General features: G+C 44.5%; 3 protein-coding genes and 1 pseudogene across 3 annotated transcripts; all 4 read left to right on the top strand.

Moving 5' to 3' along the window:
- The first annotated feature begins 12,690 nt into the window (after positions 1-12,690).
- On the top strand, positions 12,691-25,379 carry LOC148816703 (uncharacterized). Its single transcript, XM_088940165.1, has 5 exons — positions 12,691-12,837; positions 18,670-18,850; positions 24,333-24,438; positions 24,888-24,934; positions 25,139-25,379. Exons 2-5 carry the CDS (start codon positions 18,677-18,679, stop codon positions 25,214-25,216), a joined length of 405 nt encoding a protein of 134 aa, XP_088796291.1. The 5' UTR covers positions 12,691-12,837; positions 18,670-18,676; the 3' UTR covers positions 25,217-25,379.
- A 10,167-nt stretch (positions 25,380-35,546) lies between these two features.
- On the top strand, positions 35,547-64,404 carry LOC148816702 (alpha-2-macroglobulin-like). Its single transcript, XM_088940011.1, has 36 exons — positions 35,547-35,671; positions 38,346-38,526; positions 39,331-39,487; positions 40,284-40,336; positions 41,896-41,916; positions 42,322-42,490; positions 42,665-42,749; positions 43,858-43,975; positions 44,280-44,394; positions 45,481-45,590; positions 45,782-45,952; positions 46,223-46,441; positions 48,419-48,482; positions 49,220-49,365; positions 50,214-50,360; positions 51,405-51,554; positions 51,986-52,097; positions 52,727-52,844; positions 53,596-53,821; positions 54,691-54,817; positions 54,907-55,028; positions 55,631-55,682; positions 56,091-56,174; positions 56,311-56,487; positions 56,895-56,976; positions 57,393-57,549; positions 57,710-57,784; positions 58,536-58,698; positions 59,188-59,378; positions 59,520-59,735; positions 60,081-60,205; positions 61,360-61,450; positions 61,612-61,680; positions 63,308-63,413; positions 63,872-63,916; positions 64,120-64,404. The coding sequence occupies exons 1-36, from the start codon at positions 35,610-35,612 to the stop codon at positions 64,140-64,142; spliced, it is 4,329 nt and encodes a 1,442-aa protein (XP_088796137.1). The 5' UTR covers positions 35,547-35,609; the 3' UTR covers positions 64,143-64,404.
- Positions 64,405-81,086: 16,682 nt separating this feature from the next.
- LOC148816701 (alpha-2-macroglobulin-like) lies at positions 81,087-103,189 on the top strand (annotated as a pseudogene).
- Positions 103,190-103,748: 559 nt separating this feature from the next.
- LOC148816700 (alpha-2-macroglobulin-like) lies at positions 103,749-143,957 on the top strand. The gene is made up of 36 exons (XM_088940123.1): positions 103,749-103,863; positions 106,534-106,714; positions 107,657-107,813; positions 114,373-114,425; positions 115,974-115,994; positions 116,423-116,591; positions 116,766-116,850; positions 117,941-118,067; positions 118,349-118,463; positions 121,154-121,263; positions 121,456-121,626; positions 123,362-123,580; positions 128,450-128,513; positions 129,256-129,401; positions 129,636-129,782; positions 130,790-130,939; positions 131,359-131,473; positions 131,782-131,884; positions 132,235-132,460; positions 133,974-134,100; positions 134,190-134,311; positions 134,763-134,814; positions 135,214-135,297; positions 135,425-135,601; positions 136,009-136,090; positions 136,534-136,690; positions 136,874-136,948; positions 137,700-137,862; positions 138,365-138,555; positions 138,697-138,912; positions 139,248-139,372; positions 140,525-140,615; positions 140,766-140,834; positions 142,949-143,054; positions 143,514-143,558; positions 143,761-143,957. The coding sequence occupies exons 1-36, from the start codon at positions 103,802-103,804 to the stop codon at positions 143,781-143,783; spliced, it is 4,326 nt and encodes a 1,441-aa protein (XP_088796249.1). The 5' UTR covers positions 103,749-103,801; the 3' UTR covers positions 143,784-143,957.
- The last annotated feature ends 222 nt before the right edge of the window (positions 143,958-144,179 follow it).

The raw sequence follows: 144,179 nt of genomic DNA, 5'->3' as shown, positions 1-144,179 counted from the left end.
GAATCCTTGAGAGGCACAACAATCTTCACAAAATTGGGTCTCCGGGGCGCTTGCAATGTGATCCGCATCAGGGAAGGGGATGAGTGGGAAAACGGCGTTCATGACCACACATGGTCATTATGAATATCTAGTAATGCGTTTTGGGCTTGTCAACGCTCCTACCGTTTTCCAATCTTTTATTAACACATCAATTTCCCTTCAGGATCAATAAAGTCTTATCTATCTATCCATTAATGACATCTTCAGGGATATAATTCATAAATATTCACTGGTCTATCTAAACGATATTCTCGTCTTCTCCGACAACCCTCAAGATCATGTTCTCAATGTCCGAGAGGTCTTGCCCTGCTCATTCAAACTAAACTTTATGCAAAACTGGAAAAATGCATATTTCATGTCTCCAAGATTCAATTCCTTGGCTACATCCTTTCTCCCCTTGGCGTTGAGATGGACTCGCTAACTTTTACCGACAGAATGTTTGGTATGCAACTTTAGCTCTGTGGTGGCCCCCATAACTATTCTCACCCGTAAAGGACCCCTGAGGCAAACAAGACATTTCTACAACTCAAACACCTGTTTTCCACAGCTCCACTTTTCAGACACCCAGATCCCTCCTTGCCCTCTGTGGTCGAAGTCGATGCCTCAGCTCATGGTGTGGGGGCGGTGCTCTCGCAACACCACGGCAACAAGGGAATACTCCACCCTTGTGTATTCTTTTCGAAGAAACTGTCCCCTGCTGAAACTAATTACAATGTAGGGAATGGTGAGCTCTTAGATTTCAAGCTTGCCCTAGAAGAATGGAGACATTGACTGGAGGGAGCTCAACACCATTTCACCATCCTTACCGACCACAAAAATCTTTCATACATCTGGTCTGCCAAACGACTGAATCCCCACCAGGCCAGGTGGTCTCTATTCTTTTCTAAGTTTCGTTTTGTCATTACTTACTCGTAGAATGTGAAGGGCAATGCTCTCTCCAGTCTCTATGATCCTCCAGAACTAGAAAACTCATCAGAACCCATTGTAATGGAAAGTTACTGAAGAAAAGTGTTTTATCCTAAAAATGTAATTTACGGGCAGAGCTGTGTTGTAAAACCAGCTGGATTCTTAGAACAAAGTGTGATTGTACCCAGCGAGTCAAGGGCATGGGATGTTCTAAGAATATGTTAATCTCTGCCCCAGCAAAAAGGCAATGCGAAACTGCACGTAGCTGTCTTCTGTCCTTCAAGGCTAAGACCTATAAGGACTGGAAAATTACTGTCTCACCTATCTTTGTATTACTAACCAACCATAATTAAGAAAACAAGTTGAGGTGTTGTATCAGCTAAGTGTTTAAAATAAGGGACCTTTCCCTATTTTACTTTGAAAAATCAGCTCCATTTGCTGCACAGACTAGTGGTTGCTGTTTTCCCTATTGCGCAATATGAATAAATGCCTTACTGAGTGAATGAGAACCCCTTTCCTGGCTCTTCTTTGATAAAATTCCACAACAACTATGGGGTCACAAACCTGATTGCGGACGGCTATCTGAACTCCATTCGGACCTGGACTTTTGGTGAATTGTTGTTTTGGTGAAACCCCAAGACAAACAGGTAAAATTACACCACCGCCTTGCGGCTTCTAGTCACTCTAAGCCCAAGAGCAGTGAACTAGAGACTGTTTTTCAAAAGACCCTGAAGCTTGACTACGGCGATGTGCGTGACACGTTCAACCCAGACGTGGTGTATGACACTGCCATCAGCAGTGGCTATCAGAACCAGCTAAACGGCAAAGTATCCCCATAAAACGGACTGGTTCACCTTGAGACAAACTAAGCAAAAGCCTGGAGAAACGTGTAATGATTTCTTGGACAGACTGACCCCCCTCTTCAGTAACCTCACTGGCCTGCCCCCGCCTGCCCCTAACGACAACAGCTCAGTATATGAAACTCAACTTACCCATCATTTTGTGGATGCCCTGCTCCTTGAAATAGGGAGTATAGTGTCAAACAAATGTTAAAGTTCAGGTGTCTGTGAAGCAGAAGTCCCTTTATTCATATGCATATGGAAGTCTGGCTTGCAACCACCAGACTTAAAAAATAAGTAGCTGAAGATGGTCCTTTATACCTTAAAACACAAAGAGTTACTATAACATATTCTAAACAAATGATAAAACAGCAACACCTGCCAATTATTTATATCTAAGTTGCAGACTAGTTAGCAGTTAGTTCTTTTCATGTTCTGGGCATATAGCCAGCTTACCAAATACATGCCCTTATCTTACTGACCAAGGACAGGCAGCATCTTTGAATACATTTGAGCTCAAAACCTACGTCAAGCCACTAAACTGCATAGTTTGCAAAAAACATACAAAAACATGAAAATGATATTATTATCCCACTTCCTGGGCATCTCTCTTATCTCTTCATTCTTCAGTCCTCCCTTAGAACATTATTGTTCTACCAATTATGTTCTACCTCTAGATAAGAGATGTAGAAACCTTTCCCATTAAATCATTTTTGACCTTTGTGATCCCTTCATGGCGTACAATTAGCACAGAAGCAGCAGCTTTAGTCCACATGTTTTTCAAGCAGGATATTAACAATATGATCATTATGAATAATACAAGACCCACAAATATGTATTGAACCAGAGACCCTCCCCATGTTCCTAGCACAGACTGTAGCCACGCACCAATGTCCCAATCATCTGGATTATAATTATGATATTTTTGTCCTTCATCATAAATGTGCTGTTCTAAGTCATTAATGTGCTCAGAATTGTCTGGAATACAAGTACTGCTTAGTCTTCGCTCACCTAAACAGCTGTTTATCACCCTAATAGAGGATGGTCTAGAACTGTGATTATAGCAGGGAGCATATGGTTCGTTCCATTCTAATACATTTAAGTTACACTCAGACTAAAAGCAGAGCTATTTACCCATGCCAATAAACCTAAATAATCACCTCTATCAAAGGGGATTACTCCCATGAGCATCTTTTATAGCAATACAAACCCAGCATGAGCTCTGATTATTATTTGTGGCTGATTGATAAAGTATTTATTCCATATCCCCATTTATCAAAGTAAAACTCCTTACACTTAACAGGCACACTGTCAGCCTCCCTCAGGAAGCTCAACAAACACAGAAACAATAACAACATAATAATGTTCACTCAATCTCTGGTGCAGTGGCTCGGTGGCAGTGCGACGCGTAGATCCAACGATCTCATCCTGTCACTCAGATGGCAGAGTCGGTAGTCACTTGATATGGTCCCTCCCAATCGGGGTTGCAACATCTGGCAGGGTACATCTTTCTCACCCACACCCACTCGCCAGGTATCAGGTTATGTCTTCCCTCTACTGGAGGTCCCCAAACGTCCAGAACCTGTTCACCAGCCCCATGCACCACTTCGATTAACAACCTACAATACTACAATAGAGAATGAGATAGCTAATTCAATGATCCATTAGCAGATTTGGTCCTCCAGGAAGTTTTGTTGGTTGGCCAGTGATGATATCAAACAGGCTCTGTTACACAGTTCTGTTTGATCCAGCCCGCAGGCTACATAGGCAGAGCATCTACCCATGGTGTTCCTTCAGTCTGATGTTTTGTCGATCTTTCAGAGTTCTGTTCCTTCATTCCACTGTTCCAGCAGTCTGAGGGTGATCTCAGTCCATCTCACCCCGAACAATGCAGCCACAGCCTGACACACTCTCCCTGTGAAGTGTGTCCCTTCATCATAATACAAGCGGCAGGGCAGTGCCCACCGAGGGCTTATCTCCATCATCAAGTGTTTGGTAGACACAGAGGCAGTGGCAGCAACACACTGGGAAAACAGATTATAAAAGCCAAGGTTTCCCTTTACAATTGTCAATTTGCCACTGCATGAAAGGTTCCTCAGGAGCAGGCCTTTTGAGCTGTTGCACCTGCACCTGAACTGTAGTTGAGTTCCTTTGATAAGCATCACATCGAGATACCACATAAGTGGCTACTGCTTCAAACCCGGTCCCCACCCAGTTTTGGGTAACCGGCACACCATTTGACTCACACCCGGGTGTCTGACAGAGTGCATTTGTCAGGCTACAAAGGGCTGTGAGGGCATGCAGGGCTCCAGTGTGCTAGCAGCACCACACCCAATCATCATGCAGCCCCACATTCTTTTCTAACCATGTCCTTTTCTCTGCTTTAGAGGCCTCAGCCTGAATTGTCCTGTAGCTGTCCCCTTTTCACCAACAGAGGTTTCACAGGGGTCTCTGACTCCAGCTCTACCAGGACTGCTCACCTGCTAGCTGCATCTGCAAAGTTGTTCCCTCGAGTTACTGGAAACATTTCTTTATTATGCAATTTACACTTTACCACAGCTATTTTAGTCAGTAGCTGCAAAGCTTCTAACAGTTCAGATACAAACCCAGCATTCTTAACTGGAGTCCCTGCAGTGTTGAGGAAATCCCTATTCCTCCACCGCCATCCAAAATTGTGGCATACACCAAATGTATATATAGTCTATATAAATCAATACAATTTTCCATTTAGCATATTTACAAGTTTCAATTAAATCTTTTCATTAGGTCTGCTGGTTCTACTCCAGATTATTCACAATTTATACAGCCAGGCAGGTAGCCTGCACAACACATAAACACGGCTCCATGGCCACCGCATCGAGGGGTCCTGAATAATAACCCACCAGACGATGCCTACTTCCATGCTCCTGTGCCAGCACAGCAGCTCTCAACCCATTTCTTTCACTTACAGACAGATTACATACAGATGATCCGTCTGAAGGAATCCAGTCCAGGGCCAGTACCTGCGAGAAAGCTTGTTTCAAAACATTAAAAACGGTTTCTGCTGCAGGGGTCAAGGCAATTTTGTCTTTAGACTGCACTACCTCCCTTTAGCCAGTTCGTACCAGGCGAGCTCGTTCTGAGAAGGAATTCACCCTGGCTTTACCATGTAGTTGGGTTTATACCCTTTTTTCCGTCCGAAGATCTAATACTTGGAGTAGCCTGGCCTTACGGATTCCCTCATTAGGTAAATCAATCACAATATCACATAGCTCTATTGAGGTAGTTCACATAAATGCTGTTTTAGTCTAAAAACAGGACAGCTTGCTCCTGTGTCCACCAGTTACTGCACACTGTAAAATTATTTCACTTTTATTTAAATCCTGAGATAAATTTAGGAAGGCTACAAAGGGGCTTACTAGATTAAATCTATTATTTCACGTTACAGCTTCTGACATGTTCTTGAAATGTGAAATCAAGCCTCTTTCTTACAATTTCTCCAAAAAACACCCTTTTTTTTAGTAACTGCACACCAGCTTATTAGTAGTTTTGTCTTTGGGGTTTTGCCCCCCTTTCCCCCAGGGCTAGTTAACTCATCCCCCATCTGGATATGCCCAATCAGGAGATTTATCCAAGTCCTCATTATTTTCTTGAAGGGGTCTTATATCTTGGTATAATATTAAAGTTGCACTATAATTGCGACAAACTGGCGACTCCTTTTTCTCCTCCTTGGGAGTCTTTTTACCTCCCATTTGCAGCGCTCGCACCTCTGCATACATGCTTCGCGAGTTATTAAATCAAATCCGGCTCCGCTCTCCGTAATATCAGGAAAGCATAGTTGTACATTCTTGGCAACATCAGGTTTTAACCCACTCAAGTACATTTGTTTTATTACTGTGGAAGTATCTTCATTCACTTCCTTTTCATCGGCTAACCCCGAGTATACTATCCATAAAGTTATAAACCTTTCTGTAAAATCTGAAACATCCTCACTTTCCTTCTGCTGACATGCTGTTCCTTTTTCACAATCAGTTTTCGGTGGGTAATGTTCTTTCAAAAATCTCCACACTAATTCCCACCCTTCTCCCAGGTTCTTTCTTTCACACACCTGTTTTAGCTGTCCTGCCTTTTAAAGGTCTCAGATCTGGATATAATTTAGGTGTTATGTTCACATTACTACATTTCCCTAATTCGTTCTTGAGGCGTTCTATTTCTTCTTCTATTTCTTTTTCAGTATATATAACTTCATTTCGTTCTTCCAAAGCTTTTAGCTTTTCTGTCAGGGATTTTAGTGTCTTATCCCATTCTGTTTTCTCTATAATGTTCTGTCAAATTCTCAGATGTTTCCCTAAAATAAGACCCGTCTCTGTCTGTTTGTTTTTCGACCAATGTTCATACATTTTTCTACACTCCTGTTCAGACCAAATTCCATCTGACAGTCCATATTTCTTTTTAAGTTTCGCTTCGCACTCATCTAGTTTCTTTTTTTCTGACACCCAGTCAGACACCTCCACTAATTTTTCTTCACACCAAACCATTACCTATCCTCTGCCAGTATATTTCAACTGGGAGACTACATCCAGTATATTTCAACCAGGAAAACACGTCCAGTATATTTCAACCAGGAAAACACGTCCAGTATATTTCAAATGGGAAAACACGTCCAGTATATTTCAACCGGGAAAACACGTCCAGTATCTTACAACTAGGAAAACACGTCCAGTATATTTCAACCAGGAAAACACGTTCAGTATATTTCAACTGGGAAAACACGTCCAGTATATTTCAACTGGGAAAACACATCCAGTATCTTACAACTGGGAAAACAGCCGGCACACTACAGACATCTACCACCACATACACCATAAACTCATTATTTCTTTTGTACTCGCTTCAGCTTCAGAAAAACCCTCGACAGCAACATGGAGAGGATAAGGGACTTTTTAGAAAAGAGGAGTCCTTACCTCTTTTTAGAAGCGGACGCCTAGCTTTTACTCTCCACCTCTCTGTCAGAGTTCCCTCAGCTGGGAGTACCCTGCTCGCAGCGCCAAATTGTAGTGTCAAACAAATGACAAAGTTCAGGTGTCTGTGAAGCAGAAGTCCCTTTATTCATATACATATGGAAGTCTGGCTTGCAACCACCAGACTTAAAAAATAAGTAGCTGAAGATGGTCCTTTATACCTTAAAACACAAAGAGTTACTATGACATATTCTAAACAAATGATAAAACAGCAACACCTGCCAATTAATTATATCTTATATAAGTTGCAGACTAGTTAGCAGTTAGTTCTTTTCATGTTCTGGGCATATAGCCAGCTTACCAAATACATGCCCTTATCTTACTGACCAAGGACAGGCAGCATCTTTGAATACATTTGAGCACAAAACCTACGTCAAGCCACTAAACTGCATAGTTTGCAAAAAACATACAAAAACATGAAAATGATATTATTATCCCACTTCCTGGGCATCTCTTCGTTCTTCAGGAGCATGGTAAAAAAGTCATGTATCGGCTGGGACACCCCCATGTTGACCAAAGTGTGGCGCCATGCTTATCATGCTGAGAGACATTTAGCATGAAAGGACGAGAGAAAGGCACGAAAAGACAGCCATCAGCTACACCAGCTCCAGATGGCCGAGCTCCAGTTCTATCAAGGAGGAAGAAGAAGGGGCCGGGGTAGGGGACAAGGAGGCCGTGGCCAATGAGGAGGCTACCTAGGAAGAGGGAGAGACCGAGGAGAAGAAGACCGTGATGCGTGTTTTCACTGTGGAAAAACAGGACGTTGGGCAAGAGAATGCCCCAACAAGGAGGGGGGAGAGGAAGATGATGGGGGGCTGGGACTCGGGTCCCCCCGGCTGGTGTAACAGTCAGCACACCATGACGACGGGAAAAGAAAGATTGACTGTCCCCGCCAGGAGAGGTATGGCCTGAGGGCATCGCTTTCATACTGCCTGCTGTCTCCTTCCCTTCCCAGCTGCCCAAAGTCACCCTGCACATTAATGGCAATCCCTATGACTTTTTAATTGACACAGGGGCAAACTATTCTCTGCTTAGAGATGACGCGCACCGTTTCAAACTCATCAAAATCTATCCTGACAATAGGAGCAAAGAATGTCCTGTTAATCTGTGTGGCAGAGATTTGCTCTGTAAAATGGGTCTCATCATCGTCTGTTTAGAACGGGGGCTCGAGCTAACCTGTAATGAAGACTGCTTGCTTCAGCTGGCATCCCTGATCACCTGTTTTTAACACCTGGAGGACAGTGCACCTGACTGCCTCTGATGACAGGATGCCTCAGTCCCAGTTGACACTTCACACCCTGCACTGGAGGGAGTCCCGGATTCCCTCTGGGCTGCCCACAAGTACAACGTGGGCCTGATAAGGGGTGTCGTCCCCCTAGAGGTGGTACCAAAATCTACCTTTAGGCCCTGCAGTCGGCAGTATCTGTTGAGACCTGATGCTGAGGCTGGAATGGAACCTGTTGTGAACAAGTTGGTTGCTGAAAAGATTCTCATCCCTTGCCCAACGTCTCCATGTAAAACTAATTTTTCCTGTGCAAAAGGCCTATGAGGAATCTTGGCGTCCGGTCTAGGACCTGCGGGCAATAAATGCTGCCGTCCATGCTCGGGCTCCAGTGGTCCCCAACCCCACCACCATTCTGTTTTTATCCTCTGTCATTGATTTGGCAAATGGTTTTTTCAATGTTCCGGTTCATCCTGAGTCTCAGTTTTGGTTTGCTTTTACTTTTAAAGGGAAAACGTACACATGAACTAGGATGCACCAGGGGTATACCTAGGCACCTACTGTTTTCTCCTCTACACTGCAAGTGTCTCTCAGGATTCTCTTTTAATCGTGGTAGCACCCTCGTCCAATATGTGGATGAACTGTTGGTTTGTTTGTTTAGTGGGGAGGTCTGCACTCTAGATACCAGAGATCTCTTAATCTTTTTAGCTGAAACTGGTAACAAAGCCTTGCTCTCTAAAGTACAGCTTTTTAAAGAATGCGTGCGTTACTTAGGCCATGACATCTCCGCCAATTCTTGTTCGTTAGGCACTGAACAAGTGGCAGCTATTCAAAGGATTCCAAAGCCTCGAACCAAAAAGGAGATGATGTCTTTCCTTGGTTGTATGGGATACTGCAGATCCTGGATTCCTGGCTACGCCCAACTGGCACAGCCCCTGTCTGACATGACTCGTGCTCCACATCTAACCATGACTGACCGCTTGACGTGGACTCCCGACAGAGAAAAAGCTTTCATTGACCTTAAAACAGTCCTGATGTCAGCCCCCGCCTTGGGCCTTCCTGACATGACTAAGGGTTTCACTGACTGTTGACGAGAAACATGGGTTCTACAGTGCTGTACTTCTCCAGGCCCACGGCGATCATTTTAAGCCTGTGGCCTATTACTCTCAGTGCCTCACTTCTGTGGCCCGCGGCTTGCCAGCCTACCTTCGTGCTGTTGCAGCAGCTGTAGCCGTTATGACCTCTGCTTCCCTGGTGTGCTACCGCCCTCTTACGGTCCTTGTACCTCATGCGGTGGCTCCTCCTCCAGAATAAGACCTCGCACTTTTCTCCCATGTCCTACCATTACCACCACATCCTTCTGTCCCTTCCTCACGTCACTATCGAACAGTGTACGGTGCTGAATCCAGCCACCCTATTGGCCACGGAGGATGAGAGGGAGCCACATGATTGCCTGGCGGGCATCACCTCTCAGGTAACCCCCAGACAGGATCCCTTGCTCCCGCGTCAGAAAGGGGTAAGTTGAAAACAGCTGGATGTTCTTTCTCCAATGGGGTGTGGCTGGGGTCCACAGGTAAACCCTGCAATTTTTTTTCCCTACATTGCAAATTTGATACATGGAAAGGACCACGTGTCAAAAGGAGGGATTGTGAGTATGGTAAGTACGCAGTGAGATACAAGGGGGTTCACGACCTTTGCCAAAAAATTCCGGTAGGCCTTCCAAACCCTCGGGGTATGCCCACAGACCTCACGCAACTTGATGAGTGTCTGGTGGCATACTGCTGGAAAATGTCTAAACTTGTCAGTAATATTCACAAACAGGTTAAGCCCATCATCCCTGCCAGTAAGATCGTTGCTGCAGTCCAGTACTCCATTGAACATTAGGTCAGATGTGCATTGGTTGGTCACACAGTTCCCCTGCAATGTTCCTTGGACAAACTCTTTGTCACCAACCAAATCCAGTCAGCAATTTTACATGTGGGGCCACGACTCCTGTTTTGCCAGTCATCCAGGCACCAGACGTACTCTAGACCTCATTTCCGGGGATTTCTGGTGGCCTTCTATTAAAAGCTGATGTTGCTGAGTATGTATGAGCCTGCTCCATATGCACCAGGATCAAGACCCCCCGTGATAAGAAGGCCGGACTCCTCCAACCCCTCCCCGTTCCTAATCGCCCCTGGTCACATATCTCTGTGGACTTCCTCACCGACCACCTGGACAGCCAACGCAAATCTACAATAATGGTAGTTGTAGATCATTTGTCTAGGATCTATTTGTCCACTACGTCTTTAGGCTCTGTGGCATCCCTAAAGATGTGGTTTCAGACAGTGACCCTCAATTTATCTCTAAATTCTGGAAAGCCTTTTGCAAATCCCTGGGAATCTCTGTCTCGCTAACATCTGGGTATTGTCCCGAGGTCAACAGACAGACTGAGAGAATTAATCAGAGCCTCCTGACCTTCCTAAAGGCCTACATCTCTGCGTCTCAAGACGACTGGGTGCCGTTACTTCCATAGGCTAAATATGCCCACAATTCGCCGATCACCTCATCCACAGGTATGTTCCCCTTTTATTGCACCTTGAGATACTAACCCCCTTTCCTTCCAGATAACCCCCCAGATACTGAGACTCTTTCCGTCCAAGAATGTTACCAAGCTCCAGAAACTATGGCAGGATGCCAAACTTACCCTTCTTAAAGCACAACAACAACAACAGAAGAACACCGCAGATTGCCGCCGCCAACCCTTTCCTTGCCTTAGACAAGGACAATTTGTCTGGTTGTCCACCAAGAACTTATCACTACGTCAACAATCCAACAAGTTGGGTCCTTGATACATCAGCCCTTTCTGGATACTTGCGCGAATCACACAGGATTCACAGGATTCATCCCACATTCCATGTCTCCCTCCTCAAGCCTTTCCACAGGTCCCCCCTCTCCAAACTACAACCACACCCACCTACTCCATGCCTCATTGACGGCCTCCCAGCCTTCACTATTAATAAAATCTTGGACTCTGGGTGGCACCGGGGCTCTCTACAATATCTAGTCGACTGGGAAGGCTATGGCCCCTAGGAAAGATCATGGGTCCCGGAAAAGGACATATTGGATCGTACTCTGATTCAAGATTTTCATTGTGACTTTCCTTTCTGTCATGACTGCACCTGTCCTTTCCTGCAAACGCCGCATGCTCACGACCTCGGATAATCAGTCAGCAGTTCTTCCCAATTCCTGCAAACGCTGGCGCAGTAACTAATCAGCCAATCGCACCTTTCACCCTTCACCGCACCTTCTGCCTCCCAGCATACTTAAGGGCTCACTAACATCACCTCAGCGCTCAGTAGTGGTTTTCACCAGTGGAGCTCCTGTCTCTCGCTTTCCGAGAAACCCACAGACAATCGCTATAATATTGATACTCCTGCTTCCTGACCTGTGACTGCATTTAGACTATGATACTTGATCACCGATTTGGCTAAGTACACTTGGCTTTATTCTTCGTGTCCTTTTTACTTGTGAGATCTCTAGCATTTTTGTTGCATAGGGTCCATCTTATATTATTTTTTCAGCTACAGAGCCCTACATCAACCTGGTTCTGCTTTTTAGGATTATTGTTACAAGGAGATTTCTTATCATTAAAAGCATCAGACGTCATGTTATAGTTCTTCCCTCCTCATGAAACTAGGAGTGCCCAGCAAGTCCAGTGCGTCAGTGTAAGGCTGTGCTCAACAAGCAAAGCAGGCTTGTCAGCCGAGGGCCATAGCGAAGTCAGAGGCACAGGAGGCACACTTTTACATGAAGGGTTGAGGGGGGCTAGAACATGCTAGACGGCCCACGTTGTGAAAACTGACAATCCGGCTGAAAGTGATACTGTAATCAAGTACTGCTTGATCAATATGATCAATGATCAAGCTGGTGATCAATAAAGACTCTCATGCTTTCTGTACTTTGGTGAAAGTAAACAGAGAAAATATAACAAAGTTGCTGCTTCCCTGTAACCTGGGTCACCACTGCTGTCCCAGTGGGACAGATGTGCTGACTGTTATGTGCTCGCCACAAGCACCTAATCAACCCTAAGTGCTGCTGCACGGGGTAACTAATTATCCCCAGCTTTCTACCATCAACTTATTTCCCATTTAAACCCTCACTTCACATCACTCTGTGCCCGGTATTGGTCTCTCTCTTTGGAGTTCATATCTCGCCTTCGCTAAAACTTTTCTGAACAGAAACCACGGCTTTGAACCTGACTTCGTCCTCAAACCACGACTTCAGTCTCACGGATCGGATTGTTATTGTCTGAAGAAATCTCCATTTATCTGATCCTTGACCTTAAATGAAGACACGTGTCTGTGGTTAGTTATTAAGAAAAAACAGTTGTGGTCATATGGAGCTCTTCCCTGCCCATGCCTTGATTCTGTCTTCACAGTGCTGTGTGCTGTGGGTTCCTTTTAATTTTGTGTGCAGGCCTTCCTCTGTGAATTCACACACCCCTAAATTGCTAATCTTGTCAGCCGGAGTCGTCATTGCTGTACAACTGTGGGCGCTGCCCACTCATTGATCTGATTACACAGGTCAATCACCTCTGTGCCCTTGGTCCTCTGGACCTGAGGAGGAAGAGATTTACGGGAAGTTACAGAAGTCAACTGGGGGATGGGAGGAAAGCTTCTTGGATAAGTGGTGTGAGTCTCATTGCAGCTGGTCAGTCCTGGAGGAGCACTGCCAGGAATTCTGCCTGTTTCCCTCTGCTGGCTCTCTCGCTGCAGTCTGCTGTCACCATCTGGAGGGGCTTTTCACTGGCCTGCCTACTGCTCTGTACCTGCCAGGCATCCACACCACCGTAAGTCCACTCCTGCTGTCCAACAGGCTCTATATATTAACAACTGTAACACAAAGAGTTTGTTACAAACTCATCTTGGTTGCTCCTGTTAAGATGCAACTTGATTTCAAAGCTGTGTTTAAAGGTGTTTGAAATATTCAAAAATATTAATTTAATTGTCCTCTTTATCCCATCTGCAAAGGTGTGCTGCTGTGTTCTGTCCAGGACTCTTAGGGATGTGTGCTATGCTTCCTACTGAACTTTTGTGTAGCTTTAAGTCTAATGAATAGTGTTGCTATTCAGTTTTTCAGTCTGTAAACATTTTCATGGACACAGGACATTCCTTGTCTTAATACACACATGCACATACCACATATATACACATATAATACACATGCCACCACAACCTGTGACCTCAGAGTAAAAATTAGAATATTTTCTGATTTGAAAGCAATGTAATATACACATTGCTCACGATGATCTAAATCTCTTTAGCCTTAAAACTGAAGGGACTGATTGAGATATTCCTAATCAAAACTACTGACTTACTCAGTCCAAAGGAGTAATTCAAGCTTAACTACAGCCATGTTTGCTCATGTGTGAAAACTAAGAGTGCTGGGAGTCTGGAATAAAGTGCTTCTTATTTGTAACCCTTTTGTATTCTCCACAGTCTGCTGGGGATAATTACAACAAACTGAAAGTAGCGTACTTACTGGGGATGATCCTGTGGTTAGTATGCAGCTCCATGCTAAACTGATATTCTAGGTAAATTCCAAAAGCAACGATCCTGGATGCTGAAATCAGGCCCCACCTCTATGGTATAAATGTTCTCAATTGCAATGAATGCAAAGCAACAGCTGTAACCCTCTAGAGGATATTCAATTAAATTTATTTTTATATAGTGCCTTTCACAACAAGGTTGCCCCAAGGCGCTTAACAATGCAAGTGACCATATACGTTGTGAACAGAAAAGACCAGAAGATAACGGAGGTGTCTTGCCCTGTACTCCTAGAGGGCGCTCTACTTCTGTCCTGTTCCTTGTTCCCTGTGACTATTCATACCTTTCCGGTATATTTTGTTGTGTAGCCTATTTACTTCCTGTGTCTGCTCTGCTCCTTGCTCAGCATTGAGGGTACGGATGTCCTGAGACCCGCCTAGCACCAGGTCGCTCCTGTCTGTGGTCTGAGGGCATAGGTTTCTTTTTTGACATCGTCTGAGCCCCTGAGCCTGGACAAACCCCCGTGTTGCCCCTTTTACTGCTATACATAGGGTCTTTACTGCTCTCCTTGTCATTGCACGGCTTGCCCTTCCGACATCCGTGACGGGAGAAAAAAAACCTCTAGGGGTCCAAGGTCAACTGGCTGCCTAACCCCTTTGGGCATGCTAACATTATACAATTAAAAAAAAGAAATAAATGAATGAGGGTATTAATCCATCCATCATGTCTTCTGTATGTCAGTACTCCATGCAGATCTCTGTAGACCAGCAAAATCCTCCTTAATGATAACTATATCCACAATGTCCCTCTTGGGTCCATGGCGGTGATGCAGCATCCAACTCAAATGGTGCCCAGCCTGGGCACCATCCGAACATGTGGGGAGGAGAATAGGGTAGTCTGGTCAGAACAGATGTATCTACTTGGTGGGCCAACACAGAGACACACAATGGCATGTACAGCAGCACCAGCTGCCATGGTTGCAGCAGGCTATAATTGTAAGGTGTGAGTAGGCTAGGCTGAAGTAATAGTTCTTCAGTCTGGATCTGAATACCGAGATTGACTCAGCATCCCAAATATGGGGTGGGAGACTGTTCCATTAGCTAGGGGTCCTGTAACTAAAGGCTTTTATAGCCAACTGTTTTTTTATTAATGTGTGGAATATGAAGGAGACCTGCATTCTGTGATCTAAGCGGGCGACTTGGATGGTATACATTAATAAGTTCAATTAGATAGACAGGTGTCTGACCACTGAGAGCCTTATTAGTAAGTAGAAGGATTTTGAAGTCCGCCCTGTACCTGACAGGAAACCAATGAAGAGAGCTAAGTATGGGGGTTATATGGTTGTACTTTCTGCTCCTAGTAACAATTCTAGCTGCTGCATTCTGAATTCGCTGTAATGTGTTGAAAGAGTGTACCCTGATAGTAGGGCATTGCAGTAGTCTAACCTGCTGTGAACAAGAGCATGTATTAATTTCTGTGCGTCTTGAGTGGAGAGAAACTGCCTTAGTTTTGCAATATTTCAGAACTGTACGCAGCATGTTTTTGATACTGTTTTAACATGAAAGTTAAATGAGAGCCTTGTGTCTGATATGACACCTAGGTTACGTGCTGAGTCTTTGAGGCAAATTTTTAAATCCTCGGAGTTAAGTGCTAAAGTTATAGTAGTCCTATCAGTATTGTTGCCTCCAAACAACAGAACCTCAGTTTTATCAGAGTAGAGTAACAAAAAGTTTTCACACACAAGTCTTTAATTCATTAATGCAATTAACTAAAGTGATAGATGAGTTGTCGTTGGGTGTAGACGAAATGTATATTTGAGTGTCATCAGCATATGAATGAAAGTTAATATTATGTTTTCGGATTATCCTACCTAACAGCAGCATGTAGAGAGAGAACAATATTGGTCCCAGCACTGATCCCTGTGGTACCCCAAAATGTACTGGTGACATTGACGAAGCAGTACAATTATTAGATATTTGAACATAATGATAACGATTAGTTAAATATGAAGTAAACCACTTAAGGATGGTTCCACATAAGCCTAACTCAAGCCAGTGTAACAAAACAGAGTGGTCATCTGTGTCAAAGGCAGCACTACGATCTAAAAGCACAAACATTGTTGCATTCCCCGCGTCAGTAGGTAACACAATATCATTTACGATTGTTGTTAATGCAGGTTCAATGCTGTGGCCTGGGCGGAAACCCGACTGGAATTTCTCAAGTATATTATTTGAGTCCAGATACGATTGAAGTTGGGCCACAACTATTCTCTCAAGAATTTTAGATAAAAATGGGACGTTTGAGACAGGCCTGTAGTTGTTAAGAACTTGTGGATCCAAATTTGGCTTCTTAAGGAGCGGTCTAACAACCACTACCTTAAATTGATCAGGTACAGATGCAAGGGATGTGTTCATCATACTAATTATCCTATAATTAGTATGGACCTATCTAATTAGTAAGGACCTATCCTGCCAGTACTTCGTAGGGAATGTTTGACTAGCTGAGTGGGGATGGGATCTAGCGGACAGGTAGTTGACTTTCTCTTAATAATTAATTTCTGGAGTTCTTGTTCATTAACTAATTGAAAAACACTAAAGAGGTGCGCATATTGTTCCTGTACCAGACCTCTTTGTGGCTTATTTGATTGAAGTCTGATGTTAATTTTATCGTTAAAGAAGTTAATGAAATAGTCACCACTAAAGTTAGATGGTACTATAGAATCGGTCTTATTTGTAAGATTTGCTATTGTCCTAAATAGGTAGCAAGGGTTATTTTTATTTCTTTCTATAAGTTCAGAGTAGTAAGCTGAACGTGCTCTACATAGGGCTTTCTTATATTGTTGCAGGCTATCAGTCCATGCCAACTTGAATACTTGTAGACCAGTAGACCTCTATTTGCGCTCTAGTTTGCGGCACTCCTGTTTAAGGGATCATGTGTTATCATTATAACATGGAGAGTATCTACTGATACTGAAGTACAGGGTCAGTTAGTATAACTAGTGCTATAGACTAAACAATTGACTGCTGTACTACAAGGATCACACTGAATCAAATGAGTCATTCTGAATGTAGTATTGTCACAAACAAACATTGTCAGTGTGCAATGATATTAAGAAGCCTTTATCGGGACATTTGTTGTTATATTCAACTAATATTGAATTGAACCCACAATCCAATAGACCTGTGTCTCATGTTCTAATCACGAAGATAGTGTTATTAGCATTACACCTACTAATGCACATTAAGTCTCTAGTATGAAACAGAGAATACTGAGATATACTGTATGTATACTGATGTAAAAAAGAAACTCAACACCTCCTCCTCCACACTCTGGCCCTCCCACCTGCGTGGAACAGGCTGAAGAGTTACTAATCCGTGAAGAGGACCTGATGCCACTGCTGATGAGTCCATTGCTGCCTCTGTCTGGCCCAAGCCAGTCACGTGTGATGTCAGGGAGGTGTGAGCAGAGGGCCTAGGACAGGCCAGCAGCATGGAGCCTCACTGTCCTGTCACTGATGCGGGCATTGTGTCTGCGGGCAGTTTCAGCAACAATACAGATGGCAGATCTGAAACGATCTCTCAGATGGACCAGTCTGATGTATTGGTCCTGCTCTGGTGTGGTCACTCGAGGGCGACTGGATCTTGGACCGTCATCTGGCCTGCTGGTCTGCTGAAACCTTCTCTACAGTCGGGACATAGTGGAGCGACTTACTCCATAGTGTCTGGCAACGCTGGCACATGACATGCCTGCCTGCAGCATGCCAATGGCCCCCTCCCTTGCTTCTGGTGACATTCAAGGCATTATGAAATGCACAGAAAACTGACTAAGTGTGGCCTTTTTCTTGCAGTGACCTTAGTTTGAATTAAGGCCTGTTTAAAGGTGACCTGATCAGGCATTCATTGGGTAAAACTAAACCTAACAGGCTTTTGTGTGATTGGCAAGATGCAATGCCTTACTGCACAAGCTGTATTGCTGGTCAGAGGGCTTAAAACAAATTGACAACTTTTTGTGAAAGTACATAAGCTATAACTATAGTATTCTCATTACAGAAAATGTTGCGTTTCTTTTTTCCGTCAGTAAGTATTGAGATAATAGTCTGTGGAGGGGAGCAAAGTAAAATCTAAGCAAATATAAGTAAACACGATGTAACTCTTAAATGTGTTCATTCACATCTGGGTATCACTCAGTTATTTATTGTGTTGGTACTTTACACTGGTGGAATAATAAGGGTACGGGGGTAAAATGTGTTATCTTATTTAGTTAAATGCAAGGCTTCATCAGAACACTACTTATTCTCTTCCCTGGTGGAAACAGCCGATGGGGTGAATAGATTAGATATGGTACAGCAGAAAGTCAAGATCATTATTCATCAGAACTGTAGAGACACAGCCACCCAAACCATCAAATTCACCAGACAGAAATCACTCTCAGGTACAACAAGTGCAACAAATACAGCACATGAAAGTACACAGTATTTTGTACACATAAATGTAACCTACATAAATGAATTACCAATGTGGTCTCTTATGAGTCTAAGGTGTCCAAGTATATCATTTGTCAATGAAAATTAAAGCCACTGTGATATACCTCATGATCAAATTCAAACTCACAATACTTGTACTTGTGGTGTGTTGAAATCAACAGAATATCACATAGGTAGTTAAATGTACTCATCTGTACTCATCAGTATCACACATACTTAAAAAACTAACATTATCACAAGCGCTTAGCTACAGAATATATACTGTATACAATATTCAAAATCATAACTATATATTGTCAGTCCACATATTAGTTTACTCCAAATACTTTAGTTCAAATATTCAGAATCTCAGCCTACTTCAGTTTTGCTCAATCCTTGGTACAGAACTACAATGGGATCACCTGGTCTCTCCCTTTGATTTGCAAGTTTCTTTGTTGCAATCATGCAATCAAGCAGGCAGCCAAGGATGATCTTGACTACAGTACTGGATAATAATCAGCTCAGTATAGAGCACTACAGCAAATTGGCAAACTCACTCCAATTGACCCTTGGTTACTAATGCTGTTCTTTTCTTCAAAGACTAGCCTGTGTATAAACTACTGTATGTCTGTAACTGTGGCTGACCAGTTTGGCTTGTGTTTTGCATCTCTAGGCTCTTTATGGTGACATTTCCTGAGATGATCACTGAAGGCATTGAGTCCAAACTGTGTGCCACCCTTCTCTACACCAATGAGACCCTGCGTCTGTCTGTCTCACTGGTCTCCGGGCAGGACAGGAGGTTGCTGCTGGAGGAGACCACAGCACAGGGCTTCTACTGCTGTGAGCACTTCCAGGTCAGTGCCATACTAGACAGGCATCAATGATAGGTGCCAGTCAGAGTGCCAAGGCTGTGAGCCAGGAGAGGAGTGTTCAGCTCTGGTATAAATACCTACAAAAAAACAGTTATATCTATTTATATAAAGATATCATTGCCTACATTTCACATGTCCAATTCGCAAACTTCTAAGAACAGTATTGGAACATGAGTTACAGATATTATAATATTTCAGGTGGGTAGCTGCGTCAGCATGCGTAGGCTGCAAAGGAACAAGTAATAGGTTTATTCCATGCTGAAAAAAAGAAGAAAGAGAACACAACGTTTCGGCCGTGGAGCCTTCTTCAGGTGTGAGAGAGACAGGGCAGTAGGCAAAGGTAAAGTAGCGGGAGAACAAAGGTTGGGAGGGAGGAGGAGTGAGAGGCGGGAGCAGGGGACAGAAAGAGAGGCCAATCAAGAGGTGTGAAGTCAGAATGGGTGCAAAGAGGTGTGAAATGAAACTTCCAATGAATGGAGAAAATTTAAAAGAACAGTAGTCTGTCGTTAAGGGAAGGGAGAATGTATGATCCTAGCTGCAGAATAATTTTAGTTTCGGTGGTCTTTCTGATGTATGAGTTCGGAAAACCATCTTTGAGAACACAGACGGAGAGATTAGAGTGGTCGTGGCCGTCAGAGGTGAAATGAGAAACAATGGGCTTGGAGAGATCTTTAATCTTCACAGCCCTGACGTGTTCTCTGAAGCAGTCTCCGAGTCTCCTTCCTGTTTCTCCAATGTAGATGGCTGGGCATTTACTGCAAGAGATACAGTAAATAAGGTTGCTGGAGGTACAAGATGCTGTCTGGGTGATCCAGAATTGTCCTGAGGGGCCTTGAATGAGTGTGGTGGTGGCTGTGTACTTGCAGGTGATACAGCGAGTTCTGTTGCAAGGGAAAGTGCCAGGTGTGGATGGTTGTTGAGGGTGGTCAAGGGAGCTGTGAACAAGGAGGTTACGCAGATTAGGTGGTCGGCGATATGAGATGATAGGGCGATCAGAAAAGAGGGCCCCAATGGAGGGATCATCCTGTAGGATGGAAAAGTTGTGGTTAATGGTCCTGGGGATAGGAAGTGTGTTAGGGTGGTAAGGAAGCACCAAAGGAATGCGGTTGTTACGGCGGGAGTTCCTGATCGGGTTGATGGTCCGGGCGGTGTTTTTGGCTCGGGCAAGGGCCCTGTCAATCACACTGCTGTATCCTCTGTTGATGAAAAATGAGTACATTTCGAGGGCTTGGTTCTCGAAGTCGATGTCGTCGCTGCATAATCGTCGTAACCTAAGGAACTGTGAAAAAGGAAGAGAGTTTTTAGTGTGGTTGGGGTGAAATGAGCTGTACAGGAGGTAGCTGTGTGAATCCGTGGGTTTGTAATAAACTGAAGTGGACAGTCGGGGGTAGTTGATAGAGAAGTTGATGTCTAGAAACGGAAGAGTAGTGGAAGATATGTTAACCGTATATTTGAGGGACAGGTGGAAGTTGGTGAAATGGTGCAGGAAGAACTCAAGCTGATAGTTGGAGCACGTGGCGGCACCGACGCAGTCATCAATATATCGTTTGTAGAGGTCAGGGATATAGCCAGTGTAGGAAGCGAAGAAGCATTCTTCTACCCAGCCGACAAAAATATTGGCATAGCTGGGTCCCATTCTGGTGCCCATGGCAACTCCACTGACCTGTTGGTAAAAAAGATTATTGAAAGAGAATGCGTTCAGTGTGAGGACCAATTCTGCAAGGCGTACCAGGGTGTGGGTGGGTGGATCAAGCACTGTGCGTTTGTCCAGCGTGTGCTTGAGGGCTGTAAGGCCGTCATTATGGGGAATGACGGTGTACAGAGATGTGATGTCCATGGTAAAAATGTAGCATTCGGTACCCTGAAATTGGAAATCATTAAAAAGTTGGAGCGCGTGGTTGGTGTCTTTGATGTATGAGGGAAGATCTTCAACCAGCGGTCTCATGAGGCTGTCGAGAAAGGCTGAGATGTAAGTAGTTGGACAGTTACATGCTGATACGATGGGGCGTCCAGGGGTGTCCGGTTTGTGGATTTTGGGGAGGAGGTAAAATTGAGATACCTGTGGATGTTCCATGATGAGCCAGTTTGCCTCCTGGGGGAGCTCATTACTGCTGATAAGAAGAGAAATGGTGGATACCACTTCCTTTTGGTAGTCAGTGGTAGGGTCCTGTTGGAGAGGGAGGTAGGCAGAAGTGTCAGTTAGTTGTCTAGAGGCTTCAAAGATATATAGATCCTTACGCCACACCACAACAGCACCTCCTTTGTCCGCTGGTTTGATGACGATATCATCCCTGTTGCGGAGAGACTGGAGCGCCTGATTTTCTCCTTGGGTGAGGTTAGACCTATGTTTACTGGGTATAGAGAGTGCCTTGGGAGCTTGATTAGTGCATTGGTTGATGAAATAATCAACTGGTGGAAAACGGCCAGAGGGGGGAGTCCAACAGCTCTGTTTGGGATTAATGTTGTTAATGACATCAATAACCAGGTTGTTATCAGCTGCCTGTGAAGAGGAATTGTCAGCAAAATGTGCTCTGAGACAAATCCTGCGATAAAAGCGGTTAAGGTCGACATTGGTCTGGGGGATGTCCAGCTTCCTGGGAACTGGTACAAAACTGAGCCCTTTGCTGAGGAGGGATCGCTCATCCTGTGAAAGGGAAAGGTCAGAAGGTATGGTGACAACAAGGTTAGGGTTGGTGAGGGTGTTCGGGGTGTTGATGGTTTTCTTCTGTAGAAGATGACTGAGTTTTTTGTCCTTCTCTGTAGTGAGAAACTGGTAGAGTTTAGAGTTGAGAGATCTAATGAGGTTAGTTATGAAGGGAAGATGATGTGGAGCTGTCAGCCGTAGAAATTCCTTAGCCTCTTTGATGTTGTTGTCGGAAAGAATAATCTGTTTTTTGAGGGAGAAAATGGTAGAGAGCATTAGTTTCCTAGAAAATTGTTTTAGAAGTCTCTTCGTGTTACTCTGGGTGGTATCAGAGTCAAAAGAAAAGGTATTAAATTTAAGGCGAAATCCTTTAGGGATGATATTATGTCGACGACATCTGTAAAGGAATAGAAGGTGGTTAGAAAGCCTGGACTTGGAACAGATAGCTGTGAAGAGACTGAATGCTGGTTTAGTGAGAGAAGCGGGCAAGTGGCCCAGGGAGGAAGAGAAGGAATGACGAAGAGATCTAGAAAAAGATTTGGAGGAAGGCATAGTGGGTCGCAGCAGCTGTAGGCGGTAGTAGTTCAGGTGGGTAGCTGCGTCAGCATGCGTAGGCTGCCATATCACCTTGCAACTCATAACTGACAACCCACTGAAGCTAAGCAGGTGTGAGCCTGGTCAGTACCTAGATTCTGCTGGAAGTGGTGTTAGTGGTGTTACCCAGGCGTCCTGGCCAAATTTCCCATTGGCCTTTTCCAATCATGGCCTCCTAATAATCACTCCTCTGTGAACTGGCTTCATCACTTTGTTCTCCTCTCCACTGATTGCTGATGTGTGGTGGGCGTATTTTGCGCACTATGGCTGCCATCGCATCATCCAGTTGGGTGCTACACACAGGTAGTGGAGGGGAGTCCCCATTACCTATAAAGTGCTTTGAGTGGAGTGTCCAGAAAAGCGCTATATATGTTTAAGGAATAATTAATTATAAAAATGTGCTTCTTCAAGGATCCCAGAGACAGACAACACAGCCACAGTGTAACGAATGATACAATAATAATAATACAATGTACTGATTGTATTGTATGTATTGTATTATTATTATTGTATCATTCGTTACACTGTGGCTGTGTTGTTTGTGTTAAGCTGCTTTTGCACTGCAATTTCCCTCACGGGATCAATAAAGTATCTATCTATGTCTTGCAGGGAGATAATTATTTGGTGTCAATGTCTGTTGGGGTGCAGTGCAATCATGTGTCCACGACTGTGAGGGTGTGTAGTGTGGTTCTGTGGGGGGTTTCAGTGTGGATGTGTGTCTGCAGACCCTGGGGGTGTATCAGTGTGGTTGTATTTCTGCAGACAGGGGGTTTGTGATTTTGTGTCTGCAGGGTCCGCTAGTGCCCTCTGACTCTAAGGAGGTGGTGGAGGTACAGCTGCAAGGGGAGAGCTTCACAATGGAGAAGCGTAGGGAGGTCCACTTCTGTTCCTCTCGCTCCCTCATCTTCATTCAGACTGACAAACCCATCTACAAACCAGGACAGACAGGTACTCTCCCTCTCCACCATGTGGGGGTGCAGGAGGACTGAGCTCAGCCCACTGGCTCCTCACCTTCACATCTGCTGTACTAGAATCAGACACTTTCTAATTGTACACGACGGCCAAAATATTAGGAACTCCCACCTATAAACTTGTTGGATCTTAGCTTGAATAGGATGTGACATTCCATGGGGCTTTGAAATTAAATATATATTCTGTATATAAGCAAACATTACACTACACATAGAAATGAATGTATTTCATGCATACACTTGCTGTTGCAAAAAGAATTGCTTAACCTCTCACATTCTCATATGTCTGTAGACTAAAATATGGACCTGAAATGACTGTTGATCCCTTTCATAAATCCACAGAGCTATCAGACAGAAAGATTAAAAAATGGGCAGGCTGGACATGTGGTGGTGATTCTTACTGTAGTCGTGCCCTAGTAACAATGGTCAGCCCTGAGGATAAGAATCTCTGGTGCTCCCGCCCTCACAGCCTCTGGTTTCAGTTCAGCCCATGCTGTGCCCTTTGCAGTGTTTCTGAGTCATCAGCTGCTGAGCAGGTACAAGTGTTAGTGCAGTCAAGTCATGTCTGCACACTCCTGTGGCATCAACCCAATAGCATGTCATCAAAGGATAGTACCTCCATCTGACAGAGCTCAAATGCCATTCTACATAGCTATAGATTCCAAACTGCAGTGTAATGAAATAAAACATCATGGGGTACATAATTCTACATGGTTTATGTACTGAAACGGTGGTATAACAAAGCTCATTCTATCAAGGTGGCACTGTACTGGAGATCCTAAAAGGTGCTGCTAAACAACGGGCTTCTTCAGAAACATCCATGAACACAAGCCAGACAGCACAACTGGAAACTACATGGAAGTACATTGAAAACTGAGAACTGTAGAAACTTCTTTACACAAAGGGTGTTGGGAGTGTGGAACAAACTGTCCAGCCATGTTGTGAAGCTGATACTCTGGCTTCTTTCAAGAAAAGGATGACTAAGATCCTCAGATCATTAGCTTCTAATTAACAAACAGACTAAATGGACAGAATGGCCTCCTCTCATCTGATCATTCTTATTACAAACCTGACTAGGAACATGACACAATTTAATCTTCCTACTTATTCCCATGTCTCTCAGACATTATCAGAAACGTTTCTAGATTTTTAATTTATATTGAATCTTTCGGCCTCTGCATTGTTCTTCATGACATATTATAGAATGCATCACCAAAAGTGTCAGCCATGTCAGTCATCTTTTTCTCCTTTGCAGCTTCATAGAGAAAAGTCTCAAGAGTACAGATTCAGAATGATCCAGGAGCACCCAGTGAAGGGACTCAAACCAGCTGTGGTCAAGATCTATGACTACTACCAGACAAGTAAGCATCCTCTAACGAGAGAATAATTGGCCAATTGAATTGTTTACTGAAAAAGGCCCAATGGCTTGCTCTAATTTTACTGTGTAAATGTGGTTTACTGTGGAACTGAACATTAGTTGTTCCTCCCCTTTGCCAGGGCATGTGGGAGGTTTATGTTATGTGGTTCCAGGGAGAAGTAGTTTTCATAGATTTCAGTTAGCTGTTCTTTGGAAGCTATGCTGTTTAGTAAAGTTAGAATTCAGTATAGTCCTTGAGTGCCTCCACATTTTTAGGTACTGGTAGATATAGTAGTAAACCATTAGAGCTGTTAAGACTACTTTACTGTCTGGTTGTCTGCAGCATAGTCAGCTCATGATGTGGTTCTGAGTGCGGAGAAATATACTATTAATTTACCATAGTAAACTGCCAGATGGGTCTGCCTCTCACAGGATGTTCATTGTATCATCCAGGTGAGCTGGCTACACTTAAGAATACACCTATCCATGCCCTGAAGAAGGTAAGAGCACTCATGCTCCATTTTGTTGTCTGTCCCTTGAGCATACGGATTTCTGTGATCTCAGTCTCTGTTTCTGATGTCTGGGAGGTCGAGTTAAAAAGATGCAGAGCTGTCTGTTATTATCACCACAATCATTGAGTTTATTAACTTCTTTAACTTCCTATCAACATGAATTATACACTGAGTCATGTGCTCTCTTGGCAGATCATGAGATCAACCAGATTTGAGAGGGAGCTCCAGGAGACTACAGTAAATCTTCAGAATACTGTATGTTTCCATTAAAGGCCATAAAGAAATCTCAGACCTTGTCACCCTGGGCTGTATGTCTGTCCTATGAACAGTGAACATTGAAGAGCTCACTGAAAATGCCAGAATAAACGCACCCGATTCCTTTGAAAATAACATGTTTTTTTTAATTGCTCCATTTTGGTTCCTCTTCCTAATGCTCCTGTACAATGAAAATAAAATACTGAAAAATTGTGTGCATTGCACAGTTGAGCCTCTGCTTACCAGGATTCTTCCAAATGGAAAAGGTTCTGCTTTCCAAGTAACATGTTTGAACCCATATTGATCCTGAACAGAATGGGAAAGAATTGAAATTCCCTATTGGTAAAATCCCTATTGTACTTCACTGAATTCATTTGCCAACAATCGTAAAGCTCTCTAGAATAGATCAAGGATAACTCGTTTAAAATACTTATGTCTTCTAATTTGTCAAAATACTGTATACAGCTTAAATATGAGGCTGTTGTCTAAAGATTAATTCAATTTCAGTTATTACCTATTTTAAAGAAACCACTTTACTTAATTACAGTGTAGAGACTTATAATAATAATAAACTTTATTTTACATAGTGCTGTTGTAACAGAAAGAATAAGGTTCTGGATCCCGAGATGAAGTTAAACAGATGAGTTTATTGCATGCAAGGAACAAAAAAGCCGAAGTCTTGTTTCCCGCAAGAAACAACAAAACCGAAGTATTGTTCAATGTGCCGGTACAAACTTTTAGGTTAAATAGTCCTTCCTTGCTGCTTCGGACGTCATTCGGTGTTATGGTAAAGAGGGGGGTCATGGTATTTGGCCAGTTAAGAGACCCTGGCCAAATGGCCAGTTTAAGATTACGCCCCCAGAGGGTTCCTAGCTCGCATCTGGAATCCTTATTAGTTAACCCCCTTTCCTGCCATAAACCCCTGTTGCTTAGAAGTCTAATTTTCAGGCAGAACTGACTTAAGTTAACCCTTTTTACATCTTGTGCATTTCTTCAGCGCCTTTAAAGGTGGCTTCTCAAAGCACTTTACAGAATGACAACAACAATAAATAAAAAAAATACACAACATAAAACACAATTACAATATACAGAGGAGACCGTGGATGGTGGTACCATGAAAAGCAGAGGGGTGAAGAATGGAACCAGTTAAGTAAAGGTTTTTCTAAAGAAGGTTCTGAGTCTGGATTTGAAGGAGTTTAGAGAAGGTGACTCTCTGACATCCTTGGGCAGAGAGTTCCAGAGCTTGGGGGCATAACAGGAGAAGGCCCTGTCACCCATACAATGTAGACGAGCTTGGGGGACAGTAAGGAGACCAGAATTAGAAGACCGAAGGTTTCAAGGTGGGGAGGAGGGCGATACTAGTTCAGACAGGTACTGAGGTGCCAAGCCATGCAGAGCTTGTAGGTGAGCATGAGGATTTAAGTCCACACAGAATTTGACAGGAAGCCAGTACAAGGACTCCAGGATAGGAGTAATGTGATCATTTGCAGTAGACCTGGTCAGGATTCTGGCTGCTGAATTTTGGACATACTGCAGTTTGTTCACAGTAGATTTAGATACCCCAGCGAGTAGAGCATTACAGTAGTCAATTCGAGAGAAAACAAATGTGTTGATCAGCTTTTCAGCCACAGAGTGGTTTGAAAAGGTTGTTTGTCATGAGGTGGTTATGTAACTGAAGTTGGAGATGGGGTGAAATTTGTTAAGGCTGTCGAGAGCCATGTTAGGCTTTTTTGGCATGGGGTTAATGGCAGCAGGTTTGAGGACCAGTGGTACAGTGCCAGTGCTCAAGGATTCATGTTGTAATGCAACGGGGGCTCAGGCGGGCGCCCTTGCCGCATCAGGTCGGCCCCACACCGTCCGGGGCTCGAACCCGGGACTTCCGCGTCTCTCTGCAGCGACCTAGCCCCGTGAGCTAAAGAGAGATCTCTCTACAGCCCAGTAGCTGTAGTCCTGCTATCACAGGGAAGGGCGGTGACATCACCTGCTTTGGTACGCCGGCTCTTACACAGTGCCTGTCGGCCGTAAGTGTTACACTCTCCCCCGCTTAAATCGCCGTCCCCGGCGAAGGGCTATCCCACCCCGCTCTGACACCAATGTAACGCAACGGGGGCTCAGGCGGGCGCCCTTGCCGCATCAGGTCGGCCCCACACTGTCCGGGGCTCGAACCCGGGACTTCCGCGTCTCTCTGCAGCGACCTAGCCCCGTGAGCTAAAGAGAGATCTCTCTCCAGCCCAGTAGCTGTAGTCCTGCTATCACAGGGAAGGGTGGTGACGTCACCTGCTCTGGTACGCCGGCTCTTACACAGTGCCTGTCGGCCGTAAGCGTTACAATGTATAATATTGAGGACAATTGGACAGAGAGAAGAGAAACAGGACTGAAATAAAGTGGTGGGAATGGGATCTAAAATAGATGTGGTAACTAGTTTATTGAGGGATGCTGAGTCAAGAAGAGAGAAGCTGCAGAGAAGGGAACCAGAAAAGTTGGATGAGGAAGGAGGAGGTATGGAAATGATATGCATAGTGGAGAGAATGTGATGCCGGATATTGTTGATCTTAGAACTAAAGAAATCTAAGAATGTGTTGCAAAGTTGTGATGAGGCAGGCAATGTGGTGGTGCACTACTTATGTCTGGCTTGAGTAGTCTGTTGATGGTGGAGAAAAGATGTCAGGGGTTGTTTTGGTGATTTTCAATGATGTGAGAGAAGTAGGTGGATCTAGCAGACTCTATAGTAATCTCATATTCAGACAAGTAATCTCTCCAAGCCTGATAATGTAAGGATACCCAAAGGTGGAGATATGGATCCTGTGCAGCCGCAGGAGTAGCCGGTGGACAAGGCAACAAACTATCCGAATCGAGAGGCGAGTTCGTGGTCAATGGGAGTAAGGAGGGTCGAAATCCAAGACAGACACCAGAGGCGAACAACCCAAGACGAGAGGTAAGATCGTGGTTGAAGGGAGAAAGATAGGTCGAAATCCAGAACAAACATAGGAGGCAAACAATCCGAAATGAGAGACGAAGTACGAAGTCAAACGGCAAAAGGGGAAGTCCAAAATCCAGAGTGTCACAAGGTATAGGGTATGCCAGGTAGAGCTCACAAGGAGATAACTCAATACCAAGCAGCGGGAAGCGGGTTATGATGGTATAAATAGCATAGGGTGCTGCACAGTAAAACGTGTGCAGGTGGATTAACATGTGCGGCGGCGCTTGCTATTATTAACCCGCTGCTGGTGCTGATTAATTCGCTTATGGGTTGATCTCTGTTGGCTGGTGGTCGTGACAGTACCCCCCCCCCACCCACGGGAAGCTCCCGACTCCCGAGATGGCCGGTCGGGATAGTCCCTCTGAAAGTATCTGATTAGCATAGGGTCCAAAATATCCTTCTCCGGAACCCAAGATCTCTCTTCAGGGCCATAACCCTCCCAGTCGGCTAGATACTGAAGGGTACCGTGGTTCCATCTGGAGTCAAGGATCTTGTGGACCATATACGCCGGGCGCCCCTGAATGAGACGTGGGGGAGGCGGGCGACGATGTGGAGCCGAAAGGGGCAAGCGGTAGAAGGGTTTCAGGAGGGAGACATGGAATGATGGGTGGATTCTGAGGGTGGGTGGAAGTGCAAGACGGAAGGTAACTGGGGTGATCCGGGAGAGAATCCGGAAGGGGCCGATGTACCTAGGCCCGAGCTTCTTGGAAGGCAGGCGTAGAGGTAGGTTCCTTGTTGATAACCAGACGAACTGTCCTCTTCGAAAACGGGGGGCTGGTCTGCGGTGATCGTTGGTGAATTTGGCCTGGCGTTGGGTCAACTTGGTAAGGGCTGTCCTCGCCATTCTCCAGGTCCTCCGCAGCTTGGAAATATATTGTCGCTCCGACAGCAACGGCGTGTCCGGAGGGGTGACACGGATAAGAGTGGGTTGATAACCTAGTGAATAGAGGAAGGGAGAGAGACCTGTGGAGGAGGAGGTAAGAGAATTGTGGACATACTCTGCCAAGGGAAGCAGCGATGACCAATCATCCTGTGAATTGGAGGTGAATGCTCTCAAAAAGGTAAGGAGGCTTTGGTTGGTCCTTTCCACCTGACCATTGGCCTCAGGATGATAACCCAAAGTCAAAGATACATGGGTCCCCAGAGCTTGACAGAAAGCCTTCCGAAAGGCTGAGACAAATTGAGGTCCCCTGTCCGAGACCATGTTGTCGGGCAAACCATGTATCCTGAAGACCTGCTGCACAAACAGTGATGCCATTTCCTGAGCTGTGGGCAGTGCTGGGAGGGGGACAAAATGGGCTGCTTTGGAAAAACAATCAGCGACCACCATGATTACCGTATGACCTTGACTGTTAGGAAGGTCCGTAATGAAGTCGACAGCTATGTGGGACCAAGGGCGGTGTGGGATCGGAAGGGGGTGAAGGAGGCTGGCCTTCCTAGCGCGCGGAGTCTTGGTCCTGGCACAGACCAGGCAAGCCCGGATGCACTCCACAGCATCAGATTGCATGGAAGGCCACCAGAAGCCCCTGGTGAGGAGGTCCAGAGTGCGTCTACAACCAGGATGGCCCGCACAGCAGGAGTCATGTCCCCACTGCAGAACAGCAGAACGCAAGTGGTCCGGTACAAAAAGCTTATCCGGGGGGCAGCGCAGAGGAACTGTAGTTCCATCGAGGGCACGTCTGACCTGATCCTCAATAGAGCAGTGGATCGCCCCCAGGACTCTGTTGGATGAAATGATTGGTTCCGGTGTGTAGTCCAAATTGGGGGGATCATGGAGCCGAGAGAAAGCATCAGCCCTCCCGTTCTTGGAGCCGGACGTATAGTTGATAATAAAATTGAAGTGAGAAAAGAAAAGAGACCAACAGGCCTGACGGGAGTTGAGGCGTTTGGCAGATTGAATGTAGGCCAGGTTCTTATGGTCTGTGATAATGACAAAGGGGTGGTGAGCCCCCTCCAGCCAGTGTCTCCATTCCTCCAGGGCCAGCTTGATAGTTAGGAGTTCACGATTACCTACATCGTAATTAACCTCGGCGGGGGAGAGCTTCTTAGAAAAGAAGGCACAGGGATGTGGAATGTGCTGTTCTCCGTGGCATCAACCTCAACAATGAAAGGCTGAGTGTCATAGAAGTGGAGCCGAGCTGAAGAGTTGTTTCAAGCGTAAAAAAGCCTGGTTAGCCTCTGGGTTCCATTTACCCAGGCCTGGTCGGTTGCGGGTTAGAGCCGTGATGGGTGCCACAACGGAGCTAAAGTTCCGGATGAATCGTCTACAGAAGTTAGCAAAACCTAGAAATCGTTGGATTTGCTTTAAATTACGAGGAGCTGGCCAGTCATTGATAGCTGCAACCTTAGCAGAGTCCATCTCTTCACCAAGGGGAGAAATGATGTAACCCAGAATGTGAATCTGAGAGACATGAAAAATGCACTTCTCGGGCTTGGCGTAGAGTTTATTGTCAATGAGTCTGGACAAGACCTCCTGGATGTGATGGACATGTTCCCAAGGGTTAGCAGAAAAGTTGAGGATGTCATCCAGGTATACTAAAACAAAATTCCCGATAATGTCCCTAAAGATGTCATTCATGAATGACTGGAAGACCGCTGGGGCATTAACGAGACCAAAAGGCATCACCTGATACTCATAATGCCCATGCGTGATCATAAAGGCTGTCTTCCACTCATCCCCTTCACGTATCCTGATTAAATTGAAAGCCGTAGATCTAACTTCCAGAAGATAGATGCTCCATGTACTTACTCCAAAGCGGCTGGGATTAAAGGCAGGGGGTAACGATGTTTGACCGTAATGGAGTTCAATCCTCTGTAATCAATACACGGCCACAAGGAGCTGTCCTTCTTCCCAATGAAGAAAAAACCAGCACAGGCTTGAGATGAGGAGGGACGAATGAATCCTGAATCAAGAGCCTCCTTAATATAATCTTGCAAGGCTTGATTCTCTGCCTGAGTGAGAGGGTAGATCCGTCCTTTGGGTGGGAGGGTTCCCAGGAAAAATTCTATAGCACAGTCACAGGTACGGTGAGGGGGAAGCGAAAGAGCCTTCTGCTTATCAAAGGCTTGTTTCAAATGCACATATTGGGGCGGGATGGTACACTGCTCCTCCAGGGGGGTTACTGCAGCAGCAACCTTAACCGGCGGGCGACAACAGTTGTCACGACAGGCGTGGCTCCAAGCAATGATCTCATTCTTGGCCCAGGAGATGTGGGGATCATGCTTCTTGAGACAGGGAAGACCCAGGTTTACCGGGTAGACAGGTGAGTCCAGGAAAAGGAGTGAAATATTCTCAACATGTGTGGCACCGACTGTAAGACAGAGAGGAATGGTCTGCCAGGTAATCCATCCAGAAGCGATCAGTGATCCATCCAGAGCTTGAATGCAGATAGGGGGCGAGACCAGAACCAGGGGAATATTCCATTTCTTAGCAAAAGTGGTGTCTACAAAGTTCCCTGCTGCCCCCGAGTCAACAAAAACCGAAAGGGGAAGGTGTATGTCAGTCCAAGAAACTTCTGCTGGGAATAAGGGCCCTGATGAGGTTTGAGAAAAAACAGCACTACTGACTCTAACAGTAAGCTGCGGAAGTGTTCGAGAAGGATACGGGGGTCTCGAGGGACAGGCAGAGAGAAGGTGATCTGGTGCAGCGCAATACAGACACAGTCCCTCCCGATGGCGCCTTTCCTTTTCCTCCGAGGAAAGGGGTGCATGTGGCAGAGTGGGCACCGAAGGGGTAGTACCCTCGGGATGTCCGGGACTGCTTCCTGGATGACTCTCTGCTCTCCGCAGCTGAATGCAAGTGTCCAATTCAACCACCTGAGCGATCGCAGCCTCAAGAGAGCGAATGTGAAGTGGCGTGAGCACCAGGTGGTCCTTTAGTTCTTCCGAGAGACCCTTAGAAAAAAGGCCAACCAAGGCTTCAGGGTTCCAGTCAGACTCCGTGGCGAGGGCTTGAAATTCAGTCACATAATCATGTAGTGACCCTTCACCCTGATGAAGCGAGGACAGCCGAAGATGAGTCAGGTCCGGGTTGAAAAGCTGAAAGTCAGCGAACTGAAAATCTCCTCTAGCAAGCAACACAGCTAACCAGTCCAGAGCTTTGCCTTTGAGCAAAGAAAGGGAAGACTGATCTGCTCCCGGGGAGAAAAAAAACGCTCGGGATGCAGCTGGAAAGCCAAGGAGCATTGAGCAATAAAGGCCCTGCAGCCCGCGAGGTTGCTGTCATATCTTTCCGGGAGAACAAATGGTAAGGTTACAGGAGTGGTGGGCGGGGCCACGGGGATCGGAGCAGGAGTCGGTCCGGGAGCCGGAGAGACAGGGGAGGATGAAAGTCGGGCGACGTGGTTAGAGAGAAGTTGGAGCGAAGACTGAAGCTGGGTGAGGGCTTGGGAATGGTAATTGAAAAGTGAGTAAAAAGCTTGAGCGTCCGCGGGATCCATCTTTTTTTTTTCCGGCTCGGTATTCTGTAAGGATACCCAAAGGTGGAGATATGGATCCTGTGCAGCCGCAGGAGTAGCCGGTAGACAAGGCAACAAACTATCCGAATCGAGAGGCGAGTTCGTGGTCAATGGGAGTAAGGAGGGTCGAAACCCAAGACAGACACCAGAGGCGAACAATCCAAGACGGGAAGTGACAAAAGAGTCATTTGCAATAATTAAATCTAAGGTGTGTCCTTTGTTATGTGTAGGGGTACAAACAAACTGAGTAAGATCAAAACATCCCAACAGAGAAAGGAAATCTTTAGCCAGACTGGAAGACCTTGAATCGATGTATATATTAAAGTCCCCTAGAATAAGGATCTTTTTAAACTTAAGGCATAAAAATGAGAGTAAGTCAGCAAACTCACCTAAGAAGGCTTCACTGGGTTTGGGTGGTCTATAAACTGTGGCAATAGTAGTAGATTGGGGGATAGAAACATTTAAAACAAGGCACTCAAAAGATCAGGGAGGAGATATAGTAATAGGACTTAGATTGTAAAAAAGGTTGTAAATAACAATGATGCCCCCGCCTCTGCCTGAAAGACGTGGTGTCATGCCCCACACTCTCCCTCGCAAATGCCGTTCCATTCCTGTCATGCCCCACACTCTCCCTCGCAAACGCCGTTGCTTTCCCAAACCCACTGTTTCACAATCACATTCCTAATTGAACCCATCACATTCCCACATGTACCAGATTCCTCAAATTCTCACTCCCAAACCAATTATCCTATCACATCCCTTTCCTTTCAGTATTTAAGGTTCACTCTCACTCCAACCTTTGCTCACTATTGAGAAGCCTCTTGTAGTATTCTCCTGTGTGTGTTTCCAAGCCTTTTGACTGATCTCCTGTTACTAACTCTTTGCTCCCGCCTTTTGACCTCGCCTTTTGGATTTTGTCTTTGGATTGTCTTTTGGATATCTCTCGTTACCGGACCCTTTGCCTCCCTTTTTGACCAAACCTCTGGATCTTGTCTTTTGGATTGTCCCTTTGCTACTCTGCGTTCTGTGGGATTCACGGTCACGCACAAGGATCCTCCTATTCAACCAATAAGTTCCCTGACACACGGAAGGTCAACAAACCATACCCAGGAGGGACTAATTGGTTAAACAGGAGTCCATCGTTTTGTTTGTGCCAGGTTTCAGTTAAGCACAGAAGGTCCAGTTTTTTTTCTTTGATAATGTCACATAAAAAAAGAGCCTTATTGTTTATCGAGCGGGTATTGAGTAGCGCTGATCTGGCCAGTCTTGGGGATTCAGGAGGAAGTGGAGTGCGTTCCAGGTGCTGTAGTGAGAGGAGATTTTTGAGGTCGGTGCCGGTACGGGATGGACTTAGTCGTACGCCAAAAGGCAGAGATGGAGAAATCCTTTGTTGAAAATGAGAAGCAAAAATAGGTAGACTTAGCCGTAGACCAGCGCAGGTGTGTTTTCTGCACCATATAAGTGTTTACCTGCAACCACGTGAAATGATCTCAATACCACCCTCAAACCTGTGGTCCCCAGGCCTCAGTCTGGCCATGCTCTCTTTGCACGGCATCTAGGAATGAACACAATGCTTTATTCAGAGAGATGTGGGTGAATGGAACAGACGATCCCACTCTAATGTTGAAACAGTTTTCTTGACATCTTTCAAGAAATGGCTTGATGTGATTCCTTGATCGGTGAACATCTGGCAGCAGACAGCTTTCTCGAATTATTAGGTTTCGACAATGAACAGGTATCAAAATTCCTAATCTCATGTTTTTTGTAGTGTGCAGTCCTTTGAAAGGTCATCAATTTCAAATCTAAATGTAATTCAGAATTTGTGAGTTTCAACGCATTGATCTATTCTCCAAGCTGTCCATTCCTGGCTGGCACCATGGACCTCTCCCCTGCTGTCTCCCTCTCACTGTTAACCCGGCTTCATTTCCAAGCAGCCTCGTTTGTCCAGGATCTCAGATCTCGTTACGGACCATCCCAGATCCACTGCTGAAGCAGCCTTCACTCCTACCAGTCCATTCCTACCTGGAACCCTGGACATCTCTCCAGGACCTCTCACTCGTGTTGCTAACCCGGCTTCATTTCCAAGCAGCCTCATTCAACAAGGCCCTGGGGCTGAAGCAGTCTTCACTCTGATTAGTCCTCTCCAGGACAGTCTTCTCTCCATCTGGCATCCAGCCTCAACCATGTACCTCTTCCCAGATTAGTGCTTCACCTCCTTCTTTCTTTTCTTTTTCTTCATGGGCACCTTCCTGCTTCTCAGTGGAAACTTTTCTGAATGGAAACCACGGCTTTGAACCTGATCTCATCCTTAGACAACGACTTTAGTCTCGCTGATCGGATTGTTATTGTCTGAAGAAATCTCTCATCTTCCTAGTTCTCCCTCTTCTCCGCACAGGGTCCAATTTATATTAAGGTCGGCCAGGCCTAACACTGACACTGTTTCTGTATTTCTACCTATTAACTTCAAGCTACAGAGGTTATCTCTGTTAGGTAAAGTAAAGCCATTTATCTGATCCCTGACCTTAAATGGAGACACGTGTCTTTGGTTAGTTACTAAGTAAAAAAAAACAAACAGTTGTGGTCATATGGAGCTCTTCCCTGCCCATGCCTTATTTCTTTCTTCACAGTGCTGTGTGCTATGGGTTCCTTTTAATTTTGTGTGCAGGCCTTCCTTTGTGAATTCACACAACCCTACTTTGCTAATCTTGTCAGCCGGAGTCTTCATTGCTGTACAACTGTGGGCGCTGCCCACTCATTGATCTGATCACACAGGTCAATCACCTCTGTGCCCTTGGTCCTCCAGACCTGAGGAGGAGGAGATTTACGGGACGTTACAGAAGGCAGCTGGGGGATGGGAGGAACGCCTCTTGGATAAGTAGTGTGAGTCTCATTCCAGCTGGTCAGTCCTGGAGCGGCACTGCCAGGAAATCTGCTCTCTCTGCTGTCTCTCTCGCTGCAGTCTGCTGTCACCATGTGGAGGGGCTTTTCACTTGCCTGCCTACTGCTCTGTACCTGCCAGGCATCCACACCACCGTAAGTCCACTCCCGCTATCCAACAGGCTCTATAGATTAACAACTATGACACAAAGAGTTTGTTACAAACTCATCTTGGTTGCTGTTGTTTAGGTGCAACTTGATTTCAAAGCTGTGTTTAAAGGTGTTTGAAATATTCAAAAATATTAGTTGAATTTTCCTTTTTATCCCGTCTGCAAAGGTGTGCTGCTGTTTTCTGTCCAGCACTGTTAGGGATGTGTGCTATGCTTCCTACTGGACTTTTGTGTAGCTTTAAGTGGGAATGAATAGTGTTGCTGCAGTTCAGTTTTTCAGTCTGTAAACATTTTCATGGGCACAGGACATTCCTTATCTTAATACAAACATGATATGATATGCTATGTAAATTCCAACAGCAATGATCCTGGATGTTGAAATCAGGCCAATGCTCTGCTATAAATGTTCTCAATTGCAATGAACACAAAGCAACAGCTGTAACTCTCTGGAGGATACTAACGTACAGGATCAGTTGGTATAACTATTGCTATAGACAAATCTATTAACTACTGTACTAAGAGGATTGCACTGAATCAAATGAGAAAGTTCTGAATGTAGTAGCGGCTTATTACTGAAACACTGTCATTGTGCAATGATATTATGAAGCCTTTATCGGGATATTTGTTGTAAAATTCAACTAATATTGAATTGAAACCACAATCCAATAGACCTGTGTCTCATGTTCTAATCATGAAGAAAAGTGTTATTAGCATTACACCTACTAATGCACATAAAGTCTGTAGTATGAACCGGAGAGTTCTGAGATATATATATATATGTACTGATGTAAAAAAGAAATGCAACGCCTCCTCCTCCACACTCTGGCCCTCCCACCTGCATGGAACAGGCTGAAGATTGACTCATCTGTGAAGAGGACCTGATGCCACTGCTGATGAGTCCATCACAGCCTCTGTCTGGCCCAGGCCAGTCACGTGTGATGTCAGTGAGGTGTGAGCAGAGGGCCTTGGACAGGTCGCCTTGCTCTAAGGCCAGCAGCATGGAGCCTTACTGTCCTGTCACTGATGCGGGCATTGTGTTTGCTGGCAGTTTCAGCAACAATACAGATGGCAGATCTGAAACAATCTATCAGATGGACCAGTCCGATGTGTCGGTCCTGCTCTGGTGTGGTCACTTGAGGGTGACTGGATCTTGGACCGTCATCTGTCCTACTGGTCTGTTGAAACCTTCTCTACAGTCGGGACACAGTGGAGCGACTTACTCCATAGTATCTGGCAACGCTGGCACATGACATGCCTGCCTGCAGCATGACAATGGCCCTCTCCCTTGCTTCTGGTGACATTCAAGGCATTATGAAATGCACAGAAAACTGTGGCCTTTTTCTTGCAGTACCTTTGAATTAATACCTTTTTAAAGGTGACCTGATCAGGCATTCATTGGGTAAAACTGCAACTAATGAGCTTTCGTGTGATTGGCAAGATGCAATGCTTCACTGCACAAGTTGTATTGTTGGTCAGAGGGCTTAAAACAAATTGACAACTTTTTGTGAAAGTACATATACTATAACTATAGTATTCTCATCCCAGAAAATGTTGCGTTTCTTTTTTCATCAGTAAATATTGAGATAATAGTCTGTGGAGGGGAACAAAGTAAAATCTAAGCAAATATAAGTAAACACGATGTGACTCTTAAATGTATTCATTCACATCTGGGTATCACTCAGTTATTTATTGTGTTGGTACTTCACACTGGTGGAATAATAAAGGTATGGGTGTAAAATGTGTTATCTTATTTAGTTAAATGCAAGGCTTAATTAAATTAAAACACTATAATTGAGTAAGTGAAATACTTAGGACAGTTCATCAGAACACTACTTATTCTCTTCCCTAGTGAAAAACAGCCGATGTGGTGAATGGTTTAGATATGGAAGAGCAGAAAGTCAAGATCATTATTCATCAGAACTGTAGAGACACAGCCACCCAAACCATCAAATTCACCAGACAGAAATCGCTCTCAGGTGCAACAAATGCAGTACATAAAAGTCCACAGTATTTTGTATACATAAATGTAGCCTACATTAAAAATGAATTACCAATGTGGTCTCTTATGAGTCTAAGGTGTCCAAGTATATCATTTGTCAATGAAAATTAAAGCCACTGTGATATACCTCATGATCAAATCAAACTCACAATACTTGTACTTGTGGTGTGTTGAAATCAACAGAATATCACATAGGTAGTTAAATGTACTCATCTGGAGTATCATACATACTTAAAAACTAACATTATCACAAGTGCTTAGCTACAGTATATATACTGTATACAATATTCAAAATCATAACTATATATTGTCAGTCCACATATTCGTTTACTGTTCCGAATACTGTACTGTACTTCAGATATTCCGAATCTCAGCCTCCTTCAGTTTTGCTTAATCCTTGGTACAGAACTACAATGGGTTCACCTGGTTTCTCACTTTGATTTGCAAGTTTCTTTGCTGCAATCATGCAGGCAGCCGAGGATGATCTTGACTACAGTACTGGATAATAATCAGCTCAGTACAGAGCACTGTAGTAAATCAGCAAACTCACTGCAATTGACCCTTGGTGACTAACGCTGTTCTGTTCTTCAAAGACCAGCGTGTGAATGAACCATGTCTGTAGCTGTGGCTGACCAGTTTGGCTTTTGTTTTGAATCTCTAGGCTCTTCATGGTGACATTTCCTGAGACGATCACTGAAGGCATTGAGTCCAAACTGTGTGCCACCCTTCTCTACCCCAGCGAGACCCTGCGTCTGTCTGTCTCATTGGTTTCCGGGCAGGACAGGAGGTTGCTGCTGGAGGAGACCACAGCACAGGGCTTCTACCGCTGTGAGCACTTCCAGGTCAGTGCCAAACTAGACAGGCATCAATGATAGGTGCCAGACAAAGTGCCAAGGCTGTGAGCTAGGAGAGGAGTGTTTAGCTCTTGTGGTATAGATACGTACAAAAATACAGTTAAATATATATACAAAGATACCATTGCCAAGATATACATACCAAACTTCTAAGAACAGTATTGGAACATGACTTACGGATATTATAATACGTCTGCAGCCATATAACCCTGCAACTCACAACTGACAACCCACTGAAGCTAAGCAGGTGTGATCCTGGTCAGTACCTGGATGCTGCTGGAAGTGGTGTTAGTGGTGTTACCCCGGCATCCTGGCCAAATTTCTCATTGGCCTTTACCTATCATGGCCTCCTAATAATCATCCCTCTGTGAACTGGCTTCATCACTCTGTTCTCCTCCCCACTGATAGCTGATGTGTGGTGACCATACCTTGAACACTATGGCTGCTGTCGCATCATCTAGGTGGGGGCGACACACTGGTGGTGGAGGGAAGTCCCCATTACCTATAAAGCGTTTTGAGTGGAGTGTCCAGAAAAGCACTATATAAGTTTAAGAAATTATTAATTATAAAAATGTGCTTCTTCAAGAATCCCAGAGACGTGTCTTGCAGGGAGATGATTATTTGGTGTCAACGGCTGTTGGGGTGTATCAGTGCAATCATGTGTCCATGACTGTGAGGGTATGTAGTGTGGTTGTGTGGGGGGTTTCAGTGTGGATGTGTGTCTGCAGACCCAGGGGGTATATCTGTGGTTGTATTTCTGCAGACAGGGGGTTTGTGACTTTGTGTCCGCAGGGTCCGCTAGTGCCCTCTGACTCTAAGGAGGTGGTGGAGGTACAGCTGCAAGGGGAGAGCTTCACAATGGAGAAGCGTAGTGAGGTCCACTTCCGTTCCTCTCGCTCCCTCATCTTCATTCAGACTGACAAACCCATCTACAAACCAGGACAGACAGGTACTCTCCCTCTCCTCCATGTGGGGGTGCAGGAGGACTGAGCTCAGCCCACTGGCTCCTCACCTTCACATCTGCTGTACCAAAGTCAGACACTTTCTAATTGTACACGACTTGGACAAAATATTAGGAACTCCCACCTATAAACTTGTTGGATCTTAGCTTGAATAGGATGTGACATTCTATGGGGTTTTGAAATTAAATACTGTATATATCCTGTATATAAGCAAACATTACACTACACATAGAAATGAATGTATTTCGTGCATACACTTACTGTTACAAACAGAATTGTATAACCTCTCACATACTCATACGTCTGTAGACTAAAATATGGACCTGAAATGACTGGTGATCCCTTTCATAAATCCACAGATCTATCAGACAGATATCAGACAGTGATAGTTCTGTGTACTCTGCACAGTACACAGTGCAGATTTTGAAAGTAGATGGATGTTTCTTAACTGTCAAATATTTGCTTTTAGATGCAGACCCAAACCGCACTGCAATAGAAATCTGAGATTTCTACCCTCAGCTCTTGCTGTATACTTGTGTGAACATGCTTGGCCATCATAACGTAATATCACTACAACTATCGGAGATACTGTGCCAACAATCTTGTTCAAATCGACAAACTTGACATTTCAGAGATTTATCATTGAAACTTTGATTGGTGTGTTCTTAACTTGTGTGAACTTTGCACTGGACTGAACTCTTAATGACTTTAAGACATAAAGTTTGCATGAATTCCTGAATGTGTATTTCTATATAGCCTCTCTTGTCTTCTCTCTTTTTTCAGTGCATTTCCGGATTGTTTCTCTGAATGAGAACTTTGTTCCTGTCAATGATGTGGTATGTTTCCAATCTCATCCTGTGAGAATTTCTTCACGTTATTTTTTCCTATATGTACACTGTACAAGTTCATGTCCAGATGCGGTAACAGTAGTGTCAGAGAGAACTAGTTGGTGCCAGAGAGCTCTAACAAGGAGAGGAACCTCGATGTGGGTGAGCAAATGAGTGGCATAACTCAAGGATCAGTTCTGGGGCTGTTACACTTTCACACCCATGTCTACATCTACGGCAATGCTTCCATACGATGGGGCACGTTGACTGGCCAGTCCAATCACACTGAAGGGTCTGACTGTTATCTACATTGTAGATACTGTAGAAAGTAATTCATATTTAGCATTTTATTCCCTTTTGTGTGTACCTTAATGAAACCACTGTGGAAACACTGTAAATATTGCAGCCAAGAAACACTAGATTGTATTAACTATAGTTAATTTCTGCGTCACCCAATTCATCTTCTCTATTTGGACATTTACCTATGTTAACTTATAGAGTGTTATATTTATACTTATATTTGACCACGGATTTAATGGATTGCAAGCTTTACTTCAACTTTCTACACTTTATCACAATGTTTCAATATGGCTTCTTCTGATTTTATCATGGTATTCTAAAGTAGACCTTTATGGGGTAAGGCCTTTCTAGAATCCTGCTGTACACCAAGGGCGGGGGGAATACACACAGATGTCACAGCTACAGAGGTTTATGGTCAATCAGAGTGGCTGGGTGAGCAGAGAACAGAGGTGAAAGGAATTGCTGATGAAGGATGAAGGACCTGCCTTATAAACAGGACAAAGTAAGAGGGAGGAGCTGAGAAACGGCTGAACAGCCTGTACGACACATGCTGCAGGATATCCTATAAGCAGGCAACAGAAATAGCTGTTTAAGGCCGTTATATAAGAACGGCAGGTTGTTCCCTTGATCTGAAGCACAAAGGGAAGATACAGCTGAACAGATGTACAGTACCTCATGTACAGATGGACACAGCCTGTGGATCAACAATGCAGTACTGTGGCATATGTTCATACTGGCAATGTACATCTGACCAGCACTGTGAGATCATCTCTGTGTTAAAGATTGCTGATAGCAGTTTAGAGCAACCATGTGGACAAACAGGTAGTCAAAGCAGTGCTGTTTGATCAGTGAAGACAAACAGCAGCTCCAGGTCAGAGGGTCACACTCCTCCACTGATCAATACATCAGCAGCAGAATGAGGGGGAAAAACAAACGAGAAAAGAAAAGAGGGAAAGAAATGAGGGTAGAAGGCTTCACAAAATTTGCTTGCCCACAAGGATCAGAGGCAAAAGAGCTTCTGAGAAAAGCAAAACAAATTGACTGAATGAAGGTGAAGGGAGCTGCTGTACTGCGTACATGTTTCCTGTATGACTTGGTGTGCCAGCTGCAGCCATTATTCTGGAAGGAGGGGTGCTGGAACAGAGAGGCTGGAAACCTGCAGGTTTATTGTGTGTACAGTGCAGAAGCGAAGTATTGCGTGTTGTATGTAGTGAGATAATTGGTGAAGCCAAAGTAAACCTGCTTATGTTTGTGTTTCTCTTTTGCAGTACGACGTTGTGGAGCTCAGGGTAAGAACCACTGTGCCTTAGACATATAAGGACAGTATTCCAATGGAGGAGATTCCAGACTTTTTCCACAATCTCATTTAATCACCTTTTTGGATCCAGAGGTCACACAGATGATAACTGATGGGGAATCCTGCAGTGAATCGGGCACTAGAAATCACAAGAGGGTAGTTTAAGAGGGTAAACAAAGAACCAGCATGTCCAGGAATTTTGTTTGAAATGGATAAATCTACTAATGAAAGTAAACAGATCCCCAGGCAGTGTTCTGTGACCTGGTTCTTTCCTGATTAGATTCTCAGATCTGCAAAACCCCTTCAAGGCTAAAGAAGGGAAGCATAGATGAGGTCACATGTGCTGCTTGTACCGCTTTGAAAAAGCCGCCCTGTCTTCTCTTCTCTAAACCCCCAGGACCCGGCAGGCAACAGGATCAGTCAGTGGCTCAAACAGACATCCAACGGGAGCATACTGCAGCTGTCACACCCCTTGAATCCAGAAGCCCAACTAGGCACATATACCCTGGCAGTCTTGGCAAAAGAAAGCAAACGAGTTTCCCAACACTTCAAAGTCAAGGAGTTTGGTAAGTGCTTGGAGCCGGGCAGCACGCTCCTCGGGCTGAGCTTGGCCTGTCTCCTGCAGTGGAGGCGAAAGAGCTGCCTCACAGACGGAGGTGTGACGCATGACTGTAAGACCATGTGTTGGATGAGATCTCAGAGGCGACTGTAACACCTAATTCTTTGCTTCCTGTTCACAGTCCTGCCAAAATTTGAAGTCGAGACTCATCTTCCGGACTCGATCTTCATTTTGGACACTGAAGTCACAGCTAAAGTCTGCGGCAAGTGAGTCTGAATCCTCAAGTACGGCAAACGTAAACTTCAGAAGTATTATAATGCATTTTTTGGATAAAGCATAAAACAATATAATGTATCTTCAGTAACTTAATGTTTAAAACAATGATAATTTAAAGGAACCAGTGTTCTGGGTCTCTAGAACCAAAGTGTTGTTCATTCAACTGCCACTTAATGACACACAGCTGTTAACAGGGAAAATGCAACATTACAATTCCGAGTTAAAATGATCATTGAGGTGGGAACACATGAATCAACAGCCTTCTTAGATGTGGAAAATGAGCAAAATATTAATCCAAAACACTCACAATTAAGGAGTATCTAATTCAAACCAATGACTAACAGACAACAGAACAAAAGAGATTTATAGTAGCATTTGGGTTGTTAATCTTAGACTCTAGGTGACGAGAACAGAACGATAGCTGAACAAGTGAGCAAATTCACTCAGCCAGAAGACAGACAGAGAAACTCCTGGGATATATGGTGCCATTTTCTTTGCCTATTTCCCTTTTAATGTTTTGCTTCTACCTAAATTCCTTTTCCCTTTTCCCATGTTTTCTACACTAGTACTGAATGTGTTCTACCTTTCCCCATTGTCTACATTAAATAAAAGAAGTAAAAGTGTTTCAGTAAACACTTTCCTGAAGTGTAACATCGTGCTGTAGTTTCTTTACTGAAGAAACAAGTGTACTTGTGTACTGGCATGCACATATTGACCCTGGGTCTACACATTTCTCTTCAGTGCCTTTACTAGTTGAGAGTTTGTCTCCCTTCATTCTTACTTCTCTCTGCTTGTCTTCTCCTGCACCCTAGAGATGCATATTATTAAAGACTGTTAAATGACAGAACGAGGTACATATTGTGGGTGCAGGACTTGAAGGATCAATTCTGCAGGCCCTGGACCGGTACTGACAAGTGGTGCCCTGCCATGAAAAGAGAACCACTCCAAGATCATCCTGACGCTTTCCAGATAGGCTGGCAGAACTACAGTCCCTCCTGGCACCAGTTGGCATGGGTAACACTCTGGAGCCCACTAGGAACTAGAAGCAGAGCAAAGACCAATATGTGAAAGACGGTTTAGTTTCCTGTCCGTTTGCAGGTACACATATGGGAAGCCAGTGTCTGGCACAGCAAAGCTGGAATTATGCCGGAAACGTAGTCAATATGAACATGAAGTTCTCGATAATGTGACAATCTGCCGCACAGTAACTGATGAGGTAAGTTCATAAAAATGACCAGAACGTGCAGCAGGTATCTGAATTATCTGAAGTTTTTTAAAATGTGCCCTTTTCATACTGGCAATATAATAAATTCTTAAAGCAAGGTTTTGAAGAATATTGGAACTTAAACATGTTTAAAATGTTATTGTTTTATTTTTACATACAATAAGTGAGAAAAAATATATAACAAAGTTGTACAATTCAAACTATCCCATTAAAAGACTTTGTGAATCTCCTCATCTGGTATGATCCACAACTCTGCTGGGGTTTGTAGGATGTCAGTGTGCTTTTGCTCTTATAGACGGACAAGACCGGCTGTTTCTCTCACACCTTCAACGTGACAGAGTTTATGCAGAATGAAGGGCAGCTCGAGGACAGGCTTCGCTTGTACGTTGAGCTAGAGGAACACGGAACAGGTGGGGACCTTCGACAGCAGTGATCTCTGAGGTACACATGGTTCCTTAGGGCAGCAGAGAGGAGTCGCAGTCCGATGCGTCTTCGGAATTACAGGACCTGTCCAAAGTTGTACCAACTTGTCGCTCTATCTCAGACAGCTTCATGACACCACTTTCATGCCTTGCTAGTTTTTGGTCTTTGCAGTGAATTGCTTTCATATCAGGTAGCAACGCTGACAATGTTATGCTGCTGAGCCTTAAGTTCAGGACCATGGTGAATTACAAGCTGAGCTCCAAATGCAGGGTTTCAGAGCCTCGGGGATCTTCGGATGGTGTCAGGCTTCAACGAGGGGTATGGGAGAAATGGTTGCAGGTTAATTGAAAGATTGATGGAGACAGGCATGAAGGAAAAATGAATCGGTAGGTAACAGATTGCCTTGTAAGCATCGCAGGAGAAAAAACAATGCGCCGTCTGCCTTAGAGACTGAGACTCCCAGTGAAAATGACTCGAGTTGAAGTTGATAAGGCCCCTGCCAGTAGGATGGAAAAAAGAGGAGAAACAACTTCCTTTGAACAGAGAAAATAAAGGCAGCAGGAGAAAATTTCACTGCTCATTCAGGGCTCCAGTAAAAGGACTTGGGCACAGTTCACAAAATGTCAGAGCTATGGGATGAGGAGAGAGAAAGCCCTAAATAATCTGCTCCTTGAGAATAATTGAATTATTGGCTGCATGATAGAAAAATAAGCGGCTTTTGAGAAATGTGTCCCGACTGAGCTCACACGGGTTAATATTGGGATTGAGACCCCTTGCGAAAGCGCTGGTTGCCAATGACAGTGCCGGGATGTGAGCCGCCATCAGCCCAAGCGTAACAGGCAAGAGTTGCATCAGAAACCTTGACAGCCACATCACAGTCAGGTGTGTAAGCTCTAATCCTCAAACATATGGAGGAACAGGTCTGCTGGTGGTTCCAGATAATCAAATTTAAAGCCGATAGGTGGGAGTATAAAGAAGCTATCTGTTACATCAATCACTGGCATTTGAAACTAGCTCTCGTTAGCTCACTGGCAGGACTGCCACATGATGCTGTCTGTGTGCTCCATTTCCAGGAGTGGTACGGACAGGAATTGATGACACACGCTTCACCCACCTGTTGGGAAATGTTGAGTTTCTGGATACAGCCAAGCACTATGAGCAGGGGATCCCCCTACAGGGCAAAGTGAGTAACTGCAGTGTTTTCTGTTTCTTGGGGTCCTGTTAAATCAAATTCATCATATTTCATTTTATTAAAAAAAAATATTTTCTGGAGCCCTGTATTTTGGCACTCTGCCTGGAGTTGGTTGGCTTTCTTCTATCATGCTGGGGTAAGTGGACAAATAAAAAAACATAAGGCCTTTCTCTTGTCCTCAGATTAGAGTGGTGCGGCGAGACTCATCTCCTGTTGCCAATCACAGAGTCTATGTAACCATTGAACATTCCTGGCCAAAAGAAATTCTACTGAATGATACCACTGACAGCCAAGGGATCATTCACTTCTCTTTCAACACTTCACAGTGGACACATTCAACAATGTGGCTGGAGGTCAGTACTGTTTATCTTTATGCTTGATTCTTGCTGCACACCCAGACGTCATTAAGTCACGTCTTCATCCTTACTTGTGGAATCAGCTCAGCGTGAACCCCCTTTACAAAGGTGGCATTCTGACAGACTGCCTAGTAGATCTCTGTAAAAATTCTCACTGTTTCTCAGGAATGAGTGAACAAGAGCACACACTGGCAACACCTTACACAGGGTGTGATCAGCACAGGAAAAGAAGAAAGGCCTCTTGGACTCTTCTTTGTTTCTCTGCAGGCTGAATCCTCTATAAGCCCTCAAGACGTTCGGGCTCCCAGGTACGAGAAAGGCAGCCACTCTGTCACACGCAGTGATAAACCAAGTAGCAGCTTTATCTCTGTCCAGAAGATTGATCAGACACTACAATGTGGGACACAAGTGGCCATCAGAGCCCGATATTCTTTCTTTAAGAAAGACATTGAGGCAGATGTCGGATCCATTGACTTTTACTACCTGGTAAGTCGTTTTTTTGAGGGCATAGATTAAAATGTGATGTCTTCTTTCCTTCTCTGTTTCCAGAAAAAGACAGGCTGAGGTTGGTCCTTGTTATTCCTGTATATTTCATACACAATCCTGGCCCTTGTGAAGTTAAAGGCAGTTACACGTCAGGGATCTTGGGAAAGGCAGGACCCCATGACAGCGGGACTTGAATAAAGAGAACACCTGTTTTTAGTACAGCTGTGCCTACGTATGACGGCACATGCCTGAGCAAGAGCACATAGAGGTGTAACAAGGAAGGACAGAGCTTGTTTTGATTCTGAGGTCCCATTATAATTCTTCCTCTCTGTCCAAGTTAAACTTTAAAAAGGTTTTCAACATCCGATGTTTGATGTGTACGACACACAATGTGAGTGTCATGTTAAGCTGAGCATCATCAGCACAGCAATGAAAGTTAATCCAGTCTGTGAAATATACTGGCCAGCAGTAGCATGTGGAAAGTACAAAGTACTAGGCCAAAATTTAAAACACCACATGCAACCACTGACCAAAAGTCTCTCCCTCCAGTTTTATAATCAAATGATTATATAAGACAGGAACATGAACATGACAATGCCTGATGGTCCCATCAGAAGTTCAAGACCATTTACACAATTGAAACAAATGTCACAACACATCATTTCTCACCCATATTAGAGCCATCCCCATACTATTATGATGTCTGAAACTAGATTCATTACAATATTCTGGATAACAAGAAACCCATGGAGGTGCTGAGACATAATTCCTTCTATAGCTTTCCACTAAGAATGCCAAAACGAGATATCAAGACTGGACTACAGGGTGGGCTGAAGGGGTGAGATCTGCAGTCCTGAAAGAACTAGGAAGAGTACAGGAGTTATGAGCAACAGATTTACAGGTACTAGTTTTTAAGCTGTAGTAGGAATGGCATTTAACACACGCTACAACAGTCCTACTGAAAAGGACAGCTTTTGTTCCGATGCTGAGACAATTTTCTCTAAAGCTTGAGGAGACAGGGGCAGAGTGTGGGAATTTACATCACTGTCATTACTAACATCCCAACTGCAAAATCAAATGAAATCAAATCAAAGTTTGTTTATCAAATGCACAACAATACAGCGTGCAGCAGTAGTTGTTGGCAATGAAATGTCTTTTCTGCGAGGTCAGCAGGGGGAAATATTGGTGCCGTGACCCGGATGGGAGTTTCCTTCGCCGAGGCGAAGTCAGCAGGGGAGGGTATAGCGGAGCTAGTTTGGTACGGTGACATCATCGCCCTCCCTGCGCGTAGCAGGGACCTCAGCTGCCTGGGCTGGGGGAGGTCTCCTTTAGCTCATGTGGCTGGCTCCCTGTTGGATTACCCTGGAGACCCGGGTTCGTGCCCCAGGTGTTGTGTGACGAAACGGGCAGGGTGGAGCGGCAGAGGGCATGAACCCACACAGAACTGGGATGGTCACAACTGTAGCTTGGCCATTTAGCAGTCTTATTGCCTGGAGCTATAGTAGAAGCTGTTCCGTAATCTGTTGGTCTTTGACTGAATGCTTCGATATTGTTTACCGGACATTAGGAGAGAAAACAGTATATGACCTGGACTGGGGTCCTTGAGAATAGACCTGGCCTTCTTAAGACATCTAGCTGAGTAGATATCCTGGATGTTTGGTAGCTCACAGCCGGTAATGAGCTGCGTTGACTTCACCAACCTTGCAGTATTTTGCAATCCAGGGCGGAGCAGCACAAAAATCACAATAATCACAAAAATAAAAAAAATCACAAAAACCTGCTCAGTGACCTGAGACTTAAGGGGGTCCTTAGGTCAGGTCACTCAGCATTACAGACAGCAGGATACATCCCAACTCTAATGGCCCAGATCGCTCACAGGAGACTTTAAGCTAATATATTACAGGAGATAAGTAAATGTTATCCTGTGTTCTTGGTGAGCAGCAGATGAGTTTGATTCTCTCCTCTATGTGCTGTCAGGTGGTTTCCAGAGGAGCCATTTTAATCAGTGGACACATGGTGGAGCCCCTGCTGGCAGGTTCAGGTGTGTTTGAGTCGTTTTCGCCCCGCCCTCACACTGGTCTCTATGCACCTGAGTCAGTTAAACGACAGCCAATCACTAATCGGCTGTTTCAAAAGCAAAGTGATGGTAAACAAATTCCTAAACAGAGGACCAATAAAAACTGAACTATTGCTAAAAAATTACATACATATTGTACTTCTAATGGTGTTCTGAATGCTTGAGGTTTGTGGGTGGTTTGTGGGTTGTGTGGATAACTGAAGGCACCCCGTTTTTAGGGGGTCCTCTGCTGGTCTGAGACCTTGTCCACCAGTCTGTTCTCTGGCTGACAACTCCTTTATAAAACTGTGCCGTAACCAGCTCCTTCAATTTAAGTAATGAGAAGTCAGGTTAATATTACAGGTGGAAGACCTGCACACGGAGCACTGAGCATTCTGTGTGAAAAGTAGCATAGTGATCTACCAGGCTGTATTTCCACAGACTTCCAGAATGTCCAAAATTTTAAAGAAAAATCAGTAAGGTACTTTTCAGAGAAATTCACACTAACAGATATCAATGAGGCCCCACCAATGGTGCACTCAAAGTGAGCATCGCCTGGGTTGGATGGCATCTGTCATGCTTGGTTTTCTGAGCAGCGCTGACCTCTTGTGGCCTGGTCAGTGCCCCATGTCATTGAGGGCTGCTGTACTTCTCCCATTGATGCACGTGCAGTCAACTCCCCTGCTCTGAAGTGCCTGATGTGCCTGTGGTGTCTGTTACAGTGAAAGAAGGGGAGGTGTCCTTCCTCCTGCCTGTGAGCCATGAGTTGTCCCCGCAAGCTCATGTTCTGGTATATGCTGTCCTGCCCAATGAGAGAGTCCTCGCACACAGCTCAGACTTCCAGGTGGAAAAATGTTTCAGACACAAGGTAAGTCTTGCTTTCAATGGCACCACTAGTTTTTGTTCTGTCCTATATTACTGTGCAAGTCAGCAGGTCAGAGGTGTTCCCATTTTTTTTCAATTCTGTTTATTAAATATCACAGCAGAGACATCATTTTTTACACTTTTACATTTTTTAAGAGAATAACAATGAATGTAAGAAAAAGAAACGAAAAATGGAATTAAGGAAAAAAAATAAGAGTGAAAGTGGAAAGAAGAAAAAAGACAAAAAACAAGCAAACAAAAAAAACAGGTACAGTCACAGGTGTATCAGAGTTTACCATTTAAAGGCATAAAGGTTATAGCATAGCTATATATAATGGCTTAGGAGTATATACTGAGCTCCTCTTTTAAACCTAATGCTCTCAAAGGCTTATCCCACAAATCTTTAAAACAGTCCAGCTCACCTTTTAGGATGAATCTTAACTTTTCCAAAGAGATCAAGTTTTTTTTAGTAATTCCCAGAGGGCTAGAGAGGGAGGCTCGTCACCAACCCACTCACCTGATCATGATTGCCTTTCTTGCCAGCATCAGAACAGGCTGGACTACTTCCCTATGGTTCAGCAGCTGCACAGGCAAAACTCCCAAGATGCACGTGAGAGGATGAGGATCTAACTGTATTATAAAGATCAAAGATATTTTTTTACATACCTCCCACCAGAACCTCTGGACATACAGTATGTACATTCCCACAGACAGTGAAACAGTGTTCCAACCAATGTACTCAAAGAGCTGCGGGAGCCTGGCACAAGCTGCTTCTGATCCCTTTCCAATTTAACTTTTCTTATGTAGGTTCTGTGTGCATGTCAGCTTCTTATTCCCATGTTTGTGCCTCAGGTGTCCCTGAAGTTTGCGTCCCCTCAGTCTGTCCCGGGAGCTGACAGTGCTGTGCACCTGAGTGCCCATCCTGGATCACTATGTGCCCTGAAGGCCATTGACCGCAGTGTGCTACTGGTGGAGCCAGAGCAAGAGCTGACTGCAAAAGTAAGACTCACGACAGCACACACTGTTTCTATGAGGGTGACACACTAGTAATACTGAAGTCATGTTACTACTGGAACTACTGGTGGTCTAGATATACACATTGTTGAAATTACATCTTCAGTTGCTACTATGGTGTTGTCCTACTTTGAATCAAAATTGCACATAATTTCTAATTTAAGAACTAAGACCTAGAATGTCACCTTGTGTAATGGAGCAACTGTCCCTAGAGTAGTCACCAGAGGGGAAGAACACCGTACTGCTGTTTCTGCTGTAACGTGATAGTTGTGTTCCTAGAAAACATTCCGTAATAGAAACCATTGATTCAATGGGAAGGTATATTTTCTTAATATTATTAGTTTAGATTTTCTCCACAATGTGTTTATGGTGATTTTATACAGATATAAAGTGAAATATTCGATAAAGAATAATATGCACCCACATTTACATTGAATAGCCATGAGAAATAGCACAGTCTAGGAGGGTCAAACAAATTGTTTTAGATTTTTGCAACACTAAACATGACTAAGCCTAGTAGAGTGAATGATACCACTTTCATTCCTTTCTCTTGTATTGTTTTATACATCAAGCTGTTGTTCCAGAGTAAAAGCTTTGCTTTTCTTTTCACTTGCACCACACACACTAGCAGAACACTTCATTGTAACAGCAATATTTATATCAATGAAAATATGGCAAATGAGCTGTGACTGTTGTTTACATGCAAGTATACAGTATATGCAAGAGATTTAAGAGTTTACCATTCCGGTTTTCATCTGTTTCTCTACAGATATGTAGAGAATACAGGAGAGGGCATTGAGTTTTGTAGTGAGATCAGACAATTACAGTATAGTCTAGTATAGGTGAGAGACTTTGACTAAATTTAGTTTCAGATCAGGTTATAGGAGAGGCACTGATTGTGTCAGTGCACTGGCGTAAATGGTATTGAAATAAAATTAACAACTTGTGCAGCAATAAAATGTTTTTCTTGACTACCTGTATATTTTATACTGATAAATCTCTTGTTTCTCCATATTTTCCCAATATCAGATCTATGATTCACAGCCTATACATGCGATCTCCTATAATAACCACTACTTTTATGACAAGCCCAAAGACTGCCTGCCGGTGAGAGTGAAGAAACGTTCTTATATAATACACGACCCGGATTCACCCAGGAATGCTGAAAACACTTTCAATGTAAGCATGTCGCCTTCCTTAGCATAGTATAATAGTAAGGAAAGTCCTTGAATAGAAATCTCTCAGAGAAAAGCCAGGCTGGGTGGAGCAGTAAAAGTAGTAAAAACGTTAATCAAGGTAAATGGAGGTACAGGGTGATGCAGCCCCTGGGAATGGTCAAGAACTATCAATGCAGCATGGCACAAAGGTCCTGATTTGCATAAATAATCACGATAAGCATCTACTTATTCATCCTGCTTATGAAGGAGATGAAATAAGTAACAATTCTGTGAGTTTGAAAATAATAAATAAAGGTCCGGAAACGTGTTGTTCTTAAATCACTTAGTAAAAAATAGGCTCTGTAATTTAATACTTTGTCAGCAGTGAAAGAGAAAATGTTATTTTGGAACGTGGTTTTTAAAGGACTGATCTCCTCACACTGTCCTCTGCAGCACCTGAGGATCAGAACTATCACAAATATGTTTCTGCATAAGCCTGACTGCCTGCTATTCAAGGGATGGACTTTCTATACCCAACAATATAGAGAATATGGTTGGCATCATGGTAAGCTGTGTTTACATTAATCTTTGATGTAACAGCTGGTGATTACAAGACCAGCATGGTGAAACTACCAAAATCACTACACCTGGGGAACATGCGAAAGCAGCACTTCTCTAAAGATAAAGGAGTGTCCCCAGATGTACATGTGGAATGAAGTCAGAGGCATTGCTTCATATGCATTCTTATACTTAAAACTGTACTATACTTACAGAATATATACTTATTATACTTAAAACTATACTAGTTGGAATATTTATTAATCACCGTATTTTTGCACTGTTCCCCGAACTACTTTTGCACTGTTTTTGTCCTGTTGTATTTTTTTCTCCGTTTGCGTATTTGCACAGTTTTGATTACACTGTTATTGTTATTGTGTTACTGCCCATTGTCTTGTCTTCTGTTCTATTTATATACTGCGCCTGAGTGACTAATGAGAAACGCTTGTAACTATACTACGCACCCGTGAAAGCATAATGACAAATATAGTTGAATTGAATTGAATCCTTCTAGGCATAAAGAACAGAGCTGGGAAAACACAACCAAGGCTGTTAGGAACTCAATACAAATGTTTAATGATCATGCCTAGTGTTATACAAGTCTCTCAGTGCTCTGACCTCATTTCTTATCTTTAGTTCGACTTTTAACACCTAAAATTGAAAGACTCATGATGAGCCCTGCTCCAATCCCAGTAGTGCAGACGGTCCGAACATTCTTCCCTGAGACCTGGCTCTGGGACCTTGTCCCAGTTGGGTGAGTGCACTGCAGGACTGTTCCTAATCCTGGCTACAATGGTCAACAACGTGTTCTGTAAAAGCATTAAGCTGCTTGTCACTGTGAGCTCAGGCATTGATATCCAAGCATTTATCTGCAGGGTTCTCAGAAAGGCACATGTTTAGATGCTTTAAAAGTCCACCCACACTGAAGTTAATAGTAACTTCAAGGTTACATAGGTCACAGGCCCTTCTCATTCAGCATTAATAATAATAATAATAATTGCTTATATATAGCACTTTTCTGGACACTCCATTCAAAGCCCTTTAAAGGTAAGGGGGACTCCCCTCCACTACCACCAATGTGCAGCATCCACCTGGATGATGCACCAGTACTCTCACCACACAACAGCTAATGACCACCGAGAGTCAGGACCTCAGCTTTATGTCTCATCCAAAGGACGGCACCTGTTTACATTATAATTTCCCCCTCACTATACTGGGGGATTAAGACCCACATGGACCGCAGGGTGAGCGCCCTCTGCTGGCCCCTCTAACACCTCTTCCAGCAGCAACCTTAGTTTTTCCCAGGTGGTCTCCCATCCAGGTAGTGACCAGGCTCACACCTGCTTAGCTTCAGTGGGTTGCTAGTTGTGAGTTGCAGAGTGATATGGCTGCTGGCATTAGCAGCCCACAACAGTAGGATACCACAGAGCTTGGATTTGGAACAGCCACTTTGATACAGGTCAATTAATGTCTGTACCTGTCCCATCTTGGCATCCTCGCTACAGGGAGTCTGGCTCAGCGCAGGTTCCAGTCACTGTACCTGACACCATCACTACATGGGAGGCTGGGGCCTTCTGCTTGTCCCCGATAGGACTGGGCCTGGCCCCATCTGTCAGGCTCACCACCTTCCAGCCCTTCTTCGTGGAGCTCACCCTGCCCTACTCCATCATCAGGGGAGAGCGGTTCGAGCTCAAGGCCACCGTCTTCAACTACATGTCCAAGTGCATCATGGTAGAACTGCCCTTCCCTACAACTGCACCAGGGCTTCTCTCACACCAGACCACTCTCTTCTGATCTGTCCACTAATTTAATTATGATATCGACCCAAGGACTTTCCAAAGATTATGGTGTGAACTAGTGTGTAATGTTTTTAAGGTGAAAATAATTGCTCTCACTACTCATTGTGGCTCAAGTGCTGCTGCTTTAGCTCGGCTTTGCAAAAGGAAAGGGTGTAAAAGGTCAGGAATCCATCCCAATCTCGTTCACACACATTTGTCTTTTCATTTTTACATTTAATATTGAAAACGAGAACAGTGTACATGGTGGATCAGGAACTGGAAGAATTATGTGCTGTGAAGTGTGGGTAGGGTCTTAAAACACAAATTTCATTTTTCCATCTGGTCAGTTAGGTTAAAGTAAGGATTCATCTCACCGACATTGGTTGGCCGGTAGATGTTTAAATATTGCTGAGCACACCACACAGACATGCAATGTCTATATTGGAAATACACTCAGGATCTGCATTAAGGTAAAAGAAAATACCAGCTGAAAATATTGTTTAACTTATGTTTAATACTTCTAGATATTTTTGTGTATCATGTGATTTTATGAACTTTCTCAGTCCTGCATTAAGGCTTTGAGCCTTGTTGCACTTGTCTGAAACTCACCCTGTCTGCAAAAGACTATCCAGGTTTTTACAGAACCCTAGTGTGTACAACCAGAATTTCCATACACTGTATGCTCTAAATGTTAAAAAAAAAGTCATTTAGAAATACGGAAGCATTAATCATAGCATGACAGCAGCATAATCTAGAGGACAGGTAACATAAATTGGGGCAGGTGTGTGAGTGGGGAGATGATGTGCTGACCTGTCACTCCAGGTAAAGGTGAGTCCAGCCCCATCCTCTGACTTCACTCTGGAGCCCTGCCCAGGGTGCGAGTATAGTTCCTGTCTGTGTGCTAGCCAAGGAAAGACCTTCCGCTGGACCCTGGTAGCCTCTGTCCTGGGTAAGTTACGTCTCTATTGCTGTGCTGTGAGTTTCTCAGTGACTGTCTGGTTCCAGCTGGACAGTTGTGCTGTGAATCTGTTTTTCTAGGTGCTGTGAATGTGTCCGTAAGTGCAGAGGCAGTTCAGACAGAGATGATCTGTGACAACGAAGTGGTGTCGGTGCCTGAGCAAGGACGCATCGATACAGTCATACAGACTCTGCTGGTGGAGGTGAGGACCTGCAGCTCAGCTTGATCTTGTCCTCTAGTATGATAGATAGAGCTAGCATATCTGGCTGTACAAACCTGTTAATTAAGTTCAAACACTTAAGCATCACACTTTACTTAATTACAACACAAACTTTACCAGATGCCACAGTTCAGTGGATCAATGAACAAAATATATGGCTATTTTTTAGTTCTACTGATCAGCAACAGGAGAAAAACAGAGATCAATGGTCCAATATTGCTAACTTCAGACCTTTCTAAACACTGTGGGTTTGTTAAACCAAACTGGAAAAAACAGGTAGTGTAAAGCACAATCCCTAAATGAACGTAATGGAGATGTGGAAAAATAAAACCCTACTTTTTAAATTAACTTTATTTCACTTAAACCTGATCAGAAATCCTCTCTAAGAACAAGAGCCTATATGTAGGCCATGACAAAAGTATAATCACTATATGTCATTACATCATTTTGAAAGGATTCAAAGACCAGAGAGCCAAACAACTGACAACCTGTCATGAAGTGCAGAAGATGCACACGTGTCAATGCACATGAAAACTCCAGTCCTTCCACACTCTTGATTAATAAATTTTCTCCTGTACCCACAGGCTGAAGGAACAGAAAAGACTATCAGTTACAACTGGCTGCTGTGTCCAAAAGGTGAGTCTGTGAGATTCTCTAATGTCTGACACTGACTTTCAGCTGCCTCAGCTTATTCATGGGAGTTTGGTTAAAAAAAAAACTTCTTAGAAACACAGTGCAATGCACAAAAACTCTTTATGACATGAGTTCTTTCAGAAGTGATTGTGGCTGTGTATTAGAACTGATAAATACAGAACAATGTATTTCTCTGGGACTGATGAGAAGGAACAGCAGTTATAAAAGAATAAGGATGAACACACCTCATCACTCTCTTTCAACATCTCCAACCCCAGTTATCTCTGCTTCTTAATGGAAATCCAGAGAGACTTGTTTACACATGTCTCCCCCTCACCCTCCTACAAGTTGGACACTCATCCAAGTTGCTCTTTGCTCTTCCCTGTACCTCACTGTCCTGTCTGATTGCAGGCAGCCTCGTGAAGGAGGAGGTCCAGCTCCAGCTACCAGAAGACATTGTGGAGGGATCAGCCAGGGCCTCACTCTCTGTTCTGGGTAAATATAGAAAACAATCTAATTTATCACTCTTTAGCATGAACACATGATTAAATAAACTTTGTCCTCAGCAAAATATTTTGTCCTGACAGAGCAACCCTCCAATCCCTCCAATTCCTTGTTTTTCTGTGTGCAGGAGACCTGTTGGGCCGGGCCCTACAGAACCTGGACCGACTCCTAGCCATGCCCTACGGCTGTGGAGAGCAGAACATGGTGCTATTTGCCCCTAACATCTACATCCTAAAGTACCTGGAGAGCACAGGTCAACTCACACAGGAGATCTGGAACAAAGCCACAGAGTTCCTGAAGAGCGGTAGGAGGGAACAAGCTGTCGATACAGAGAAGACAAATGTTACCCCTCACGTTTGTGGAATAAAATTACAGAATAAACACATTTTCTATCTCCAGAGTTTAAAACTGGGACCTATATAACTGAACAAAACTAACTCCAGTGTATTACATGTATGTATGCTTTCTTAATCATTTGCAATGCAAATAGCAGACCATATTTGGATCTTGTGACCCTACTACCATTTGCATTGTGTTCCAGCTTCTCAGTTCCCTAACTTATCCCTTAGTGAACTACCAATTTATTAAACTGAAGTTATTAAAATTGACCATTAAGATTTCACTGTAAGGAAAACCACACCAAATGCTTATTAGTACAAGTATCAGATTCTTCAATAGCTGCAGCATGACTTGTTTCTCCACCTTGGACAGGCTACCAGAGGCAGCTCAACTACATGCGCATTGATGGCTCCTACAGTGCCTTTGGGAACAGTGATGATTCTGGAAACACATGGTGAGCGGGCAGGAGGCCAGGCAGCCCTGACACACAGACTCACATTTCATCATCTCTAGTCGGCAAGAAAGGAGGCCTAAAGATTTCACTTAAAATTCTTAAACTGATTTTATTTTATGTTAGTCAGCATATGAGTCAAAAAGTAATAAAAACATTACTATAGTGTATTTCATCCCGAAAGATTCCCAGTCACACCACACATAGGAGGGGCAGCACCACCCTGGGCAACACACAGCGGCCCCACTACACTGCAGTCAATAGAGAAACATCATTACTGTGATCAATCTGCTAAGCACAGACTACCTATGGTGTTTCTGCAATGATAGGTCTGCATTGCTTAGTCCTGTAATAGACCACCTGTGGGGGCTCTGTGCTGAACTACTGAGACTTTAACTCCAACTCTCTCCTCTCCCCAGGCTGACTGCCTTTGTGATGAAGTCCTTTGGTGGAGCCCAGTCCTATATCTACATTGACCCCAACATCATCTCCAGCACCAGGGACTGGCTCACCCGTCACCAGCAGCCCAACGGTTGCTTCCAAAGTGTGGGCAGGCTTTTTAACAACAGGATGAAGGTGAGGGAGAGAGGGGCACAGAGGGTTAGACAGCTGGAGAACATGTGCCCAGGGTGTGCTATGCGATACAGTTGTGTGGAATAGTGCATGGACTATTTGTGATATTTGTGTATCATACTATTGTAAACTTGCATGTAATAAAGTGAGGACTGTGTTTCAGGGAGGTGTGAGCGATGAGGTGACCCTGACTGCCTACATCTCTGCAGCCATGCTGGAGCTCAACATGTCTAAGACAGTGAGTAACCACGTGCTCTCCACCTGTTCTGTGTCATCCTGCACTGCACTAACACTGAATAGACACTGTATCCTGGTTGGGTCTTTGCCTATGGGAATCTGTGGTGGAAGCCAGAGTGAACAGCACACACAATACATATAAACTGCAGCCAACTCAAGGACAACCATCTGTTATCAATCAATTTGTACAGTGACCATGTGGGTCAGCTATATTAGTCCATATGTAATTCATGGCAAGAGTACTCTCCTCCCCACACTGCTCACGGATCACATATAGGGATTTGAAAATGAACAACACCCCCATATTTTTCAGCCTTAATTTATTTGTTATCATTTCCTATAAACTATATTAAATTGTGAGGTGGACAGAGTCCACACAGTGGCTTTCTTACTTTCTCCTGCTAAAGATAAATACATAAAAAACAAATGGATCCTTTATTCCTCAGCCAAAAAACGGTGTTTCTGTAGATCATGACTGTCATTTGTAGTGGCTTTATTGCAGGTTCCAATTCTTTCCAGGGAATTTGTTCAAGCTGCTAATTTGCTCAATCTAAATTGAATCATGTAGATAAAACAACTTATTAAAATAAAGCTGAAGGTTCCACTTTCCTAGACGTCATTCTAGCCACAGCCCCATTGTAGGCTAGTTGTATAGACTGCTCCAAGACCCTGCCTTGAAAAGAAGCAGCCTCAAGCAAAAGCTGACTGAGCGCGTGTGGGTCAGGGAGTCACGGAGCTCTTCCCTCTCTCAGGAGCAGGTCTTGAACAGCAGCCTTTCCTGCCTGCACTCTGCCACCCAGAACCTGACCAATATCTACACTGCAGCCCTGCTGTTCTACACCTTCACTCTGGCTGGGGACGAGGACACCAGAGCACAACTATGGACCAAGCTAGAAACTCTGGCCAGCAGAGAGGGTACAGCCTCCTCCACTCTAGCTCAGCACCCTTCTCAAAATGCACAGACACATAACGTTGGAAGTACACTGGGAAGAGCAGACACACATTTGCACATAAAGAGCCGAGTGGGGTTTGGGCTTTTGATTTGAAACTGGAAGGTTATAGGTTCTCATCCCAGGTGGGGCACTGCTGTTGTACCTTTGATTACCTCACAAGTGTGAAATGTCCAGCTGTTTATGTAATGTAGGTACAAACTGAACTCTCTTTTGAGAAGTGTCACACAAATAAATTCAGAAATCTAAATGCATACACTGACATGTAGACACACATATTGAAAACTCATTTATTGTTGAGGATGAAATCCTATTCATAATTCCCTATTTACAGGTTATGAAACCTCTAGCCAAGAACCTGTTTAGTTTCTACATTTTCAGCATGACTTCTCCTTGGACCCATCGCCATCCTCCTCTCTTCCCTGGGTAATTGACCTGTTTCCCTCTCTCTCAGGAGACACTCTGCACTGGTCTCAGTCGGCCTCGGAGGATTCTGACTCCTTGTCAGTAGAGATGAGCTCCTATGTGCTGCTGGCTCTTCTTAGTCACCCACCGCTGTCTGCCTCGGACCTGGGCCGGGCCTCCAAGATTGTCAGCTGGCTGACCAAGCAGCAGAACTCCTATGGAGGATTCTCTTCCACACAGGTATTGATCTGTCTGAATCATCAAGCTCTGGATCCTACTGATCTCCTGGGTGACTCTCCAGTGCAGTGACCTGAGACCCTATATTGTGTAGCGTATGGATAGCACAAGCAGTGATTGTTTGTGGTTTGTGTTTGTGCACAGGACACCGTAGTGGCTCTTCAGGCTCTCTCTCTCTATGGGGCGGAGGCTTTCAGCAAAGAGGTCTCCAGCCAAGTGACAGTGCAGTCCACAGAAGGGGACCTCCACCAGTTTACTGTGGACTCCAGCAACAGTCTGCTGTACCAGGAGAGGGCACTGCGAGATGTCCCAGGGAAGTACAGTGTTGAGGTGCAGGGCACAGGCTGCATGTCAGTCCAGGTCAGTTTTTATACATCCTAAATGTTCACTCATCACTAAGATTTTGAGAGGCTACAAAAATGACACCAGTCTTAAATCTAAGCTTAACTCTAAAATGAACAAAAACATAAGGGCGAGATCCTCAGTTCACTTTTCAAATAAGAACAAAACTAATCCAGATGCAATGTGCATGCCTAATACAACATAGGCTAGAAGAACAGCCCTCTTAATTTCATCCTGAACCACATCCTTGACCCAAACCCTAGCCAATATCCCCAAAGGACACAAACACAGGGCACTTATTGTAAATGTCTGGAATGGATGAAACTGTGTTGCTGTCTCCTCTCCCCTCCCTGCCTGTCTCAGGTGGCTCTCCACTACAACATCCCTCCTCCTCCTGACTTCTCCACCTTCCAAATTGCAGCAGAGTCACAGATGACATGTGACAGCAGCACGAGGAACAGGCCACTCACTGCTGTCGTCAATGTGAGGCAAGTGCACGTTTCTGGTCTCGTGAGGTTGTGGTGGTGTTCCCAGTACAGCACTTGGAGTTGAAGAGTACCACCAGTGTCTGCTGATCAGATCATCTGACTGTCCATCTCTTTATATTCCAGACACATGTTCACAATAAACAAGAAGTTAACAAATGAGATGATGGCTGTTTTTGCATTTAGTTGTTAGCAGCTTATTAATTCCTGTTGGGGTTTTGTGAATTTACTGGGACAATTTATTAATTGTAGCAGTAATCATGAGGTGATTCGTTATGGCCATTAGAAAATCAATCTATCAGTGATGCACACACACACGTATTCAAGAGATATTTTTGCTGTGGCTAAGCGCCTGACAGTGACTCTCTCAAGGACCTACTAGTAGTTTGGCTGACTAGTAGAAAGTCTCTATGCACAGAGGGCGACTACGGGTCAGAGCATGTCACTTTTTAGGGGGAAGAAACTTAGTTTGCTTCTGGTGTACCACTGCTGATGAATAAAAACTTATTCAGGTTGTCGACAACAGTCCAAACATATACTCCGGTGATCAAGCGAAACGTCCACGTTGGCATTGGCTATCCATTTTTGTACAGGCATTTCCTAGGCCAACACTTTGCTGAAACAGGGGCCCAGTCCCTGTACAGACAACACTGGCCATCATGTGATTGTCTAAGGTTGTGAAAATGGCCAGAGAAGCAAAGTTTCAGGGCTGTGCAGTGTCTTTTAAACCAGAACCAAGACATGTGATGATTGGTCTAAAGTTTAGTGGGCATTTCAGACCCACGTGGGGCTACCACGCCCTGCAGGTTCCTGATTGGTTGGTGAAGGTGAGAGATGAGTAACAATGACCTCTGACATCTTGGACCACAATCCAGATGTTCCCAAGAATCTCACAGACAGATACTGTAGGTGCCAGGACTGGCCATTGGTCATGATAGCCAAGCATGGCTGGGCGCATCCCCATTTGGGAGCTGCTCCTTATCTGAGAGAAAACACCTTAAATCACAACTGCATGAATAGCTTCTCTGTGGTGCAGCCACAGCCATGAGAAAGAGAGATGAGGCCTCATTTAGGAAAGCACAGCAACACTTAATTCTGACTTATTAATAAGCATTGCCGCTACATTCCAAAATTATTTTTTCCTTTTAACCCCACAGCTACAAGGGCAAGAGAGAGAGCACCAACATGGTGATTGTGAATGTCAAGCTCCTGTCTGGGTTTGTCTTTGACAAAGACACTCTGAGTGAGGTGAGATCTCCTCCTCTCTGGTGCCATCAGTTTCCATTATTTTTCTCCTAAGTCAATACAGAAGCATAAGAGTGCGCTTACTCAGTTTTCAAAATGTGACCCTGGTGCAAACCCTCACTCTTTGCCTCTCAGTCATCATGTGATGTCTGTTTCTCCCACAGTTAAAAGGAGCCCCGTATGTCAAACGTGTTGACACTGAAGATGGTCACGTGATCGTGTATCTAGATGGGGTGAGTTCAAACCTCCTGGAGAACATCATGGGCAGCATGGACACCATGTCCTTTATTATTCAAAATTATTCAAAAACTATGATACAGAATTGCCTGGACAAGCACCTGACACTGACATTTCATACAGTGTTACAGACAGGTAGCAGAAATGAACTGTAAATATGAGTGGAAACACTTGAGCTTGAGAAAGCTACTCATAAAACACTCAAGTGCTTTTGTTGGCATCTTCATTCTGTAGAAAATGGTAGCTGAGACCTTTCTCACCATATTGTGCAAACTTTTGGTCAAATTTTAGCAAAATAGGTATTACTGCTCTGGACTCAGTAATGTAACCAGGTACATTCCCAAATTTAAAGGAATTTCCAATGCCAACAAGCCAAGAGAATCGAACCTTTTAGTCTTGAAAAGAGAAGATTTCAAGGGTCCTGATTCATTTACAGTGCAACTTCACATGGGTCTTGGGGATACACCTGAATACCCATGTAATATGTAAAACGTAAATGTAATTAATTTTGGAAGCTCTCTTTGCTTGTGTTGGTACTGTACACAGTGACCCTTGCCCTTCCATTTTACTGAGTCTATCAAAGTACATTCCTGTAATATACTTTACTTATTTTATGCTTCCTATCTGAAAAAGTCAAATTTTCTTATTTTTCTTTGATACATCCACGTAATTCCTTTAGTAATTCCATACTCGAGTAATTAACTGACGTTTGACTTGCCACTTTTAACTCACTCGCTAGTCTTTAATGGGTGATTCTTACTGCAGCCGTGCTGCCCTAGTAACAGTGGTCAGCCCTGAGGGTAAGAATCTCAGGTGGTCCCACCCTCACAGCCTCTGGTTTCAGTTCAGCCCATGCTATGCCCTCCGCAGTGTTTCTGAGTCATCAGCTGCTGAGCAGGTACAAGTGATAGTGCAGTCAAGTCATGTCTGCACACTCCTGTGGCATCAACCCATTAGCATGTCATCAAAGGATAGTACCTCCATCTGACAGAGCACAAAACCCATTCTACAAAGCTAGAGATTCCAACCTGCAGTGTAATGAAATAAAACATGATAGGGTACATAATTCTACATGGTTTATGTAATGAAACTGTGGTATAACAAAGCTCATTCTATCAAGGTGGCACTGTACTGGAGATCCTAAAAGGTGCTGCTAAACTCAATACAATGGGCTTCCTCAGAAACATCCGTGAAACAAGCCAGACAGCACAACTGGAAACTACATGGAAGTACATTGAAAACTGAAAACAGTAGGGACTTCTTTACACAAAGGGTGTTGGGAGTATGGAACAAACTGTCCAGCCATGTTGTGAAGCTGATACTCTGGCTTCTTTCAAGAAAAGGATGACTAAGATCCTCAGATCATTAGCTTCTAATTAACAAACAGACTAAATGGACAGAATGGCCTCCTCTCATCTGATCATTCTAATTACAAACCTGACTAGGAACATGACACAATTTAATCTTCCTACTTATTCCCATGTCTCTCAGACATTATCAGAAATGTTTCTAGATTTTTAATTTATATTGCATCTTTTGGCCTCTGCATTGTTCTTCATGACATATTATAGAATGCATCACCAAAAGTGTCAGCCATGTCAGTCATCTTTTTCTCCTTTGCAGCTTCATAGAGAAAAGTCTCAACAGTACAGATTCAGAATGATCCAGGAGCACCCAGTGAAGGGACTCAAACCAGCTGTGGTCAAGATCTATGACTACTACCAGACAAGTAAGCATCCTCTAATGAGAGAATAATTGGCCAATTGAATTGTTTATTGAAAAAGGCCCAATGGCTTGCTCTAATTTTACTGTGTAAATGTGGTTTACTGTGGAACTGAACATTAGTTGTTCCTCCCCTTTGCCAGGGCATGTGGGGGGTTTAAGTTATGTGGTTCCAGGGGAAGTAGTTTTCATAGATTTTAGTTAGCTGTTCTTTGGAAGCTATGCTGTGTAGTAAAGTTAGCATTCAGTATAGTCCTTGAGTGCCTCCACATTTTTAGGTACTGGTAGATATAGTAGTAAACCATTAGAGCTGTTAAGACTACTTTACTGTCTGGTTGTCTGCAGCATAATTAGCTCATGATATGGGTCTGAGTGCGGAGAAATATAATGTAAATAAAAATTAATTTACCATAGTAAACTGCCAGATGGGTCTGCCTCTCACAGGATGTTCATTGTATCTTCCAGGTGAGCAGGCTACATCAGAATACACCTATCCATGTCCTGAAGAAGGTAATAGCACTCATGCTCCATTTTGTGTCTGTCCCTTGAGCATACTGATTTCTGTGATCTCAGTCTCTGTTTCTGATGTCTGGGAGGTAGAGTTAAAAAGATGCAGAGCTGTCTGTTATTATCACCACAATCATTGAGTTTATTAACTTCTTTAACTTCCTATCAACATGAATTATACACTGAGTCATGTGCTCTCTTGGCAGATCATGAGATCAACCAGATTTGAGAGGGAGCTCCAGGAGACTACAGTAAATCTTCAGAATACTGTATATTTCCATTAAAGGCCATAAAGAAATCTAAGACCTTGTCACCCAGGGCAGACGTCCTATGAGCAGTGAACATTGAAGAGCTCACTGAAAATGCCAGAATAAACGCACCCGATTCCTTTGAAAATAACATGTTTTTTTTGTTTTGCCCCATTTTGGTTCCTCTTCCTAATGCTCCTGTACAGTAAAAATAAAATACTGAAAAATTGTGTGCATTACACAGTTGAGCCTCTGCTTACCAGGATTATTCCAAATGGAAAAGGTTCTGCTTTCCATGCAACATGATTGAACCCATATTGATCCTGAACAGAATGGGGAAAAAATTGAAATTCCCTATTGGTAAAATCCCTATTGTACTTCACTGAATTCATTTACCAACAATAGTAAAGCTCTCTAGAATAGATCAAGGATAACTCATTTAAAATACTTATGTCTTCTAATTTGTCAAAATACTGTGTACAGCTTCAATATGAGGCTGCTGTCTAAAGATTAATTCAATTTCAGTTATTACCTCTTTAAAAAAACACTTTACTTAATTAGTGTAGAGACATAATAATAATAATAATAAACTTTATTTTACATAGCGCATTTAAAGGTGGCTTCTCAAAGCGCTTTACAGAATGACAACAACAATAAATAAAAAGAATACACAAGATAAAACACAATTACAATATACAGAGGAGACTGTGGATAGTGGTACTAAGAAAAGCAGTGTGGTGAAGAAAGAACCAGTTAAGTAAATGCTTTTCTAAAGAAGGTTTTAAGTCTGGATTTGAAGCAGTTTAGAGAAGGTGACTCTCCGACATCCTTGGGCAGAGAGTTCCAGAGCTTGGGGGCATAACATGAGAAGACCTTGTCACCCATACAATGTAGACGGGCTTGGGGGACAGTAAGGAGAGCAGAATTAGAAGAGCGAAGGTTGCGAGTTGGGGAGTAGGGCGATAATAGTTCAGACAGGTACTGAGGTGCCAAGCCATGCAGAGCCTTGTAGGTGAGCATGAGGATTTGTCCACACAGAATTTGACAGGAAGCCAGTGCAAGGACTCCAGGATAGGGGTAATGTGATCATTTGCAGTAGACCTGGTCAGGATTCTGGCTGCATAATTTTGGACATACTGCAGTTTGTTCAGAGTAGATTTAGATACCCCAGCGAGTAGAACATTACCGTAGTCAATTCGAGAGAACACTGTGTTGATCAGCTTTTCAGCCACAGAGTGGTTCGAAAAGGTTGTTTGTCATGAGGTGGTTATGTACTGTAACTGAAGTGTGACAGCACGTTCTAGAATATTTGCAAGAAAGGATAAGTTGGAGATGGGGCGAAATTTGTTAAGGCTGTCAAGAGCCATGTTAGGCTTTTTTGGCACTGGGGTAATGGCAGCAGTTTTGAGGACCAGTGGTACAGTGCCAGTGCTCAAGGATTCATGTATAATATTGAGGACAATGGGACAGAGAGAAGAGAAACAGGACTGAAATAAAGTGGTGGGAATGGGATCTAAAATAGATGTGGTGGGTTTCATATGTGTAACTAGTTTATTGAGGGATGCTGAGTCAAGAAGAGAGAAGCTGGAGAGAAGGGAACCAGAAAAGTTGGATGAGGAAGGAGGAGGTATGGAAATGATATGCATAGTGGAGAGAATGTGATGCCGGATATTGTTGATCTTAGAACTAAAGAAATCTAAGAATGTGTTGCAAAGTTGCGATGAGGCAGGCAATGTGGTGGGGCACTACTTATGTCTGGCTTGAGTAGTCTGTTGATGGTGGAGAAAAGATGTCAGGGGTTGTTTTGGTGATTTTCAATGATGTGAGAGAAGTAGGTGGATCTAGCCGACTCTATAGTAACCTTATATTCAGACAAGTAATCTCTCCAAGCCTGATAATGTAAGGATACCCAAAGGTGGAGATATGGATCCTGTGCAGCTGCAGGAGTAGCTGGTATACACGGCAACAAACTATCCGAATCGAGAGGTGAGTTCGTGGTCAATGGGAGTAAGGAGGGTCGAAATCCAAGACAGACACCAGAGGCGAACAATCCAAGACGAGAGGTAAGATCGTGGTTGAAGGGAGAAAGGTAGGTCAAAATCCAGAACAAATATAGGAGGCAAACAATCCGAAATGAGAGACGAGGTACGAAGTCAAACGGCAAAAGGGGAAGTCCAAAATCCAGTGTCACAAGGTATGGGGTATGCCAGGTAGAGCTCACAAGGAGATAACTCAATACCAAGCAGCGGGAAGCGGGTTATGATGGTATAAATAGCGCAGGGTGCTGCACAGTAAAACGTGTGCAGGTGGATTAACATGCGGCGGCGCTTGCTATTATTAACCCGCTGCTGGTGCCGATTAATTTGCTTATGGGTTGATCTCTGTTGGCTGGTGGTCGTGACAGTACCCCCGGGCAGCTCCCGACTACCGAGATGGCCGGTCGGGATAGTCCCTCTGAAAGTATCTGATTAGCATAGGGTCCAAAATATCCTTCTCCGGAACCCAAGATCTCTCTTCAGGGCCATAACCCTCCCAGTCGGCTAGATACTGAAGGGTACCGTGGTTCCATCTGGAGTCAAGGATCTTGTGGACCGTATACTCCGGGCGCCCCTGAATGAGACGTGGGGGAGGCGGGTGACGTTGTGGAGCCAAAAGGGGCAAGCGGTAGAAGGGTTTCAGAAGGGAGACATGGGATGATGGGTGGATTCTGAGGGTGGGTGGAAGTGCAAGACGGAAGGTAACTGGGGTGATCCGGGAGAGAATCTGGATGGGGCCGATGTACCTAGGCCCGAGCTTCTTGGAAGGCAGGCGTAGAGGTAGGTTCCTTGTTGATAACCAGACGAACTGTCCTCTTTGAAAACGGGGGGCTGGTCTGCGGTGATCGTTGGCGAATTTGGCCTGGCCTTGGGTCAACTTCGTAAGGGCTGTCCTCGCCATTCTCCAGGTCCTCTGCAGCTTGGAAATATATTGTCGCACCGACAGCACCGGCGTGTCCGGAGATGTGACAGGGATAAGAGTGGGTTGATAACCTAGTGAAAAGAGGAAGGGAGAGAGACCTGTGGAGGAGGAGGTAAGAGAATTGTGGACATACTCTGCCAAGGGAAGCAGCGATGACCAATCATCCCGCGAATTGGAGGTGAAGGCTCTCAAAAAGTAAGGAGGCTTTGGTTGGTCCTTTCCACCTGACCATTGGCCTCAGGATGATAACCAAAAGTCAAAGATACATGGGTCCCCAGAGCTTGACAGAAAGCCTTCCAAAAGGCTGAGACAAATTGAGGTCCCCTGTCCGAGACCACGTCGTCGGGCAAACCATGTATCCTGAAGACCTGCTGCACAAACAGTGACGCCATTTCCTGAGCTGTGGGCAGTGCTGGGAGGGGGACAAAATGGGCTGCTTTGGAAAAACAATCGGAGACCACCATGATTACCGTATGACCTTGACTGTTAGGAAGGTCCGTAATAAAGTCAACAGCTATGTGGGACCAAGGGCGGTGTGGGATCAGAAGGGGGTGAAGGAGGCCGGCCTTCCAAGCACGTGTAGTCTTGGTCCTGGCACAGACTGGGCAAGCCCGGACATACTCCACAGCATCAGATCGCATGGTAGGCCACCAGAAGCCCCTGGTGAGGAGGTCCAGAGTGCGTCTGCAACCAGGATTGCCCGCAAAGCGGGAGTCATGTCCCCACTGCAGAACAGCAGAACGCAAGTGGTCCGGTACAAAAAGCTTATCCGGGGGGCAGCACAGAGGAACTGTAGTTCCATCGAGGGCACTTCTGACCTGATCCTCAATAGAGCAGTGGATCGCCCCCAGGACGAATGATGAAATGATTGGTTCCGGTGTGTAGTCCAAATTGGGGGGATCATGGAGCCGAGAGAGAGCATCAGCTCTCCCGTTCTTGGAGCCGGAAGTATAGGTAATAATAAAATTGAAGCAAGAAAAGAAAAGAGACCAACAGGCCTGACGGGAATTGAGGCGTTTGGCAGATTGAATGTAGGCCAGGTTCTTATGGTCCATGATAATGACAAAGGGGTGGTGAGCCCCCTCCAGCCAGTGTCTCCATTCCTCCAGGGCCAGCTTGATAGTTAGGAGTTCACGATTACCCACATTGTAATTAACCTCGGCGGGGGAAAGCTTCTTATAAAAGAAGGCACAGGGATGTGGAATGTGCTCTTCTCCGTGGCGCTGGGAGAGGACTGCCCCAACCCCATAGGCAGAGGCATCAACCTCGACAATGAAAGGCTGAGTGGGATCCGGGTGTCGTAGAAGTGGAGCCGAGCTGGAGTTGTTTCAAGCGTAAAAAAGCCTGTTTAGCCTCCGGGTTCCATTTACCCAGGCCTGGTCGGTTGCGGGTTAGAGCGGTGATGGGCACTGCAACGGAGCTAAAGATCCGGATGAATCGTCCATAGAAGTTAGCAAAACCTAGAAATCGCTGGATTTGCTTTAAATTACGAGGAGCTGGCCAGTCATTGATAGCTGCGACCTTAGCAGAGTCCATCTCTACACCAAGGGGAGAAATTATGTAACCCAGAAAGTGAATCTTAGAGACGTGAAAAACGCACTTCTTGAGCTTGGCGTAGAGTTTATTGTCAATGAGTTTGGACAAGACCTCCTGGACGTGATGGACATGTTCCCAAGGATTAGCAGAAAAGATTAGGATGTCATCCAGGTATACTAAAACAAAATTCCCGATAATGTCCCTAAAGATGTCATTCATGAATGACTGGAAGACCGCTGGGGCATTAACGAGACCAAAAGGCATCACCTGATACTCATAATGCCCGTGCGTGGTCATAAAGGCTGTCTTCCACTCATCCCCTTCACGTATCCTGATTAAATTGTAAGCCCCCCATAGATCTAACTTCGAGAAGATAGACGCTCCACGTACGGACTCCAAAGCGGCTGGGATTAAAGGCAGGGCGTAATGATGTTTGACCGTAATGGAGTTCAATTCTCTGTAATCAATACACGGCCACAAGGAGCTGTCCTTCTTCCCAATGAAGAAAAAACCAGCACAGGCTTGAAATGAGGAGGGACGAATGAATCCTGAATCTAGAGCCTCCTTAATATAATCTTGCAAGGCTTGATTCTCTGCCTGAGTGAGAGGGTAGATCCGTCCTTTGGGTGGAAGGGTTCCCGGGAACAATTCTATAGCACAGTCACAGGTACGGTGAGGGGGAAGCAAAAGAGCCTTCTGCTTATCAAAAGCTTGTTTCAAATCCACATATTGGGGCGTGATGGTAGACTGCTCCTCCAGGGGGGTTACTGCAGCAGCAACCTTAACCGGTGGGCGACAACAGTTGTCACGACAGGCGTGGCTCCAAGCGATGATCTCATTCTTGGCCCAGGAGATGTGGGAATCATGCTTCTTGAGCCAGGGAATAGCCAGGATTACCAGGTAGGCAGGTGAGTCCAGGAGAAGGAGTGAAATATTCTCAACATGTGTGGCACCGACTGTAAAACAGAGAGGAATCGTCTGCCAGGCAATCCATCCAGGAGCAATCGGCGATCCATCCAGAGCTTGAATGCAGATAGGGGGCGAAACCGGAACCAGGGGAATATTCCACTTCTTAGCAAAAGTGGTGTCTACAAAGTTCCCTGCTGCCCCCGAATCAACAAAAACCAAAAGGGGAAGGTGTATGTCAGTCCAAGAAACTTCTGCCGGGAATAAAGGCCCAGATGAGGTTTGAGAAAAAACAGCACTACTGACTCTAACAGTAGGCTGTGGAAGGGTTCGAGAAGGATACGGGGGTCTCGAGGGACAGGCAGAGAGAAGGTGATCTGGTGCAGGACAATACAAACACAGTCCCTCCCGATGGCGCCTTTCCTTTTCCTCCGAGGAAAGGGGTGCATGTGGCAGAGTGGGCACCGAAGGGGTAGAACCCTCGGGATGTCCGGGACTGCTTCCTGGATGACTCTCTGCTCTCCGCAGCTGAATGCAAGTGTCCAATTCTACCACCTGAGCGAATGCAGCCTCGAGAGAGCGAATGTGAAGTGGCGTGAGCACCAGGTGGTCCTTTAGTTCTTCCGAAAGACCCTTAGAAAAAAGGCAAACCAAGGCTTCAGGGTTCCAGTCAGACTCCGTGGTGAGGGCTTGGAATTCAGCCACATAATCATACAGTAACCCATCACCCTGATGAAGCGAGGACAGCCGAAGATAAGTCAGGTCCGGGTTGATTGGAGAAAAACGTGCCTGGAGCCGGTCTGCAAAAAGCTGAAAATCAGCGAACTGAAAATCTCCTCTAGCAAGCAACACAGCTAACCAGTCCAGAGCCTTGCCTGTGAGCAAGGAAAGGCAAGACCGATCTGCTCCTGGGGAGAAAAAAAACGCTCGGGATGCAGCTGGAAAGCCAAGGAGCATTGAGCAATATAGCCCCTGCAACCCGCGGGGCTGCCGTCATATCTTTCCTGAAGAACAAATGGTAAGGTTACAGGAGTGGTGGGCAGGGTATCGGGGATCGGGGCAGGAGTTGGTGCGGGAGCTGGAGAGACAGGGGAGGATGGAAGTCGGGCGATGTGGTTAGAGAGAAGTTGGAGCGAAGACTGAACCTGGGTGAGGAAATGCTAATTGAAAAGTGAGCAAAAGGCTTGAGCGTCCGCGGGTTCCATCTTTTTTTTTTCCGGCTTGGTATTCTGTAAGGATACCCAAAGGTGGAGATATGGATCCTGTGCAGCTGCAGGAGTAGCCGGTAGACAAGGCAACAAACTATCCGAATCGAGTGGCAAGTTCTTGGTCAATGGGAGTAAGGAGGGTCGAAATCCAAGACAGACACCAGAGGCGAACAATCCAAGACGAGAAGTGAGATCGTGGTTGAAGGGAGAAAGGTAGGTCAAAATTCAGGACAAACATAGGAGGCAAACAATCCGAAACAAGAGACGAGGTACAAAGTCAAAAGGCAAAAGGGGAAGTCCAAAATCCAGAGTGTCACAAGGTAATAGGGTACGCCAGGTAGAGCTCACAGGGAGATAACTCAATACCGAGCAGTGGCAAGTGGGTTATGATGGTATGAATAGCGCAGGGTGCTGCACAGTTAAGCGTGTGCAGGTGGATTAACATGTGTGGCGGCACTTGCTATTATTAACCCGCTGCTGGTGCTGATGAATTCGCTTGTGGGTCAATCTCCACTGGCTGGTGGTCGTGACAGATAATGTACATTTAGGCTGGAAAGACGCCACCTACGCTCAAGTTTGCGAGAGCCTGCCTTCGTATTTCGCAGATGGTCGTTGTACCAGGGGGCAGAGCAAGAGAAGGAGATGGTTTGAGTTTTTAAAGAAGCAAAAGTGTCAAGGGTAGATAAAAGAGCACTGTCAAGTAACTGTATTTTGTCCTCTAGAAGGTCAGAGGAAGAGAAACAAGATAAGGAGGACAAAACAGAATTTGCAAACCTTGGGTGATCACGCTTTACAGAGCGTGAGGGGGAAGTGTTAGAAACAGGTAATTCCAGATTGAAAAGAATAGCTAAGTGGTCAGAGAGGCCTAGATCAAGGGGAGGGCAGTGGGAGACAAAAGAGTCATTTGCAATAATTAAATCTAAGGTGTGTCTTTTGTTATGTGTAGGGGTACAAACAAACTGAGTAAGATCAAAACATCCCAATAGAGAAAGGAAGTCTTTAGCCAGACTGGAAGACCTTGAATCGATGTGTATATTAAAGTCCCCTAGAATAAGGATCCTTTTAAACTTAAGGCATAAAAATGAGAGTAAGTCTTCAAACTCACCTAAGAAGGCTTCACTGGGTTTGGGTGGTTTCTAAACTGTGTCAATAGTAGTAGATTGGGGGATAGAAACATTTAAAACAAGGCACTCAAAAGAAGAGAGAGGAGGTATAGTAATAGGACTTAGATTGTAAAAAAGGTTGAAAATAACAATGATGCCCCTGCCTCTGCCTCAAAGACTCGGAAGGTCAACAAACCATATCCAGGAGGGACTAATTGGTTAAACAGGAGTCCATCGTTTTGTTTGTGCCAGGTTTCGGTTAAGCACACACGGTCCAGTTTTTTTCTTTGATAATGTCACATAAAAGAAGAGCCTTGTTGTTAATGGAGCGGTAGTTGAGTAGCGCTGATCTGGCCAGTCTCGGGGATTCAGGGGGAAGCAGAGTGCGTTCCAGGTGTGGTAGTGAGAGGAGATTTTTTAGGTCGGCGCCGGTACGGGATGGACTTACAGTCGAGCGCCGAAAGGCAGAGATAGAGAAATCCTTTGTTGAAAATGAAAATGAGAAGCAAAAATAGATGAAGACTTTCAAGAAATGGCTTGATGTGATTCCTTGATCCGTGATCAACTAGCAGCAGACAGCTTTCTCGAATGATTAGGTTTCGACAATGAACAGCTATCAAAATCCTTAATCTTATGTTTGTTGTAGAGTACGATCCATTGAAAGCTCATCAATTTCAAATCTAAATGTAATTCAGAATCTGTGAGTTTCAACGCATTGATCTATTCTCCAAGCTGTCCATTCCTGGCTGGCACCACGGACCTTTCCCTTGCTTTGTCTGGGATCTCAGATCTCATTACGGACCGTCCCCGATCCACTGATAAAGCAGTAGCCTTTACTCCTACCAGTCCATTCCCACCCGGAACCCTGGACATCTCTCCAGGACCTCTCACTCTCGCTGCTAACCCGGCTTCATTTACAAGCAGCCTCATTCAACCGGGATCTCAGGGCTCATCTTGGACTGTCTCGGCCCTGGGGTTGAAGCAGTCTTCACTCTGAGCAGTCTTCTCCAGGACTTGCTGTGGACAGCCTTCTCTCCATCTGGTATCCAGCCTCAACCATTTACCTCTTCCCAGATCACCTCCTTTTTTCTTTTCTTTTTCTTCATGGGCACCTTCCTGCTTCCCAGCGGAGCCTTCCCTGTTCCTGGGATTCCAATCCCTGGGCTCCGTCTGGTAGCACTGCGCTCGTGACCGTGAAGTCTGGGGCACTCTTAAGGCAGCTGCACGGGGAACAGAGACCAGGGCCCCATTGTGGACCCAGTCTCAGTGATTGTCACTGCTGGCTTGGTCTCAGGCGTCTTAGTACTGGACCCGACTTGACAGGTGGGCTCACACTCTTGCGATGATTAAGCATCTGGTCTATCAGTCCCAGGGCCAGGCTTTCTGTTTTCTATACTGTCTGACTGAGCTTCCGCTGTCCAGTATTCTATTCTTCAATAATCACCTAAACCCTCATCAACCCTCTATTGTTCCACAGTGCTCGATTCCCTGTCGAGTCTCTTCAAGCACCTCTGTAACACTCTGGCCCCTTGCAGTCGCATTCTGACCAACCACACCCAAAACATTTGGTCTTTAAAATATGCTCTCAGATCTGAAAAGTTGTGAAGGAACACTTTAATTGGATTTTGGTGTTTAGTCAGTAAAGCAAGGAATTATTTCTAAAATGATGTTTTTGTATTCCTGTGTGATTCATCTAAAATATCTAAATCCTATATAGCAAATTCATCCTTTATTAATTGTTTTTTTAAGTTGTTACAGAAAGATAACGTGCAGTAACATTTGTCTTCTCATCTTTGTTTTTTAGATTGTGGCAGCTGGATCTGATTAATGTAGATCTGAATTGGGTTGGCTAGAGGACATGACTTGTTTTGACAATACTGCTGCAATGTAAGCAGAGCTAGCGGTTCCTGAGAGCAATGCACTGCCCGGTGCAGGCCTGGCTGCTTGAGTTTCTAAACATCATGGCTATGAATAAATCTATAGTTATACGTTCATTTCTGTGGCAGAGATTTGCTCAGATGTTGTACGAGTTCAGGTCTCCAACATCCGGAAAGTCTTTCTTAGGTTTAAGGGAAGGCTCAGAGTCTGAACTCTATACACACCTTGCAACTTTCTGAGCCTACAGTGCCTACAGGGAAGTCAGGAAGCAGTCCATAAGTCCATAGCTGAGAGATCAATCAGGAGGCACAGATGAATGGAAACACTGAGGAGACGAGACAGAATCCAGGAATTACTCTGTTCCAAGTTCCAGGCTCAGTGGAGTAAACAGGCCTATGCCCTCAGGCTTCCTCCCAATGCCTGATGGTAGGCGGGCCATTGGGCTACCGAGTACCAAAGCTGAGTGAAGAAGGCAGGAAGGAGTAAACTTAAATAAAGGAGCTAAAACAAGGCACACCAGGAAATAATGCAGGTAATAATTAAAAGAACTAACATGAGGAGGTTGGGACGCCCTCTGGAGGAGAGGATTTTGACCTTAACACTACCCACCTGAACTACTGCATATATACATTATATACAGAAAATATATATATTTTTGAAGCCTCTAGACAACCTCCCTCTCCAACAGGACCCGACCACTGACTACCAAAAGGAAGTGGTATAAACCATCTACCTTCTTATCAGCAGTAAGGAGCTCCCCCAGGAGGCAAACCTGCTTATCATATATCATATAATATCCCCAGGTATCTCAATTTTACCTCCTCCCCAAAATCCACAAACCGGACACCCCTGGACGCCCCATCGTATCAGCTTGTAACTGTACGACAACTTACATCTCGGCCTTTCTCCACAGCCTTATGAGACCGCTGGTTGAAGGTCTTCCCTCATACATCAAGGACACCAACCACACGCCCCAACTTTTTAATGATTTCCAATTTCAGGTTAATTTTTACCATGGACCTCATATCTCTTTTCACAGTCATTCCCCATAATGATGGTCTCACAGCCCTCAAGCACACGCAGGTGTCACGAATCATACTCCTGCATGCACTTCTCGAGGTACACACCTGCGCCGCTGTTAACAATTAGCATGGCACTCCCCGCTTTCACATATAAACCTCTTCACTCCGTTCACTCCTCGCTCACTGTTGAGTTAGTCAGAGCCTTTCTCTTGTGCGCTTTTCTTCATTTACTGTTTACTGAATACCGACCCTGCTCTGCCTCTGACCTCGACTCTGTCTCTGCCTCGCGTCTCTTGGATTTGTTTACCTCACTGCCTCGACCTCTGGACTCCCAACCTAGCCTGGCTACTCCAACCTCGAACTTCGTCTCTCGTCCCTTGGAAGTCTGACCTGATTCCTATTGGCACCGCATAGGGTCCAATTATCTATACCACTAGTCCTCTTTGATTAGTGTGACAGCAGGACAAACGCACAGTGCTTGATCCACCCACTCACACCCTGGTACACCTTGCAGAATTGGTTCTCACACCGAATGCTTTCTCATTCAATAACCTTTTTTAACAACACATTAGTGGAGTCGCCATGGGCACCAGAATGGGACCCAGCTGTACCACTATTTTTGTCAGCTGGGTAGAATAACGCTTCTCCGCTTCCTACACTGGCTTTGTCCCTGACCTCTACAAGCAATACATTGATGACTGCGTCGGTGCTAGCACATGCTCTAACGACCAGCTTGAGCACTTTCTGCATCATTTCACCAACTTCCCACCTGTCCCTCAAATATACAGTTAACATATCTTCCACTACTCTTCACTACTCTCTACTTCGGTCTATTACAAACCCACTGATTCACACAACTGTCTCCTTTATAGCTTATTTGAACCCAAACACACTAAAAACTCTCTCCCCTTTTCACAGTTCCTTCGGCTCTGCATCGACGACATCGATTTCCAGAACCAAGCCGTCAAAATGTACTATTTTTTCATCAACAGAGGAAACCCTAACAGTGTTATTGACAGGGCCCTTGCCTGAGCCAAAAATACCCCTCTGAGCATCAGCATTCCTTTGGTGCTTCCCCACCACCCCAGCATACGTCCTATCCCCAGGACTATTAACGACAACTTTTCCATCCTACAGGATAATCCCTCCATTGGGGCCCTCTTTTCTGACCAACCCCATCATCTCATATCACCGACCACCTAATCTGCATAACCTACTTGTTCACAGCTCCCTTGACTGCCCTCAGCAACCATCCACACCAGGCACTTTTTCTTGCCATGGAGCTCACTGTATCACCTGCAAGTACATATCTAACACCACACTCATTCAAGGCCCCTCAGGACAGTTCCGGATCACTCAGATGACATCTTCTACCTCCAGCAGCCTTATTTACTGTATCTCTTGCAGTAAATGCCCAGACAGCTACATTGGGGAAACAGGAAGGAGACTCGGAGACCGTTTCAAAGAACATGTTAGGGCTGTGAAGATTAAAGATTTCTCCAAGCCCATTGTTTCTCATTTCACCTCTGACGGCCATGATCACACTAATCTCTCTGTCTGTGTTCTCAAAGATGGTTTTCCTACATCAGAAAGTCTTGTAACATAGGACCATGTGGGACAGATGTGCTGACGCTGTTACTGTATTTCTACCTACTGATACCCAGCTACAGAGGCTTTGTTAGGTAAAGTAAAGAAATGTATCTGATCCCTGACCTTAAATGGAGACACATGTCTATGGTTAGTTATTAAGAAAAACAACTGTTGTGCTCATATGGAGTTCTTCTCTGCCCATGCACTTATTCTGTTTTCACAGTGCTGTGTGCTGTGGGCTCCTTTCAATTTCATGTCAATCAATCAATCAAGGTTTATTTATCAATGCACAACAAAACAGCATACAGTGGTGGTTGTCGGCAGTGAAATGCTTTTTCTGCAAGTTCGCCAAGGAGAGATAGGACAGAATTTGATAGAAGGTTACAAGGAGAATACAATAAATTATACAGTAACAATTTACAAGATTACACAATAATAAAAAGAAAACGCAGGCAAGAAAAAACCCCGCAATGGACTGACTATCAGTGGTCGGTTTGGATAATTTCTGGTGGTTTCTGCGGCTGGCTGTTCAGCAGTCTCATTGCCCTAGGGAAAAGGCTGTTTTGAAACCTGCTGGTCTTTGTTTATAGCCTTTGGTATTGTTTTCCAGACTGTAGTAGTAGGGTAGTAGGGTAGTGCTTGTGGTTTGGGTGACTGGGGTCCTTGAGTATAGACCTGGCTTTCTTGAGGCATCTAACAGAGTAGATATCCTTGATGTCCGGCAGCACACAGCTGGTGATGAGCTGTGCTGATTTCACCACCCTCTGCAGTACTTTGCGATCCCGGGCGGAGCAGATCCCATACCAGGCAGTGATGCAGCTAGTCAGGATACTCTCAATAGTGCACCTGTAGAAGTTGGCTTGGGTATGTGAAGGCATGCCGAACTTCTTTAGCCTGCGGAGAAAAAATAGGCGCTGCCATGCTGTTTTGTGGTGAGACCAGGTAAAGTCCTCTGTGATGTTAACACACAGGAACTTAAAACTGTAGACTCGCAGATGTAAATGGGAGTATGTTCTGCTCTCTGATGTTTTCCGTAGTCTACGATCAACTCCTTAGTCTTACTGGTGTTCAGAGATAGGTTGTTGTCCTGGCACCATGCTGCCAGGTGTAGCGGCGAGGCTTAATAATAAGGCAGAATTAAGTGTTTCTGAGCTTCCCAAATGAGGCCCCATTTCTCTGTTCATCTCTGTGGTGCAGCCACAGAGAGACCATTAGTGCAGGGTGATTTAAGGTCCTAGGACAGCTCCCAAAGGGGGATGCACTTAGCTAAGTCTGGCTATCATGATCAATGGTCATCCATTGGCGCCTATCTGTCTAGGGAGTGCCAGTTGGACATCTGGACTGCATTCCTAAGTGTCAAGAGTAAGTGACTCATATCTCACCTTGATCAACCAATCAGGGACTGGTAGGGCTGAGTAACCCACGTGGGACTCTGATGCCCATGGAACTTTCAGCCAATGAATGAGCTGAAGTTCCTCCAGGTAAAAACAGGCAACACAGAGAGCCTGAGAGATTCAGATTCAATGAGAGCCTGAGAGATTCAGTAAGATTCTGGAGAGGATTCTGTGGACTGTTCTAAAGGGAATTCAAAGGAGAATTCCAGGGCAGGACGGCCCAGGAGCAGAAGGCTCCCAAGGGCAGGACATTCTCGCAGCGCGCCTCCTGACCATCCTGAGACTCAGCCCGGACAACCACGGAACGGCCAGTGTGTCCGAGTGCCAGAACTTTCCTTTGTTCTAAGAGTCTAGAGTGGAGGTTGCCAGAGAGTAACCAGCAGCAGGCCTCATGAACAGGTCGGAACTGTGGACAGCTGAATCACTATTCAGAACTAGCTCTTCATCAGGAACGAACCGGTCCTCTTCCTGACTTGCTGGGACCCACAGTCATCTTTTCTCCTGTGCACAAACTTTGCTAGTTAAAGCCAACACTAACTAGCCGGTCAGTGAGCATCAGCAGCGCACCATCGCAAGCCGCACAGCACAGCCTGGCACACAGCCAGAGAGCGCGGATTGGACAGCAACAGCCTGCAACTGTTTCTTTGTGCCCGCAGGAGATCTGAATCCCCAGAGATTGGATGAGTATTCAACTTCAATGCATTACAGCTCGAGAATTCAATTGTTATCCCAACCAGTTGATATCAATTTAATTCCTAAGAGTTATGTACTTGTTTTGAGTATCTAATGTAGAAGTTATAACCAAGTTCATTTACGAAACGGTCTAAATGAATGATATACTGAACGTATGTCCTCTTGATATGTGTAACTCTTCGTAACTGATTGAATATATACCTTTTGTATTCTGATAACCCTCACGATAAGATCTGTTAGGTTTACATGCATATTCTATGTATTAATAAATGTATCCTCATGTATTAGTACCTGTGTGTGTGCGTTGTTTGAGTTATGTCGCATGGTTGGATTCTAAAGCCATCAAAAGAATCAACTTTGTGATTTACTGCTACAATTAATAATTGTCTCAGTAAATGCCCAAACCCTACAGAACTGGTGCCTTCAGAGAGCCACTACATTTACATTTTGGCCGGCTATGATTACATATTTGGCGTCCCTGAACGGCTATGAAACATTACACAGGGTTTCAACCTCCTCCCTGTACACAGTCTCATCGCCATTCGTGATCAGACCCATGACCGTTGTGTTGTCCGCAAACTTAATGATTGAGTTTGTATTGTTCTTGGTGACACAATGTTTGGTGAATAAGGAGTAGAGGAGAGGGCTGAGTACACAGCCTTGGGGGGCACTGATATTCAGAGTCAGGGTGGAGAATATATTTATGCCTAGTCTCACCACCTGCGGTCGGCCCGTCAGAAAGTCCAGGACCCAATTGCAGAGAGGGGAGCTTAGTCATAGGTCCCAGAGCTTAGTGATAAGCCTTAAGGGTACTATGGTGTTGAATGTTAAGCTGTAATCAACCAACAGCATTCTCACATACGTTCCTTTCTTATCTAGAAGCTAGTGTGTAGAGCAGTGGCAATGGCGTCCTCAGTTTATCTGTTCTGTTGGTATGCAAATTGCATTGGTCCAAGGTGTCAGGCAGTAAAGAGGTGACATGTGCTTTGATCAGCCGCTCGAAGCAATTCATGATGACTGATGTGAGTGCAATGGGGCGGTAGTCATTCAGACAGGTTCATTCAGACTCTGGTTTTCTTGGGGATTGGAACAATGGTGGTTTTCTTGAAGCAAGAGGGGACTGTGTATTGAGTGAGGGAAAGATTGAATATATCCATGAAGACGTCTGCCAGCTGGTCTACACAAGCCTTTAGAACACGGCCAGGGATAGCGTCGGGGCCAGGGGCTTTGCATGGATTTGTCTTCCTAAAAACTTTATATATGTCAGCTCTGGAGACAGAGAATGGGTATTCTCCCTGGTTTACTAGGATTTTCTTAGCTGGTTCTGTGTTACTTTGAACCAAGCATAGAATGAGTATAGTTCATCAGAGAGAAAGGCTGTTTGTGTCGTATTGCAAGGTTGCACTTTGTAGTCTGTGATGGTGCGAATTCCATTCCACATATTCTGGGTGACTCGGTCAACCTGATAATATGATTGTAGGCCTTTCTCTGTGAATTCACACCATCCTAAATTGTTAATCTTGTCAGCCCAGAGTCCTCACTGCTGTACAACTGTGGGCACTGACCACTCATTGATCTGATCACACAGGTCAATCACCTCTGTTCCCTTGGTCCTCCAGACCTGAGGAGGAGATTTATGGAAAGTTACAGAAGGCAGCTGGAGGATGGGAGGAAAGGTCTCCTTCCAGCTGGTCAGTCCTGGAGCGGCACTGCCAGGAATTCTGCCTGTTTCTCTCGGCTGTCTCTCTTGCTGCAGTCTGCTGTTGTCACGACTGAGATCAGAGATCGACACACCAGAGATCAACACACAAACGACACACAAACGAGCTAACCAGTTCCAGCAGTAGACTAATCACAAGTGCCACCGCACGTGTTAAACCATCACCACTGGCTGCACCGTTCTGCACTCAGCTCTATTTAAACCCTCAAAACTCGTTACTCTCTGCTTGGTATTGATTTCTCTCCTAGAGAGCTCCTACCTTGCTCCTTTTTTGATAACCTCTTTTGTACGATCACATTCGACTTTTGAACTTACCTTTGCTCTTGACCACAAACTCACCTGTCGATTTGGATTGGACATCTGTGTTATTCCCGCCTCTTCTCTTTCCTTCATCTGCATAGGATCCTACTACTTCATCACTTGGATTCATTGCAGAATACAGAGCCTGCAAGATGGATCCCACGGACAATCAGTTTTTTCGCTCTCTCCTCAATCACCAGTCCCAAACCCACACCCAGCTTCACGCTTCTCTCCAGCATCTCACTAACCATGCCACCTGGCTTTCATCTCCCTGCGTCTCTCCGGTCCCCGCATCAACTCCTGCAGCGCCTTTTGCCCAATCACCTGCTTCAACCTCCTCGGCCTTGCCCACCACTCCCCCAACCTTACCGTTTGTTCTCCTGGAGAAATATGATGGTAATCCAACAGGCTGCAGAGGCTTTTTTGCTCAATGATACTTGGCTTTTCAGTTGCACCCAGAGCATTTTTCTACTTTTCACATGTTTATCAGCTTCTCCTCACAGGCAAAGCATTGGATTGGGCAACGGTGTTTTTTTGCAAGGGTAGGTCTCGAGTTTTTTAATTTTCATCTTTTTGCGGACTGACTACAGGACCACTTTGCTCAATCCAACCCGGACATGACCCACCTTCGGCTGTCCTCGCTTCACCAGGGCAATAAACCACTGCAAGACTATGAAGCGGAATGCCAAACCCTCTCTGCGGAGTCCGCATGGAACCCCAAAGCCTTGGTTTGCCTCTCCAGTAAGGGTCTTTCTGAGGAACTGAAGGACCATCTTGTGCTTACGCCACTCCACACCCGGTCCCTTGAGGCCGTGATCACCCAGGTGGTTGAATTGGACATCCGCATTAAGCTTCAGTAAGCTGAGAGACACCCTGGAAGCAGACCTTTGCGTCCCAAAGGTCCTCTCCCTTCTGGGCCTGCTCTACCACATGCACCCCTTAACTCGGAGGAGAAGGAAAGCGCTGATGGGAGGGACTGTGCCTGTACTGCGCTGCTTCGGGTCACCTTCTTTCTGCCTGTCCTTCGAGACCCCTAAACCCATCTTGAGCTCTCCTGCGGACTTCTACTAAGGTCAGTACCACTGTTTTTCCCCAGTCTTCTTCTGGTTCGTTATTCCTGGTGCTTCTTTCATGGAGTGATACTCACCTTCCTCTTTCGGTTCTTGTTGACTCGAGGGGAGCAGGAAACTTTTAAGATGCCACTTTTTTGAAGAAGTGGAATATTCCTCTGGCTCCAGTTTCACCCCCCAGTATCCATTAAAGCACTGGATGGATCGCCGCTCGCTCCTGGACAAACCATGGCAAACCATCCCTCTCTCTCTTAAGGTCGGTGCAACAAGTCTAGAACATTTACTTCCTCCTCTTGGATTCCCACGCTTATCTTATAATTCTAGGTCTTCCTTGGCTCAAGAAGCACAATCCCCACATCTCCTGGACCAAAAATTAGATCATTGCCTGGAGCCACGGCTGTCGAGAGAACTGCTGTCTCCTGTCTGTCAAGGTTTCTGCTGCAGTAATCCAGCAGGAGGATCTGTCTGCCATTCCACCTCTGTTTTCCTCTCCTGCTGTCCAACAGGCTCTATAGAGAAACAACTATGACTCTTATTTAGGTGCAACGTAATTTCTCAAAGCTGTGTTTAAAGGTGTTTGAAGTATTCAAAAATATTAATTAAATTGTTCTCTTTATCCCAGCTGCAAAGGTGTGCTCCTGTCTAGCACTGTTAGGGATGTGTGCTATGCTTCATACTGGACTTTTGCGTAGCTTTAAGTGTAATGAATAGTGTTGCTGCAGTTCAGTTTTTCAGACTGTAAACATTTTCATGGGCACAGAATATTAAATGTCTTAATGCACATGCACATATAATACACATACACCTATATATAAACATGAACTTTCAACATTGCTTTTTTTTCTCACTCTGCTTTCATTTTTCATGTCTACAAAAGTAGCCCTGGCTTTAATCATGGTTTTCTGATCTAACCACCTAACTCCTAATGAATTCCAAAACTCAGATCCTCCCATTTAAAACACACTGCTTGATCAGATCCTGATTGCTGGCCGAAATCTCCCACCACAACCTGTGACCCTGAGGAAATATTGGAATATTTTCTGAATGTTTTAATCAAATGAGAAAGTTCTGAATGTAGAGGTGGCTTATTACTGAAACATTGTCATTGTGCAATGATATTAAGAAGCCTTTGTCGGGACATTTGTTTTAATATTTAACTAATATTGAATTGAAACCATAATCCAATAGACCTGTGTCTCATGTTTTAATCATGAAGAAAAGTGTTATTAGCATTACTGATGCACATAGAGTCTGTAGTATGAAACAGAGAGTTCTGAGATATATAGAGAGAGATAGTCTGTGGAGGGGAGAAAAGTAAAATCTAAGCAAATGTAAGTAAACATGATGTGACTCTTAAGTATGCTCATTCACATATGGGTATCACTTGTGTAACTCTTTTCAGTTACTTATTGTGTTGGTACTTTACACTGGTGGAGTCACAATGGTACAGGGGTAAAATGTTTTATATTTTTTAATTAAATGCAAGGGTAAATTAAAAAACTATCATTGAGTAAGTGACATATTTAGGACAGTTCGTCAGAACACTACTGTACCTCTTCTCTTCCCTGGTGAGAACAGCCGATGTGCTGAATGGATTGGAGAAGGAACAGCAGTAAGTCAGGATCATTATTCATCAGAACTGTAGAGACACAGCCACCCAAACCATTAAATTCAACAGACAGAAATCACTTTCAGGTGAAGTGCAACAAATACAGCACATGAAAGTAAACAGTATTTTGTACACAGAAATGAAGGTAGGTAGGTCCCTTTTCAGGCAATGAAGGCCCATCACACTCCGGCTGGCCTATTACCACTGGAAGGATTAACCCCCGGTACTCATTTTGAAAGCAGGCTAAGTGGACCTGTGAGCCATCTGGAAGGAATTAGAGCAAGCTACATCACTTACCCCTACCTAGGGGTGAACCCAGGACCTTCCAGTCAGGAGCGAGGTGCCCTGGCCATCTGAGCTGCCACACCTCCTATGCATAAATGTAGTCTACCATAAAAATGAATTACCAATGTGGTCTCTTATGAGTCTAAGTATATCATTTATCAATGAAAATTAAAGTAACTGCAATACACCTCATGATCAAATTCAAATGCACAGTAGTTGTACTCACGTTGTGGTGTGTTGAAATCAACAAAATATCACATGGGCAGTTAAATGTATTCAATCAATCAATCAAAGTTTATTTATCAAAGACACAACAATACAGCGTGCGGCAGTAATTGCTGGCAATGAAATGTCTTTTCTGCAAGGTCACCAGGGGGAAATGCCGTGACTCGGATGGGAGTGTCCTTCGCGGAGACGAAGTCAGCAGGGGAGGGTGTAGCGGAGCTAGTTTGGGTATGGTGACGTCATCGCCCTCCCTGCGTGTAGCAGGGACCTCAGCTGCCTGGGCTGGGGGAGGTCTCCTTTAGCTCATGCGGCTGGCTCCCTGTTGTGTTACACCGGTGACCCAGGTTCGCTCCCCAGGTGTTGCGCGATGATACAGGCAGGGTGGAGCGGTGGAGGGCACGAGCCCATGCAGAACTGGGATGGTCACAACTGTAGCTTGGCTGTTTAGCAGTCTTATTGCCTGGAGGTATAGTAGAAGCTGTTCCGTAATCTGTTGGTCTTTGACTGAATGCTTCGATATTGTTTATCGGACAGTAGGAGAGAAAACAGTATATGACCTGGACTGGGGTCCTTGAGAATAGACCTGGCCTTCTTAAGACATCTAGCTGAGTAGATATCCTGGATGTTTGGTAGCTCACAGCTGTACTACCTTGCAGTACTTGGCAGCTCCCATACCAAGTAGTGATGCAGCCAGTCAGAATACTCTCAATAGTGCACCTGTAGAAGTTGGTCTGGATATGTGATGGCATACCATACTTCTTTAGCTTGCAGAGATAGAATAGGTGCTGCCGTGCTGTTTTGACCACGATATTGGTGTGGTGAGACCAGGTAAAGTCCTCTGTGATGTTAATTCCCAGGAACTTAAAACTGCTGACCCTCTCCACTGCAGTCCCTTTGATGTAGATAGGTTTTGTGACCTCCTCCCTTTCCTATAATCCACAATCATCTCCTTAGTCATTCTGATGTTCGGTTAGAGGCTGTTATCCTGACACCATGCTACCAGGGTTTCATCCTCCTCCCTGTAAACAGACTCTTCATCATCTGTGATCAGGCCGATGACCATTGTTTCGTCTGCAAACTTAATGATGGAGTTTGAGTTATGCCTGGCGACACAATCATGGGTAAATAGTCAATTGGAGTATTATACTTACTTAAAAACTAACATTATCACAAGTACTTAGCTACAGCATATATACTGTATACAGTATTCAAAATCATAACTATATATTGTCAGTCCACATATTGGTTTACTGGTCTGAATACTGTACTTCAGATATTCTGAATCTCAGCCTCCTTCAGTGTTGCTCAATCCTTGGTACAGAACTACAATGGGATCACCTGGTCTCCCACTTTTATTTGCAAGTTTCTTTGTCGCAATCAAGCAGGCAGCCGAGGATGATCTTGACTACAGTACTGGATAATAACCAGCTCAGTATAGAGCACTGTAGTAAATCAGCAAACGCACTGCAATTGACCCTTGGTGACTAACGCTGTTCTGTTCTTCAAAGACCAGCGTTTGAATGAACCATGTCTGTAGCTGTGGCTGATCAGTTTGGCTTGTGTTTTGCATCTCTAGGCTCTTCATGGTGACATTTCCTGAGATGATCACTGAAGGCATTGAGTCCAAACTGTGTTCCACCCTTCTCCACCCCAATGAGACCCTGCGTCTGTCTGTCTCACTGGTCTCCCGGCAGGACAGGAGGTTGCTGCTGGAGGAGACAACAGCACAGAGCCAGGAAAGGAGTGTTCAGCTCTTGTGGTATAGATACCTACAAAAATACAGTTATATCTATAAATACGAAGATATCATTGTCTACAATGAGTTACGGATATTATAAATTGCCAGCAGCTATATCACTCTGCAACTCACAACTGACAACCCACTGAAGCTATGAAGGTGGAAGTGGTGGAAGTGGTGTTAGTGGGACCAGTGGGAGGTGCTCAATCTGTGTGGGTCCTAATCCCCAGTATAGTGACGGGGACACTATATTGTAAAAAGGCACCGTCCTCCGGATGAGACCTAAAACCGGGATCCTGACTCTCTATGGTCATGTGGGGGTGCAGGAGGACTGAGCTCAGCCCACTGGCTCCTCACCTTCACATCAAGTTCAAGTTCAAGATCAAGTTTATTGTCATTATACTCATATACATGGTATATGGTATAACCAAGCCTGACAGCCTGAGGTCTGCCTGTCAGAAAGTCCCGAATCCAGTTGCAGAGGGTGGTGTTGAGACCCAGTGCACTGAGTTTCTTGACTAGTTTCTCTGGGATGATAGTGTTAAAAGCTGAGCTGAAGTCGATGAATAGTAGTCTTGCGTATGTGTTCTTTTTGTCCTGATGGGATAGGGCCGTGTGTGTGGCAATGGAGATTGCGTCATCTATGGATCTGTTGGACCGGTAGGCAAACTGGTACAGGTCCACTGTGTTTGGGATGGTGTCCTTAATGTGCTTCATGACCAGCCTCTCGAAGCACTACGAGCACTACGTGGGGACTATGGCTTGGGCCAGAGACATGTTGAAAATGTCTGTGAATACACCCGCCAGTTGATTGGCGCAGGCTCTGAGGATGCGACTGGGTATGCCGTCGGGTCTTGCAGCCTTGCGTGTGTTCACTTTTAGCAGAGATCTCCTCACCTCATCTGCAGACAGTGAGAGCAGCTGGTCAGCTGCGGAGGGTGCAGCTCTGATGGCTGGTTCTGTGTTGTTGGCTTCAAACCGAGCATAGAAGGTGTTGAGCTCATTAGGCAGGGAGGCATCATGGGCAGATGCACAGATGTTCTTCCTCTTGTAGTCTGTGAGGGCCTGTATACCTTGCCATATGTGCCTTGGGTCATTAGTGGTGAAGTGTTCCTCTAATTCCTGTTTGAGTGTGTTTTTTGCATGTTTAATACCATTGTTAAGATTGATCCTGGCTGACCTTAGTTCTGATTTATTGCCCGATTTGAATGCTGCATCCCTTGCTTTGATTAGGGTGCGAACCTCACTGTTCATCCATGGTTTCTGGTTAGGAAAGGTTCTTATTTCTTTTGTGAGTGTGACATCGTCAGCACATTTCCTGATGTAGCTAGTGACTGACGATGCATATTCCTGTATGTCGGTGTATGATCCCTGTGTGGCTGCCTCTTTAAACACATTCCAGTCAGTGCATTCAAAACAGTCCTGCAGTTCTGCAGGACATCTGGGAGATTTAGGACATCTGCTGTACTAAAATCAGACACTTTCTAATTGTACACAATTTGGCCAAACTATATAACTACATAACACCTATAAACTTGTTGGATCTTAGCTTGAATAGGATGTGACATTCTATGGGGCTTTGAAATTAAACATATATTTTGTATATAAGCAAGCATTACAATACAAATAGAAATGAATGTATTTCATGCATACACTTGCTGTTACAAACATAATTGCATAAGTTCTCGCATGTTCATAAGTCTGTAGACTAGAATATGGACCTGAAATGACTGGTGATCCCCTTCATAAATCCACAGAGCTATCAGACAGAAAGATGTAAGAATGGGGAGCCTGGACAAGGCTGATCAACAGTGATAGTTCTGTGTACTCTGCACAGTACACAGTGCAGATGGAGATAGTAGATGGATACTTCTTAACTGTCAAATATTTGCTTTTAGATGCAGACCCAAACTGCACTGCAATAGAAATCTGAGATTTCTACACTCAGCACTTGCTGTATACTTGTGTGGACATGCTGGGCCATCATTACGTAATAACACCACAACCATCGGAGATATCTGTGCCAGCAATCTTGTACAAATCGACAAACTTGACATTCCAGCGATTTATCATTAAAACTTTGATTGGAGTGTTCTTAACTTGTGTGAACTTTGCACTGGACTGAACTTTAAGACACAAAGTTGGCATAAATTGAATGTGTATTTCTATATAGCCTCTCTTGTCTTCTCTCTTTTTTTAGTGCATTTCCGGATTGTTTCTCTGAATGAGAACTTTGTTCCATTCAATGATGTGGTATGTTTTCAAGCTTATCCCTTTTCCTATATACTGTACAGTACATGTTCATGTTCAGATGTGGTAACAGCACAGAGCTCAGAGAGCACTATCAAGGAGTGGGACCTCAAAATGAGAGGCATAAAGAGAAATGAAATGAGAAAGAACTTAACAGACTGTGTGATGCATGCTGCAGGGTATCTTTAAGCACACAACAGGAATAGCTGTTTAAGGATGTTATGAAAGAACAGCAGATTGTTTTCCTGATCTGAAGCACAAAGGGAAGGTACAGCTGAACAGATGGACACAGCCTGTGGATCAACAATGCAGTCACATACCAGTACTGTGGCAATGTATATCATACTGGCAATGTACATCTGACCAGCACTGTGAGTTTATCTCTGTGTTAAAGATTTTTGATAGCAGTTTAGAACAACTATGTGGACAAACAGGTAATCAGAGCAGTGCTGTTTGATCAGTGAAGACAAACAGCAGATCCTGGTCAGAGGGTACCACTCCTCCACTGATCAATACATCAGCAGCAGAATGAGGGGGAAAAACAAACGAGAAAAGAAAAGAGGGAAAGAAATGAGGGTAGAAGGCTTCACAAAATTTGCTTGACCACAAGGATCAGAGGCAAAAGAGCTTCTGAGAAAAGCAAAACAAATTGACTGAATGAAGGTGAAGGGAGGTATATATGGTATACATGGCAGACAAGCATCTTATAACTTAAGTCATGTCTCTTGGTTTATTGACAAAGACAGGTTCTGGTTTTATGTTCTGGGCACAAAGCCAACTATGTAAATATTAGATGCAGCTGTACTAAGCTATACCAAAAATATGTTAGTTTAAACAAAAGAACAACCTTTTATTTCTTCAGTCCCCCCTTGTGATACACCCAATTATTTTCTACACATATGCATTCATGGCCGAAGACTTGTGTAGTCCAGGACCTTGGAGATTGTCCTGTCTTTCTTTTGAAGTCCTGAGGTGCATGATCATTACTGAAGCAGTAACTTTGGTACAGAGCGATTTAAGGCACGATAGTATAAGAATAATGACCACAGACAAAACTAATCCTACAAACAAATACTGCATCAAAGTGCCACCCCATGACCCGAATACAGACTGTAGCCAACTAGCTATTCTCCCAGTAATCAGGGTTGTAATTATGATATTTTCAGCTTTCATTATATATATCAAGTCCGTGATATTCTCAGTCCGTGATAGTCTCTGGATATATATGCATCATTCTGCGCCAATTACTGCAGGTCCCCCCTTATGCCGCTAACAGGTAGTCTAAGGCCAACCTGTTCTACATAGCCACTGTCCGTAGGGCTACCATTTCATCATTTATAGCTTTCAGCACCTTAGAGGTGTCATTAGTTAATTTTTCTAAAGAAGCAGCCAAATTAATACATTCTCAAGAAAGCTTTAGCTGTACATACATGGAGAAAGCGATTGCAAAGAAATGTTCTCTTCAGTAATTCTACTTTTACTTCTCTTTTAGAAAATAAAGGAATTATGTGATTGTATTTGTACATGAAGCACTACATATCCTAAATAACAGCTAACCGAGCAGCCAAGGGTAAGCGTACTTTCCACAAATGAAGTATGTCCCATTAGGTGTGACATTTGAGGCTATATCCATAGAATAGAACAGCACAGTCTCGCTCACCTTAACAGCTGCGTACCAGCCTAACAGAGGGTGGCCTAGAACTGTGATTATAAAACGGATGGTTCCGGTCCTGAAATCTGATTGGCTGACGCGCTTTAGAAGCCGTGCTAAATTCTCTGATATACTCACACCCCAGAAGGAATTCTGACATTTTACTGTGTGATGAAGAAATATCAGTGCGCTGACTGATAAATAACGGTCAATCAAACCAATTGCATAGGCTTTTAAAGACTACTTCTAAGCGTAGATAAAAAGCTTGGATTCTCAGGTATTTGATACATGTAACTTCTTCTACTATCTTTGTTGTGCTCTTGAGGATCCTTGTGATTTTTTGTGCTCTCGTTGAATGATAGTGTCGCATAGTTTAAATCATTTTCACTCTTAGAAATTATTAAAAGCTTGGTTAAAAGGCATAAAAACGAGAGTTCGCTACTGCGTTATTGGAAACCCAATTTTAATGACAAAGCACTGGAGTGATATCCTGGCAGGCACTGAGACCAGTACCAGTGTGAGCACTCCCGCAGCGAAAAAGAAAATGCCTGACAAACTAGGGATTGGACAGTTTTTCAATGCTTGTACAATCAATGGAAAAGTTCAAATAAATGTGCTCCTCTCTTTGCTAGTTAATGTTACTTATGGCTGTGTTTCTGTGTTGCGTAGCAACAAGGGACTATATTCTCAGGCGGAGGAACATAAACAGCTTACTTTTTGTGTTAAAAAATTTTTTTTTATTAAAATTCATTCTATACAGCAATCGCATATTTGGGGACCGTTTTATAAAAGCAATAAGGCACTCGAGGCCTATGGTATATCGTGGATACAGTCACAGTTAAAAAGGTTTCCGACCCTCCCCTTCACGTCGGGCCTAACAACGCCTTTTAACTGTGGCTATATCCACGATATAGCATGGCCTCTCGTGCCTTATTGCTTAATTATAGCGAGCATAATTGCCACTAAAGTAAGTGATATGGAAACCTTCGGTTGTCATAACCACCCCAAGAGAGCTCGTTTTTTTCACCGTTCCCGCAAATTGAGGTCCCATCTAACCCCTAACAACGCAGCCACAGCCTGACACACCTTCCCTGTGAAGTGTGTCCTTTGATCAGAATCCAAGCGGCAAGGCAGTCCCCACCAAGGAATTATCTCTGTCATCAAATATTTAACACTTACAGAGATAGTGGTTCTTTTAACTGGAAACACCTCAGCCCACTGGGAAATCAGATCCACCATCACTAAGAGTCCAGTTTTCCCTTACATGCTGGCAAACAACAATAGTCAATTTGCCAGTGGATGAAAGGTTCCTCAGGGGCAAGTCATCTGAGACCCGCACCTGAGCTGTAGTTGAGTTATTTTTGCATGCATCACATTGAGATACCATACCACTTCAGTGGCTATGGCTGCAAACCTAGTTCCCACCCAGTTTTGGGAAAACTGGCATACCATTTGACTCAGGTGTCCAACGGAATGCTTTTTTTGGGCAACAAAGGGCATTAAGCTGTGAGGGCATGCAGGGCGCCCAGTCTGCTGGCAGTGCAACAGACCATCATCATGCAACCCCACTTTCTTTTCTAACCATGTCCATTTCTCTGTTTTGGAGGCCTCAGCCTGAACTTTCCTGTAACTGTCCCTTTTCCACCAACAAAGGTCTTAAAGTGGTCTCAGACTCCTGCTCCCTCAGGGCCGCTCGCCTGGCATCTGCAAAATTGTTCCCTCGAGTTACTGGCAACACTTCTTTATTTTGTTCCTTACACTATTCCACAGCTACTTCAATCGTCAGCTGCAAAACTTCTAACAACTCAGAGACCAATCCAGCATTCTTAACTGAAGTCCCTGCTGCAGTAAGGAAATCCCTGTTCCTCCACAGCCATCCAAAACTGTGGCATACACCAAATCACCAAATGTATATATAGAATCTGTATAAATTGTTACAGTTGTCCCGTTAGCATTTTTACAAGCTTCAGTTAAATCTTTTCATTTGGCCTGCTGGTCTAACACCAGATTATTCACAGCTTGTACAGCAGCTAGGCAGGTAGCCTGCACAGACCTTAAACACGGCCCCTGCCCCTTGGCCACCGCATCGAGGGGTCCTGAATAATAACCTACCAGGCGATGCCTACCTCCATGCTCCTGCACCAGCACAGCAGCCCTGAACCCATTTCTTTCACTTAAATACAAAAATAAAAATAGTTGATTTGTCTGAGGGCCATTAGTCAGGGAACCTATAGGTAGAATTGGAGGATCCTTATGCGTGACCATGAATCCCACAGAACGCAGAGTAGCAAAGGGACAATCCAAAAGATTTAACTGAAGATGATTTAAAATTCCACCCACACCCACACTAACTTCAAGGTTACATAGGTCACAGGCCCTACTAATTCAGCATTAGCAGCCCACAACAGTGGGATACCACAGATCCTGGATTTGGAATGGCTGCTTTGATAAAGGTCTGTTAATGTCTGTACCTGTCCTTGACATCCTCTGTACAGGGAGTCTGGCTCAGCGCAGGTTCCAGTCACTGTACCTGACACCATCACTACATGGGAGGCTGGGGCATTCTGTTTGTCCCCGATAGGACTGGGCCTGGACCCCTCTGTCAGGCTCACCACCTTCCAGCCTTTCTTCTAGGAGCTCACCCTGCCCTACTCCATCATCACGGGAGAGTGGTTCGAGCTCAAGGCCACCGTCTTCAACTACATGTCCAAGTGCATCATGGTAGAACCACCCTTCCCTACAACTGCACCAGGGCTTCTCTCGCACCAGACCCCTCTCTTCTGATCTGTCCACTAATTTAATTATGATATCGACCCAAGGACTTTCCAACGATAATGGTGTGAGCTAGTGTGTAATGTTTTTTAGGTGAAAATAATTGCTCCCACTGCTCATTGCAAGCTCACATTCTGCTGCTCTAGCTCAGTTTTGCAAAGGAAAGGGTTTAAAAGTCGGGAATTCATATTTTTCACTTCATATTGAAAACAGTACAAGTGTACATTGTGGATCATGAACTGGAACAATTCTGTGCTGTGCATCCATCTGGTCAGTTAGGTTAAAGTAAGGATTCATCTTACCAGTATTGGTTGGTTGGTACAGTAGATGTTAAAATTGAGCGCACCACACAGACATGCACTGTCTATATTGGATAGGCACTCAGGATCTTGTAAATCTGCAGGAAGGTAAAAGAAAAGACCAGCTAAAAATATTACTTAATGTATGTTTAATACTTCTAGATATTTTTGTGTATCATATGATTTTATGAAGGTTCTCAGTCTTGCCTTAAGGTGTTGAGTCTTGTTGCACTTGTCTGAAACTCTCCCTCTCTGAAAGGGTGCTTTATGGAACCCCAGCGAGTACAAGGTCATGTCTATCAGTTCTCTGTAGGCCTTTGTAAGCTTATAGAAGCTTACATGAACAAGCAAACAATGTAAATACAGGTGAGTACAGCCTGAGGACCGAGCTGGTCTATAGCATCCAAAAGGCTGAGAAACATTGGGCTAGAAGGATCGTAAGACGAGTAGTTCTAGTTTAGAAAACAACTTTCAAAAAACAAGCTACCCCACAGTGTCTTCTACAGTGGTATAGAGGTCAGGCACGTCACCTGGCCGGAAAGCTTTTGAACTCTTGAGAGCTGTAGTATGGTATAAATAACACAGGGTTTCCTAGGAGCTAAATTATTGCATCACAGACAAATACTGTATGGTGTAAATAGCAATTCATTTCAAGAACAAAGCTCTTCCTCAGGCAGCATCATGCATAGGCTACATCTTTGACGAATCCTATATAATCAAACTAATTGGTGTGGTCAAATAACATCTTGTTCAGGATAAAGTTGTTGAATTACAATAATAATATAGAGAGTTCTCAAGCTAATACAGCAATCTAGCACTAAGATGTCTAGGGGGCGGGGGCAGAACTGGGAGGGAAGGAGGTTCTCAGCAGGCCAAAGTTTTTCCTATGGGAAACCCTGACCAACAGTCATAGAGTCAATTTTAAAACTGTTTACCCTGCTCCGTGTTCAAAAAAGACATTTTGAAGTATGAAAGCTGTAATTCTACCATGACAGTGTCACGCCCTCTGCAGCCAGAGGGCGCTCCTTCTCTGTCCTGTCTCTCATTTCCGGTTCTTTGCTGTCCTTCCGGTGTTTCTCTCTTTCTGGGACTATATATTTCCTGGTGTTTCAGTCTGCCTTGGCTCAGCATTGACGTTCGGATGTCCTGAGACCCGCCTAGCACCCGGTCGCCCCACGTCCCACGCCCCAGGTCGCCCGGGCTAACCCCCATCTCGCCGATATGCATAGGGTCTTTTCGCTCTCCTGTCATTCCACGGTTCGACCTTTCCAACATCCGTGACAGACAGCAGCATAATCTAGAGGACAGGTAACGTAAATTGGGGAAAATGAGCTAAAGATGATCTGGATTTAGAAAACCCAGTGCCTGGGCCAGACTGTGTGGCAATGTTGTGTGTGAATCAAATGACAGGTGAGTGAGTGGGGAAATTATGTGCTGACCTGTCCCTCCAGGTAAAAGTGAGTCCAGCCCCATCCTCTGACTTCACTCTGGAGCCCTGCCCAGGTTGGGAGTATAGTTCTTGTCTGTGTGCCAGCCAAGGAAAGACCTTTTGCTGGACCCTGGTAGTCTCTGTCCTGGGTGAGTTACGTCTCTATTGCTGTGCTGTGAGTTTCTCAGTGACTGTCTGGCTCCAGCTGGAATGAGAGTGAATGGAGTGAATCTGTTTCTCTAGGCACTGTGAATGTGTCCGTGAGTGCAGAGGCAGTTCAGACAGAGATGATCTGTGACAAATAAGTGGTGTCGGTGCCTGAGCAAGGACGCATTGACACAGTCATACAGACTCTGCTGGTAGAGGTGAGAACCTGCAGCTCAGCTTGATCTTGTCCTTTAGTATGTTCTGCAGAGCTAGCATAGCTGTCTGGCTGTACAAATATTGCTAACTTCAGGCCTTTCTGAACACTGTGTGTTTGTTAAACCATACTGGACAAAACAGGTAGTGTAAAGCACAATGCCTACATGAACATACTGGAGGTGTGGAAAAATAAAACCCTACTTTTTAAATTAATTTTATATAACTTAAAACTGATCAGAAATTCTCACTAGGAACAAAAGCCTAAATTAAGACCATGAGAAAAATATAATCACTATTTGTCGACAATGAAATCATTTTGAAAGAATTCGGGGACCAGGGAGCCAAACAACTGACAACTGAAACAACTGTCATGAAGTGCAGAAGATGCACATGTGTCAATGCAAATGAAAACTTCAGTCCTTCCACACTCTTGATTAATAGATTTTCTCCTGCACCCACAGGCTGAAGGAACAGAAAAGACTATCAGTTACAACTGGCTGCTGTGTCCAAAAGGCGAGTCTGTGGGATTCTCTAATGTCTGACGCTGACTTTCAGCTGCCTCAACTTATTCATGGGAGTTTGGTTAAAATACAACAAAAAACTTCTTAGAAGCACAGTGCAAAGTACAAAAACTCTTTAAGACATGAGCACTTTCAGAAGTGATTGTGGCTGTGTGTTAGAACTGTTAAAAACAGAACAATGTATTTCTCTGGGATTGACGAGAAGGAACAGCAGTTATAAAAGAACAAGAATGAACACACCTCATCTCTCTCTTTCAACATCTCCAACCCCAGTTATCTCTGCTTCTTAATGGAAATCCAGAGAGACTTGTTTACACATGTCTCCCCCTCACCCTCCTACAAGTTGGACACTCATCCAAGTTGCTCTTTGCTCTTCCCTGTACCTCACTGTCCTGTCCAATTCCAGGCAGCCTGGTGAAGGAGGAGGTCCAGCTCCAGCTACCAGAAGACATTGTGGAGGGATCAGCCAGGACCTCACTCTCTGTTCTGGGTAAATATAGAAAACAATCTAATTTATCACTTTTTAGCATGAACGCATGATTAAATAAACTTCGTCCTCAGCAAGATATTTTGTCCTGACAGAGCAACCCTCCAATCCCTCCAATTCCTTTTTTCTCTGTGTGCAGGAGACCTGCTGGGCCGGGCCCTACAGAACCTGGACCGACTCCTAGCCATGCCCTATGGCTGTGGAGAGCAGAACATGGTGCTATTTGCCCCTAACATCTACATCCTAAAGTATCTGGAAAGCACAGGTCAACTCACACAGGAGATCTGGAACAAAGCCACAGAGTTCCTGAAGAGCGGTAGGAGGGAACAAGCTGTCGATACAGAGAAGACAAATGTTACCCCTCAAGACTGTGGAAGAAAATTACAGAATAAACAAATTTTCTGTCTCCAGAGTTTAAAACTGGTACCTACAGTATATAACTGAACAAAACTAACTCAAGTGTATTACATGTATGTATGCTTTCTTAATCATTTGCAATGCAAATAACAGAACATATTTGGATCTGGTGACCCTTCTATCATTTGCATTGTGTTCCAGCTTCTCAGTTCCCTAACTTATCCTTTAGTGAACTACCAATTTATTAAACTGAAGTTATTAAAATTGACCATTAAGATTTCACCTTTCTTCATCTCTAGTCTGCAAGAAAGGAGGCTTAAATACTGTATGTCACTAAAAATTCTTAAACTGATTTTATTCTATTTTAGTCAGCATATGAGTCAAAAAGTAATAGAAACATTTCTATAGTGTATTTCATCCCGAAAGATTCCAAATCACACCACACATAGGAGGGACCTTCTTCATTCACCATTGAAGTGCAGCACCAACCTGGGCAAGACACAGCGGCCCTACTACACTGCAGTCAATAGAGAAATGTCACTAAGGTGATCAATCTGCTAAGCACAGACTAGCTAGTGTGTTTCTGCAATGATAGGTCTGCATTGCTCAGTCCTGTAATAGACCAATTCTGGGGGCTCCGTGCTGAACTACTGAGACTTTAACTCCAACTCTCTCCTCTCCCCAGGCTGACTGCCTTTGTGATGAGCTCCTTCGGTGGAGCCCAGTCCTATACAGTATCCACATTGACCTCAACATCATCTCCAGCACCAGGGACTGGCTCACCCATCACCAGGAGCCCAACGGTTGCTTCCAAAGTGTGGGCAGGCTCTTTAACAACAGGATGAAGGTGAGGGGGAGAGGGGCACAGAGGGTTAAACAGCTGGAGAACATGTGCCCAGGGTGTGCTATGCGATAGAGTTGTGTGGAATACTGCATGGACTATTTGTGATAGTTTTAATTGTGCCATGTTGTGGGTTGTGTACCATACTATTGTAAACTTGTGTGTAATACAGTGAGGACTGTGTTTCAGGGAGGTGTGAGTGACGAGGTGACTGACTGCCAACCTCTCTGCAGCCATGCTGGAGCTCAACATGTCTAAAGCAGTGAGTAACTACATGCTCTCCACCTGTTCTGTGTCATCCTGCACTGACACTGAATAGACACTGTAGTCCTAGTTGGATTCTTGCCTACGGGAATGTGAGGTGGAAGCCACAGTGAACAGCACACACAATACATATAAACCGCAGCCAACTTTGCAAGGAAGACTGACTTACAGAAACTCAAGGAACTGTTTTCAATTAATTTGTACAGTGACCATGCGGGTCAGCTATATTAGTCCATATGCATTACAAAGCAAGAGTACTCCCCTATCTACACTGCTCACATATTACATATTGGGATTTCGATATGAACACCACACCCATATTTTTCAGCCTTGGGTTATTTTTGATAATTTCCTATAAACTATATTAAATTGTGAGGTGGAGTGAATCCATACAGTCGCTTTTTAACTTTCTCCTGCTAAAATTAATCGCATCAAAAACAAACTGATTCTTTATTCCTCATCCAAAAAAGGGTGTTTCTGTACAGTATATCATTACTATCCTTTGTAGTGGCTTTATTGCATGTTCCAAGTCTTTCCAGGGAATTTGTTCAAGCTGCTAATTTGCTAAATCTAAAGTGAATCATGTAGATAAAACAACTTATTAAAATAAAGTCGAAGGTACCAACCTCCTTGACGTCAGTCTGGCCACAGCCCCAGTGTAGCCTAGCTGTATAGACTGTTCCAAGACCTTACCTTGCATCCTCAAGCGAAAGCTAAGTGAGCACGTGTGGGTAAGGGAGTCACTGAGCTCTTCCCTCTCTCAGGACCAGATCTTGAACAGCAGCCTTTCCTGCCTGTACTCTGCCACCCAGAACCTGACCAATATCTACACTGCAGCCCTGCTGTTCTACACCTTCACTCTGGCCGGGGACGAGGACACAAGAGCACAACTATGGACCAAGCTAGAAACTCTGGCCAGCAGAGAGGGTACAGCCTCCTCCTCTCTGCAGCTCAGCACCCTCCTCAAAATGCACAGACACACAATGTTGGACATCCACTTGCACATAACACACACTTGCACACAAACAGCAGAGTGGGGTTTGGGCTGTTGATTTGAAACTGGAAAGTTATAGGTTTTCATCCTAGGTGGGGCACTGCTGTTGTACCTTTGATTACCTCACAACTGTGAAACGTCCAGCTGTATTTATAGCTACAAACTGAAGTCTCTTTTGCGAAGTGTCACACAAATTCAGAAATCTAAATGCAACCTGAAACGCAGACACTGACATGAAGATACACATAGAGAAACCTCATTTATTGTTGAGGATGAAATCCTATTCATAATTCCCTATTTAAAGGTTATGAAACTTCTAGCCAAGAACCTGTTATGTTACTAAATTATCATCATGACTTGATGAACCCATCGCCGTCCTCCTCTCTTCCCTGGGTAATTGACTTGTTTCCCTCTCTCTCAGGAGACACTCTGCACTGGTCTCAGTCGGCCTCGGAGGATTCGGACTCATTGTCAGTAGAGATGAGCTCCTATGTGCTGCTGGCTCTTCTTAGTCACCCACCGCTGTCTGCCTCGGACCTGGGCCGGGCCTCCAAGATTGTCATCTGGCTGACCAATCAGCAGAACTCTTATGGAGGATTCTTTTCCACACAGGTATTGATCTGTCTAAATCATCAAGCTCTGGATCCTATCTCCTGGGTGACTCTCCAGTCAGTGACCTGAGACCTTGTATTGTGTAGCGTATGGACAGCACAAGCAATGATTGTTTGGGGTTTGTATTGGTGCACAGGACACCGTAGTGGCTCTGCAGGCTCTCTCTCTCTATGGGGCAGAGGCTTTCAGCAAAGAGGTCTCCAGCCAAGTGACAGTGCAGTCCACAGAGGGGGACCTCCACCGGTTTACTGTGGACTCCAGCAACAGTCTGCTGTACCAGGAGAGGGCACTGCGAGATGTCCCAGGGAAGTACAGTGTAGAGGTGCAGGGCACAGGCTGCATGTCAATCCAGGTCAGTGCTTATACACCCTAACTGTTCCCTCATCACTGAGTTTTCAGAGGCTACAAAAATGACACCAGTCTTAAATCTAAACTTAGCTCTAAAATGAACTGAAACATGAGGGCGAGATCCAAACACAGGGTACTAATTGTAAATGTCTGGAAAGGATGAAACTGTGTTGCAGTCTCCTCTCCCCTCCCTGCCTGTCTCAGGTGGCTCTCCACTAAAACATCCCTCCTCCTCCTGACTTCTCCACCTTCCAAATCACAGTGACAGATGACATGTGACAACAGCACGAGGAACAGGCCACTCACTGCTGTCGTCAATGAGAGGCAAGTGCATGTTTCTGGTCTCATGAGATTGTGGTGGTGTTTTCAGAACAGCACTTGGAGTTGAATAGTACCACCAGTGTCTGCTGATCAGATCATCTGACTGTCCATCTCTTTATATTCCAGACATATGTTCACAATAAACAAGAAGGAATAATATGAGAAAGCCTGCTGATGATGAGGCCTGTTTTCTCATTTAGTTAGAAGCTTATTAATTACAAAACCTTTTTTTCCTTTTGATCCCACAGCTACACGGGGCAGAGAGAAAGCACCAACATGGTGATAGTGAACGTCAAGCTCCTGTCTGGGTTTGTCTTTGATAAAGACACTCTGAGTGATAAAAACACTCATGTGTTTTTGATGGTATCTTCATGCTCTAGACAGTGGTAGCCGAGACCTTTCTCACAATATTGTGCAAAAGTTTGGTCAACATTTTAGCAAAAAATGTATTACTGCTCTGGAATCAGTCCAGCAATCAGGTACATTCCCAAATCTAAAGGAATGTCCAACGTTAACAAGCAGACAGAATCGAACCTTTTAGTCTTGAAAAGAGAAGATTTCAAGGGTCCTGGTTCAATTAAAGTGCAACTTCACATGGGTCTTGGGGAAAAACTTAAATACGCATATTATATATAAAACTAAAATATAACTAATTTTGGAAGCTCTCTTTGCTCATTTTTCTGCATCTATCAAAGCACATTCCTGTAATATAATTATTTTATGCTTCCTTTCTGAATAAGTCAAATTTTCTTATTTTTCTTTTATACATCCACATAATTCCTTTAGTAATTCCATACTACAGTAATAAACTGAAGTTTGACTTGTCACTTTTAACTCACTCGCTAGTCTTCAGGTGGTGATTCTTACTGCAGTCCTGCAGCCCTAGTAACACTGGTCAGCCCTGAGGATAAGAATCTCAGGTGCTCCCGCCCTCACAGCCTCTGGTTTCAGTTCAGCCCATGCTGTGCCCTTCGCAGTGTTTCTGAGTCATCAGCTGCTGAGCAGGTACAAGTGTTAGAGCAGTCAAGACATGTCTGCACACTCCTTAGGCATCAACCCATTAGCATGTCATCAAAGGATAGTACCTCCATTTGACAGTGCACAAAACCCATTCTACAAAGCTAGAGATTCCAACCTGCAGTGTAATGAAATAAAACATCATGGGGTACATAATTCTGCATGGTATATGTAGTGAAACTGTGGTATAACGAAGCTCATTCTATCAAGGTGACACTGTACTGGAGATCCTGAAAGGCGCTGCTAAACTCAATACAACGGGCCTCTTCAGAAACATCCGTGAAACACAAGCCAGAGAGCACAACTGGAAACTACATGGAAGTACATTTAAAACTGAGAACAGTAGGAACTTCTTTACACAAAGGGTGTTGGGAGTGTGGAACAAACTGTCCAGTCATGTTGTGAAGCTGATACTCTGGCTTCTTTCAAGAAAAGGATGAATAAGATCCTCAGATCATTAGCTTCTAATTAACAAACAGGCTAAATGGACAGAGTCTTATTCTTATTACAAACCTGACTAGGAACATGACGCAATTTAATCTTCCTGCTTATTCCCATGTCTCTCAGACATTATCAGAAATGTTACTAGATTTTTCATTTATAATGCATCTTTCGGCCTTTGCTTTGTTCTTCATGACATATTATAGAATGCATCACCAAAGGTGTCAGCCATGTCAGTTATCTTTTTCTCCTTTGCAGCTTCATAGAGAAAAGTTTCAAGAGTACAGATTCAGAATGATCCAGGAGCACCCAGTGAAGGGACTCAAACCAGTTGTGGTCAAGATCTATGACTACTACCAGACACGTAAGCATCCTCTAATGAGAGAATAATTGGCCAATTGAATTGTTTATCGAAAAAGGCCCAATGGCTTGCCCTAATTTTACTGTGTAAATGTGGTTTACTGTGGAACTGAACATTAGTTGTTCCTCCCCTTTGCCAGGGCATGTGGGGGGTTTACGTTATGTGGTTCCAGGGGAAAGCAGTTTTCCGAGTTTTCAGTTAGCTGTTCTTTGGAAGCTATGCTGTTCAGTAAAGTTAGCATTCAGTATTGTCCTTAAATGCCTCCTCGTTTTCAGGTACTGGTAGATATAGTAGTAAACCATTAGAGCTGTTAAGACTACTTTACTGTCTGGTTGTCTGCAGCATAGTCAGCTCATGATGTGGGTCTGAGTGCAGAGAAATATAATGTAAATAAAATATTAATTTACCATAGTAAACTGCCAGACGGGTCTGCCTCTCAGAGGATGTCCATTGTATCTTCCAGGTGAGCAGGCTACATCAGAATACACCTATCCATGCCCTGAAGAAGGTAAGAGCACTCATGCTCCACAAGAGGGCACCATTTTGTTGTCTGTCCCTTGAGCACAGTAATATCTGTGATCTCAGTCTCTGTTTCTTGTGTCTGGGAGATCGAGTTAAAAAAATGCAGAGCTGTCTGTTATTATCACCACAATCATTGAGTTTATTAACTTCTATAACTTCTTATCAACTTGAATTACACACTGAGTCATGTGCTCTCTTGGCAGATCATGAGACCAACCAGATTTGAGAGGGAGCTCCAGACTAGGAGGAAGGGTAAAGGAACAGATGTGTCCAGATGTCGGGTCCAAAGCATCAGAGCATAAACCACAAAGTAATCAGAACTTCGCACAACCCGGCAAGCCCAGCAGAGCTACGATCTTCAGTTTATGTTTCCATTAAAGGCCATAAAGAAATCTCAGACCTTGTCACCCAGTGCTGTATGTCTGTCCTATAAGCAGTGAACATTGAAGAGCTCACTGAAAATGCCAGAATAAACGCACCCGATTCCTTTGAAAATAACATGTTTTTTTGTTTTGCTCCATTTTGGTTCCTCTTCCTAATGCTCCTGTACAATGAAAATAAAATACTGAAAAACTGTGTGCATTGCACAGTTGAGCCTCTGCTTACCAGGATTCTTCCAATCGGAAAAGGTTCTGCTTTCTAAGCAACATGTTTGAACCCATATTGATCCTGAACAGAATGGGAAAAAATTGAAATTCCCTATTGGTAAAATCCCTATTGTTCTTCACTGAATTCATTTGCCAACAATCGTGAAGCTCTCTAGAATAGATCAAGAATAACTCGTTTAAACTACATACAGTATGTCTTCTAATTTGTCAAAATACTGTATACAGCTTCAATATGAGGCTGCTGTCTAAAGATTAATTCAATTTCAGTTATTACCTATTTCAAAGACACCACTTTACTTAATTACAGTGTAGAGACTTGACAAAATCCTTTGTTGAAAATGAAAAAGAGAAGCAAAAATAGATAAAGACTTAGCCATAGACCAGGGCAGGTATGTTTTCTGCACCATAGGATTGGTAGAGTGTTTACCTTCAACTATGTGAAATTAGCTCAATACCGCCCTTAAACCTGTGGTCCCCAGGCCTCAGTCTGGCCATGCTCTCTTTGCACAGCATTTAGGAATAAACACAGTGCTTTATTCAGAGAGATGTGGGTGAATGGAACAGACGATCCCACTCTATTGTTGAAACAGTTTTCTTGACATCTTTCAGGAAATGGCTTGATGTGATTCTTTGATCCGTGAGCATCTACAGTAGCAGCAGACAGCTTTCTCGAATGATTAGGTTTCGACAATAAACAGCTATCAAAATTCCTAATCTTATGTTTGTTGTAGTGTACGATCCTTTGAAAGGTCATCAATTTCAAATCTAAATGTAATTCAGAATCTGTGAGTTTCAACGCATTGATCTACTGTATTCTCAAGCTGTCCATTCCTGGCTGGCACCACGGACCTTTACCCTGCTGTCTCCTTCTCACTACTAACCTGGCTTCATTTCCAAGCTCGTTATGCACCGTCCCCGATCCACTGCTAAAGCATCCTTCACTCCTACCAGTCCATTCCTACCTGGAACCCCGGACATCTCTCCAGGACCTCTCACTTGCGTTGCTAACCCGGCTTCATTTATAAGCAGCCTCATTCAACCGGGATCTCGGGGCTCATCTTGGACTGTCGCGGCCCTGGAGCTGAAGCAGTCTTCACTCTGATTAGTCCTCTCCAGGACAGTCTTCTCTCCATCTGGCATCCAGCCTCAACCATGTACCTCTTCCCAGATTAGTGTTTCACCTCCTTCTTTCTATTCTTTATCTTCATGGGCACCTTCCTGCTGCCCAGAGGAAACTTTTCGGTAAAACTTTTCTGAATGGAAACCACGGGTTTAAACCTGACCTTGTCCTTAGACAACGACTTCAGTCTCATGGATCGGATTTTTATCGCCTGAAGAAATCTCTTATCTTCCTAGTTCTCCCTCTTCTCCGCACAGGGACCAATTTATATTAAGGTCGGCCCGGCCTAACACTGACGCTGTTTCTGTATTTCTACCTATTGACTTCCAGCTACAGAGCTTATCTTTGTTAGGTAAAGTAAAGCCATTTATCTGATCCCTGACCTTAAATGGAGACACGTGTCTTTGGTTAGTTACTAAGTGAAAAAACAGTTGTGGTCATATGGAGCTCTTCCTTGCCCATGCCTTGATTCTGTCTTCACAGTGCTATGTGCTGTGGGTTCCTTTTAATTTTGTGTGCAGGCCTTCCTCTGTGAATTCACACACCCCTAATTTCCTAATCTGGTCAGCTGGAGTCTTCATTGCTGTACAACTGTGGGCGCTGCCCACTCAATGATCTGATCACTCAGGTCAATCACCTCTGTGCCCTTGGTCCCCCAGACCTGAGGAGGAGGAGATTTACTGGACATTACAGAAGGCAGCTGGGGGATGGGAGGAACGCCTCTTGGATAAGTGGTGTGGGTCTCATTCCAGCTGGTCAGTCCTGGAGCAGCACTGCCAGGAAATCTGCTCTCTCTGCTGTCTCTCTCGCTGCAGTCTGCTGTCACCATGTGGAGGGGCTTTTCACTGGCCTGCCTACTGCTCTGTACCTGCCAGGCATCCACACCACCGTAAGTCCACTCCCGCTATCCAACAGGCTCTATAGATTAACAACTATGACGCAAAGAGTTTGTTACAAACTCATCTTGGTTGCTCCTGTGAAGATGCAACTTGATTTCAAAGCTGTGTTTAAAGGTGTTTGAAATATTCAAAAATATTAATTGAATTTTCCTCTTTATCCTGTCTGCAAAGGTGTGCTCCTGTTTTCTGTCTAGCACTGTTAGGGATGTGTGCTATGCTTCCTACTGGACTTTTGTGTAGCTTTAAGTGTAATAAATAGTGTTGCTGCAGTTCAGTTTTTCAGTCTGTAAACATTTTCATGGGCACAGGACATTCCTTATCTTAATACACACATGATATGATTTGCTATGTAAATTCCAACAGCAATGATCCTGGATGCTGAAATCAGGCCAAAACTCTGCTATAAATGTTCTCAATTGCAATGAACACAAAGCAACAGCTGTAACTCTCTGGAGGATACTAAAGTACAGGATCAGTTAGTATAACTATTGCTATAGACAAATCAATTAACAACTGTACTAAAGGGATCACACTGAATGAAATGAGAAAGTTCTAAATGTAGTAGCGCCTTATTACTGAAACACTGTCACTGTACAACGATATTACGAAGCTTTAATCGGGACATTTGTTGTAAAATTCAACTAATAATGAATTGAAACCACAATCCAATAGACCTGTGTCTCATGTTCTAATCATGAAGACAAGTGTTATTAGCATTACACCTACTAATGCACATAAAGTCTGTAGTATGAAACAGAGAGTTCTGAGATATATATATATACTGAAACACAACGCCTCCTCCTCCACACTCTGGCCCTCCCAGCTGCATGAAACAGGCTGAAGAGTGACTCATCCGTGAAAAGAACCTGATGCCACTGCTGACGAGTCCATTGCTGCCCCTGTCTGGCCCAAGCCATTTGGGTGTGACATCTAGGATGTGTGAGCAGAAGGCCCCTGACAGGTCACCTTCCTCTAATGCCAGCAGCATGGAGCATCACTGTCCTGTCACTGATGCGGGCATTGCATCTGCCAGCAGTTTCAACAGCAGTACAGGTGGCAGATCTGAAACGATCTCTCAGATGGACCAGTCTGATGTATTGGTCTTGCTCTGGTGTGGTGACTTGAGGGTGACTGGATCTTGGACCGTCATCTGTCCTGCCGGTCTGCTGAAACCTTCTCTGCAGTCGGGACACAGTGGAGCGACTTACTCCATATTGTCTGGAAACGCTGGCACATGACATGCCTTCCTGCAGCATGACAATGCCCCCCTCCCTTGCTTCTGGTGACATTCGAAGCATTATAAAATGCACAGAAAACTGACTAGGTGTGGCCTGTTTCTTGCAGTGACCTTAGCTTTGAATTAAGGCCTTTTTAAAGGTGACCTGATCAGGCATTCATTGGGTAAAACTGCAACTAATGAGCTTTCGTGTGATTGGCAAGATGCAATGTTTCACTGCACAAGTTGTATTGCTGGTCAGAGGGCTTAAAACAAATTCACAACTTTTTGTGAAAGTACATAAGCTATAACTATAGTGTTCTCATTCCAGAAAATGTTGCGTTTCTTTTTTCCATCAGTAAGTATTGAGATAATAGTCTGTGGAGGGGAGCAAAGTAAAATCTAAACAAATATAAGTAAACACGATGCGACTCTTAAATGTGTTCATTCACATCTGGGTATCACTCAGTAATTTATTGTGTTAGCACTTCACACTGGTGGAGTAATAAGGGTACGGGTGTAAAATGTGTTATCTTATTTAGTTAAATGCAAGACTAAATTGAAACATTATTGTTGAGTAAGTGAAATACTTAGGACAGCTCATCAAAACACTACTTCTTCTCTTCCCTGGTGGAAACAGCCGATTGGGTGAATGGATTAGAAATGGAACAGCAGAAAGTCAGGATCATTATTCAGCAGAACTGTAGAGACACAGCCAACCAAACCATCAAATTCACCAGACAGATATCACTCTCAGGTGAAGTAGAACAAATGCAGCACATGAAAGTGCACAGTATTTTCTACACATAAATGTAACCTACATAAATGAATTACCAGTGTGGTCTCTTATGAGTCTAAGGTGTCCAAGTATATAATTTGTCAATGAAAATTAAAGCCACTGTGATATACCTCATGATCAAATTGAAACCCGTAATACTTGTACTTGTGGTGTGTTGAAATCAACAGAATATCACATACAGTAGGTAGATGTACTCATCTGGAGTATCATACATACTTAAAAACTAACACTGTCACAAGCGCTTAGCTACAGAATATATACTGTATACAATATTCAAAATCATAACTATATATTGTCAGTCCACATATTCGTTTACTGTTCCGAATACTGTAGTGTAGTTCAGATATTCCGAATCTCAGCCTCCTTCAATTTTGATCAATCCTTGGTACAGAACTACAATGGGTTCACCTGGTCTCTCACTTTGATTTGCAAGTTTCTTTGTTGCAATCAAGCAGGCAGCCGAGGATGATCTTGACTACAGTACTGGATAATAATCAGCTCAGAACAGAGCACTGTATAAATCAGCAAACTCACTGCAATTGACCCTTGGTGACTAACGCTGTTCTGTTCTTCAAAGACCAGCGTGTGAATGAACCATGTCTGTAGCTGTGGCTGATCAGTTTGGCTTGTGTTTTGCATCTCTAGGCTCTTCATGGTAACATTTCCTGAGATGATTACTGAAGACATTGAGTCCAAACTGTGTGCCACCCTTCTCCACCCCAACGAGACCCTGCGTCTGTCTGTCTCACTGGTCTCCGGGCAGGACAGGAGGTTGCTGCTGGAGGAGACCACAGCACTGGGCTTCTACCGCTGTGAGCACTTCCAGGTCAGTGCCATACTAGACAGGCATCAATGGTAGGTGCCAGAGTGCCAAGGCTGTGAGCTAGGAGAGGAGGGTTCAGCTCTTGTGGTATAGATACCTACAAAAAACAGTTATATCTATTTATATAAAGATATCATTGCCTACATTTCACATATCCAATTTTCAAACTTCTAAGAACAGTATTGGAACATTAGTTACAGATATTATAATATGTCAGCAGCCATATCACCCTGCAACTCAGAACTGATCATTACCTAGATTCTGCTGGAAGTGGTGTTAGTGGTACCCTGGCGTCCTGGCCAAATTTACCATTGGCCTTTTCCAATTATGGCCTCCTAATAATCACCCCTTTGTGAACTGGCTTCATCACTCTGTTCTCCACCCCACTTACTGCTGATGTGTGGTGGGTGTATTTTGCGCACTATGGCTGCCATCACATCATCCAGGTGGGTGCTACACACAGGTTGTGGAGGGGAGTCCCCATTACCTATAAAGCGCTTTGAGTGGAGTGTCCAGAAAAGCGCTATAAAAGTTTAAGGAATAATTAATTATAAAAATGTGCTTCTTCAAGGATCCAAGAGACAGACAACACAGTCACAGTGTAACGAATGATACAATAATAATAATACAATGTATTGATTGTATTGTATTATTATTATTGTATCATTCATTACACTGTGGCTGTGTTGTCTGTGTTAAGCTGCTTTTGCACTGCAATTTCCCTCACAGGATCAATAAAGTATCTATCTATGTCTTTCAGGGAGATGATTATTTGGTGTCAATGGCTGTTGGGGTGTATTAGTGCAATCATGTGTCTACGACTGTGAGGGTGTGTAGTGTGGTTCTGTGGGGGGTTTCAATGTGGATGTGTGTCTGCAGACCCTGGGGGTGTATCAGTGTGGTTGTATTTCTGCAGACAGGGGGTTTGTGATTTTGTGTCCGCAGGGTCCGCTAGTGCCCTCTGACTCAAAGGAGGTGGTGGAGGTACAGCTGCAAGGGGAGAGCTTCACAATGGAGAAGCGTAGTGAGGTCCACTTCCGTTCCTCTCGCTCCTTCATCTTCATTCAGACTGACAAACCCATCTACAAACCAGGACAGACAGGTACTCTCCCTCTCCTCCATGTGGGGGTGCAGGAGGACTGAGCTCAGCCCACTGGCTCCTCACCTTCACATCTGCTGTACTAAAATCAGACACTTTGTAATTGTACACGACTTGGCCAAAATATTAGGAACTCCCACCTATAAACTTGTTGTATCTTAGCTTGAATAGGATGTGACATTCCATGGGGCTTTGAAATGAAATATATATTCTGTATATAAGCAAACATTACACTACACATAGAAATGAATGTATTTCATGCGTACATTTACTGTTGCAAAAAGAATTGCATAACCTCTCACATACTCATACGTCTGTAGACTAAAATATGGACCTGAAATGACTATTGATCCCTTTCATAAATCCACAGAGCTATCAGACAGAAAGATTAAAAAAAGGGCAGGCTGGACAAGGCTGATCAACAGTGATAGTTCTGTGTACTCTGCACAGTACACAGTGCAGATGGAGATAGTAGATGGATGTTTCTTAACTGTCAAATATTTGCTTTTAGATGCAGACCCAAACTACACTGCAATAGAAATGTAGATTTCTACCCTCAGCACTTGCTGTATACTTGTGTGCACATGCTGGGCTATCATAATGTAATGATGAAGAAGGCCTTCACACCTGAAGAAGGCTCCACGGCCGAAACGTTGTGTTTTCTTTCTTCTTTTTTTCAGCATGGAATAAATCTATTACTTGTTCCTTTGCATCATAATGTAATATCACTACAACCATCGGAGATACTGTGCCAACAATCTTGTACAAATCGACAAACTTGACATTCCAGCGATAAAACTTTGATTGCAGTGTTCTTAACCTGTGTGAACTTTGAGCTGGACTGAACTCTTAATGACTTTAAGAAGTAAAGTTTGCATGAATTCCTGAATGTGTATTTCTATATAGTCTTGTCTTTGTTAGAATGGGGCTGATCTGGTCAGTGGATCCTGTGCAGGAGAGTGAGAAAGACACAAACCGAATCGCTAGGCAAAACGAAAACCAGGAAGCCGGAAAGGAGGTCTGAACACAGAGAGTCAGAGACGAAGCAACAATCCAAAACACTAGGCGAAGTCAAATCCAGGAAGCAGGCGAGTAGGTCGGAACACGGAAGAACAACGAGAAAGCAACAATCCAAAGCAGTAGGTGAAATCGGAAAACGAGAAGCAAGCAAGGAGATCAGAACCAGTGAACATCAAGAGAAAAACGCACACTAGGGAGCTCGAGGAGAATCCGCAATAGTGAGCGGGGAAATGAGGAAAAAGGAGAACTAAAATAGGGACGGGAGAGAAAGGTGATTGGCGTGTTACTTGCGGCGTGAGCGTTTGTTACAGGGTGTACGCGTGGGAATGCAAGAAGGTACAGAGACGCGAGTGGAATGCGTAACAGTACCCCCCCCCTCAGGGTCGGCTCCTGACGACCTGGTAGCCGGAGTGGGATGGGTGCGAAGGAAGTCTTGAATGAGGTTTTGATCCAGGATGTCCGCTTCAGAAACCCAGGAACGTTCCTCTGGACCATAACCCTCCCAGTCAATCAAAAACTGGAGGATACCTCTACACCATTGGGTGTCCAAGATCTTATTCACAGTATAGGTGGGAGATCTGTCCATTAGTCGGGGGGGAGGCGGGCGAGGTTGACGTGCAGAAAGTGGGGATCTGTGGTAAGGCTTCAGGAGGGATACATGGAAGGTGGGGTGAATCCTGAGGGTGGGGGGGAGGGCGAGGCGGTAAGAAACGGGGGTAACACGGGATAGTACTCTGAAAGGCCCAGTGAAGTGAGGGCCCAACTTGCAGGAAGGTTGCTGGAGTGGAATGTTCTTGGATGACAGCCAGACGAATTGGCCTCGACATAGACGGGGAAAGGGGCGTCGGAGTCTATCAGCAGAAGTCTTCTGTCTCCGAGAGGACTTAGGCAGAGCAGTCCTGGCCTTCTTCCAGAGTTCTAGGAGGGGAGAAAAATATGCCCGAACAGCAGGGACATCAGAGTCGGGAATAGTGTCAGGGAAGAGAGAGGGTTGATAGCCCAGTGAACAGAGGAACGGAGACATGTCAGTGGAGGAGGTATATAGAGAATTGTGGGCATATTCAGCCCAGGGGAGAAGGGAAGCCCAGTTATCATGGGCAGCGGAGACGTAGGACCTGAGGTAGGTCAGCAGGTCCTGGTTAATCCTCTCTGCCTGACCATTGGCTTCGGGGTGGTAACCAGAAGTGAGGGAGGAGGATGCCCCTAAGATCTGGCAGAAAGCCTTCCAAAATCTAGATATGAACTGCGGACCCCTGTCAGAAACAATATCCTTCAGAATGCAATGGAGGCGGAAAACATGCTGGACAAAAAGGTCTGCCATCTCTCGGGCTGATGGGAGGGTTGGAAGAGGAACAAAATGCACAGCTTTAGAGAAACGGTCGATGACCACCATGATCGTTGTTTTAGCGTGGCTTTTCGGGAGATCCGTCAGGAAGTCAACCGAGAGATGAGACCAAGGCCGTGAAGGGATGGGAAGAGGTTGCAAGAGACCAGCCCTCTTCTGCCGAGGGGTCTTGCTCCTAGCACAGGTGGGGCACGCTCACACGTATTCTGTTACATCAGACTTTAGGGAAGGCCACCAGAAGTCCCTGGAGATGAATTCGATGGAACGACGGGTGCCAGAGTGAGCGGCGAAGCGGGAGTCATGGCCCCATTGAAGAACTGCGGACTGCACTGAATCAGGAACAAAGAGTCGGTCCGGGGGGCACTGGGGGGAAACTGTGAGGTTTCGGAGTGCCCGTCTCACCTGGTCTTCGATGTCCCAACGCACAGCTGCGAGAAACCTGTCAGGAGGCACGATGGGCACTGGAGGGTCTTCGGAGTCTGTGGGGTCGTGAAGGCGGGAAAGGGCATCAGCTTTGACGTTCTTGGAGCCTGGAGTATAGGTAATGAAAAAACGGAACCTGGAGAAGAATAGGGACCACCTAGCCTGGCGGGGGTTGAGGCGTTTAGCAGATTGCAGGTAGGCCAAGTTCTTGTGGTCAGTGAGGATAGTAAAGGGATGGAGGGCCCCCTCCAGCCAGTGTCTCCACTCCTCCAGGGCAAGCTTGATGGCCAAGAGTTCCCTGTTCCCAACATCATAATTCATCTCGGCAGGGGATAGGCGTCTTGAAAAGAAGGCGCACGGATGGAGCGTGCCCTTCTGACCATGGCGTTGAGATAAAATGGCACCAACTCCAAGAGCGGAGGCATCGACCTCAAGCACAAAACGAAGAGAGGGATCAGGATGACGGAGAACTGGGGCAGAGGAGAAGTTCTGCTTGAGACGAAGAAAGGCCCTATCAGCCTCTGGGGTCCACCTTCCCTGTCCAGGGCCTCTACGAGTAAGGGAGGTGATGGGTGCTACAACAGAACTGAAGTTTTGGATGAAACGGCGGTAAAAGTTGGCAAAGCCTAGGAAACGCTGCACTTGTTTCAGGTTCTTGGGTGTGGGCCAGTCCAGGACAGCAGAGACCTTAGCAGGGTCCATCTCAACACCCAGAGAGGAGATTATATATCCTAGAAAGTGGATCCTGGAAGTATGGAAAGTACACTTCTCCAACTTGGCATAGAGGTGGTTATTGATGAGTCGGGTGAGAACTTCGCGGACGTGAAGGGCATGATCATCCATGTTGTGAGAAAAAATTAAAATATCATCAAGGTAAACCAGAACATACTTCTGAACGATGTCCCTAAAAATGTCATTCATAAAGCCCTGGAATACCGCAGGAGCATTAGCCAGGCCAAAGGGCATGACCTGATATTCATAATGACCAAGTGTAGTAATGAAGGCTGTCTTCCTCTCATCACCCTCACGGATGCGAATGAGGTTGTAGGCGCCCCGTAGGTCAAGTTTGGTGAAGACAGAGGCTCCCTGAAGAGATTCCAATGCAGAGTTAGTGAATGGAAGGGGAAACTGGTTCTTGATAGTAATCTCATTAAGGCCTCTATAATCGATGCAGGGCCGCAGGGATCCATCCTTCTTCTCCACGAAAAAGAAACCTGCACAGGCCGGAGAAGTAGAAGGGCGAATGAAGCCAGATTTCAAGGAATCCCGGATGTAGAACTCCAGGGCATCAGATTCATTCAGAGAAATAGGGTAGATTCTTCTTTTCGGAGGCAGGGTTCCAGATAGTAGGTCAATGGCGCAATCAGAGGGACGGTGTGGTGGCAAGGAGAGTGCTTTTTGCTTGCTGAAGGCGAGGTGCAGGTTGGAATATACGGAAGATATCCCAATGGTGTTGTCCTGGGAAATGTGGACAGAGGAAAGTCTGAGAGGCATCTGCAGACAACGATGATGACAATTGGGTCCCCAGGCCAGTAGTTCACTGTTGGACCAGTGAAAGTGGGGGTTGTGCATCTTCAACCAAGGGTATCCAAGAACCAGAGGATGGGAAGGAGAGTGGAGGAGGAGGAATTGGATGCTCTCGGTGTGGAGGGCGCAGATGCGTAGAGTAAGGGGGATTGTTTGCCATTCAACAAGAGTGAGAGGGGATCCATCCAGGGTGAGGAGGCGGATAGGGGGCGAAACAGGGATGCGAGGAATATTCCAAGTGGTGGCGAGTCCGGAGTCCAGGAAGTTTTCCTCTGCTCCTGAATCATCAAAAGCCAGAAGAGAATCTTTGAATCCATCCCCGGAAACCAGTGCGGGCAAAAAGAGGCCAGAAGAGGCAGAAGAGGGAAGGATACTGACCTTGGCATAGAGCAGGGAAGTACGGGGAGGGCAGAGAGGGCATGAAGCTCGGAGATGGCCGGCTGCCCCGCAATAAATTCAACATCCCTCGGAGAGTCAGCGGCGTCGCTCCTCAGAAGACAGCCTGGAGAAGGAGGTCGGGCGGGAGGGGGCAGAAGGGGGTTGAAGCCGAGAGCGTTGTTCTTGGAGCCTGATGTCAATTTCGGCCAGACGGGAGATAAGGTGCTCCAAGGAGGGAAAGTCCAATGGAAGATATGCGAGGTAGTCCTGGAAAGCAGACAAGCCCTGGCAGAACTGGTGGATAAGAGCCTCTTCATTCCATAGCACTTGGGAGGCCAGGAGGGGGAATTCCATGGCATAATCTTGAAAAGACCGGGAACCCTGGGTGAGAGAAGTGTGATGGGAGATGGCAATATGGTGGGAGTGGAGCTGACCAAAAATGGACTGCATGGCAGCAAAAAACCGGTTGGCATCAGCAGTCACGGGGAGATTCCGAGTGAGGAGGGAGGTAGCCCAGTCCAGGGCTCGACCGGAGAGGTGGGAGACCATGAAGGCAAACTTCTCTCTGTCAGAGGGAAAACAATCCAGGCGAAGGTGGAAGGCCATCCAGCACTGGGTTAAAAAACTCTGAAGCTTTGCTGGGTCATCCTCAAATTTCTCCGGGGTGGGAGGGGGCAAGGGGCAAGCAGCAGCAGCCAGGGGAGGAGCAGGCACGGGAGCCACCGGAGGAGGTGGGGGACGGGTGATGTGGTCCACTAGGCGTTGAACTGCAGTGGTCAGTTGTCGAAGAGCCTGGGACTGCTGTTGAAAAAAGGCAGCAGTGGTGTTCTGGTCCGCTGGATCCATAATTAGGCTCACTATGCTGTTAGAATGGGGCTGATGTGGTCAGTGGATCCTGTGCAGGACTCAGGAGAGTGAGAAAGACACAAAGCCGAATCGCCAGGCAAAACGAAAACCAGGAAGCCGGAAAGGAGGTCTGAACACAGAGAGTCAGAGACGAAGCAACAATCCAAAACACTAGGCGAAGTCAAATCCAGGAAGCAGGCGAGTAGGTCGGAACACGGAAGAACAACGAGAAAGCAACAATCCAAAACAGTAGGTGAAATCGGAAAACGAGAAGCAAGCAAGGAGATCAGAACCAGTGAACATCAAGAGAAAAACGCGCACTAGGGAGCTGTTACGGATTCGGCCAGTGAAACCGAAACCAAGTAGTGAACCCACTTGCAGGGAGCCGATAGAGACAAGTCATGATCCAAAAACCGTAGCCGAAGGAGAAAGCTGAGAGTCTAGGGGAAGCCAGTGATCCAAACAGGGAGAGAGTAGCCAAAGCCAGACCATAATCCAAAACCGTAGACGAAGGAGAGAGCCGAGAGTCCAGGGGAAGCCAGAGAACCAAACTAGGAGAAAGCAACTGAAGCCGAGCCGTAATCCAAAAGACGTAGTAAAAGGGGATAAACCAAAGTCGGAACCAGAACAGTACAAGGAGGTAGAAGGCGTAGCGCAACTAAGTAGCTCGAAAGGGAAACCAATACTGAGCGAGGGGGTAGGGAAAGACTAATGCTTAAATACCAGATGAGACGGAGGTGTGGTGGTGAAAGCGTACACTGATAGGTGGACTAATGAACTAAGGCTACGCCTTCTTCTGCCTCTTTCGTTGCCGAGAGGCAGGGATCGTAACAGGAGCTCGAGGAGAATCCGCAATAGTGAGCGGGGAAATGAGGAAAAAGGAGAACTAAAATAGGGACGGGAGAGAAAGGTGATTGGCGTGTTACTTACGGCGTGAGCGTTTGTTACAGGGTGTGCGCGTGGGAATGCAAGAAGGAACAGAGACGCGAGTGGAATGCGTAACAGTCTTCTCTCTTTTTTTAGTGCATTTCCGGATTGTTTCTCTGAATGAGAACTTTGTTCCTGTCAATGATGTGGTATGTTTTCAATCTCATTCTGTGAGAATTTCTTCACACATTTCTTATTTTTTCTTATATGTACACTGCTCAAGTTTATGTCCAGATGTGGTAACAGTAGTGTCAGAGACCACTAGTTAATGCCAGAGAGACCTAATAAGGAGAGGAACCTCAATGTGGGTGAGCAAATGAGTGGCATAACTCAAGGATCAGTTTTGGAGCTGTTACACTTTTGCACCCGTGTTTACATCTACAACAATGCTTCCATACGATGGGGCACGTTGACTGGCCAGCCCAATCACCCTGAAGGGTCTGACTGCTATCTACATTGTAGATACTGTAGAAAGTAATTCATAATTAGCATTTTATTCCCTTTTGTGTGTACCTTAAAGAAACCACTGTGGAAACACTGTAAATATTGCAGACAAGAAACTCTAGATTGTATTGACTATAGTTAATTTCTGCATCGTCACCCAATTCATCTTCTCTATTTGGACATTTACCTATGTTAACTTATAGAGTGTTATATTTATACTTATATTTGACCATAGATTTCATTGAGCTTTACTTCAACTTTCTACACTTTACCACAATGTTTCAATATGGCTTCTTCTGATTTTATCATGGTATTCTAGAGTAGACCTTTATGGGGTAAGACCTTTCTAGAATCCTGCTGTACACTAAGGGCAGGGAGAATACACACAGATGTCACAGCTACAGAGGTTTATGGTCAATCAGAGTGGCTGGGAGAGCAGAGAACAGAGGTGAAAGGAATTACTGATGAAGGATGAAGGACCTGCCTTATAAACAGGACAAAGTAAGAGGGAGGAGCTGAGAAAGGGCTGAACAGCCTGTATGACACAGGCTGCAGGGTATAATTTAAGCAACAGGAATAGATGTTTAAGTTGTTATAAAAGAACAGCAGATTGTTCCCTTGATCTGAAGAAGGTACAGCTGAACAGATGTACAGTACTTCATGTACAGATGGATACAGCCTGTGGATTAACAATGCAGTACTGTGGCATATGTTCATACTGGCAATGTACATCTGACCAGCACTGTAAGTTAATCTCTGAGTTAAAGATTTTTTATAGCAGTTAAGAGCAACCATGTGGACAAACAGGTAGTCAGAGCAGTGCTGTTTGATCAGTGAAGACAAACAGCAGCTCCAGGTCAGAGGGTCACACTCCTCCACTGATCAATACATCAGCAGCAGAATGAGGGGGGAAAACAAACGAGAAAAGAAAAGAGGGAAAGAAATGAGGGTAGAAGGCTTCACAAAATTTGCTTGCCCACAAGGATCAGAGGCAAAAGAGCTTCTGAGAAAAGCAAAACAAATTGACTGAATGAAGGTGAAGGGAGCTGCTGTACTGCGAACATGTTTCCTGTATGACTTGGTGTGCCAGCTGCAGCCATTATTCTGGAAGGAGGGGTGCTGGAACAGAGAGGCTGGAACCCTGCAGGTTTATTGTGTGTACAGTGCAGAAGCGAAGTACTGCGTGTTGTATGTAGTGAGATAATTGGTGAAGCCAAAGTAAACCTGCTTATGTTTGTGTTTCTCTTTTGCAGTACGACGTTGTGGAGCTCAGGGTAAGAACCACTATGCCTTAGACATAATAGGACAGTAGTCCAATGGAGGAGATTCCAGACTTTTTCCACAATCTCATTTAATCACTTTTTTGGATCCAGAGGTCACACAGACCATAACTGATGGGGAAACGAGTGCTAAAATCCTGCATTGAATTGGGCACTAGAAATCACAAGAGGGTAGTTTAAGAGGGTAAACAAAGAACTAGCATGTCCAGGAATTTTGTTTGAAATTGATTAATTTACTAATGAAAGCAAACAGAACCACAGGCAGTGTTCTGTGACCTGGTTCTTTCCTGATTAGATTCTCACATCTGCAAAACCCCTTCAAGGCAAAAGAAGGGAAGCCCAGATGAGGTCACATGTGCTGCTTGTACAACTTTGACAAAGCTGCCCTGACTTCTCTCTCTAAACTCTCTCTAAACCCCCAGAACCCAGCAGGCAACAGGATCAGTCAGTGGATCAAACAAACATCCAACGGGAGCATACTGCAGCTGTCACAACCCTTGAATCCAGAAGCCCGACTAGGCACATATACCCTGGCAGTCTTGGCAAAAGGAAGCACACGAGTTTCCCAACGCTTCAAAGTCAAGGAGTTTGGTAAGCGCCTGGAGCTGGGCAGCACTCTCCTCAGGCTGAGCTTGGGCTGTTCCCTGTAGTGGAGGCGAAAGAGCTGCCTCACAGACGGAGGTGTGACGCATGACTGTAAGACCATGTGTTGGATGAGATCTCAGAAGCGACTGTAACACCTAATTCTTTGCTTCCTGTTCACAGTCCTGCCAAAATTTGAAGTCGAGACTCATCTTCCGGACTCAGTCTTCATTCTGGACACTGAAGTCACAGCTAAAGTCTGCGGCAAGTGAGTCTGAATCCTAAAGTACGGCAAAAATAAACTTCAGAAGTATTATAATGGATTTTTTGGATAAAGAATAAAACAATATAATGTATATTCAGTAACTTAAAATGTTTAAAACAATGATCATTTAAAGGAACCGGAGTTTAGGCTCTTTAGAACCAAAATGTTTTTCATTCAACTGTCACTAAATGGCACACAGCTGTTAACAGGAAAATGCAACAGTACGATTCCAAGTTAAAATGATCATGGAGGTGGGAACACATGAATCAACAGCCTTCTTAGATGTGGAAAATGAGCATAATATTAATCCAAATCACTCACAATTATGGAGTATCTAATTCCAACCAATGACTAACACACAACAGAACAAAATAGATTTTTAGTAGCATTTGAGTTGTTAGTCTAGGACTCCAGGTGACAAGGGAACAGAACAATAGCTGAACAAGTGAGCAAATTCACAAAAGCCAGAAGACAGAATGAGAAACTCCTGGGATATATGGTGCCATTTTCTTTGCCCATTTTCCTTTTGTTTCACTTCTACCTAAATCCTTTTTCCCATGTTTTCTGCACTAGTACTGAATGTTTTCTACCTTTCCCATTGTCTACATTAAATAAGAGAAGTAAAAGTGTTTCAGTAAACACTTTCCTGAAGTGTAACATCGTGCTGTAGTTTCTTTACTGAAGAAACAAGTGTACTTGTGTACTGGCATGCACATATTGACCCTGGGTCTACACATTTCCCTTCAGTGCCTTTACTAGTTGAGTTTGTCTCCCTTCATTCTTACTTCTCTCTGCTTGTCTTCTCCTGCAGCCTAGAGATGCATATTATTAAAGACCGTTAAATGACAGAACCAGGTATCTATTGTGGGTGCAGGACTGGAAGGATCAATTCTGCAGGCGCTGGACCGGTACTGACCAGTGGTGCCCTGCCATGAAAAGAGAAGATCATCCCTGTCACTTCCAGACAGGCTGGGAGAACTACAGTCCCTCCTGGCATCAGCTGGCATGGGCAACACTCTGAAGCCCACTGGGAACTAGAAGCCGAGCAAAGCCCAATATGTGAAAGACGGTTTTGTTTCCTTTCCATTTGCAGGTACACATATGGGAAGCCAGTGTCTGGCACAGCAAAGCTGGAATTATGCCGGAGACGTAGTCAATATCTTTCATCTCAATATGATGTTCTCGATAATGTGACAATCTGCCGCACAGTAACTGATGAGGTAAGATCATAAAGAACGTGCAGCAGGCATCTGAATTATCTGAAGTTTTAAAAAATACTGGCAATATAACAAATTCTTAAAGCAAGGTTTTGAAGAATATTGAAACTTAAACATGTTTAAAATGTTATTGTTTTATTTTTACATACAATAAGTGAGAAAAAATATAACAAAGTTGTACAATCCAAACTATCCCATTAAAAGACTTTGTGAATATCCTCATCTGGTATGGTCCATAACTCTGCTGGGGTTTGTAGGATGTCAGTGTGCTTTTGATCTCATAGATGGACAAGACCGGCTGTTTCTCTCACACCTTCAACGTGACAGAGTTTATGCAGAATGAAGGGCAGCTCGAGGACAGGCTTCGCTTGTACGTTGAGCTAGAGGAACACGGAACAGGTGGGGACCTTCGACAGCAGTGATCTCTGAGGTACACATGGTTCCTTAGGGCAGCAGAGAGGAGTCCCGGTCCGATGCCTCTTCGGAATTACAGGACCTGTCCAAAGTTGTACTAACTTGTCGCTCTATCTCAGACAGCTTCATGACACCACTTTCATTCCTTGCTAGTTTTTCGGACTTTGCAGTGAATTGCTATCATATCAGGTAGCAACGTTGACTTATGTTATGATGACTTATGTTATGCTGCTGAGCCTTAAGTTCAGGGCCATGGTGAATCGCAAGCTGAGCTGCAAATGCAGGGTTTCAGAGCCTCGGGGATCTTCAGATGGTGTCAGGCTTCAACGAGGGTTATGAGAGAAATGGTTGCAGGTTAATTGAAAGATTGATGGAGACAGGCATGAAGGAAAGATGAATCAGTAGGTAGCTTACAAGCCACGGAGAGGGGAGAGGATTGCCTTGTAACCGTTGCAAGAGAAAAAACAATGAGCCATCCACCTTTGAGGCTGAGACTCCCAGTGAAAATGACTGTCTCCCTGAGGACAGCTAAAAAGTGCTTTCGAGTTGAAGTTGATAAGGCCCGTGCAAGTACTGTAGGAAGGAAAAAAGAGGAGAAATAACTTCCTTTGAGCAGAGAGCCCTGTTCACTCACGACTGCACAGCAAGACACAGCAACAACCGCATCATTAAGTTTGCGGATGACACCATTATAATAGGCCTGATCAGTGATGATGATGAGTCCACTTACAGAGAAGAAGTCGTACAGCTGCTTAGGTGGTGTCATAGCAATAACCTGGACTTGAACGTAAATAAAACCAAAGAGCTAATAGTGGACTTCCGGAGACACAGGCCACACACTCACAGCCCACTCAGTATTGATGGAACGGAAGTGGAAACAGTCACCCGCTTTAGTTAATTTTGGGAATTCACATTTCTAATGATCTAACCTGGCCTATGCACAGTGCCTTTATTTCTTGAGGTGCCTCAAACAATGGGGGATGCCAGTACCTGTGCTGGTGAACTTCTACCGCTGCACCATCAAGAGCATCCTCACCAACGGGATCACCGTGTGGTACGGCAACACCTCTTCTCAAGATAGAAAAGCACTGCAGAGAATGGTGAATGTGGCCCAGAAGATCATTGGCTGTGGTCTCACCAGGATTAAACAGCTCTATAAGGACCACTGATGTGGTAGAATTCTGGCCATCACAGAGGACAGTCACCACCCCGGATATGAGCTCTTCACCCCACTGCCCTCAGGCGAGAGATACAAAAGCATATGGATACTTACCACTAGATTCTTCAATAGCTTCTACCCACAAGCAGTGCGATTGGCAAACACATTTAGCCATGCCCCTCGGACCACACCTACACCATCTACCTCATAATGATTTCTTATTTATTGTACATCTCCAGTCATTGTTTACATGTCTGCATTGTGTTAAGGATTCGGTACGAGGGACCGAACCAGTGAGTGAACCCACTTGCAGGAGCGAACAAAGCCAAGCCGTAATCCGAAAGCAAGCCGTAATCGTAGAAACGAGCCGAGAGTCCAGGGGAAGCCAGATATCCGAAAGGGAACGAGTACCGAAGCCGAAGCATGATCCGAAGTCGTAGTCAGTAGAGCAATCCGATAATCCAGGGGTAGCCAGTGATCCGAAACAGAGCGAAAGTAACCAAGCCAAACCGAGATCCAAAAAGCCGAAGTCCAAAGGGAAAAGCCGCAAACCGAAAGCCAAGACGAACACAGGGTAGAAGTAGGAGTAGCGCAACCGGGAAGCTCGAAGGGAAAAACCAATACTGAGCAACGAGGTAGGGAAGGACAGGTGTTTAAGTAGGATGAGACGGGGGTGTGGTGGTGAATGGGAAAACTAATAGGTGAACTGATTGGATAGGGGCTACGCCTACTTCTGCCTCCTCCGTTGCCGGGAGGCAGGGATCGTAACACATTGTTTACATTCAAACTGTTTACTTGTTTGCTTTTACATTGTCTACTGTTTGTTTGTATATTGTCTTGATGCACTGTCTGCACTTTGTGTTTTTACACTTGTTTAAACAATCGAGAGACTTTCTGTAAGTAAGAATTCCATTGTACCAGTAAAATGTACCGGTTACATATGGCAATAAAGTTCAAGTTCATAAAGGCAGCAAGAGAAAATATCACTGCTCATTCAGGGCTCAAGGAAAGGGACTTGGGCACAGTTCAGTATAAAGCGCAGCTCACTCAATGTCAGAGCAATGGGATGAGGAGAGAGAAAGCCTTAAATAATCTGCTCCTTGAGAATAATTTAATTATTGGCCGCATGATAGAAAAATAAGCGGCTTTTGGGAAATGTGTCCCGACTGAGCTCACACGGGTTAATATTGGGATTGAGACCCCTTGCAAAAGCCCTAGTTGCCAGTGACAGTGCTGGGATGTGAGCCGCCATCAGCCCGAGCGTAACAGGCAAGAGTTGCATCAGAAACTTTGACTGCCACATCACAGTCAGGTGTGTGAGCCCTAATCCTCAAACATCTGCAGGAACAGGTCAGATAATTTGATTATCTGGTGGTTCCAGATAATCAAATTTAAAGCCAATAGGTGGGAGTATAAAGAAGCTATCTGTTACATCAATCACTGGTATTTGAAACTAGCTCTCGTTAGCTCACCGGCAGGACTGCCACATGATGTTGTCTGTGTGCTCCATTTCCAGGAGTGGTACGGACAGGAATTGATGACACACGCTTCACCCACCTGTTGGGAAAGGTTGAGTTTCTGGATACAGCCAAGCACTATGAGCAGGGGATCCCCCTACAGGGCAAAGTGAGTAACTGCAGTGTTTTCTGTTTCTTGGGGTTCTGTTAAATCAAATTCATCATATTTCATTTTATAAAAAAATATTTCTTTTCTGCAGCCCTGTATTTTGGCACTCTGCCTGGAGTTGGTTGGCTTTCTTCTATCATGCTGGGGCAAGTGGACAAATTAAAAAATATAAGGCCTTTCTCTTGTCCTTAGATTAGAGTGGTGCGGCGAGACTCATCTCCTGTTGCCAATCACAGAGTCTATGTAACCATTGAACATTCCTGGCCAAAAGAAATTCTACAGAATGATACCACTGACAGCCAAGGGATCATTCACTTCTCTTTCAACACTTCGCAGTGGACACATTCAAGAATATGGCTGGAGGTCAGTACTGTTTATCTTTATGCTTGATTCTAGCTGCACACCCAGATGTCATTAAGTCACGTCTTCATCCTTACTTGTGGAATCAGCTCAGCCTGAACCCCCTTTACAAAGGTGGCATTCTGACGGACTGCCTAGTACAGTGGTTCTCAAACTTTTTGGACCAAGTACCACCCCTAATCCAACCAAAGCATCCAAGTACCACCTACAAGTCATCATCTCATAGGAACCCCAGAAATTCTCAATGACCAACATGAGCGTGCGTGCACACACACTCACACAAACATATAATAAATATTATAATAATAAACTTTATTTCATATAGTGCCTTTAAAGGTGGCTTCTCAAAGTGTTTTACAGAAAAAAAACAGTAACAACAACTAATAAAAAAGCACCAATTTAGTGAGAGGGGTGAGCCTGTTTAGTCGGGCAAAGCAGATGTGAATTAATTTTTCGAGCCTTGATACAATTCACAACAGTCTAATAGATTTTAAATCGTCAGGCATTTTCTTGACGGCAAAAGTCTCGCGGTGGATGTTGTAATGCGTCCATTAATTTCTGGAGCAACCTCTCTAATTCGTGCAACTACACCGTTATGTCGGCTTGTCATTGCTCTAGAACCGTCTGTACAAACTCCGACACATTTTATCCAGTCGATGCCATTCTCTTCGATAAATTTATTCAGAAGCTGAAATATGTGCTCTCCTGTAGTTCCTGTTGGTAGCGGCTTACAGAACAGAAAGTCCTCAAACTCGTATCTAACGTAACGTAAACGAGCAAATTGGCCAAATCGACTACAGACTCATCTAATTGCAGTGAAAAACATCTGCTCGTCTTAACGCGCTCTATCAGTGTACTTTTGATATAATCCTTCATTTCAATAATTATATGAGTGACTGTGTCTTTCAGGGGGAGGGGGGCAGCAGGTCAAGCTGTTTAGCAGCTTTTTCTCCACACATAATACGTGTCAGCTCTTTTGCCAACGGTAAATACGGTTCTTCAAAAATAGTGTGGCTTACCTGCTTTAGCAATCCGCAAGCTTGCATTTTTCCGCGTTTCAGTTTTTATTTCCGTATTTATTTAAAGTTTTTATTTCATGCGCATGGGAGCGAAACACAGAGACGCTCGGTGTATTTTTCTCAAATTAACTTAGAACAGTTCTTAAATATTTTTCTGTTATCTATCACGCTTTCCTGTGCTCACAAGATTACCAGCGTTCGTAGCACGTATTTCTATGCATTCCTGTGTTTACAACTTGGCATTGTTCCAAAATCACGCACATTCTCCTTCCTCCCTATTTGCTGGAGATACAGTAGCTTTTTTAAAATACAATTGGTCACTTGCATCCGTAGCACGCATTCCTGTAGAGTGGTATAGAATTACAGAGTATCTCTTGTGTCCACTGAAGTATTAGCGCGCACTGTATCGCAGTACGCAGGCTGCGTATTCGACACGTTTAAAATACAAAATACAAAATATGAAAACCCGTCCCGATTTTTCAGTGCACACGACACAGTTCCAGGGTCTTTTGGCGTACCACCTGGCGGCACTCCACGTACCACTGCCGGTACGCGTACCACAGTTTGAGAACCACTGGCCTAGTAGATTTGTGTAAAAATTCTCACTGTTTCTCAGGAATGAGTGAACAAGAGCAGACACTGGCATGTGTTTGCCACAGGGTGTGATCAGCACAGGAAAAGGAGAAAGGCCTCTTGGACTCTTCTTTGTTTCTCTGCAGGCTGAATCCTCTATAAGCCCTCAAGACGTTCAGGCTCCCAGGTACGAGAAAGGCAGCCACTCTGTCACACGCAGTGATAAACCAAGTAGCAGCTTTATCTCTGTCCAGAAGATTGATCAGACACTACAATGTGGGACACAAGTGGCCATCACAGCACGATATTCTTTCTTTAAGAAAGACATTGAGGCAGATGTCGGATCCATTGACTTTTACTTCCTGGTAAGTCATTTTTTTGAAGGCATAGATTAAAATGTGATGTCTTCTTTCCTTCTCTGTTTTCAGAAAAAGACAGGCTGAGGTTGGTCCTTGTTATTCCTTTATATTTCATACACAATTCTGGCCCCTGTGAATTTAAAATCAGGAGATCCTAAAACAGTTACACGTCAGAGATCTGGGGAAAGGCAGGACCCCATGACAGCGGGACTTGAATACGGAGAACACCTGTCTATAGTACAGCTGTGCCTGCGTATGACGGCACATGCCTGAGCAAGAGCACATAGAGGTGTAACATGGAAGGACAGAGCTTGTTTTGATTCTGAGGTCCTATTATAATTCCTCCTCTGTGTCCAAGTTAAACTTTAAAAAGGTTTTCTACATCCGATGTTTGATGTGTACGACACACAATGTGAGTGTCATGTTAAGCTGAGCATCATCAGCACAGCACTGAAAGTGTACCAGAGGGCAGGTAGGAGGTATGGATCCTGTGCTGCACTCAGGAGAGAAAGAGAACACCAATCCAAATCGCAAAGCAAAACGTATTCCAGGAAACAAGCAAGAATGTCAGAAAACGAGAAAGACAACTAGAGAGCAACAATCCAAAACACAAGACTAAATTGAAAACAAGTGGCAAGCTAGAAGGTCAGATACCGAATATATACTAGTAATGAAATAACACGTATTTGGGAGCTCGAAGTGAATCCGCAATAGTGATTGGGGAAGTGAGGAAAGAGGGGAACTAAAGTAGTGAAGGGAGTGAACGGTGTTGTGCCAGAAAAAAGGCATCAGCTTGAGAGTTTGTGTGTTGAAGTCATCTTTACTTCATATGCATATGGAAGTCCTGTAAACCAACGTTTACAGTGCTCCTTTATATAGTGAAACAAACAATACAAGATACACTCCCACATGACTCTCTGTTTGGCTTTTGGCTATATATGGCCATTCTCAAAAGCCATATATAAATAAATAAATAATAAATATATATTCTTTACTGCCGGGTTGCGTGACAAGCAGCCCCTTCTGCTGAATAGACCATTTGTTCCAGGAGAGGTCACTCGGTCATTTCCCTGAGAACTATGTCAGCTGTGCGTAAAGACATCATGTGGCAGTGTTATCTTTTGAGACCAGATATACTGAGACGGATTTAGTAAAATATACGTAAAAAGATACATAGTTAACAAGATATAATACAAACTTTTAGTAAAAACTTTTTGTTAATTCCCTCAACAGTGATAGGTACATTACTTGCGGTGTGAGTGCTTGTTAAACACAGTGCGCGTGGGAATGCGAGATGGGACAGAGACGTGTGTGGAATGCGCAACAGTACCACCTCCCTCAGGGGTGGCTCCTGACGACCTAAAAGTGCGAAAAAAGTCCAGAATGAGATTTAAATCCAGGATGTCCGCTTTTGAAACCCAGGAACATTCTTATGGACTGTAACCCTCCCAGTCAATCAGAAACTGGTGGGAACCTCTGTGCCATCGGGTGCCCAAAACCTTATTCACTGTATAGGTGGGAGAGCCATCCATGAGTGGGGGGGGGGTGGATGTGGTTGATGTCCAGATAGTGAGGATTTGTGGTAAGGCTTCATGAAGAACACATGGAAGGTGCTGTGAATCCTGAGGGTGAGATGGAGGGCGAAGGGAGAGTACTTGGAAGGGCCCAATGAGGTGAGGACCCAATTTACAGGAGGGTTGCCGAAAAGGAATGTTCTTGAAAGAAAATCAGACAAATTGACCTCAATGTAATTGGGGGAAGGTCATCGGAGTCTATCGGCAGAGATCTCCTCTCTATGAGACGTTTTCAGCCATGCTGTCCTGGCCTTCTTCCATAAGGAGGAGAAATATGTCTGAACAGCAGAGACGTCATTGTCAGGAATGGTGTTGGGGAAGAGCAAGGGTTGATAACCGAGCAAGCAAAAAAATGGAGTTATGTCCGTGGAGGAGGTGTAAAGAGAATTGTGGACATATTCGACGCAGGGGAAGAGGGAGAGCCAGTTATCATTGCAGCTGAGACATATGCCCTGAGGTAGGTTAGCAGGTCCTGGTTTATCCTTTCCTCCTGGCCGTTGGCTTCAGGGCAGTATCTGGAAGTGAGTGAGGAGGATGCCCCCAAGATTCGACAGAACGCCTTCCAAAATGTAGATATGAATTGTGGGCTTCTGTCAGAAACGATATAGTTAGGAATACAGTGGAGTAGAAAAATATGCTTGACAAAAAGATCAGCCATTACTTGGGCCGATGGGAGGGACAAAATGTGCAGTTTTAGAAAAGCGATCGATGATCACCATGATCACGATTTTATCTTGGCTTCTGGGGAGATCCGTCAGGAAGTCAACTAAGAGATGAGACCAAGGTCGTGTGGGGATAGGGAGGGGTTGCTAGAGGCCTGCCTTCTTTTGCCGAGAGATCTTGATTCTAGCACAGGTGGGGCATGCCAGCACGTATTCTGTTGTCCTTCAGAGAGGGCCACAAGAAGTCCCTGGAGAGGAATTCAATGGAACATTCATGCACCTGTATGGACAGCGAAACGGGAGTCATGACCTCATTGAAGAACAGCTGAACGCTTAGAATCAGGAACAAACAGTCTGTCCAGGGGGCACAGGGGGGCACTGTGAGGTTCTGGAGCGCACATCTCACCTGATATTCAATGTCCCAACGCAAAGCTGCGAGAAACCTGTTAGGAGGCACGATCGGCACAGGGGGGTAGTGAAGGTGGGAAAGGTTTGTTTTGCTTTGACATTCTTGGAGCCTGGGGTACAGGTAATAAAAAAAGGGAACCTGGAGATGAACTGAGCACACATAGCCTGGCGAAGGTTGAGACATTTACCTGACTGCAAGTAGGTCAAGTTCCTGTGGTATGTGAGAATCGTAAAGTGATGGTGGGCCCCCTCCAGCCAGTGCCTCCACTCCTCCAGGGCGAGCTTGATGGCCAAGAGTTCCCTGTTCCCGACGTCGTAATTCATCTCAGCTGGCGATAGGTGTCTAGCAATGAAGGCACACAGATGGAGTATACCCTTCTGTCCATGGCATTAAGACAAAATGGCACCGACTCCAAGGGCAGAGGCATCAACCTCGAGCACAAAGGGGAGGGTGGGATCAGGATGACGAAGCACCGGTGTCGAAGAGAAGTGCTGCTTGAGGCAAAGAAAAGCCCTGTCGGCTTCAGGGGTCCACTTACCTGTCTAGGGCCTTTACGAGTTAGGGAAGTGATGGGTGCCACAACAGAGCTAAAGTTTCGGATGAAACGGCGGTAAAAGTTAGCAAAGCCACTGACCGCTGCACTTGTTTCAAGTTCTTGGGTGTGGGCCAGTCCTGGACGGCGGAGACCTTAGCAGGGTCCATCTCAATCCTGAGAGAGGAGATTAAATAGCCCAAAATGTGGATCCTGGTAGCATGAAAAGTACACTTCTCCAACTTGGCATACAGGTTGTTATTAATGAGTCGGGTGAGGACTTCACGGAAATGAAGAACATGGTCATCCATGTGGTGGGAAAAAAATCTAAATATCGTCCGCATAGACTAGGATGTATTTCTGAATGATGTTCCTGAAATTGTCATTCATAAAACCCTGGAATATGGCAGGAGCGTTAGCCAGACCAAAGGGCATGACCTGATACTCGTAATGACCAAAAGTGTTGATGAGGGCCGTCTTCCACTCATCGCCCTCACGGATGCGGATCAGGTTGTAGGCTCTCCGAAGGTCGAATTTGGTGAAGACAATGGCTCCCTAAAGAGATTTCAATGCAGAGTAAATGAGGAAAAGGGGATACTGGATTTTGATCGTGATCTCATTCAGACCCCTATATTCAATGCAGGGCCGTAGGGATCCGTCCTTCTTCTCAGCGAAAACAAATCCCGCACAGGCTGGAGAGGTAGAAGGACGGATAAAGCCGGATCTTAAGGAATCCTGGATGTAGGATTCCAGGGCGTCAGATTCTTTTGGGGAAAGAGGGTAGATTCTTCCTCTTGGGGGCAGGGTTCCTGGCAGCAACTTGATGGGGCAGGCGAAGGGACAATGTGATGGCAAGGAGAGTGTTCTTCATTCCAGGGGACCTGGGAACCAAAAGGCGGAATTCCATGGTATAATCTTGAAAGGAACGGGAACCCTGGGTGAGAGGTGAGACGGCAGACGGCTAAATGGTGGGAATGGAGCTGACCAAAAATGGATTGCATGGCAGCAATAAAAACGTTGACGTCAACAGTCACAGGGAGATTCTGGGCAAGGAGGGTAGTAGCCCAGTCCAAGGTTTGACCGGAGAGGTGGGAGACCATAAAGGCGATCTTTTCCCTGTCAGAGGGGAAACAGTCCGGGCGAAGGTGGAAAACCATTCAGCACTGGGTCAAAAAACTTTGAAGTTTTGACAGATATCCCTCACATTTCTCCGGAGTGGGGAGGGGTAACGGGTTAGTGGCGGCAGACAGGGGAGGGACGGGCACAGGGGCCACCTGTCGGGGTGGCGGACAGGTGGTGTGGTCCACTAGGCACTGAACCACGGTGGTCAGTTGTCCAAGAGCCTGGGACTGCTGTTGGAAAAAAGCAGCAGTGTCATTCTGGTCCACTGGATCCATGTTGCGGCTCACTATTCTGTAACAGTGGGCAGTTAGGAGGTATGGATCCTGTGCTGGACTCAGGGGCAGAGTGAGGGAATTTACATCGCTCTCATTATTAGCATCACATCTGCAGGGAGTCCTTAAGCCTCAGGTCACTCAGCATTACAGACAGCAGGATACATCCCAACTCTAATGGCCCAAATCACGCACAAGAGACTTTAAGATAATATATTACAGGAAATAAGTAATTGTTATTCTGTGTTCTTGTTCAAGCAACAAATTAGTTTGAGTTGAATTTCTCTCCTTTATGTGCTGCCAGGTGGTTTCCAGAGGAGCCATTTCAATCAGTGGACACATGGTGGAGCCCCTGCTGGCAGGTTCAGGTGTGTTTGTGTTGTATTCGCCCCGCCTTCACACTGGTCTCTATGCACCTGAGTCAGTTAAATGACAGCCAATCACTAATCAGCTGTTTCAAAAGCAAAGTGATGGGAAACAAATTCCTAAACAGAGGACCAATAAACACTGATCTATTGCTAAAAAATTACATACATATTGTATTTCTAATGGTGTTCTGAATGCTTGAGGTTTGTGGGTGGTTTGTGGGTTGTGTGGATAACTGAAGGCACCCCTTTATTAGGGGGTCCTCTGTTGGTCTGAGACCTTGTCCACCAGTCTGTTCTCTGGCTGACAATTCTTATAAAACGGTGCCATAACTAGCTCCTTCAATTTAAGTAATGAGAAGTCAGGTTAATATTACAGGTGGAAGACCTGCACACGGAGAACTGAGCATTCTGTGTGAAAAGTAGCATAGTGATCTACCAGGCTGTATTTCCACAGACTTCCAGAGTGTCCAAAATTTTAAAGAAAAATTAGTAAGGCACTGTATCCTTTCCAGAGAAATTCACACCAGCAGATATTTATAAGGCCCCAGCAATGGTGCACTCAAAGTGAGCATCGCCTGGGTTGGATGGACTCCTTCATATCTGGCATGCTTGGCTTTCAGAGCAATGCTGATCTCTTGTGGCCTGCTCAGTGCCCCATGTCATTGAGGGCTGCTCTACTTCTGCAAGTGCAGTCAACTCCTCTGCTCTGAAGTGCCTGATGTGCCTTTGGTGTCTGTTACAGTGAAAGAAGGGGAGGTGTCCTTCCTCCTGCCTGTGAGCCATGAGTTGTCCCCGAAGGCTCATGTCCTGGTATATGCTGTCCTGCCCAATGAGAGAATCCTTGCACACAGCTCAGACTTCCAGGTGGAAAAATGTTTCAGACACAAGGTAAATCTTGCTTTCAATGGCTACCACAAGTTTTTTTTCTATCCTATATTATTGTCAGCAGGTCAGAGGTGTACCCATTTTTAACCTTAAAACTTTATCCTAAGTCCTACTGTGTCGTTACACAAAGAGCTGCGGGAGCCTGGCACAAGCTGCTTCTGATCCCTTTTCAATTTAACTCTTCTTCTGTATTTTTTGTGTGTGTGTCAGCTTCTCATTCCCATGTTTGTGCCTCAGGTGTCCCTGAAGTTTGCGTCCCCTCAGTCTGTTCCGGGAGCTGACAGTGCTGTGCACCTGAGTGCCCATCCTGGATCACTATGTGCCCTGAAGGCCATTGACCGCAGTGTGCTACTGGTGGAGCCAGAGCAAGAGCTGACTGCAAAAGTAAGACTCACGACAGCACACGCTGTTTCTATAAGGGTGACACACTAGTAATACTGAAGTCCAGTTACTATTGGAACTACTGCTGGTCTCGATATACACATTGCTGAAATGACATCTTCAGTTGCTGCTATGGTGTTGTCCTACTCTGAATCAAAATCGCACATAATTTTTAATTTAAGAGCTAAGACCTAGAATGTCACCTTGTGTAATGGAGCAACTGTCCCTAGAGTAGTCACCAGAGGGGAAGAACACCGTACTGCCGTTTCTGCTGAAACGTGATAATTCCTAGAAAACATTCCGTAATAGAAACCACTGATTCAATGGTAAGGTATATTTTCTTAATATTATTAGTTTAGATTTTCTCTACAATGTGCTTATGGCGATTTTATACAGAAAAAAATAAATAAAGAATAAATTGCACCCACATTTACATTGCTAAGCATTGAGAAATAGCACAGTCTAGGAGGGCCAAACATTTTTTTTTATATTTTTGTAACACTAAACATGACTAAGCCCAGTAGAGTGAATGATACAACTTTCATTTGTTTCTCTTGTATTGTTTCATACATCAAGCTGTTGTTCCAGAGTAAAAGCTTTCCTTTTCACTTGCAGCACACACACTAGCAGAACACTTCATACCCTTGCCACTCATTATGCAAGAGATTTAAGAGTTTACCACTGGTTTTCATTATGTTTCTCTACAGATATGTAGAGAATACAGGAGAGGGCATCGAGTTTTGTAGTGAGATCAGACAATTACAGTATAGTCTAGTATAAGTGAGAGACTTTGACTAAACTTAGTTTCAGATCAGGTTGTATGAGAGGCAGTGATAGTGTCAGTGCACTGGCGTAAATGGTATTGAAATAAAATTAACAACTTGTGCAGCAATAAAATATGTTTTTCTGGACTACCTGTGTATTTTATACTGATTTCAGACATCTCTTTAGACATTTCTTAATTTCAGACATTTTTAATCTCTTGTTTCTCCACATTTTCTCAATTACAGATCTATGATTCGCAGCCTATAAATACGATCTTCTATCATAACCACTACTATTATGACAAGCCCAAAGACTGTCTGCCGGTGAGAGTGAAGAAACGTTCTTATATAATACACGACCCGGATTCACCCAGGAATGCTGAAAACACTTTCAATGTAAGCATGTCGCCTTCCTTAGCATAGTATAATAGTAAGGAAAGTCCTTGAATAGAAATCTCTCAGAGAAAAGCCAGGCTGGGTGGAGCAGTAAAAGTAGTAAAAACATTAATCAAGGTAAATGGAGGTACAGGGTGATGCAGCCCCTGGGAATGGTCAAGAACTATGAATGCAGCATGACACAAAGGTCCTGATTTGCATAAACAAGCATGATAAGCATCTTCTTATTCATCCTGCTTATGAAGGAGATTAAATAAGTAACAATTCTGTGAGTCTGAAAATAATAAATAAAGGTCTGGAAACGTGTTCTTCTTAAAAAATAGGCTCTGTAATTTAATACTTTGTCAGCAGTGAAAGAGCGAATGTGATTTTGGAACGTGGTATTAAAAGGACTGATCTCCTCACACTGTCCTCTGCAGCACCTGAGGATCAGGACTATCACGAATATGTTTCTGCATAAGCCTGACTGCCTGCTATTCAAGGGATGGACTTTCTATAACCAACGATATAGAGAATATGGTTGGCCCAGTAATGGTAAGCTGTGTTTACATCAATCTTTGATGTAACAGCTGGTGATTACAAGACCGACATGGTTAAACTACCAAGATCACTACACCTGGGAACATGTGAAAGCAGCACTTCTTTAAAGATAAAGGAGTGTCCCCAGATGTACATGTGAAATGAAGTCAGTGGATTGCTTTATATGCATCCTTCTAGGCATAAAGAACAGAGCTGGGAAAACACAACCAAGGCTGTTAGGAATAAGAACTAAATAGGAATGGTTTTTCACCATGCCTGGTGCTATGATCTCATCTCTCAGTGCTCTGATCTCATCTCTTTAGTTGCATTTTCAAGACATGCTTTAAGCCCTGCTCCAATCCCAATTGTGGAGACTGTCCGAACATTCTTCCCTGAGACCTGGCTCTGGGACCTTGTCCCAGTTGGGTGAGTGCACTGCAGGACTGTTCCTACCTCTGGCTACAGTGATCAAAAGCATGTTCTGTAAAAGAATTAAGCTGAAAAAGCTTCACCTACTGAAAAAGCACAAGAACCCTCCAATTACTTTTTTTTTCCTTTTTTGATTTGAAGGGTTCTCAGAAAGGCACATGTTTAGATGCTTTAAAATTCCACCCTCACTGAAGTTAATCGTAATTTCAAGGTTACATAGGTCACAGGCCCTTCTAATTCAGCATTAGCAGCCCACAACAGTGGGATACCACCTGGATTTGGAATGGCTGCTTTGATACAGGTCTGTTAATGTCTGTACCTGTCCCATCTTGACATCCTCTGTACAGGGAGTCTGGCTCAGCGCAGGTTCCAGTCACTGTGCCTGACACCATCACTACATGGGAGGCTGGGGCCTTCTGCTTGTCCCCGATAGGACTGGGCCTGGCCCCCTCTGTCAGGCTCACCACCTTCCAGCCCTTCTTCGTGGAGCTCACCCTGCCCTACTCCATCATCAGGGGAGAGCGGTTCGAGCTCAAGGCCACCGTCTTCAACTACATGTCCAAGTGCATCATGGTAGAACCGCCCTTCCCTACAACTGCACCAGGGCTTCTCTCGCACCAGACCACTCTCTTCTGATCTGTCCACTACTTTAATTACAATATTGATCCGAGAACTTTGCAATGATAATGGTGTGAGCTAGCAAAGTGTCTAATGTTTTTTAGGTGAAAATAATTGCTCTCACTGCTCATTGCAAGCTCACATTCTGCTGCTCTAGTTCAGTTTTGCAAAGAAAAGGGTTTAAAAGTCGGGAATTCATATTTTTTACTTCTTATTGAAAACAGTACAAGTGTACATCGTGGATCATGAACTGGAACATTTCTGTGCTGTGCATCCATCTGGTCAGTTAGGTTAAAGTAAGGATTCATCTCACCAGTATTGGTTAGTTGGTAGATGTTAAAATTTTACGGAGCGCACCACACAGACATGCACTGTATTTATTGGATATGCACTCAGGATCTTGTAAATCTGCAGGACGGTAAAAGAAAAGACCAGCTAAAAATATTGCTTAGTGTTTATTTAATACTTCTAGATATTTTTGTGTGTCATGTGATTTTATGAAGGTTCTCAGTCTTGCCTTAAGGTGTTGAGTCTTGTTGCACTTGTCTGAAACTCTCCCTCTCTGAAAGGGTGCTTTATGGAACCCCAGCGAGTACAAGGTCATGTCTATCAGTTCTCTGTAGGCCTTTGTAAGTTTATAGAAGCTTACACGATCAAGCAAACAATGTAAATACAGGTGAGTACAGCCTGAGGACCGAGCTGGTCTATGGCATCCAAAAGCCTGAGAGACATTGGGCTAGAAGGATCATAAGATGAGTAGTTCTAGTTTAAACAACAACTTTAAAAAAACAAGCTACCCCACAGTGTCTTCTACAGTGGTATACAGGTCAGGCACATCACCTGGCCATAAAGCTTTTGAACTCTTGAGAGCTATAGTATGGTATAAAAAACACAGGGTTTCCTAGGAGCTACATTATCGTGTCACAGACAAATATGGTGTACAGTAAATAGCAATGCATTTCAAGAACGAAGCTCTTCCTCAGGCAGCATCATGCATAGCCTACATCTTTCACAAATCCTAAATAATCAAATTAATTGGTGTGGTCAAATAACATCTTGTTCAGGATAAAGCTGTTGAATTACAATAATAGTATAGTGAGTTCTTAGGCTAATACAGCAATCTAGCACTAAGATGTCTAGGGAGCAGGGGCAGAACTGGGAGGGAAGGAGGTTCTCAGCTGGCCAAAGTTTTTCCTGTTTGTAACCCTGACCAACGATCACAGGGTCAATTTAAAAACAGTTTTCCCTGCTCCAAGTGTTCAAAAAAGTCATTTTGAAATACGAAACCTGTAATCCTAGCATGACAGCAGCATAATCTAGAGGACAGGTAACATAAATTGTGGAAAATGAGCTGAAGATATTCTGGATTTAAAACCCAGTGCCCGGGCCAGACTGTGTGGCAGTGTTGTGTGAGAATCAAATGACAGGTGAGTGAGTGGGGAGATGATGTGCTGACCTGTCCCTGCAGGTAAAAGTGAGTCCAGCCCCATCCTCTGACTTCACTCTGGAGCCCTGCCCAGGGTGCGAGTATAGTTCCTGTCTGTGTGCCAGCCAAGGAAAGACATTCCGCTGGACCCTGGTAGCCTCTGTCCTGGGTGAGTTACATCTCTATTGCTGTGCTGTGAGTTTCTCAGTGACTGTCTGGTTCCACCTGGACAGTTGTGCTGTGAATCTGTTTCTCTAGGTGCTGTGAATGTGTCCGTAAGGGCAGAGGCAGTTCAGACAGAGATGATCTGTGACAACGAAGTGGTGTCGGTGCCTGAGCAAGGACGCATCGACACGGTCATACAGACTCTGCTGGTGGAGGTGAGGACCTGCAGCTCAGCTTGATCTTGTCCTCTAGTATGTTCTGCAGAGCTAGCATAGCTATCTGGCTGTACAAATATTGTTAACTTCAGGCCTTTCTGAACACTGTGGGTTTGTTAAACCATACTGGACAAAACAGGTAGTGTAAAGCACAATGCCTACATGAACATAATGGAGGTGTAAAAAAATAAAACCCTACTTTTTAAATTCACTGTATTTCACTTAAACCTGATCAAAAGTTCTCACTAAGAACAAAAGCCTAAATGAAGGCCATGACAAAAATATAATCACTATTTGTCGACAGTGAAATCATTTTGAAAGAATTTTATGTCCAGGGAGCCAATCAGCTGACAACCTGTCATGAAGTGCAGAAGATGCACATGTGTCAATGCACATTAAAACTCCAATCCTTCCACACTCTTGATTAATACATTTTCTCCTGCACCCACAGGCTGAAGGAACAGAAAAGACTATCAGTTACAACTGGCTGCTGTGTCCAAAAGGTGAGTCTGTGAGATTCTCTAATGTCTGACACTGACTTTCAGCTGCCATGGCTTAGTTATGGGAGTTTGGTTAAAATACAACAAAAAACTTCTTAGAAGCACAGTGTAATGCACAAAAACTCTTTATGACATGAGAACTTTCAGAAGTGTGCCTGTGTTAGAACTGTTAAAAACAGAACAATTTATTTCTCTGGGACTGATGAGAAGGTACAGCAGTTATAAAAAAACAAGAATGAACACACCTCATCTCTCTCTTTCAACATCTTCAACCCCAGTTCTCTCTGCTTCTCAATGGAAATCCAGAATTAACATTTCTCTCCCTCACCCTCCTGCAAGTTTGACACTCATCCAAGCTGCTCTTTGCTCTTCCCTGTACCTCACTGTCCTGTCCGATTACAGGCAGCCTGGTGAAGGAGGAGGTCCAGCTCCAGCTACCAGAGGACATTGTGGAGGGATCAGCCAGGGCCTCACTCTCTGTTCTGGGTAAATATAGAAAACAATCTAATTTATCACTTTTTAGCATGGACACATGATTAAATAAACTTTGTCATCAGCAAAATATTTTGTCCTGACAGAGCAACCCTCCAATCCCTTGTTTTTCTGTGTGCAGGAGACCTGTTGGGCCGGGCCCTACAGAACCTGGACCGACTCCTAGCCATGCCCTACGGCTGTGGAGAGCAGAACATGGTGCTATTTTCCCCTAACATCTACATCCTAAAGTACCTGAAGAGCACAGGTCAACTCACACAGGAGATCTGGAACAAAGCCACAGAGTTCCTGAAGAGCGGTAGGAGGGAACAAGCTGTCGATACAGAGAAGACAAATATTACCCCTCAAGTTTGTGGAATAAAATTACAGAATAAACAAATTTTCTATCTCCAGAGTTTAAAACTGGAACCTATATAACTGAACAAGACTAACTCAAATTTATTACATGTATGTATGCTTTCTTAATCATTTGCAATGCAAATAGCAGACCATATTTGGATCTTGTGACCCTACTACCATTTGCATTGTGTTCCAGCTTCTCAGTTCCCTAACTTATCCTTTAGTGAACTACCAATTTATTAAACTGAAGTTATTAAAATTGACCATTAAGATTTCACTGTAAGGAAAACCACACCAAATGCAAATCAGTACAAGTATCAGATTCTTCAATAGCTGCAGCATGACTTTTTTCTCCACCTTGGACAGGCTACCAGAGGCAGCTCAACTACATGCGCATTGATGGCTCCTACAGTGCCTTTGGGAACAGTGATGATTCTGGAAACACATGGTGAGCGAGCAGGAGGCAAGGCAGCCCTGACACACACAGACTCACCTTTCCATCATCTCTAGTCTACAAGAAAGGAGGATTGACGATGTCACTTAAAATTCTTAAACTGATTTTATTTTATGTTAGTCAGCATATGAGTCAAAAAGTAATAAAAACATTACTATAGTGTATTTCATCCCAAAAGATTCCAAATCACACCACACATAGGAGGGGCCTTCTTCATCCACCATTGAAGTGCAGCAGCAACCTGGGCAACACACATTGGCCCCACTACACCGCAGTCAATACAGAAATGTCAATTATGTGATCAATCTGCTAAACACAGACTAGCTATGGTGTTTCTGAAATGATAGGTCTGCATTGCTCAGTCTTGTAATAGACCACCTGTGGGGGCTCCATGCTGAGCTACTGAGACTTTACCTCCAACTCTCTCCTCTCCTCAGGCTGACTGCCTTTGTGATGAAGTCCTTCGGCGGAGCCCAGTCCTATATCTACATTGACCCCAACATCATCTCCAGCACCAGGGACTGGCTCACCCGTCACCAGCAGCCCAACGGTTGCTTCCAAAGTGTGGGCAGGCTCTTTAACAACAGGATGAAGGTGAGGGAGAGAGGGGCACAGAGGGTTAGACAGCTGGAGAACATGTGCCCAGGATGTGCTATGCGTTAGAGTTGTGTGGAATACTGCATGGACTATTTGTGATAGTTGTAATTATGACATGTTTTGGGCTGTGTATCATACTATTGTAAACTTGCGTGTAATACAGTGAGGACTGTGTTTCAGGGAGGTGTGAGCGACGAGGTGACCCTGACTGCCTACATCTCTGCAGCCATGCTGGAGCTCAACATGTCTAAGACAGTGAGTGACCACGTGCTCTCCATCTGTTCTGTGTCATCCTGCACTGCACTGACACTGAATAGACACTGTATCCTGGTTGAATTCCTGCCTACGGGAATCTGAGGTGGAAGCCAGAGTGAACAGCACACACAATACATATAAACTGCAGCCAACTCAAGGACAACAAACTGTTATCAATCAATTGGTACAGTGACCATGTGGGTCAGCTATATTAGTCCATATGTAATTCATGGCAAGAGTACTCTCCTCCCCACACTACTCACGGATTACATATAGGGATTTCAAAATGAACAACACCTCCATGTTTTTCAGCCTTAATTAATTTTTTATCATTTCCTATAAACTATATTAAATTGTGAGGTGGACTGAGTCCACACAGTGCCTTTTTTACTTTCTCCTGCTAAAATTAATTGCATCAAAAACAAACTGATCCTTTATTCCTAAGCCAAAAAAGGGTGTTTCTTTAGATCATGACTGTCATTTGTAGTGGCTTTATTGCATGTTTCATGTCTTTCCAGGGAATTTGTTCAAGCTGCTAATGTGCTCAATCTAATTTGAATCATGTAGATAAAACAACTTATTAAAATAAAGCTGAAGGTTCCACCTTCCTAGATGTCATTCTAGCCACAGCCCCATTGTAGCCTAGCTGTATAGACTGCTCCAAGACCCTGCCTTGAAAAGAAGCAGCCTCAACCAAAAGCTGACTGAGCGCATGTGGGTTAGGGAGTCACTGAGCTCTTCCCTCTCTCAGGAACAGGTCTTGAACAGCAGCCTTTCCTGCCTGCACTCTGCCACCCAGAACCTGACCAATGTCTACACTGCAGCCCTGCTGTTCTACACCTTCACTCTGGCCGGGGACGAGGACACCAGAGCACAACTATTGACCAAACTAGAAACTCTGGCCAGCAGAGAGGGTACAGCCTCCTCCTCTCTGCAGCTCAGCACCCTTCTCAAAATGCACAGACACATAACGTTGGAAGTACACTGGGAAGAGAGACACGCATTTGCACACAAAGAGTAGAGTGGGGTTTGGGTTTTTGATTTGAAACTGGAAGGTTATAGGTTCTCATCCCAAGCGGGGCACTGCTGTTGTACCTTTGATTACCTCACAAGCGTCAAATGTCCAGCTCTTTATGTAATGTAGGTACAAGCTGAAATCTCTTTTAAGAAGTGTCACACAAATAAATTCAGAAATCTAAATGCAACCTGAAATGCATACACTGACATGTAGACACACATAGTGAAAACTCATTTATTGTTGAGGATGAAATCCTATTCATAATTCCCTATTTACAGGTTATGAATCCTCTAGCCAAGAACCTGTTTGGTTTCTAAATTATCATCATGACTTCTCCTTGAACCCATCGCCGTCCTCTTCTCTTCCCTGGGTAATTGACCTGTTTCCCTCTCTCTCAGGAGACACTCTGCACTGGTCTCAGTCGGCCTCGGAGGATTCGGACTCCTTGTCAGTAGAGATGAGCTCCTATGTGCTGCTGGCTCTTCTTAGTCACCCACCGCTGTCTGCCTCGGACCTGGGCCGGGCCTCCAAGATTGTCACCTGGCTGACCAAGCAGCAGAACTCCTATGGAGGATTCTCTTCCACACAGGTATTGATCTGTCTGAATCATCAAGCTCTGGATCCTACTGATCTCCTGGGTGACTCTCCAGTGCAGTGACCTGAGACCCTGTATTGTGTAGCATATGGATAGCACAAGCAGTGATTGTTTGTGGTTTGTGTTTGTGCACAGGACACTGTAGTAGCTCTGCAGGCTCTCTCTCTCTATGGGGCGGAGGCTTTCAGCAAAGAGGTCTCCAGCCAAGTGACAGTGCAGTCCACAGAGGGGGACCTCCACCAGTTTACTGTGGACTCCAGCAACAGTCTGCTGTACCAGGAGAGGGCACTGCGAGATGTCCCAGGGAAGTACAGTGTTGAGGTGCAGGGCACAGGCTGCATGTCAATCCAGGTCAGTACTTATACACCCTAAATATTGCTTCATCACTGAGTTTTCAGAGGCTACGAAATTGACACCAGTCTTAAATCTAAGCATAACTCTAAAATGAACAAACACATAAGGGTGAGACCCTCAGACCACTTATCAAGTAACAACCAAACTAATCCAGATGCAACGTGCAAGACTAATACTACAAGAACAGCCCTCTTAAATTCATCCTGAACCACATCCTTAACCCAAACGCTAGGCAATATCCCCAAAGGACACAAAAACAGGGCACTTTTTGTAAATGTCTGAAAAGGATGAAACTGTGTTGCTGTCTCCTCTCCCCTCCCTGCCTGTCTCAGGTGGCTCTCCACTACAACATCCCTCCTCCTCCTGACTTCTCCACCTTCCAAATTGCAGCAGAGTCACAGATGACATGTGACAGCAGCACGAGGAACAGGCCACTCACTGCTGTCGTCAATGTGAGGCAAGTGCACGTTTCTGGTCTCGTGAGGTTGTGGTGGTGTTCCCAGTACAGCACTTGGAGTTGAAGAGTACCACCAGTGTCTGCTGATCATATCATCTGACTGTCCATCTCTTTATATTCCAGACACATGTTCACAATAAACAAGAAGTTAACAAATGAGATGAGGGCTGTTTTTGCATTTTGTTGTTAGCAGCTTATTAATTCCTGTAGGGGTTTTGTGAATTTACTGGGACAATTTATTAATTGTAGCAGTAATCATGAGGTGATTCGTTATGGCCATTAGAAAATCAATCTATCAGTGATATACGCACACGTATTCAAGAGATATTTTTGCTGTGGCGACGCGCCTGACAGTGACTCTCTCAAGGACCTACTAGTAGTTTGGCTGACTACTAGAAAGTCTCTATGCACGGAGGGCGACTACAGGTCAGAGCATGTCACTTTTTAGGGGGAAGAAACTTAGTTTGCTTCTGGTGTAGCACTGCTGATGAATAAAAACTTATTCAGGTTGTCAACAACAGTCCAAACAAATACTCCGGTGATCAAGCGAAACGTCCACGTTGGCATTGGCTATCCATTTTTGTACAGGCATTTCCTAGGCCAACACTTTGCTGAAACAGGGGCCCAGTCCCTGTACAGACAACAGTGGCCATCATGTGATTGTCTAAGGTTGTGAAAATGGCCAGAGAAGCAAAGTTTCAGGGCTGTGCAGTGTCTTTTAAACCAGAACCAAGACATGTGATGATTGGTCGAAAGTTTAGTGGGCATTTCAGATCCACGTGGGCCTACCACACCCTGCAGGTTCCTGATTGGTTGGTGAAGGTGAGAGATGAGTAACAATGACCTCTGACATCTTGGACCACAATCCAGATGTTCCCAAGAATCTCACAGACAGATACTGTAGGTGCCAGGACTGGCCATTGGTCATGATAGCCAAGCATGGCTGGGCACATCCCCATTTGGGAGCTGCTCCTTATCTGAGAGAAAACACCTTAAATCACAACTGCATGAATAGCTTCTCTGTGGCTGCACCACAGAGATGAGAAAGAGAGATGAGGCCTCATTTAGGAAAGCACAGCAACACTTAATTCTGACTTATTAATAAGCATTGCCGCTACATTCCAAAATTATTTTTTCCTTTTAACCCCACAGCTACAAGGGCAAGAGAGAGAGCACCAACATGGTGATTGTGAATGTCAAGCTCCTGTCTGGGTTTGTCTTTGACAAAGACACTCTGAGTGAGGTGAGATCTCCTCCTCTCTGGTGCCATCAGTTTCCATTATTTTTCTCCTAAGTCAATACAGAAGCATAAGTGTGCTTACTCAGTTCTCAAAATGTGCAAACCCTCTCTCTTTGCCTCTCAGTCATCATGTGATGTCTGTTTCTCCCACAGTTAAAAGGAGCCCCATATGTCAAGCGTGTTGACACTGAAGATGGTCACGTGATCGTGTATCTAGATGGGGTGAGTTCAAACCTCCTGGAGAACATCATGGGCAGCATGGACACCATGTCCTTTATTGTTCAAAATTATTCAAAAACTATGATACAGAATTGCCTGGACAAGCACCTGACACTGACATTTCATACAGTGTTACAGACAGGTAGCAGAAATGAACTGTAAATATGAGTGGAAACACTTGAGCTTGAGCAAGCTACTCATAAAACACTCAAGTGCTTTTGTTGGCATCTTCATTCTGTAGACAATGGTAGCTGAGACCGTTCTCACCATATTGTGCAAACTTTTGGTCAAATTTTAGCAAAATAGGTATTACTGCTCTGGGATCAGTCCTGTAATCAGGTACATTCCCAAATTTAAAGGAATTTCCAACGCCAACAAGCCAAGAGAATCGAACCTTTTAGTCTTGAAAAGAGAAGATTTCAAGGTTCCTGATTCATTTACAGTGTAACTTCACATGGGTCTTGGGGATACACCTGAATACCCATGTAATATGTAAAACGTAAATGTAATTAATTTTGGAAGCTCTCTTTGCTTGTGTTGGTACTGTACACAGTGACCCTTGCCCTTCCATTTTACTGAGTCTATCAAAGTACATTCCTGTAATATACTGTACTTATTTTATGCTTCCTATCTGAAAAAGTCAAATTTTCATATTTTTCTTTGATACATCCACGTAATTCCATACTCAAGTAATTAACTGACGTTTGACTTGCCACTTTTAACTCACTCGCTAGTCTTCAATGGGTGAATCTTACTGCAGTTGTTGTCAGGGGACCTATATGTGGGAATAGGAGGATCCTCATGCGTGACCGGAATCCCACAGGATGCAGAGTAGCAAAGGGACGGTCCAAAAGACGAACTCCAAAAGGCTGGGTCGAAAAGGGAGGCTAAGGGTCCGGCAATGAAAGATATCCAAAACAATCCAAAAGTTGAAATCCAGAAGGCGAGGTCAAGAGGCAGAAGCAGAAGATTCGTAACGGGAGATCAGTCGAAAGGCTAGGAAACGCGCACTGGAGAATACTAAGAAAGGCTTCTCAATAGTGAGCGTGGGAAGGTGTGCGAAGGGGGTTTAAATACTGAAAGGAAAGGGGTGTAATAGGATGATTGGTTAGGGAGGGAGAATCTGATGCATGTGAGAATGTGATGGGTGCAATCAGGGATGAGATTGTGAAGCAGAGGTTCCGGGAATGTAACGTCGTTTGCGAGGGAGAGTGTGGAATGTGACAGGGGCAGAACGGCGTTTCCGAGGTAGAGTGTGGGGCGTGACAGTTGTGCTGCCCTTGTAACAATGGTCAGCCCTGAGGATAAGAATCTCAGGTGGTCCCGCCCTCACAGTCTCTGGTTTCAGTTCAGCCCATGCTATGCCCTCCGCAGTGTTTCTGAGCCATCAGCTGCTGAGCAGGTACAAGCATTAGTGCGGTCAATGATTCAGGAGAATCAAGCCAACAGCATGTCTTTAAAGGACAGTACCTCCATTTGACAGAACTCAAAAGCCATTCTACAAAGCTAGAGATTCCAACCTGCAGTGTAATGAAATAAAACATCATGGGGTACATAATTCTACATGGTTTATGTAATGAAACTGTGGTATAACAAAGCTCATTCTATCAAGGTGGCACTGTACTGGAGATCCTAAAAGGCGCTGCTAAACTCAATACAACGGGCTTCTTCAGAAACATCCTTGAAACACAAGCCAGGGAACACAACTGGAAACTACATGGAAGTACATTTAAAACTGAAAACAGTAGGGACTTCTTTACACAAAGGGTATTGGGAGTGTGGAACAAAATGTCCAGCCATGTTGTGAAGCTGATACTCTGGCTTCTTTCAAGAAAAGGATGACTAAGATCCTCAAATCATTAGCTTCTAATTAACAAACAGACTAAATGGACAGAATGGCCTCCTCTCATCTGATCATTCTAATTACAAACCTGACTAGGAACATGACACAATTTAATTTTCCTACTTATACCCATGTCTCTCAGACATTATCAGAAATGTTACTAGATTTTTAATTTATATTGCATCTTTCGGCCTCTGCACTGTTCTTCATGACATATTATAGAATGCATCACCAAAAGTGTCAGCCATGTCAGTCATCTTTTTCTCCTTTGCAGCTTCATAGAGAAAAGTCTCAACAGTACAGATTCAGAATGATCCAGGAGCACCCAGTGAAGGGACTCAAACCAGCTGTGGTCAAGATCTACGACTATTACCAGACAAGTAAGCATCCTCTAATGAGAGAATAATTGGCCAATTGAATTGTTTATTGAAAAAGGCCCAATGGCTTGCTCTAATTTTACTGTGTAAATGTGGTTAACTGTGGAACTGAACATTAGTTGTTCCTCCCCTTTGCCAGGGCATGTGGGGGGTTTAAGTTATGTGGTTCCAGGGGAAATAGTTTTCAGAGTTTTCAGTTAGCTGTTCTTTGGAAGCTATGCTGTGTAGTAAAGTTAGAATTCAGTATAGTCCTTGAGTGCCTCCACAGTTTTTAGGTACTGGTAGATATAATAGTAAACCATTAGAGCTGTTAAGACTACTTTACTGTCTGGTTGTCTGCAGCATAATTAGCTCATGATGTGGGTCTGATTGCGGAGAAATATAATGTAAATAAAAATTAATTTACCATAGTAAACTGCCAGATGGGTCTGCCTCTCACAGGATGTTCATTGTATCTTCCAGGTGAGCAGGCTACATCAGAATACACCTATCCATGCCCTGAAGAAGGTAATAGCACTCATGCTCCATTTTGTGTCTGTCCCTTGAGCATAGTGAATTCTGTGATCTCAGTCTCTGTTTCTGATGTCTGGGAAGTCGAGTAAAAAGACGCAGAGCCGTCTATTATTATCACCACAATCATTGAGTTTATTAACTTCTTTAACTTCCTATCAACGTGAATTATACACTGAGTCATGTGCTCTCTTGGCAGATCATGAGATCAACCAGATTTGAGAGGGAGCTCCAGGAGACTACAGTAAAGCTTCAGAATACTGTATATTTCCATTAAAGGCCATAAAGAAATCTAAGACCTTGTCACCCAGGGCTGTATGTCTGTCCTATTGTCACGCACACGGACTGAAATCCGTGTCAGATCTTGTAGAAGACCCTATGCGATGCGGTAAGAGCTGGAGAAAACAGGAGGCGTGGTAAAAAGGAACACACAGGGGTTTAATAGTGCACAAAATAATAGTGACAATCCGTGAGACAGTGAACGGGGAAGACAAAACGGCATCCAAATCCAAACGGGTCCAAGGGCAGGTCAAAGCACAGTCCGAGAGTCCATCAACAAGGAATCCATTCTGGGACGCGACAAAGTTAAAATCCCCGGGAGGGGGGAGCACATGAACA

This window comes from Atractosteus spatula, chromosome 22 (genome assembly GCF_055471065.1).
Source record: "Atractosteus spatula isolate fAtrSpa1 chromosome 22, fAtrSpa1.hap1, whole genome shotgun sequence".
Lineage (NCBI taxonomy): Eukaryota > Metazoa > Chordata > Actinopteri > Semionotiformes > Lepisosteidae > Atractosteus > Atractosteus spatula.
Note: the sequence above shows the minus strand (reverse complement) of the source record. Positions and strands in the feature narration are given on the sequence as shown.

Bases quoted from the DNA above. Each gene is read 5' to 3' on its own strand.
- LOC148816703 (XM_088940165.1), top strand. From the start codon at position 18,677: ATGGTGACATTTCCTGAGATGATCACTGAAGGCATTGAGTCCAAACTG. The intron at 18,851-24,332 runs GTCAGTGCCATA...TCTCCTTTGCAG, and splicing joins ACTGCTGTGAGCACTTCCAG to CTTCATAGAGAAAAGTCTCA. The intron at 24,935-25,138 runs GTAAGAGCACTC...CTCTCTTGGCAG, and splicing joins CTATCCATGCCCTGAAGAAG to ATCATGAGATCAACCAGATT.
- LOC148816702 (XM_088940011.1), top strand. From the start codon at position 35,610: ATGTGGAGGGGCTTTTCACTTGCCTGCCTACTGCTCTGTACCTGCCAG. The intron at 58,699-59,187 runs GTACAGCCTCCT...CCTCTCTCTCAG, and splicing joins AACTCTGGCCAGCAGAGAGG to GAGACACTCTGCACTGGTCT. The intron at 60,206-61,359 runs GCAAGTGCACGT...TTAACCCCACAG, and splicing joins ACTGCTGTCGTCAATGTGAG to CTACAAGGGCAAGAGAGAGA.
- LOC148816700 (XM_088940123.1), top strand. From the start codon at position 103,802: ATGTGGAGGGGCTTTTCACTGGCCTGCCTACTGCTCTGTACCTGCCAG. The intron at 116,592-116,765 runs GTAAGCGCCTGG...TCCTGTTCACAG, and splicing joins CTTCAAAGTCAAGGAGTTTG to TCCTGCCAAAATTTGAAGTC. The intron at 118,068-118,348 runs GTAAGATCATAA...TTGATCTCATAG, and splicing joins GCCGCACAGTAACTGATGAG to ATGGACAAGACCGGCTGTTT.